Source organism: Aquarana catesbeiana, linkage group LG09 (assembly GCF_042186555.1).
Source record: "Aquarana catesbeiana isolate 2022-GZ linkage group LG09, ASM4218655v1, whole genome shotgun sequence".
Taxonomy (NCBI): domain Eukaryota; kingdom Metazoa; phylum Chordata; class Amphibia; order Anura; family Ranidae; genus Aquarana; species Aquarana catesbeiana.
This window is the reverse complement of record NC_133332.1, coordinates 224,916,403-225,033,845: the sequence shown is the minus strand read 5'-3', so window position 1 is coordinate 225,033,845 and position 117,443 is coordinate 224,916,403. Positions and strand designations below refer to the sequence as shown.

The following is a 117,443-nucleotide window of genomic DNA, read 5'->3' as shown; positions in this document are numbered from 1 at the left end:
CTCTCCACCTTTTTACTTTGAATTTTTAATATTAGATCATTTTGTTATAGTTGCTCTAGTGGTCTGTTTCCTAGGGATCAACTGCCATTGTGCTTCTCAAGGTTTCTTGTGAAAGGTCTTGGAAAATTTGTATCGTCTTTTCCTCATATTCAATTGGTGACTTTCCCCTCAGATTTCTCCAAATTTGTTTTTTTTTCCTCCCAATCTCCAAATCTGACAATTATGTCACTTGGACTTTCCGTCGGGAGACCTTGCGGTCTTCTTCTTAAATTCTTCTTTTCCCAGAATTGGATTGAAAATCTTTCTTATTATTTCTATTAAATTTTCTGTCTGAGTGAGTTCGGGGAGACCTCGTATTCTTAAGCTTTTCTTTCGGTCCCTATTTTCTTGGTCTTCTAATCTATAATGCTTGTTCCTGTTGATCTTTTTTTAATGTTTTTATTTCTTCTTTTACCTCTTTTATCGTACTTGTATGGGAGTCCATTTTTTTTCTACTTCCTCTGCTCTTGAAAGCATGTGGCCCAGATCTTTATGGATTGTTGCCATTTCTATTTTTAGAGAATTTTTCAGGGCCACAAACATTATTTCCATATCCATTTTTGTTGGCAGTTGAGCAGTATTCTGTTGTTCCTCCTCTCTTCTTGCACGTAAGTCTAACTCAATGTCCTGATCTGTTCTGGATTCTGAGAGTGTACTAATTTCTAGCAATGTTTTATCCTGGCCCTTTTTCTCCTTTTTTTCCTTGGTATCCGTTTGATGTCCCTTAGTGCTTTTGTTGTTTTTCAGTTATTTTCCTTTCTCCTTCCCCATCCCCTCCTTGGGTTATATATTTATTCATAGAGCCAGAACTAGGGCTTAGGCTAGGGCGGGGTGAATTCGTCACCACTCCACCTCCTCTTACTGACTTACCCTTCATTTTGCCAACTTTCCCCGAAGAGAGGGAAATTTTTTTTTTTTAGGGGGGAAGTCCCCCTGTCTTCTATCCCTGTCTGTTTCCTCTCAATATTTGGGGCTTATGTAGTTGTTGCAAAGGGGGGCAGAGCCAGCACAGAACAGTTCAAAAAGTTCCAAAAAGTTCAAGATAGTACCTCAAATAGGTGCAATTTTTTCCGTCCAACTCTTATACACTCAAATCACTCAAGTCACACAGTGTATATAGGTAACTGATACCTTGGACCAGATGAATCTTAATATTCACTTATACAACATTTCTGCTGGATATTTTATATATAGGGACTATTGCTATGGTGGGTATAGTGGGTATGCTCTCCCCACTTTCTTCTGCAAATTCTCTCCTCAACCTCAGTTCATAGAGATATTGGATATGCACATTGAGTTTCAAAAATGTTTTACTAATCTGGGGGGGGGGGATTTGTCCCAGACCCACAAAGTCTCTCCTGGCAGGCACTCTCCGATCAAGCCTCCCCTCGGCTCTGCTTAGCTCTGCTCGGCTCCTTTCGGTAACCCTCGGCCACCCCCAGCCTGTCGCTCGCTCTTCGGCGACCTCCTCCGGCTTCCTCCAAGTGGCTGAATGTCGAGTGCCGATGTTCTAGTGTCTCCTTTTCTTTACCTGTCTCCAAGTCCCGCAGGATGTCTTGCGCTCTCTGCTCCAGGCGAGCAGGGAGGTGGGAGGGGAGGGGGAGATGCGCCACTCTCATGTTCCTTGTCCTCCTCAGGTGCCCTTCCCCCTCTCCCTCCTCCATCTTCCCGCAGCAACGGCCCGTGTCTCCCAGCAGGGAAAGGGAAGGCGGAGAGGCAAGAAGATGACCCCAAAATGACGGGGGCACAGATCAGCATGGCAGATGAGACAGCAGCCTCTCCCTTCCTCCACCACGGTAATCACACAACGGCGTGCCGAGGCTATTTTTCCCGTGAGGCAGGGGTTCTAGCCAGCTATCTTGAGGCAAGGAAGTGAGGGGGTACGGGGGCAGGGGAATCTCAATAGCGCTCCATTATAGGGAATTGGAGATGAGACCAGGAGCTCCTGCGGCGTGCACCTAGTCTGCGCCATTGTTAGACTCCTCCCTCCTCTTCTTGTTTTGGTCGCATTTTGACACTTTTTATGCCTCCCTGAGATTTTGGTCAAAGGTGTAAATATGCACAGGCCACGCCCACAAAATGCCCAAAATGTATTTTTTGGGCCTGTTTTACCTGTAGTGGCTTGCTTTTACTAAGAAATGGCCAGAGGGATGAAAATTAGTTGGTTTAAGCCTTACAGAAGCCAAGAAATTGCCTAGGAAACTACCATTTCCTGAGACTGGAAGTGACCTCCTCAAAACTGGTAGTGGCCCCTAAACACCTTTCTCCTTGACTTTTTGGCCCTATAAAACTTGTTGCATCTGTTTTGGTGAATTTTGATCCCGTTTTGACACTCTAATACCAGATTGGTCAAAGGTGTGAATATTCACAGGCCACGGCCTTAAAATGCCCAAAAATGTATTTGTCTGCTTTTAATGTTGCTTTATTTGAGCCCTAAACTTGGATTTTGTTGCCGTCTGTACCCTTGTATGGGAGATTCTTCCTCTCTACTTGCCCTATTTACCATTATTAAGAGTAAAAGTGAAAGCAATCCCAAATTTTGGGTTGTCACAGAACAGGAATAGAGGGGAAGTCTTCCAATGGGGAATAGTTCTGCAGACCCTGGTGTCAACAAGGTATTCCCTCACTTTATAGGAATTTCCTCTCACTTCCTTGTTTGGCTATGGGACAAGAAGTGAAGGGAAATCGACCCAATGGGGCACAGATGGCAAACAAAAATGGGATAGAGTTTTTAACCCTCCATTACTCATTCCAAAATAAAAAAACTGAAAATAATTTCATACTTACCGTAATTTTCTTTTCCTGGTGCCTATCCATGGCAGCATTCCTATGACAAGGTCCTCCTTGGCTCCTCCCTCAGGACCAGTGAATATTATAAAAGAAAAGGATTAGTGCACTCCCAACTTTTTACGTAATATAACATACCGAGGGTGGGATTATATGTTGCCATGGATAGGCACCAGGAAAAGAAAATTACGGTAAGTATGAACCAATTTTCTTTTTTCCTGGCAACATACCTGTGACAAACAGGGCTTTTTTTCTCAGAGGGTAGGTGGAGGAACTCACCCCTTCCGACTCACCCCTTGTCCCTGCCCCATAGTCACCTCTGAGCACTGTTCCTTGGTTCCACTCCCACCCCACCTCCCAGTATTGCCCCTTTTAGGGAATACAGAACCAAGAATCATTTTGTGGTGCTAAGTAATTTGTATGGAATTTGTTAATGACAACAAGAAAGACAGTAAAATAGAATCTCTGTAGCTAGCAACAATGGACCTTACAGCAACAACAGATCCACCCCAGCAATGTTAGATTCCCAACAGCCAGCATCAATAGACCCTCCAGCAGCCAGCAACAATAGACCCCTGTCTCAACAGTAGATCCCTCCCAGCAACGACTGACTCCCCCAGCAACATAAGACCCACCCCCAGCCAGCGATGGACTGGCCATCGGGACTACCGGGAGTTTCCCGGTGGGCCGATGGCTCAGTCGACCAGTTTCAGTAGCCTCCTATTGCCTCGGAGGTACGGGGCGATCTACCCTTCAATCGCCGACAGCTGGCGCCTGACGGGTAGATCGAGATTTAGCCCAGTATGCAGAGTAGCGCAGGAAGCGTCTCTCTGTAAGTTCTCTCTCTCATGTCATGCAGCGCTGCTCGCTCCCCGACGGCCCCTCCTCTCTTCTCGTCTATCTCAGATGATGTCATAGGCCAATGGGGATAGACGAGAAGAGAGGAGGGGCCGCCGGGGAGCGAGCAGCGCTGCATGACATGAGAGAGAGAACTTACAGAGAGACGCTTCCTGCGCTACTCTGCATACTGGGCTAAATCTCGATCTACCCGTCAGGCGGGTGCCCTGATGTGCCATGTGCCCTGTGCCCCGATGTGCCTTGATATGCTATGCGCCCTGATGTGCCCTGATGTTCCCCATGCCCTGATGTGCTATGTGCCCGGGGAGCGAGCAGCGCTGCATGACATGAGAGAGAGAACTTACAGACAGACGCTTCCTGCATGCTGGCCAGGCTAGCAAACAATCCCATAATGTGCCCCATAATGTGCCATGTGCCCTGATGATGTGCCCCCTGATGTGCTATGTGCCCTGATGTGCTATGTGCGCTGATGTGCCCCATGCTCTAATGTGCTATGTGCCCTGATGTGACCTGTGCTCTGATGTGCTATGTGCCCTGATGTGCCCGTGCCCTGAGCCCTAATGTGCTATGTGCCCTGATGTGCCCCGTGCGCTGATCTGCTATGTGCCCTGATGTGCCCCGTTCCCTGATGTGCCCCGTTCCCTGATGTGCTATGTGCCCTGATGTGCCCCGTTCCCTGATGTGCTATATGCCCTGATGTGCTATGTGCCCTGATGTGCCCCGTTCCCTGATGTGCTATGTGCCCTGATGTGCCATGTGCCCCGTGTCCTGATGTGCCCCATGCCCTGATGTGCTATGTGCCCTGATGTGCCCCAATGTGCCCTAATGTGCTATGTGCCCTGATGTGCCCCGATATGCCCTGATGTGCTATGTGCCCTGATGTGCCCCGATGTGCCCTGATATGCTATGCGTCCTGATGTGCCCTGATGTGCCCCATGCTCTGATGTGCTATGTGCCCTGATGTGCCCCGATGTGCTATTTCCTGATGTGCTATACCCTGATAAGCTGTGTCCTGTACCCTGATGTGCTGTGTCCTGTACCCTGATGTGCTGTGCCCTGACGTGCCCTGATGTGCTGTACCCTGATGTGCTGTGCACTGTACCCTGATATGTCGTGCCCTGATGTACCCTGTATGCTGATGTGCTGGGCTCTGTACCCTGATGTGCTATACCCTGATGTGCTGTGCCCTGTACCCTGATGTGTTGTGCCCTGATGTGCTGGGCTCTGTACCGTGCCCTGATGTGCACTGTATCCTGATGTGTTGTGCCCTGGGCTGGTCTGGATGAAGTCCAGGGCCACATTTTTGTCCCAGTCCAGCCCTGCCCCCAGCAGCAATAGATCCTTCCCCAGCAACAATAGAACCCCCCCATCAAAAATAAATATCCTCCAGCAACAATTGATTTCCCAGCAGCGAACATCAATAGAACCTCCAGCACACCCCCAGCACTCCTTGCCTTTACATACATTCAGTGCTGGAGGTGCCAGAACTGCGTTCCCCCGCGTTCCCCTGAAAAAAAGCCCCGGTAACAAATAACTAGCTAAAATGGGTGGGATGATGCATAGTAAAGGATTTATTTCAAAAAGGATTTAAAATAGGCAAATGCCAGCCTGATAGCCTGTCTGCCAGTTTCTACAGATGAGAAAACTGTCGGGTCTACTCTGTAACGTCTTGTAAATGCATGTTGGGATGACCATGATGCTACCCTTTAGATCGTTTTGATGGATTTGTCTGCTATGGCTGTCCAAGAAGCAGAAAACAACTGGGTGGCATACAGCCCAACTGAAGAGGGGGTTCTAAACCCCTAGCCCTGTACACTTTCTTAACCAATGTGATTATCCATTAAACTATTGTACTAGAGCAGGGATCTGCAAACTATGACTTCCCAGCTGCCGCAGAACCACATGTCCCATGAGGTATTTTAAAGCGCTGATATTCACAGACATGACTAGGCATGATGGATACTGCAGTTCCGGAATGGCCAGAGGGCCATATTCTGGAGGCCTCCGCCCCAGATGATGCTTCTTTGCCCGTTTTTTTTTTTTTCTTTTATGGGGGGGGGGGGGGGGGGGGTATTACAAATAGGTTAGACGAAAGTCTGAAGGGAGTTGGGGCTTGAAGATAGTGTCTTAGTCCAGAAGTAATATTATCATCTTCGTTAAGAAGGTCGAAATTGGATCTGAAAAGACTGTCAGGGCCAAAGGCTCGGAGATAGTAGAGGAAGAGGAGAACTTAGGGGTGAATCCATGTACCGTTCTAAGTTTCACTCTGAGTACAGAAAATAATATTATAGTCTTCTGATCCCAGAGCCTGAAGTTGTGATACTCCCCAGCCCGATGCCATCGCCACAAAGAAAGATAGATTCCAAGTGAAATTGCACAAGAATGCTGAATCAGATGGGGCAAAAGGCTGTTTGGATAAGTGCTCCAGAGCAATAGCGAGATCCCAAGTGTTAAAGATTTGTTTTAATGGGTGGACTTATCTTCTTGACTGTCTTGAAGAATTAGATTATTAAACAATCTTCGACCCATCTCTTGTGATCACAGCAGAGATTGCCACCAGCTGTACCTTGAAATTGCTTAATCCTAATCCTAAATCAGGTCTCTTTGCAGGAAGACAAGGAGTTGGGAGGGAGAGGGTACATCAAAATTGAAGTTTTGCTGTTAGCGAAAGATATAAACCTATTCCAAACCTTGTCATACGTATTGTTCGTTGAAAGCTCCTGTACTTTGAGCTGTACTTTGAGCAGAGTTGAAACAACTCTGGAGGAACATCCTAATTATTAAAGCCTCTGTGTTTCAACATTCTAAAGTGAAGGTTCAATCTGTGAGGATGTGAGGATTCTGATGAGTGTGATGCCTCAAGCCAGAAGAAAGGGTATCAGAGGAATATTTACCGGAGGCTGGAAACTAAGATATATTGCCCTAGGGAATCATGGGTCTCTCTGCAAATATGGCAGGACTGTTATCACCATTATTGTTGGTATTGCAAGTCTCAAGAGAATATTCGAGGTAGGAGGCCTAAATTAGATTGTATGCCCAAGGACTTGACAGAGCATCTATTTTGCCCAAGAGTGAGGTAGATGGAAAAAAACCTCCGCAGCTTGGTATTGCTTGCTGTAGCAAAAGGATGCAGTTCAGGAAAGGTCCACTGGCCCACAATCCAACTGAATAACTTTGGTTGTAGGGACCATTTGTTGGGATCCAGGAATCCTTGGGATAGGTGATTGGCCTTTGTGCTTAAGTGGGCTGGAAGATAGACTACTCTTAGGTCCTTCAGATTCCCCTCTGTCCAAATGAAGATGGGTTCCACTTCCCTTAGTAAGGAACTGTTGTGGGTTCCGCCTTGGTGATGTATGTATGATATTGCAGCTCTACTGTCTATCTGAATCAGAACAGTACGTGAACTATCAGAAAAATTGGTTAATTGGCGCTACCTGGAAAACCTAAATGCTAAGCATATACAGGAAAAAACCTTAGAGATGGTTTTATATTATTACAGTCTTACACAATGTAGATATCATCTCAATCAATATGTAAAAGGGGGATGCCCCAGTAGCTGGTAGCTGGTGGGAATGGGTAGGAGACGTCCTAAGATCCCTACACAGTAGGTTTTGTTGTTGTATATATGAGAATAAGATATAAAAAAATGTTATCCAAAATGTAGGCAGAGTGATATAAAGGTAAATTGCCTGAGTTGGAGCAATATTGACAGAGAAGTTTCACTGTGTGTGTATTGATATGCACTATGATAACTGTATACAACAATGGCAAGCAATCAACCAGTTAGGTACACTCTAAATTATACCAACCACATAGGTGCAACTCAAGTGATACAATAAGGCTGAAAAATAGCATGTGCTACAGTATGTGTATCAAAGTATATTAATCCCATAGGTTTATGTCTGCATCAGCCACATCCATAAATGTACATACATCAAGTTTGGAGTGTGAACCATATGAGTGCATTACAGTTCATATAGTGAGACCTGGACCCAGCATATGCTGCAGCAATTGAATCAAAGTGGTATGCAATAGTGCCATAAGTTTATATCTGCATCAGGTCAGGAACTCCCAGGGGAGACTTTAGTGCATAAAATGTTGCCAGGTGACTTTTGTGCTCCCCCTTCTGATTTCCTACTCACCGACTCCTGGTACCCCTGCAGGGGTAATGGGCCTGTAATGCTTTAAAGATGAAAAGAAAAGATGACTCTGATGATTTACCATCCAACCGTATCTTGATAGTGTAGGCCACAGCATCCACCTGTGTTCCACCAGCTGGGCTGGATTTTTTGATAAAAGGAGGATATTAGGGGTTATTTACTAAAGGAAAATCCACTTTGCACTACAAGTGCACTTGGAAGTAAAGTAGCAGTAGATCCGAGGGGGACATACAAGGAATATAAAAAACAGCATTTTCGCTTGCACATGATTGGATGATAAAATCAGCAGAGCTGCCACTTATTTCAAATCTACCCCTTAGATTTAGAGCGACTGCACTTCCAAGTGCACTTGCAGTACAAAGTGGATTTGCCTTTCGTAAATAACCCCCATTGTCTCGTTAGTGATAAGAACTGAGACCCAGTTCTCGTAAAGAAGCTTGGATAGTGATCCGGGCCCTCATGAGCGCTCTGAGGGAAGTGCATGGTCCAAAGGGGAGACTCTGGAATTGTAAATGGACCTGGTCGACCGAAAATCTCAGATACTTCTGTAACAGTTGTAGTATGGGTGCATGCAAGTAAGCATCCCTGAATCCCTGGGGTACATCTAATTCTGCTGTTCTGGGGAATCAAGTCTGACTTTCCACCTGTGATGTGGGAAATGGCTTTCTGTAACCTTTCTTCAAAGAGTGATTTACCGTCAAAAAAACGGTATTTATACTAATTTTGTTTTGACACAGTGTCAGCTGCTGTAGTTATGACCACAAAACCCATATGGCAATCACAAGTAGTGACATTGATCTTGCGAAGTATAGAATTGTATCCATCGCTGTCTCACCGGTGAAGTCTGCTGAGAGCCATAAATTGTCCAAAGCCTTGACTATATTGTCCCTAGGGACATTTTGATGAATCACATGTTTTCTGGTCCATGCCCGCAGGGCTTTGGATACAGATAAGGCAATTGCTGACTTCCAGGCGTTTACCTGCCATTTGGTAAGCTCCTTTAAGTTGGGGACTATTCATCTGTCTAAAGGATCCTCAATTGAGGCTGAATCATCGATTGGTGAGATTAAATTCTTTGTTGTGAATACACAATTGCCTGTGTATTCTTGAGGTCTATGAACTTCAAGTCACATTAAAGTGGGATCAAAGTAGTGCAGGGACTACTTTGATGACTTGAAGTCAAATGGAAATCATGGGGTACAACTTGTCATGCGACTTTGCAGTCCCAAATCGCACTAGTGGAAACCGAGCCGAAAGGAGGAAACCTGCTTCTCTAGAAATGGGAAGTACATCTTTGACTTCTCATATGTAGTGTCAGCTTCCTCCCAGCAATAGCTGGCTTTACAGCCTGGACATAGGGATGAACTAGGAAAAGGTTGAAGTCCGAGGGTCAAGCTCATCTGAGGTATCCTCAGATGGTCCACTATCATCCAGATGTCTAAGAGGGATATTTGCTGCGTGGCGAGAGGATTCTCTCGAGGATGAGCCAGGAAGAGTTAACTTCCCTGGAGGAGGTTGAGCTAATTGCTGCAATGGAACTGCTGTTGCTCATTCTGTTATGTAACCCCTGCCCATCTTTTGAGTAGGACAGCTTACCTGTTAACCCTCTGACTCTCTGTCTGCTGCATAGACTCTAAAACAGCTTTTGCAGACCAATTGTCTGGTAATGGGATGACCCTGCATGCTCGGCATTTAGGGATTTGAGAGTTGGTGAATGTGAAGAACTATGTCTTTTCACGGATGAACCCTCGCCGCTTGCTTAGTATCCTGATCTGGATGGTGTGCCCTGGTTGGGGCCTTCATAGGTTTGTTTGTCGCCTTCATGTCCGCTTGGAATTCTTCTGGCGTACAAGCCTGAGATACATAAACGTACCAAAATAAGTGCTCTCTTTTTTTAATTTTTATTTTTACTTACCTGGACGACGATCCCTACCCTAAATGGTGGAGAAGGTCTTGATCGGGTGGTGTACTGCTTATTTTAGGCAGCAGACACAAAAAGTAGCTAGAGAAAGATGAAGGAGTTAGCAACTGGTATTTCAGCTGGAGTAAGGGAACGGTATTCCTGGGTAAAAAAAAAAAGAAATTACCTTTACCGTTGGCAAAAAACAGGGTCCCCTCCAGGAGCTCCCCGCATAGCCAACCTCCTCAGATGACAACAGGATGCCATGCTGAAAGCCCCCAGTAATAAACAGTGGAGAGGGGAGGGACATCTGTGGAAGATACAGCCCTCTAAAAAAATTATCTTGACAAACAAGGGCAAAAATTGTAAAATTTGCCCCTATTCTAGATGGCCGCCACAACCTCAGGCCAGACCGCGCAGGTGCGGCCGGTGGCACTAGGACCTATGCGGTCTGCGAGCCGGCTCCAGACGTCCGCGCATGCTCAGAGCAGAGCGAGAAGACGCTCAGGGACTCAGAAAAGGCGATGCGAGGTGCGCGCCACCCTCTATAGCAACCAGAAATGAAGGTACAATATCACAAGGAGGGGAAGGTGGTGGGGGAGGAAGAAAGCAAAAAAGAGAGAGAGGAATGCAAGGAAAGGAAAGTGAGAGAGAATGGATGACAAGAGGGAGAAATGGAAGCATAAGGCTAAGTGAAAAATAGATATAGCTGCTTTCTCTGCTGCAGGCTTGAGCAAATGCCAGTATATACAAGTAAATGCAGATAGGAGCTCTTAGTTAAGAGACAACTGCTGTCCCAAAAGGACCACAGAAGGGACGCCCTATCTTATTAGTGCATTTAGCTGCCCAAGAATAACGACTGCACCTGGGAGAGGCTTGAGCCCAGCTGGAAGCTGCCGACTGCAGAGGTAAGGGACATTCGACCATCATTCACTGACCATGAGGTATGAGGAAAAAAGGAGAATGCTGGGAGTGCCCTAACCCTTTTCTTTTATAATATTCACTGGTCCTGAGGGAGGAGCCAAGGCGGAGCTTGTCACGGGTATGCTGCCGTGGAGGCACCAGGAAAAAGTTTTGCCATTAATTTGACTTTAAACTTTGGCAGAGTGCCAGAAGGGATTGGTCACATGAAGTCCGATAGTTGCTGCTGTCCCCTGCCTCCTGAATATGCATAACAGTGTCAGACAAAAAAAAAACCCTGTGACTGCTTTTATTCCTCCTAATTATGGGCACCTGTTATTTGATAGAACAACATACTCAAAATACCTGACAGTGTTTCCAGTCAGCCATTTCAAAGGCCAGTCTTCCCAAAACTGGTACTTTTTTGCCCTCTTGGCCAATCCCAATAAGATACAGTATGTTGGTATGAAGGTCCCGTGCGGACTATACTTCACTGTTCAAATCGATTGGAGCAGAACTCGGACAACCACCATGTGATGAAACCATGTCCTTTAGCCTTTTACCATAACCACCGATTACTTTGCAGAGTACATTTTTTTTTAGAAATCTGACCCTACAATGAAAGGGACACTTGGTTGTTTGTCCTCTAGACCAGTGGTCTCCAAACTGCGGCCCTTTGCATGCCTTTATCCGCTTCTTAGGAATTCCTCCCACAGATACTATTCAGGCACTATTCCTTTCACTGACACCAATAACGGGGCACTATTCCTCCCACTGATTCCGATGATGGGGCACTATTCCTCCCACTGACATCAATGGTGGGGCACTATTCCTCCCACTGACATCAATGGTGGGGCACTATTCCTCCCACTGACACCAATGATGGGGGCACTATTCCTCCCACTGACACCAATAGTGGGGCACTATTCCTCCCACTGATACCAATGGAGGGGCACTATTCCTCCCACTGACACCAATGATGGGGCACTATCATTGGCCTACTGATACCGATAATGGGGCACCATTCCTCCCACTGACACCAATGATGGAGCACTATTCCTTCCACTGACCCCAGTGATGGGGCACTATTCCTGCAACTGACACCAATGGTGAGGCACTATTCCTCCCTAATCCTTTGTCTATCAGTACCGAGATAGTCCAGCTACTTCAGGGTGGGAATGTTATGGGGTCAACATCAGCCACTGTCCCCTGTTCCCACTCCATTTTGTTTCTTCATATTAATTTGGATGATGGTACGTATTTAAGACCCTTCACCTTTCATTATATGAGGCTATACTCTAATCCTTGCAAAACTGAAAGGAACAGTGAAATTCCAGGCAACCTTGTTCAGCCCCCCTTCACCACTGTATTTAAAGTAATAGATGACAGCTTACTGTTATTATTATTATACAGGATTTATATAGCTCCAACAGTTTACGTAGCGCTTTACAACTTGAGGGTAGACAGTACAAATACTATACACTTTAATACAGTAGGAATCAGAGGGCCCTGCTCCTTATAGCTTACAATCTAAGAGGGAAGGTCAAGAGATACAAGAGGTAATAACTGTGGGTGATGTGCTGATTGAGAAGATAAATGTACAGTTGTTAGGTGGGGGCCAGATAGGCTTCTCTGAAGAGATGAGTTTTCAGGGATCGTCTGAAAGTGGATAAAGTAGGAGAAAATCGGACAAATTGGGGTAGAGCATTCCAGAGGATGGGAGAGGCTCTGGAGAAATCCTGAAAGCGAGCATGGGATGAGGTGACAAGGGAGTTTGAGAGCAGGAGGTCTTGGGAGGAGCGAAGAGAATAATTAGGTTGGTATTTTGAGACTAGGTTAGAGATGTAGCTGGGGGCCAGGTTGTGGATGGCTTTGTGAGTATCTTGAATTTAATTCGGTGACTGAGTGGCAGCCAATGGAGGGATTGGCAGAGGGGTATAGCAGACGCTGAGAGGTTTGTAAGGTGGATGAGCCTGGCAGCAGCGTTCATGATGGACTGAAGTGGGGATAGCCTATTTAGAGGTAAGCCAATGAGGAAGGAGTTGAAGTAGTTGAGGTGGGAGATGACCAGGGAGTGGATTAGAAGCTTTGTGGTGACATTGGTTAGGAAGGGGCATATCTTGGAGATGTTGCGGAGGTAGAGGCGGCAAATTTTGGATATCGAGAGGATGCGGGGCCGAAAGGTTAGTTCAGAGTCCAGGATTACACCTAGGACTTTTGCGTAGGGGGACAAGTTGATAGTTGAGCCGTTGATATTGATAGAAAAATCAGGGAAAGCGGCACCTGAGGGAGGAAATATCATGAGCTTGGTTTTGGATAGGTTGAGTTTGAGGAAGTGATATGACATCCAGGCTATGTCTGCTAGTAAGTTAGTAATGCGTGAGGAGACAGATGGAGAGAGCTGGGGGGTGGAGAGATAGATTTGGGTGTCATCAGCGTAGAGATGATATTTAAAGCCATGGGAGGCAATCAACTGACCCAGGGAGGTGGTGTAGATTGAGAAAAGGAGAGGTCTAAGAACAGAACCTTGGGGGACCCCAATGGAGAAAGGAAGAGGAGAGGAGGAAGTAGAGTTGTAAGTGACACTGAAGAAGCGGTGGGATGGGTAGGATGAGAACCAGCGAAGAGTACAGTCACGGAGACCAAAGGAGTGGAGTTTATTGAGGTGGAGGAGGTCCACCATGTCAAAGGCAGCAGAGAGATCCAGGAGAAGTAGTACAGAATAGTGTCCACTGGTTTTAGCCGTTAGTAGGTCATTTGAGAGTTTAACTAGAGCAGGTCCGTGGAGTGTTGAGGGCGAAATCCGGACTAAAGGGGATCAAGAAGTTTATTCTCGGTCAGATGGTCGCTTAATCGGTTGTAGACCAGTCTTTCAAGAAGTTTGGATAAGAAGGCGAGTAAGGAGATGGGACGTAGGTTGTTAAGATTGGTGGGGTCAAGTGAGAGCTTTTTAAGTATGGGGGTTACTAGCGCATGGTTTAGAAAGTTTGGGAAGATGCCACAAAAGGGAGAGGTTGAAAATGTGAGTTAGAGAGTGTAGAATTGAGATACTGTTCACTGTTCCTTTCAGTTTTGGCTCGATACTGTCATCTTTCACGGCTGTTGATTAATGGATGGATTAACTTTCATTCACACAGTTTTTGTTTTTTTAACACATTTGAACTTATTTGATAATATATTTTAATAGCAATTGGTTTTTATTTGAGGACTTTTTGTTTTGACTGGCTTGTTTTGACTGGCTTGTTTCAATTTTTTGTCACTTTGCGTCCATTTGTTTATATACATAGGGTATGCAAACATTCACTTCATGAGGTTTTGCACTCAAGTCGATTGACAGCGTATTTTATGTATTTTTTTTTTTATTACAATTTGGTTTTTTTTCAGGCCTTACATACAGTCCCATCATCCTCTCTTTTTGAAAATATTGGTCATCTGGCTGTCATGGTTATCTAGTGATTTCATTAGTGACTCTTTTGGCATATGTGTACATATTAGGAGTTCTGACTTTCCTGATCTGGATACTTGTTCAAGGTCAGTGTTTTAAAGGAGCCTTAAAAAAAAAAAAAAAAAAAGACATAAACAGTTGCCCTGGAGGAGGAGCTATTATACTCACCTCTCTGGGAGCCCTGCCTCCTCTCTTTCTTCTGCTATTGCCCTGCAGTCTCTGTAAGACTCTTTGGCATTCAACACTTCCATGTGTCTCAGATATGTGTCCCCCACCATGGACCATGGTTCCATCCTCCGCCCCCTCTGTAACTACAGGACCCAGAAGTCACGTGGGGGTGGAGGTTGGAACCATGGTGCATGGTGGGGAACACAAGTATCCAATACACCATAGAATTCTGAAAAGACTAACAAAGGCTGCAGTGCTGGAACAGAAATGTGTTAATATGTCCATGAGGTAGGATTGGAGCTGCAAGAGAGATGAGTTTAAAAGCTCTTCTCTTGGAAGACACCTTAATTTGGATTTTATTTTTACTCTGGCAGGGTTGCAGCCAAAGACAGCTGGGACTTTCCAGAAACAGCATGCCTCATTTTCCCATCTTTAAAAAAATATATATACATGGAGCATAACATCAATTTATCCAGGTATTGCTGTAGTACAAACAAATGGCAACCAGCCCAATCCATAACTAGCCTTTGCAACAAGAAGCACACAGAAGGGTTAGTGAATTGGTGAGGGGATGCACTGGATACCTGCAGCTGCCATTGTGCCCTTGCTGGGTGTCCCTGTATCTTTAAGAAGGGGTGGGATCGCTCTAGGCAAACCTGCCCTTAATCTATCCATTATCATATACTCCAATTGGGAGACTCTCAAAATTATAGATGGGACCGCAGTACACTGGGGTGCCTTGACGTGGCTACTGCAGCTTACCCATATATTTGCAATAGCGTGTGACTAAACCCCTTGTTTTTAATGTTATCGTTAGGGTCAGTTTGGTTTTGTTGCAGGGTAGCTGGTAAGTTAGCTGGGAATATTTGTTTGTTTTTTATATTGCTGTAGTACACCTGACTTCCCTACTGTCAGTAATCTGATGATTTTGGAACCCTAGCTTGTAATTCATATCAGTATTTCCAAAATACAAATACTGCAAGCTTATTATGTTACCACTAAGACGTTTCTCAAAACCAACATATTCAAACATGTCTTGGAAGTTTGCTTGGGACTAGGAAGATGGGAAGCATAAAGAGTAATTACACAGCATTCAGGATGTACACTCCCTGTGAGGTTTTTTTCTGGTCTACTTTCTTCTAAAAGGCTTGCTATGCGTAGAGCTCTGCATTTTACTATTCTGGTCTTTGAAGTCACTGGATCAGCCAGGTATGAAGAGCAATGTAAATATATGACTTTTTATAATGCAAAACGGTACATTTGTCCCTCTCCCACATTTTCCTATTGATTGATTTAGACAGGCCTAAAGAGAGCGCACACGAACATATGCACCTCCCCAGGCTGCAGCCAGGGAGGAAAAGTTTTTTCTCCAACTCATAGCAAATAATTATACCCTTTCCCATAATGCTCCATTGGTAATTGAGCTGCCTCTTTTTTGTCTGATAATACTTTAGAGATTTGGCCCTAGGTCTTACTAGGACACTGGTGCCGATTGGTCTGGGGAGCACAGAGTCTTGTTTAAATGACTAATTGTTAAGCAGCATACTGTTTAATTAGCTGACGGTTTATGGTTATGTTGGCTGTGCCTTAGCTATGTTATTTATATTCCTGTTTGCATAATATGATCCGGCCCTTATCTTGTGTGGTATATAAATTCTGTGTGAGTTTTCAATAAAAGCGAGTTCCAGTTCCAGAGCACCTAAGCTAGTGTCAGCTAGATTCTTGGGTGCAATATTCAGATATATTACCTGGTTCTTGGGTCCACACTGGAGGAAGCTATAAGCGTGACAGAAGCACCCAAGTTGGGTGCTGGATAGTTCCATCTCAGAGGCTATAAGAGAGCTTAGGAGTTTGGAAATACAATTTGTACAGTACTGGAGATTCCAAATCAACTTTAGAAGCACTTGTTCTGGGAATCTAGGGTTAATTAATATATCATTGCTGGGATAAATAAACAGCACCGGAAGGGATAGAATACTTTAATGGAGACAATGCTCCCCAGGTTCCCTCTTAGGCTACTTTCACACTGAGGCACTTTACAGGCGATACAGCACTAAATATAGCGCCTGCATAGAGCCTCTCCAGTGTGAAAGCCCGAGTACTTTCACACTGAAGCGGTGCGCTTGCAGGACGGTTAAAAAAAAAAAAAAAAAAAAAGTCCTGCAAGCAGCATCTTTGCAGCTCTGTAGGTGAGGTCTATACACTGCTCCTAAAGCGCCCCTGCCCATTGAAATCAATGGGGCAGTGCCTCCAAACCGCTGCTGCAGCGGCGTTTTGAACCTTTTTTCGGCCGCTAGCAGTGGTTAAAAGTGCCCCGCTAGCGGCCAAATAGCGGTGCTTTACCGCCGACGCCCACCCCAGTGTGAAAGTAGCCTTAGTCTCATAATATCTGAAGATGAATTCAGATCAGCATCTCTTTCCTTGAGCTCTTACGACCAAACCATGGCCATCGGACATGCAAGAAACACTGAAGGGAACCTAGAGCAGCATTTTCTCCAGGAAAGAAGTATTTCATCATGCTGGCAAGTCAAAGTGTTGCAAGATTAGCCTCTTCTCTAGAGAATGTGATGCTTTTGCTAAATGGCAATGGTGTCAGGGCAGCTATACATGAAGGTCAACACCCCTTTAACAACAGTAAAGACGCAAAAGCTGCTAATTCATTAAAAAAAAATGTTTGTTTTTTTTTTTGTTTGTTTTTTTTCTAATAATTCTAAGGAAAAAAAGGACACTAATAACAAAATGTTCTTCTTTGTGCAACAAATCATCTTACTGCTGCAGATCACATTGCCAACTATGGATCGACCCTTACAACCAGGTCATTGAACAGTCTTGCAGAAAATTTTTAGGCTGGAGAACCATTCGATAGTGTGCATAGAGAATTTGCTCTTCATGCCTAAGTGTCACAAAACTGACACCAATGTCATATTACAGAGGATTGCTCAGTTATCCACTTCCTCATCTTCTATCACTTCTTCCTCTTCCATCTTTTCCTCCTCATCTTCGTTGTCATCTGCTTTGATTTTGTCCTCCTCTCCATCTGCTTTCTTATCTTTGTCCTTCTTCTTCAACTCTGAGGCTTCTTTCTTTCCCTTCTGTTCCTGCCTGTAAGCTGCAGAAAAAGGTAGATATTACTCATTTTTAGCTTAATGCAATCAAGTTATCTTACATCCTTTCTGACACAGCCATAAATTTGGATGCATTCTATTGCAGCATCTCCCACAAGATGGGGCTTCGAGAGAAAAGCGGCAGTCAATATAGACACAACTATTTTGGTTTACAGCTTCTCAAAACACATTTTAAAATAGGGAATGTTTGGGGGCTCCCACTTCCTCCAGATGTAAAGAGTTACATCGCAACAATGTGCCCCGCCATATGCTAACCTGTATCTGGGGAGCAGGAACAGCAGATGCCCGAGACAACAGTATGCCCATGAGCTTGCTCTTGAGCCCCATACATTATAGGGTAGCATCAGGGGACATTTTTTTGTTCTCGAGTCTCCCCACTGTGATCCTCCCCCTCCTGACTACACAGGGTTGCCCTCCACCAAGATGGCGGCAACTCCACCAATTTCATTTCCGCTTTCACTGTGTTGAGTGGTAAGAGTGAAGAAGTATGTAGGCAGAAGAAACAATGGGATGAACACAGCAATACTGTGTATGCACGGGGCCACAGAAACATCACACTCCTCATTTCATGGAGATTTAAGAGGTGCGGCTTTCTTCCCCTTGTGTAGTAAAATACTTAACCACTTTGCAACAATTCTCTCATATATGTTAAAAAAACCTGTTTTTTTGCTATAAAATGACTTAGAATCCTCAAACATTATATATAATTTTTTAGCAGACACCCTAGGGAATAAAATGGCGGTTGTTGCATTTTTCTATGTCATACGCTTTTTGCGCAGCAATTTTTCAAATGCGTTTTTTTGGGCCAATTTGTATGTATAATGTGAACGATGATGTTATAGATACCCAACATACCATGCTTTAAAATTGCGCACGCTTTTGAAATGGCGACAAACTACGATACTTAAAAATCTCCATAGGCAACGCTTTAAAAATATTACCGGTTTTGAGTTAGAGAGGAGGTCTAGCACTAGAATTATTGCTCTCGCTCTAATGTTCGTGGCGATACCTCACATGTGTGACCTACATATGCATTTGCTTTCTTTTTTTTAATCATTTATTTTTATACTTTGCCTTAATTTTTTTAGCACTTTTATTCCTATTACAAGGAATGTAAACATCCCTTGTAATAGGAATATGGCACGACAGGTCCTCTTTATGGAGAGATCTGTGGTCTATAAGTCCCCAGATCTCTCCTCTATGCTGGAAAGTCTTAAAAAAAAAAAAAAAAATTATAAAAAACCCACCATCATGCAATCTCAGGCTTTCCGGCAAAAAATAAAAATAAAAGCAGTGTTAACATCTGCTGGCGCCAGAAGTGACGTCGCATCCGGCCTCCGAAGGTCATATAGAGATGGCTGGGAACCATCTGGTCCTTGGTCAGCTCTATGGTAAACCGTGCGCTGCCGGTGGTTTCATTCTCCAGCACCCTGATTGCACGGGAGAGACCGGAGGGCGTCGGGAGGAAGGCACCATTCAGATATTTCCACTCAAAGTAGATGACGTCATATGATAGCGTACAGTGGAAGTGGTTATGCAGAAGTGGCATTTTCAGAGATAAATGCTTGAAAAACTATTTGATGGTCTGTAGTTCCTATGATTTATGACATGTGGTGCACACAAAGATTCAGCTGGCGAATATCCATATATTGACTATTGTACAAATTATGAATTTTTATCAGATTTTTTACCCACAATGCTACACAAGCAAAACAGGAGGAACTAAAATTATCAATAACATTTACATATCATTAATATGTACATGCTATTGCTAATTTTTGTTCGCCCCGTTTCGCTTGTGTAACATTGTTGGGAAAAAACCCCCCAGAAATGTACACAAAAGGTTAAAGTGACCCTGCACTGACAGGGTCACTTTAACCTTTTTAAAAGAAACTGTCCTGTCACTGGATTAAAAAAATATATATAATAATTTTAAGCATGTTTGAAAATCTCCTATTAAAACAAAATTCTTTACCCTCTAAAGCCTCTTTCAGGGGACCCAGAAAACGCTGGAACTCCATCTCTTCCATGGCCGACATCACATCAGTCACATTCAACGTTTTCCTCTTCTGCTTCATTGCAAAATTGTTGGCGCTAAAGAAGGCAATAGAGTCAACGTATCAAAGTATCACTAACCTAGTCTCAAAACACCAACCAAATCGTTCTCTTGGTTCCTCCCGAGACCTTGTGCTCTCTAGTTTCCTTGACGCCTCCTCCTACCATGCTCATCTCCAGGACTACCCTCAAGCCTCTCCTATGGAATGCCCTATCCCAATCTGACCATCTACAACTCTGTCCACTTTTAGGCAATCCCCAAAAAAATGTTGTTATCTTCAGAGAAGACTATGCCACCTCCACCTAACAATTGTATTTCCACTTTCTCCATCAGCTCATCTCCCACAGTTATTACCTTTTTACCCCCCTTTAAAATAATCACATTGTGTGGCTTTGCAGCCTGAAATTAAGACAGACACAGTTTGTTTTATCCAGCTGTATTTACTCAGTGCAACTTATAACATTCAAAGTGAAAAATAACAACAACATGTCTGAAAAAAAAAAAAAAAAAAAAACAAAAACACACACACACACAACAGAATCACGGAGCTGGAAAAAGGATCACCCCCCCTCCTAAAAATGACTTTAAACACAGGTGCAGCTAATCAGTAATCACCTTCTCAATGGCACAAAGCCATTTGACTTTCAACTGTAAATGAAAAGAGCTTTCCTGGAGCATTTCAGTCCCTGGGAGTGCAACTAAAGCAAACTATCAACTATGGGTGGCAAGGCACTATCAAAAGATCTCCAGGATAAAGTTGTGGACAGGCACAACTGCAAAGACTTTATCAATGTCTAGAAGCACAGTGAAGTCTATTATTAAGAAGTGGAAGGTATTTGAAACAACACAGACCCTTCCTGAATCAGGACAACATTCTAAACTGGATGCAAGAGCCAGGAGAAAACTGGTCAGAGAGGCTACCAAGAGGCCTACAGCAACTCTGAAACAGTTGCAGGAATTTATGAGTGATCGTTGTGTGCATGTGACAACAATATCACAAAGTCTCCACAAATGTGGCATGTATGGGAGGATTGCAAGAAAAAAAGCCACTCCTGGAGAAAGGCCACATGCAGTCACAACTAAGCTTTGCCAACACACACCTTAAAGATTCTGAGGCCACATGGAAAAAAGGTGTTATGGTCAGATGAGACCAAAATGTAATTATTTGGCCTCAACAACAAGTGATATGTCAGGCAGAAATCCAATACAGCTCACCATCCAAATAATACCATTCCTACAGTAAAGCGTGGAAGTGGTAATATCCTGTTATGGGGGTGTTGCTCTGCAGCCGGGACTGGGGCACTTGTTAGGATAGAAGGATAAATTGATAGGGCAAAATACTATAAAATTCTTGAGAAAAATCTGCTGCCCTCTGCCAGAAAGTTGTCAATGGGAAGAAGGTTTACCTTCCAACATCACAATGACTCAAAGCACACAGCAAAAACGACCACACAGTGGCTGAAGGAGAAAAAGGTGAATGTCCTTACATGGCCTATTTAGAGCCCAGACTTAAATCCCATTGAAAATCTGTGGAATGACTTGAAGACTGCAGTCCACAAATTGTCACCATCAAATTTAACTGAACTTGAGCAGTTCTGCAAACAAGAGTCTAGATATGCAAAGTTAGTAGACATATCGCAACAGACTAAAGGCTGTATTCAAAGCAAAAGGTGGTTTAACAAAATACTGACACAAGGGGGTTTCTTTTTTTTTTCAACTCAAGAATTCAATTTTTGATTTGTTTTTTTTTTTCTAACATATTGGTGTTATATCCTTCACTTGGATGTTATAAATTGCACTAATTGATACAGCTGGATAAAACAAAAATTGTGTCCGTCTTCATTTCAAGCTGCAAAGCAACAAAACATGATTATTTTAAAGCAGTGATTCTTTTCTATTCCCACTGTAAATTCTGTATAATAATAAAAATACATCAAAGAGTACTCGTCATGTATTCTCTTTATCTCCATCATTCTGAAGGCAGACAATCAATCCACTATAGGTATTGGTAACTTATTCTGTCACCACAACATGAATGCCTCACCTGGATTTCTCTTCCCTAAAAGAACACATAATGCCTCCACCTAAAACACATCGTAATTGCCTCAGTAGACACTTACCAGGATGTTGCATAAAGGACAAAGACACTGGCTGCCCGTGAGATTGCACTGCGTGCTTCTTTAGATACATTTACTCCCTCTGGTAACTACAAACAGAAAAAGAAACAGAAAGATCATCATCTACTTACATTGGATAAATGGAAGATGGCTTTACATAGACACTCAATTTTCTCTAAATGGGTAATGGAGTCTCTCCTTAACTACTTCCCATCCGGGCCAATTCTGGCACTTAGCTCCTACATGGAAAAATCATTTTTTCTGGTAGAAAATTACTCATAACCCCCAAAAATTATATGTTTTTTTAGCAGAGACCCTAGGGAATAAAATGGCATTTGTTGCAACTTTTTATTTTTTGGGAAAAAAACAGATTCATGAATTAAAAAAAAAAAAAAACCAAAAAAAAAAAAAAACCAAAACACTAAAGTTAGCCCAATTTTTTTGTATAATGTGAAAGATGTTACGCCGAGTAAATAGATTCCTAACATGTCATGCCTGAAAATTGCGCTAGCTCATGGAATGACGCCAAACTTCGGTACTTAAAAATCACCACAGGCAACGCTTTAAAGTGTAAGTTCACCTTTACAGAAAAATCTGTAAGGGGAACTTACACATCTCCCCCTCCTCATCCCCCCAGTCCCACTGACCTGTACAGCCGCAATCCCCAGTTCTAAGCCCCGGTATATCCGCGTTAGGAGCCTGGGGCTTAGAAATCCTCTCTGCAGCCTCGTGTCTGCTCCATAGCTGACAGGACGGGCTATGCGACTGCTGATTGTGTGGGTGCCGCCCATGTGACGGCGCTGACCAATTAGAATGCTCCAAAACATCCCCCCAACGAGGGACGTTTTGGACATCCACCTCAAAGGATTCCTAAGCCCCGGGCTCCTGGCACAGATATACCAGGGCTTAGAACAGGAGATTGCGGCTGTACAGGTCAGCAGGACCGGGGGGCGAGGAGGGGCACCTGTTTAAGTTCACCTTACAGAGTTTTCTGTAAATGTGAACTTACCTTTTCAATTTTTTTTACAGGTTACCCGTTTAGAGTTACAGAGGAGGTCTTGGTACAGAACATTCGCGGCGATACCTCACGTGTGTGATTTTACATATGTGGGCGCGACGTACGTATGCGCTTGCTTCTGTGTGCAAGCTCGCGGGGACGCTTTAAAACTTTTTTTATTGTTTATTTTCATTTTCATTTTTACACTTTCCCTTCAAAACATTTTTTCTATCACTTTTATTCCTATTACAAGGAATGTAAGCATCCCTTGTAATAGGAATAGTGCGTGACAGATCCTCTTTATGGAGAGATGTGGGATCAATAAGACGATCTCGGCTTTTCAGCCGAGTATATGGCAGCATTTACAACTGACGTCACTCCCAGACCTCCGAGAGTCATAGAGATGAGCAGGGACCACGGTCAACCTAGGCCTAGAGCTGCACAATTCCGGATAAAACGAGAATCGCAATTTATTTGTGAACTGCTCTGCACTTGTTACATTAAAATTGTGAAAGGGAGGGGGGGAGGTTGAGTCGAGATCACAATTTAACGATTTATCGTGCAGCTCTTAGGAGGCCCCATGAATATAATTTCACAATGTGAATTAGTGAGCGACCAACAGCAACAACACCTCTACTGCTGACATGATGGACTCATAGGGAGTGGGATACTTCTCAGAACAATATAAAAAGGATATACACCCCGATTACAATACAAAGAGACTTACCGCCTCTTTGATAATCCTGGTGACAACGGCGTTGGGTAAATTGAGATCCTCTGGTCTCTCGGCCATCTTGACCAGCTACAGAAGAGAAACATGAACATTAGGAATTGGAATTCACCTACATTACAAATATGGGAATCATCTCCTACCACAGGCTGCCACTGCTGAAAATGCTAGCTGCCTGGCTGTAAAAGTTGAACTTCACTCCCCCAAAAAGCATGGATTAGGGGTGCAACGGATCAAAAAACTCACGGTTCGGATCGTTCCTCGGATCAGGAGTCACGGTTCGGATCAACAAAAAAAAATCTCCCCCACTGTAATATCCACAATCTCCCCCACTGTAATAATATATTAGCAGGGTATTGGCGGGTATATTGGCAGGGTATTGGCAGGGCATGGCAGAGTATTCTCGGGGGGGGGGGGGGGGGGGGGGGGAAACCGGCGTCATGTCAACAAAGCAAGGTCCAAAAAAAACATGGATGAGCGAGTTTGGTGTGGAGAAACTTGACTGGCCTGCACAGAGTCCTGACCTCAACCCAATAGAACACCTTTAGGATGAATTAGAGCGGAAACTGCAAGCCAGGCCTTCTCGTCCAACATCAGTGCCTGACCTCACAAATGCCCTTCTGGAAGAATGGTCAAACATTCCCATAGACACACTCCTAAACCTTGTGGACAGCCTTCCCAGAAGAGTTGAAGCTGAAATAGCTGCAAAGGGTGGGCCAATTCAATATTGGACCCTACTGACTGAGACGCCATTAAAGTTCATGTGTGTGTAAAGGCAGGTGTCCCAATACTTTTGATAATATAGGGTGTGTATATATAGCCCTAAGTTCTCTTTTAAATGTACCTTCTCTTCCTGGTTGCTAACCTAAGCTGGGCTCCGCAGCCACTTGGGATTGCTATATTCCAGCCATCCCTAGAGACAGTGTGTTAGTAGGCTGCAATTTATGTGCAGGTGTGGTGGATGTCCACATATGCGCAGTGCACTACACTGCCCATCTAACACTAGCTGGCAGCATTTGTGTTGCTGGTCTCTGCCAGCCCCCAAATTCCTTGAAGACACTGGTGCCACATTTGCGTACACATCCTTATATTAACAGGAGAAAAAAAAAATTGTGGTGTGAAACAGCGGGGCGGTGGTTGTGGTCAAGGCAGCATTTAGGAGGAGTTGCGTTCCGCTTTACCAATCTTCACTCAATCTAAAACAAAGAAACAGTCTGGAGTTCGGCTTTAATGAAGAATGTCTTCACAGGGCGGCAGGGAGCTCAGAACCACTTTCTGCCTGGGGTCCTACCACGTCGTCATCCTCGGGTGGGGGTCCGACCACAGCGTCAACCCCGGGTGGGGGTCCGACCACATCGTCATCCTCGGGTGGGGGTCCGATCACAGCGTCAACCCCGGGTGGGGGTCCGACAACGTCGCTATCCCCGGGTGGGGGTCCGACCATAGCGTCAACCCTGGGCGGGGGTCCGACAACGTCGCCATCCTCGGGTGGGGGTCCGGCCACGCCGTCAACCCCGGGCGGGGGGTCCGACCACATCGTCATCATCCCCGGGCGGGGGGTCCGACCACAGCGTCAAACCCGGGCGGGGGTCCGACAACGTCGCCATCCCCGGGCGGGGGTCCGACAACGTCGCCATCCGCGGGCGGGGGTCCGACAACGTCGCCATCCCCGGGCGGGGGTCCGACAACGTCGCCATCCTCGGGCGGGGGTCCGACAACGTCGCCATCCTCGGGCGGGGGTCCGACAATGTCGCCATCCGCCTGGAGTTTTTACAAAGACAGTCAACTGTCAGGAGGTGACAAAGACCCTAAAATCCTCACCGGGGTCACAGCAGACTCTTCCTTATCCTACAATATACTTTATATTCCATCCCAGGGTGAGGTCCCCCTTTAATAAACATATAATTATGTACCAGTGCTCCTATGAGGAAGCACAAGGTTACTAGAATACTATTCTGGGTGCGTAGTATATATCACCCTCTATGTCATGCAGTGTGTAGTTCGTTATCAGCTAACATATCCATACCCTCCAATACTTCCCGATCACCGATCACGGGGCTGCCAGCTTCCCGCCAGGAGTCCGCACTTCCACCGTGTACCACGTGCTCTTCATCTCCCGCCCCCTGAAGGTCTTCTTTGCGTTCCACCGCTCAGCCGCCATCTTCCAGCCTTGCGTTCCACCGCTCGGCCGTCCTTTACACGTGTGCGAGCGTGGCCAATCAGCTCCCGCAGATCATGTAGGGCGGGGAAGGGGGCGGCAAGGCGTCCAATGTTGTCTTGGTGACCTGAGCTGGGTAAGTGTATTGACGTTTAGCTGTGGGGACCCTTCAAGTCAGGGAAGCAGCATTTTCAGCCTTGCTTCTTTCCTCTGCTATTTATCTTTACTTTATTCTATAAGTGGAGTTTGCCTTGTTGAATTAAGCTTTGATGGAAAAAAAATGAAAGCTGGTTTCTATACACAGCGGCACCAGATTTTGCACACTCCAGTTTTAGTAAATCAGCCCCTTACACACTGCTGCGACTTAAAAGTCATGCAGTTTTACGGGCACGATTTTGCAGCCGCAATTTCAGGGAATGTCTGTGGAAACTTCAGGTCTATGGACCTCAACTCGCATTAAAGTCAGACCAAAGTAGTACAGGGACTACTTTGAAGTCGGCATGACTTGAAGTTGCACAGATATGAATGGTTATCATTGGAAATCACTGTAAACAACACAAGAGCGAAGCACAATATGACAAATACAGTGTCCCTCCGCTGTTTGCATAGCATTAAAATGTGGGCGAGAAATAGTATCTCTGGTCGAAAAAAAGGCTCCTTTGATATGTGCGCATGCGCTATGGTGACATCACTCCTTCTCATCGGCAACTCAGCTGGAGAGCCCTTCCGTTCTGCGCATGTGCAGGCACTTTTCAAGGACGGGCACATATCGACAGAACAACGGTTATCGGTTTTCTTGTCTCCTCATGCTGTCAACATGAGGAACGGAATGCCGATAACTGTCTTCTGTTTACATGTGATTGGACACAGCTGATCACGTGGTAAAGAGCCGCTGATTGGCTATTTACCTCAATCTTGGAATTGTACTGTGATCAAGGCTTGTAAGCCGGAACGCGTGAGCCCCTGTATATTTTTGCTCACTTTTTTTTATGCACCAATAAAGAAGCAACAAGAACATTTGGAGTTGCCGGTTCTATTCTTTGAATTTATGTCTGTACCGGTGTGAGAGAGAGCATCAGAGCCAAAGCACCCACTATGGATTTTATCACAAGCCTGCAAAGGACTTACACTAATTCTGAGCACTGCATTACCTGCTTTCACTGGATGGAATTGAGTCGCCAATTTAGAAATCACCAGCAGAGCAGTGTTAATTTTGATGTAAATTTTCGATTTAGTTTTAGTCATAGTCTTTTGACTAAAATGCCATTTTAGTTTTGGTCGTATTTTAGTCTTAGGACTAAAATGCCATTTTAGTTTTAGTCGTATTTTAGTCATCTAAATTGATTTAGTTTTAGTCGTCTTTTAGTTAACTAAAATAGTGTTAATTTAGTCGCCGAAAATATTTTAGTCGACTAAATTAACACTGCTATAGCCGAATGACGGTCGACAAGTGGTTGTAATCGTCAGACATAAAATATGAACAAAGCATTTCCCTCTATAGTGTGGATTTGTCTCAATCCAGAGCATTAGGTGTCATCTGAAAGTGTTTATGAGAATGGATTTAGTTTTAAAACACTCCTGTCTGTCTATATCTGTATTTCAGGTGCCCCATGCACATGGATGTGTGGTAGTGGAGGGACCCCACCTGTCACACCCTGAGAGTGGAATGGCCACTTTATTGGACTTGGATGAGACTTTGTGCAAGTCACCAGTATGTCAGCATCCGCAGTGTTGGGTGACCTTCAGGAGGCTCAAACTGGGTCACCCTCGATACCGGCCACTAGGTTCTATTACTAGGACCTCCCGAATGGATCCAGGTACTGTCTTGCTTTGTGGTCTTTAGCTTATTCCAAGATCTTAACTTGTTATAGTTGCTTCTTTAACTTACAGTATCTCCCAAAAGTAAGTACACCCCTCACATTTATGTAAATATTTTATTCTATCTTTTCATGTGACAACACTGAAGAAATTACACTTTGCTACATTGTAAAGTAGTAAGTGTACAGCTTGTATAACAGTGTAAATTTGCTGTCCCCTCAAAATAACTCAACACACAGCCATTAATGTCTAAACACCCCTAAGTAAAAATGTCCAAATTGGGCCCAATTAGCCATTTTCCCTCCCCGGTGTCATGTGACTAGTTAGTGTTACGAGGTCTCAGGTGTGAATGGGGAGCAGGTGTGTTAAATTTGGTGTTATCGCTCTCACTCTTTTATACTGGTCGCTGGAAGTTCAACATGGCACCTCATGGCAAAGAACTCTCTGAGGATCTGGAAAAAAAAAATGTTATTCTACATAAAGATGGCCTACGCTATTAGAAGATTGCCAAGACCCTGAAACTGAGCTGCAGCACCACTCAGAACAGGCCTCGTTATGGTCGACCAAAGCAGTTGAGTGCACGTGCTCAGCATCATATCCAGAGGTTATCTTTGGGAAATAAACACATGAGTGCTGCCAGCATTGCTGCAGAGGTTGAAGGGGTGGGGGGGGTCAGCATGTCAGTGCTCAGACCATACGCCGCACACTGCATTGGCTGTCGTCTCAGAAGGAAACCTCTTCTAAAGATGATGCACAAGAAAGCCCACAAACAGTTTGCTGAAGACAAGCAGACTAAGGACATGGATTAGTAGAACCATGTCCTGTGGTCTGATGAGACCAGGATAAACTTATTTGGTTCAGATGGTGTCAAGTGTATGTGGTGGCAACCAGGTGAGGAGTACAAAGACAAGTGTGTCTTGCCTAAAGTCAAGCATGGTGGTGGGAGTGTCATGGTCTGGGGCTGCATGAGTGCTGCCAGCACTGGGGAGCTACAGTTCATTGAGGGAACCATGAATGCCAACATGTACTGTGACATACTGAAGCAGAGTATGATCTCCTCCTTTCAGAGACTGGCCCGCAGGGCAGTATTCCAACATGATAACAGCCCCAAACACACCTCCAAGACGACCACTGCCTTGCTAAAGAAGCTGAGGGTAAAGGTGATGGACTGGCCAAGCATGTCTCCACACCTAAACCCTATTGAGCATCTGTGGGGCATCCTTAAACGGAAGGTGGAGGAGCGCAAGGTCTCTAACATCCACCTGCTCCGTGATGTCTTCATGAAGGAGTGGAAGAGGACTCCAGTAGCAACCTGTGAAGCTCTGGTGAACTCCATGCCCAAGAGTGTTAAGGCAGTGTGGGAAATAATGGTGGCCACACAAAATATTGACACTTTAGGCCCAATTTGAACATTTTCACTTAGGGGTGTACTCACTTTTGTTGCCAGCGATTTAGACATTAATGGTGTGTCAATAGTGTGTTGAGTTATTTTGAGGGGACAGTAAATTTACACTGTTATACAAGCTGTACACTCACTACTTTACATTGTAGCAAAGTGTCATTTCTTCAGTGTTGTCACATGAAAAGATATAATAAAATATTTACAAAAATGTGAGGGGTGTACTCACTTTTGTGAGATACTGTATGTGTTGCTGCAGGGCGGGGGGCTCAGTATCTTTGGTCCCCAACCGGTGGCCCTTTAATGCTTACTGTCCAAACCTGAAACACAAGGCTCGTGTGCAGAATCCGGTCCACTAGGCCATTTCATGTGGCCCTTGCACCTCTCCTGCAGCACCCCCCATGTCTCCACCACCTCCTTGTCTTAGCAGTCTGCAGCAGAGAGGAGGACAGAACTCCTCCGCCAGATCCTGCGCTTGTCTGTGCAACAGTGGGGAGGCTCAGCTCTGCCCCCTGACTTGCCAGTCTGCAACAGAGAGGAGGATATAACTCTTCCTACAGATCCTGCACCTCTCTGTGCTTACTCAAAGCCAGTGAATGAAAATGATTAATTACACTGGCTTTTACCAGTTAAATGGTTATTTCTTTCACACGCTTACTTTTTTTTGTGGTGTCCATTTTCTTTTATCTCTTTTTTTTTTTTCTATACATATTTTTTCTCTTACGTTTTATAATATATCTTGCTGAGAAGAATATCTAACAGGTTGTCAGTGGTTTTTAAAGGGGGCTGTAAAGAGCACAAATATGGGAGCATTGGTTTGAAAAGGAGCTCTAATGGCAGCAATCTACAGCAGTCTCTTGTAACATATTCATAGTCTCTGACAGTCTCCTGCACCAGGTCATCAATCTCCAATCATTGCTGTAGCATGTCTGCAATCTATAACTGTCTCTTATAGCATGCTCACAGTCGTTGATTTTATTGGCGTGTAACAGGCACTTTTTCACCCTGAAAATCGGGTGCAAATAGTGTGTGCGTGTTATACGACGATATTGCAATTTGGGCTGCCTAGCAGGGAACGGGGAGGGGGGTGGGACGAGCGCAGTCAGATTACATACAGCGAGAATCTCCTGTCTACCCAGCAGGCCTCTGTAATAGGATGTCCCGTCTCCTGGGCCGGCATTGGACCACTATTCTGTCTTTCATAGAAGCCGGTCCAGGAGGCGGGACTTTGCATTAAAGAGGCCGCTGAGTAAACAGGAGATTTTTGCTGTATGTAATCTGACGGCGCTCGTCCCACCACCCTCCCTGTCCCCTCCAAGGCAGCAGTAATCTGAGGTGAGGCTGCAGAGCACTGGACCCTTTTTATTCATTTTCTGCATGTAATTATCATGAGCATCAAGACTGCATATGTGTTTTTTTTTTCCTCACAGAGACGAAGGGTGCAGGTTTTTCATTGATGTCATCCGGGGGATCTGTGGCCTTCAAGTGGTTGTAAAGGCACAAGGTTTGTTACCATTATGCATTCTATGCATGAAGGGTAAAAAACCTTCTGTGTGCAGCAGCCTCTCTAATACTTACCTGAGCACCATCTCGATCCAGAGATGTCCATGAGAGACTTGCCTCTCTGGGGACCCGCACTCATGATTGGCCAATGGCTCCCTCTGCTTTCAATCACAGCTAGTGACCCAATCAGGAGACAGAGGGAATGGGACAGCTTGGGAGCCCCCACAAGCTACTTGCTGTGGGGGCAGGAGGGAGGAGCCAGGAGCGTGGGACCCGAGAAGAGGAGGATCTGGGCTGCTTTGTGCAAAACTATTGCACAGAGCAGATAAGTATAACATGTTTGTTATTTAAAGAAAAAATAAGGCTTTAATGTCACTTTCAGCTTTTTAAACTCTTCCCATCAGAGGTTTCTCTTCAGAAGAGCCCTCACTAAGTACTTAGAGGACTGGCTTTGGCAGCTCCCTAAGAAGGAGCAGGGTCTGCTTAGCTTCGGCCTTGGTGGACCAGAGTAACTTGCAACCCAGGAGGTTCAGGGGTTGAGACCAGGGCCGTCTTTAATATCGATTAGACCCTGGGCAAACATTGCCTTTGGGCCCCCCCCGACTCAAAATCAGGTCAGGCAGCAATTGGGATTGTTTGCCAGAGGTTACAGCATATCATTACTGCTCATTGACTGGATGCTGGAGGTTACAGCAAACATTACGACTCATCAATTAGTTGCTAGAGGTTACAGCACATCATTTCTGCTAACCGATTGGTTGCTAGAGGCTACTGCACATTCTCACCACTCACTAATTGGTTGCTAGAGGTTACATGTTTACCGCTCGCTCATTGGTTGCTAGAGGTTACATGCTTACCGCTCACTCATTGGCTGCTAGAGGTTACATGTTTACCACTCACTGATTGGTTTCTAGAGGTTACTGTGCATCATTACCACTTACTTATTGGTTGCTAGAGGTCAGCACATCAATACAGCTCACTGATTGGTTGCTGAAGGTTACAGAACATCATCTCCTCACTTCCTGTACACCATGGACTGGAGAGGTGAGGGGAACCACCAATAGACAGAAAATTCCTAGAACTTGCTATTAGCAATTAGTAGAGCAGAGCACACACAGATATGAAGGTTAACTGAGTGCATCTAGGAACAGAGCCCAATAGGAGCAGTATCCCTGAGGACAGGCTGCCAGAAATAAATGACTAGTTATGCCACCTGCAGTAGAGCAGTGTGGAGGGGTGAGCTATGTACAGAGTGCAGGGTTAAGGGGTGTGCTATGGACAGAGTGCAACAGTTAGGGGTGAGCTGTGTACAGCGTGCAGGATTTAGGGGTGAGCTGTGTACAGAGTGCAGGATTTAGGGGTAATCTGTGTACGGAGTGCAGGATTGAGGGGTGAGCTGTGTACGGAGTGCAGGATTTAGGGGTTATCTTTGTACAGAGTACAGGATTTAGGGGTGATCCATGTACAGAGTCCAGGATTTAGAAATGATATGTGTACAGAGTGTAGGATTTAGGAGTGATCTGTGTACGGAGTGCAGGATTTAGGGGTGTGTTGTGTACATCCAAGTCACCCCCCCCAAGTACAGAGCTCTCCTCCCCCCAGATTACGGTTTGGAGCTCACCCCTGTCAATACACAGCATTCCTCTGGCATCCCCTTTCAATACTGAGCACATTCCGAGTTCTTACCAGAGTGTAGCTGCAGAAGAGCAGCTGTAACTTACTGCATGTCCGTGGCTTGGAGCAGCTTCTGCCTGTGTACATCCCCCGCCCCCTCCCTCCTCTGTTCTCTTTGCTCTCTCATAGAGATCGAGGATGTGTTTTGCAGAGCAGGGAGAGATGTGAATGCCCGCCGGGGGGAGAGTGCTGTCACTTGTAAATACAGAAGCAGTGCTCCTGTATTTACAAGTGACAATAGCGGGCAGCTCAGCAACCAGGTGGAGGAACTCCGGCTGAAGAAAAGCCGACGGGCAGCACAGGCTCCAGGGGCAGCTGCTTTGGGCCCCTCAACAATGGCGGGGCCCTGGGCAGATGCCCCGTTTGCCCTGCGATAAAGACGGCCCTGGTTGAGGCCCTTCCTCTTCAGAGGTTGGTCCATTAACGTACCCTCATGCTATTTTTTTCTGTGTGCTGTGATTTCATAGTTCACTTATTTGTTCACTGGGATTCAGCAAGCCCTGCACCGAGGAGCTCCCGAAAAAAGGTTTGAAAAGAAAAAAGGTAATGTGCGTGTGATGGTGTGCATGCACTCTGTGAAATGTTGTTACAGTTCAACAATGTGTTTATTTATTTTTTAACTTGTAAAGTTAAAGTGATTGTAAAGGCTTGTTTTTTTTCAAATAACAAACATGTCATACTTACTTCCACTGTGCAGCTCATTTTGCACAGAGTGCCCCCGATCCTCGACTTCTGGAGTCCCTCAGCGGCTCTCATGGCTCCTCCTCACTTCAGATAACCCCCTAGGAGAAGCGCTCTCCTGGGGGGTTACCTTGCGGGCGCGCTACCGAGTCCAGCATTTGCGTCCATAGGATGCATTAAGGTGGAAAAACATGAGGGTTTACAACCCCTTTAATAAAATTATTTAACCCAATGCAAAACTGTGTGTGTTGTGCTGCCATGTCACATGTTGCATACCTCCCAACTTTTTGAGATAGGAACGAGGGACACCTATTAGCAAAATGATGTAGGCATAGGACACACCCCCTGCCACGCCCCCTAAAGGAGAATTATACAAATACATAAATAAAAACTAGTTAAACCCACAAGTGTTTTTTTTTTTTTTTTATTTACCACTACTATTACTTTATACTGGTATTTTTATATTTACAAATGCAGTAATTTAGAAATTGCATGAAAGTTTTAGCACTGGGAAACACTTTTTAAAAGATAAATAGTGCATTTTATATTCAACTATATAGATCAGACCAAAATGAGGAACAAATGAGCAGGAAAGAGGGACAGAGGGACTTTGTTCTAAATCAGGGACTGTCCCTCGTAATCAGGGACAGTTGGGGGCTATGATATTGTAATGCTTTTGTGTGTTGTGTTCACCAGCACACTTGAACAGTGTGAACAAGGCACAAAGAGAACAATTGTGTTCTCAGGGTAATTGCTTTGAACCCAAGTTGATCAATGCAGATCAAGGCACCAGATGTGAACTCTATCTCACTGGCTGGTTGTCAGGTAGAGGGATTTGTTTAGGAGCTTCTTAAAGAATCCTGACGAGCAACCAGTGGCAATCTAAGTACACTTGCACCTGCAGCACAGACCAGCAGATTGCTCTGACACAACCCTAATGGCCTGTACACGCGATCCGAAAATCAAAATCCGACAAAAAATACCGCTTTCGACGCTACGTACGATAATCGGATCGTTAGTACAGAGCTTTTGAGAGCCGATCGCGACAGTTCATCTGATATTATTCGATTGGACAAGCATGAAAATTTTCCTCATATGATACCAGATCGTACGATTTTCATTTAGTCAGTACAGTTGTCGTCCGAAAATTCAATACAAATACACTACAACACATGACATCACTTCCGTTTTTTTTTTTTTTCTGTCGTACGAGAATTTTTGTAACTTTAGTAACCTATTCAATTTCTACTTGCGACTAGTAAGCGAAAAAAGTCGGACAATCTGTCATCCAATTTTCGGATCGTGTGTGTAATTTCCACTCAGGAGACAATACTTATGTAATTTTTGATTTTTTGTATATTCTGATATTGTTCTTAAATGGTCAATTGCAATGTTTATGCAGATATTGGCTTTTTACAATATTTAATAAATTACATTTTGTTATAAATTATTACTTGGTTGTGTACCAATACCCAGTTGCCCTTAAAGTCCCAATCCTCTTTGGGGGACCCCTTTTCACATATTGACGTATGGGATGGTGGCAACAATTTAGTCCACTTCTGGTGAATATATATTCTTTTGTGATTAGTGTGGCAGCTGGAGGCATGTACTGGAATTGACCCTCTGTAGCTCCCCCCGGCACACAGGGGGGCCCGGGCAGCTGAGGGGATCGGACTGTCTCAGCAGGAGGGAGAGGAGATGAAGCTGGCTTTTAGCTGCTGCAGAGAGAGTCACCCTGGGGATTGGTTCCATTAATTGCACCCCCTGCACTTATCATCCTCACTTCCCTTATCCAATTCCCCCTGCTGCCCAGGCCCCCTACAGTATAGCCGGTGGTACCCCCTTATCGGCGGCCCTGATCTTGCTACCTGTCCTGTTTTTTTCCTGTAGCCTGTTTATATGACCAGGTTTCTCCTCATGGTTTTGAGAGGTCACCTTTACCCAACACTTCCTGTTTGACCGAGTCTTCAGGATCTGCAGTGCTACCTCCCTGGGTCCGTTTGTTTTTGTAAGGGGGCTCCCCCATGGGCCAGGTAGGCTATTTTGATACCAGGTGATATGAGACTATGATTGTGTATTGTCTATATGGTGTTCAGTTTTTCTATTTTTATATATATATTTTTTTTATTTTTTTGGGACCATTTTATGGCTGTTTTGGACAAGTTTGATTACAAGTACGACCTATCTGCTTGTTATATTCTAAGTCTTTAGATCAACTGAAATTGTATATGCATACTGTCAACTATCAAGTCCTGAAGAAGCGATGGCGGACCACGAAATGGAAAAGGGTTTTGAAATAAATAATAGTTTGTATCCAAACTTATATAGAATGTCACACTTAAAGCATACCTTCCAATGACATGAGGACCCAGAAACTAGTGGAGATCACTGTAGTAGCAGTGCCTACTACAGTGATTTCCAGCTTTCAGCGTGATCCCACAGATATGGCACATACATACTTACATTGGTCCAAGCTGGACAACTGTAATAGGGCGTACACACGGTCGGACTAATGCTGGCCATACACTATACGAAAAATCGGCCGAAAAATCGTTCGTATGGACACTTCGTTCGTTTTTCGGCAAGTTAGTGGGTACAAATCGATAATCGTTTATGACGTTTTTGTGGAAAAAAAACGAACGGCATGTTTGGAAAATTTCTGCCGAACGTACGATAAATTGCAAGGTTAATGTGTTTCCCGTCCGAACTGCCTGCACTAGGTATATGTAAAAAAACGAACACAAAATTATTTATTCATGTCCACTGAACAGATTATCGGACATTATATGATGGCACGATCGTTTGCGGTCACGGTCGAACGTTCGTTTTTCGAAAATGGGTTCGGCCGATTTTCTGTATAGTGTATGGCCAGCATTACTTCGGACATTCCGACAACAAAATCCTAGGATTTTTTCCGACGGATGTTGGCTCAAACTTGTCTTGCATACACACGGTCACACAAAGTTGTCGGAAAATCCGATCGTTCTAAACGCGGTGACGTAAAACACGTACGTCGGGACTATAAACGGGGCAGTGGCCAATAGCTTTCATCTCTTTATTTATTCTGAGCATGCGTGGCACTTTGTCCGTCGGATTTGTGTACACACGATCGGAATTTCCGACAACGGATTTTGTTGTCGGAAAATTTTATCTCCTGCTGTCCAACTTTGTGTGTCGGAAAATCCGATGGAAAATGTCCGATGGAGCCCACACACGGTCGGAATTTCCAACAACACGCTCCGATCGGACATTTTCCATCGGAAAATCCGACCGTGTGTACGGGGCATAACTATGTAAAAATTGTCATAACTAAACTTCAGGTTAAAGTCCCATTATGTTTGATGGGTACTTCAATTGATAATATTGTTGTTACCTAGTCAGCACCTATTCATTGATATAAGTGGAAAAAAAGTTGCGCTACTAGTGCATCTGTGAAACAGTAGATCAGCAGCCAGCATCAACAGTGTAGTGAACTGTGTAATAACCAGAAAACATGAAAAAATGCAGCGCTAATGTGATGTACACAATCCCCAGAGTGGCCCCCAGGTGTAAGTATAAGACCAATGGGCGTTCATGAATGAGAAGCCAATGTCTAGTGAGTATAACATAAAATAAATCACAAAATCAGTGTACAGTGAATGACAAAAAGGAAATGGATACAAAATAAAAAAACATATAAAAAAAACAACAAAACGTCTGTGAAAAACTATAGTTTCGACTGCAAAGCTCCTTTATAGAATGTGGTATAGTCCCATGTAAGGGAAATATTAAAGTGATGTCCTTTCCACAGATGTTGGGTGAAAATGCATAGGCTTCTCCATATGTCATTCGCAGATGTGCATGTAAAATAAAGGAAGATCGGGCGTGGCCTGGACTGGCATGGCCTAGGGAGCTAGAAACGAGAGCTCCGCTTGCCCACTATCCGTATTACAAGATCCTGGAGGTAATACTGCTAAACTACTACCCACGAGTGGACGCCCTGACTCTCCTGGCCCCTGGGGAACATGTCGCCGCCGAAACAGAAAACAGACCCGGCCGCAAAGCTAGCCAAATATAGAAACACGGACAAGGAAGCTGGGGGAGAAAATGGCACCGGCTCCTCTCCTCATGCAGACTCAGCGGCGGAAGATACGGTACGAGTGCTGGAAGCAATCTCAGACTGTAAGAGCACCTTAACCAGTAAGATTGAGGAGGTTAAGGTGGATGTATCATTAATACGCCAAGATCTGCAAAAATTGAGAGAAAGAGTCACAGAGACTGAAGCTCGCATTAGCCGCGTGGAGGATGAAGTACCGCCACTACAAGTTCACACTGAACGCTTGCAGTACCAACTTAACATGGTGCTGGTCAAACAGGACGACATGGAAAATCGCCTGAGAAGGTGTAACTTGCGATTCATAGGCCTGCCTGAGGGATCAGAAGGCCCTGATCCCCCACCATTTCTAGAGAAATTGCTGATCGACACGTTCGGGAGAGCTGAGTTCTCCACCTCCTTTGTGGTTGAAAGGGCACACAGGCTTGCGGCTAAACCCCCCCTCAGGGCGCTCCGCCGAGGACATTTATTGCCAAACTGCTCAATTTTCGTGACCGGGACGCTGTACTTCGGCTGACCAGAACAAAGGGTAACATACCCTTCAAAAATGTGGAAATTAAAGTATTCCCGGACTTCTCGGCGGAGGTCCAGAAGAAGAGGGCCATGTTCACAGAAGCGAAACGCCAGCTACGGATCCGTCACTACTCCTATGCAATGCTTTTTCCGGCGTGGCTGCGAGTTGTGGGCGAAGACAGGGCACACTTCTTTGACACGCCCGAAACTGTCTTTACATGGCTCGAGAACAAGGAAGCCTCGCGTCGCGACCCTGCCTGACACTCCCGCTTGATCTCCACCAAAGGAGGGAATAGGATCTGCAACAACTGCATATCTTCCTGAACCCTGCGACTTTACCATCCTACAGGTACTGTTATAAAAACACATGATAGATACAATACTGTCCCTGTGTTTGGCCCAGTTACATCCGCACTCCCCCAACATGAGGACTATTTGTCTTCCGGAACCTGTGGGTATTGCCAAGACGAACCTTTTGTGCCATATGGGCAATTCTGCCACTGTATATGCCCACAGGACCTGTGTGAGTTTCCATATGGAAGGGCCTGGTCAGGAATTCACCAGAGACACATTTAGTATACCTCACAAGCTTTACTGCCAGTGGCAGGCGGGTACCTGGTAAGACACTCGCAATGGGGAATATGGAAATGTCCCCCAGCCCGGTGCACTGGCTCCTAACGATCTTGCTTGCCTTACAGCGAATTATCGCTCCCTTAGCCACGGGTGTCCGTTTGGATCCCGTGTGTTCTTTTTTCTTAGCAACAGTTGCCTTAGGGCACAAGTGAAGTTTCCCTGGCATGCCCGGCATCAGCAAACTGCATATATACTTAAATTTGATGCATTGCTTACCCGGGTATGTCAGAGTGTTAATGCAGTTTATATCAGATTGCTCTGTTCGGGTTAATGTTCGGTTTAAATGTTTCATATTGAAAAGTAATAGATTGTGGTGTCCACTTCCTGCTATAACGTCCATGCAATTTAAGCAACGTATCAAAGGCTCTCACATGCAAAAAGCCAGGATCTCCCACCTACTTGGCCCTATATGTTTAGAAATGAGGGAGGAGAGGGGGAACGGGGACCTCTTTACATATGGGAATGTTGTTAAAATCACAGTGAATGAATATATGACATGCAACCATACAACGATAAGACCATGTTGGATATTAAATGTTTGACTTGGAACGTGAGAGGTCTCAGGGCCAAGCCCAAACGTAACGCAGTATTGGCATATCTCAAGTCCCAACATGTGGACATTGCGGTGCTCGTTGAGACTCATCTCGCGGGGCAACTTCAAACGACACTTAAGAAACCCTGGGTGGGATGGCTATATCAGGCCCCATACTCCCCCAACTTCAGAGGCGTAGCCATACTTGTGGCCAAAACGGTACAATTTGTGCTTCTTGCTCTTAGATCTGACCCGCAGGGTAGGTTTTTATTTTTACATGCTAAGGTGAATGGGCTAGAAATGTTAATCATGGCATTCTATGTACCACCTCCCTTTCAACTAAGTGTTATGCACGAGGGGATAGTGTACATGTCTCAATTCCCTACGGTTCCTGTATTGTGGCTGGGTGATTTCAACAACATAATGAATAGGGATCTGGACCGCATATCAATGGCACCCCAAGATGGTATCGGCCAGCCACATACTAGGTTTAGTAAGATAATAACAGACCTGGCCCTTATAGACACGTGGAGATACTGTAATCCATCGGAAAAGGCATATTCCTGCTTCTCCGCATCCCACAACACCATGTCACGTATTGACCTCATTTTTATTTCTGGCACTCTCACTCCCCTACTTAAAAAGGTAGGATTTAACCCACGCATCCTGTCTGACCATGCCCCATATTGGATTATGCTTAGAGTTGACGCTCCCCCCCGGACATACAGCTGGAAGCTAAATCCGTTTTGGCTGACGGTTGTCCCTGACCTGGAGGAGGCGGCCAGTGAATGGGAATTTTTCTTTCATGCAAATAAGGGCACAGCACCCCCTGAGATCATTTGGGATACCTTCAAAACCCATGCCCGAATGATTTTATCGCAACGTATCTCCCGGTCCTGCAAGACTTCCTCCCAAATTCTTAAACAGGCAGAACAATCCCTGGTGGAGGCAGAAAAGAACTTCACAGATGACCCTTCTGCACTAACAGCAGACCAATTAAAATTACAAGCCAGAATAGTGAACAACTTATATTTTGAAAAAGCTGACAGGAAAATCTTTTATAATAAGCAAAGGCACTATGAATGTGGAGAGCCGGCGGGTCGACTCTTGGCATATTTAGCACATCTGGACCACAGACCTCCCACGGTGGTGGCACTTCGGGCTACGGCCGGTGGGATGTTAACTGATCCTGATGAAATAGCCGGGGAGTTCTGCGCATTTTACACATCCTTATACTCATCTAATGCTGACGTTTCTGTAGAGGAAATAGCGCTACTGCTATCCAACATAGAGATCCCTCACCTTACTCAACTCCAGATAGATCAACTAGAAGCCCCCATTATTGAAAGCGAAATATCAAAGGCAATCTCACTGCTTAATACCTCAAGAGCACCGGGGTCTGACGGATTACCTCTGGAGTTCTATAAAACATATAGTGAGGTACTGACTCCCAAACTATGTGAACTATTTTCTCATATATTCCAATCCGAGACCCTCCCCCCGTCTATGCACGAAGCCAATATAGTGCTGATACTCAAGCCAGGAAAAACCCAGAACTTCCGGAATCTTATCGCCCGATATCCCTTCTCCAACTAGATGTAAAGATACTGGCCAAGATCCTGGTTCTTCGCTTAAATGCCGTGATCCTTTCACTAATCCATCCGGACCAAACCGGTTTTATGCCAGCTAAAAACACGGCATATAATCTACGTAGGCTTTACATGAACGCCCAAGCTGAACATGACACCATGGGCTCTAGGGTGGTGGTGTCATTAGACGCCGCAAAGGCGTTCGACTCTGTTGAGTGGACGTACTTGTGGGAGTGCCTCACAAAATTTGGGTTTGGACCCCGCTTCATCAAATGGATCCGACTACTATATCAGAGTCCATGCGCCAGGATCTTGGTCAACGGAAGGGTCTCCGAGTCGTTTCCTCTTTCCAGGGGCACTCGGCAGGGGTGTCCACTCTCTCCCCTGTTGTTTGCACTAGCGGTGGAGCCTCTCGCCGCATCCCTTAGAACACATCCAGGCATTATAGGACTTACTCGTGGAAACCTGCTGGAAAAGATAAGCTTATACGCTGATGACATGCTATTATACCTTGCAGATTCAGGCACGTCTTTACAGTTGGCCCTAGAAGTAATTCAAAATTTCGGCAGATATTCAGGATTGAAAATTAACTGGGATAAATCCCAGATCCTCCCAATAGACGTCAGTGTGCCTACCAAAGAACAATCTAATTCCCCTCTTCTTAGGGTCAGCGAGATGACATACCTAGGGATAGTGGTAACCCGATCACCAGAAGACCGCCTTAACTTAGAACCCCTAATAGCAGTATTGAAACGCAAAACACAGACATGGGCCAAACTACCCCTGGGGGTGATGGGTCGAGTCAACCTAATTAAAATGGTCCTCCTTCCTAAATTTTTATACGTGCTGTGGCATGCTCCGATTTACTTACCTTTGCGAATATTTAAAGCTATTGAGGCTATTCTTAACTCATTTGTTTGGGGATCCAGTCGTCACAAACTGTCCTGGCAAACATTGAAAAACCCGACAGAATTGGGAGGTGCGGCTTTGTCGGATTTTAATCTCTACTACCTGGCAGCGCAACTATCTCACTTTTTCCACCTAGATAAACATGACAGAAATCGTGGTTTATCCCTGCTCTGTGCTCCACGGGGACGTCGAGTCTCACACCCAATCCAGACTCTTTTTTTAGGCCCTAATAAAATAGATAACAGGAAAGGGATGCTATACCATTACTGTAGGGTTTGGGAAGTTGTAAAACACAAACTTAAATTGCCACCTATGCACTCTCACATGCCCCTATGGGATAATCCTGAACTGGGAGAACTACACAAGGTGCCAAATCCCGAAATATGGCTTCATTACGGTGTAGGATTCTTGTCGGATGTCTACCATGACAACATTCTACAGTCATTCCAACAACTCAAAACAAATTTCAACCTCCCAAACAATATGCTCTTTCGTTATCTCCAGCTCCGTCATGCCCTTAATGCCCAATTCAGTGGGACTCCTGATGTGGAACGCGCAGATGTCTTACACATTATGTTGGGCTCTGAACATCGCAAACTCATCTCAGAATTCTACAACTCTTTGCTAAGACCAGCAGCAGTCTCAATTGCGTATAAATTAAAAGACGTCTGGTCGGGGGACGTGGGGGAGCTGGAGGATGATGAATGGGAAGACGCCCTGGAAACTTGCAAAAAAGTCTCTACCAAGTTGTCGGACCGCCTAACACATCTGTACATTTTACACAGGTCATATTTGACCCCCCCACCGTATAGCCAAATACAAACCCGATCACAATCCTAATTGCCCCCACTGTAATAGTCCATCTAGTACCTTCTTCCATCTTCTGTGGCTATGTCCAGTGATACAGGATTACTGGTCCCAGATAGTTAAGTTTATCCACGATGAAATGGGATCCCCACTCTCACTATGCCCCAAACAATGCCTACTAGGAATATTCCCGGACCCTGACTCAGATAAATATCACAAGATATTTCTCCAAGAATCGTTATTCATAGCTAGACTACTAATAGCCAGAAAATGGTTGCAAATTACTCCTCCCACACTTCACGAATGGATATCCAACATTAATAACGTTCTTCCGTATAAAAAGGAAATCTATGCCCACAGGGGTTGCCCAACCAAGTACGGCAAAATATGGGATGCCTGGCTGGAAAACGCTTCCACCTGTAATACACCCTCAGAATAATATATCTCTCAATAAAAGACTTCCTCTAAAGTATCAAATTGAGGATGGAAGTGGTCCCCTTTTCATACCATGGCCTGTGTGGTGGCTCGATGTGGGAGGGTACAGGAATACATGGCCTACCATCCGTGTCATATAGATGTGATGTAATGTATCATTAACTGATGCCTGCTCTGTATCTTTTTACATTTATATTTTCTTTTCTTTGCCTCTTTGTTTGTTGCCCAAGTTATTCCCAGTTGTAACTTGAATATTATTCTACTGTACCATGGATGTAGATGACCTGTATGTAAATTACCTTTTCAATAAAGCACCACGTTGAATGTAAAAAAAATAAAAATAAAGGAAGATCAGGTACGCTTACCAAAAAAAGATGGACACACACGCCATACGGCGGTGGGTCATACAGGCATTTAGACCATTCAATCCAGCAGGTCTTTAATGGAGGACACGAATGATGTGATGGTGTCTTTCAATGGTCACAACCAAGATGATGAAGGGTAGATGATACACACCAGGAATTCCAATAGACTGACGTGCCTAGATTCCCAATCATTCGCCAGCTCCATCCAAGGCCGTAGTTTGCAGATAACTTCAGAAACTTCCTGGTAGACAGAGGCTGTCTACCAGGAAGTTTCTGAAGCTATCATCCTCTTGGTTGTGACCATTGAAGTACACCATCACATCATTCGTGTCCTCCATTAAAGACCTGCTGGATTGAATGGTCTAAATGCCTGTATGACCCACCGCCGTATGGCGTGTGTGTCCATCTTTTTTTGGTAAGCGTACCTGATCTTCCTTTATTTTTATTTTTTTTACATTCAACGTGGTGCTTTATTGAAAAGGTAATTTACATACAGGTCATCTACATCCATGGTACAGTAGAATAATATTCAAGTTACAACTGGGAATAACTTGGGCAACAAACAAACCTGCTGGATTGAATGGTCTAAATGCCTGTATGGCGTGTGTGTCCATCTTTTTTTGGTAAGCATACCTAATCTTCCTTTATTTTACATGCATATCTGCGAATGACATATGGAGAAGCCTATGCATTTTCACCCATCATCTGTGGAAAGGACATCACTTTAAAATTTCCCTTACATGGGACTATACCACATTCTTTAGAGGAGCTTTGCAGTTGAAACTATAGTTTTTCACGGACGTTTTGTTGGTTTTTTGTTCACAAATACTTTACAGGTATATGTTTTTTTATTTTGTATCCATTTCCTTTTTGTCATTCACTGTATACTGATTTTGTGATTTATTTTATGTTATACTCACTAGACATTGGCTTCTCATTCATGAACGCCCATTGGTCTTATACTTACACCTGGGGGCCACCCTGGGATTTGTGTATATCACATTAGCACTGCATTTTTTCATGTTTTCTAGCACCTATTCATTCCCAAGTTTGGAAAATGTGTTTTAGCCAAATGTACCTCACTTTTAAAATGACCTGTCCCCTTACTGCATTCAGTAAAACTATTATTTCTCAACAGATGGACTGCCAGTGCTGAGTGTAACCACTATGCCAAATAACCAGACCATTCCGAATGAACGGAATGTCCAGGGTGCACCTTCTTTAGTTACCTTTAGTAGATTGCCTTCTCCTTCTATGTACAACCTCTACAACAGTGCCAGCTTCAGGTAATACTTGAAAATGCATATCACAGTTCCTGTTCAGTCTGTGCAGGCATTGGGGGCCAGATACTAAGCGGACCCAACAAAAGAGTGTCTTGGAGAAGAACACTAATCCAAATAAAAGTGTGCTCCATTTTAAATTTTCTTCTGCAAACTTATACCCAGCTTAGTGACCCTACCAGTAACAGGATCACTACGGGAGCAGAATAACCACTCACCTGCTTTTATGGCTCTATTGGTGATCATAATTCTGCAGCATTTTTACCAGTGAGAAAGTCATAGAAGCAGGTAAGTGTTCTGGTGTTGATTGTGAGTTTCTGCTATTGACAGAATTGCTAGTTTAATATGGGCAATACTAAGCAAATAAGAGCATCTTGTAGATGTTGTCCTGGTTAGACTAATATCAAATTAACTTAAATGCTGTCATTATTTTTATTTTTTCACAGCATGGGCAAGATCCTCTTTCCAGGCATGAATTCCTACAGTGAAATCACAGTGGCCTCCAAAAGGGTGGCCTCATTCCTCTCTACCAAGAAACCTGAGAAGGTAAGTGACAACCAGTATGTGGGCGGTGTGTAGGTTGTTGAGTACCAGCTTGGGAAAAGCAAACTTATCTGGTTTACATGGAGCTGGAAAATGCTCATTGAACTGCTGGGTCTTTGACACTGTTTGAGAACTCAGTATGGAAATCTCTTATGCCAGCGGATGATCAGATTCAAACGTTTCTATATTACCATCGAAATAAAGACATCTATTGAGTGATGTTGGCTCCTTATATCTGCTTGGCCTTTCATTTGCTCTCTACATCTAACTACCAGCCTGTGGAAGCACTGGGACTTTTAATTCTGTGTCTGTGCCCCATCAGACACGAATACATGTAATATGGCACTACCAGAGTTCCAGATATAATCTATATTGTCAAAAGTATCGGAACACCTGCCTTTACACACACACATATGAGCTTTAATGGCATCCCAGTCTTATGCCGCGTACACACGATCGGAAATTCGGCCAGCAAAAGACCGATAAGAGCTTTTGGTCGGAAAATGTGACCGTGTGTATGCTCCCGCCAGCAAAAGATTGAGAGCAGGTTCTCTATTTTTTGGTCGGAAAAAGTTCCTATCCGAAAATGCGATCGTCTGTACAAATTCCGATGCGCAAAATTCCTACGCATGCTCGGAAACAATTCAACGCATGCTCTGAAGCATTGAACTTCATTTTCTTGGCTCGTCGTAGTGTTGTATGTCACCGCGTTCTTGGCGGTCGAAAGTTCAGAGAACTTTTGTGTGACCGTGTGTATGCAAGGCAAGCTTGAGCGGAATTCCTACGGAAAATCCGCTCATGTGTACGCGGCATTATTCTGCAGGGTTCAGTATTGAGTTGGCCCACCCTTTGCAGCTATAACAGCTTCCCAACTCTTCTGGGAAGGATGTCCACAGAGTTTAGGAGTGTGTCTATGGGAATGTTTGACCATTCTTGCAGAAGCGCATTTGTGAGGTCAGGCACGAGAAGGCCTGGCTTGCAGTCTCCACTCTAATTCATCCCAAAGGTGTTCTATTGGGTTGAGGTCAGGACTCTGTGCAGGCCAGTTAAGTTCCTCCACCCCAAACTCGCTCATCCACACTATATTGCCAAAAGTATAGTAAACTGCTGTCAATAGGCAATTTAAGACCTTCACTTTCATACCTTAATCCCTCCTTACTTTGTTCAGCAACAGAGAGTTAAAAATAGTTCTGGGTATGAAGGAATTCCCTTTAAAGAGAACTGTTCGCCAGACCATCCATTTCAACAAAAATCTTCCTATAAGGTTATATAATTACAGAAAAACTATTGGAAGTGAGTATAAGGCCCCTTTCACACGACCTGAACGGGCACTCCATGTTAGACATGTCCGCTGACATCCGACCCCGTCCGATCCGCTAAAAGCAGATGGATGGCCCTACGTCCAGGTCCGTCGCTGGCAGATCGGATCGGGTGAGATCTGATGAAAACGGACATGCTGTCCGTTTTCATCCGATCCCTCCATAGGCGGCAGCGGCAAGCCCCTCCCCACTCAGTGAGCAGAGAGGGACCTGTCATCCGCCGGCTCAGCAGAGATCAACAGAGAGATCTCCCGCTGAGCCGGCGGACCGAGGCGGGCTCCGTAGAAACGGAGTCCGCCTCCTGTGAAAGGGGCCTAAAAAAGAAGAGAGGCGCCTCTAAGTGTAGCAATATGGTTAAATTTAATGAAGGTACAACATTTAGCAACTCACATGGTCGATGATTAAAACAGGCACATCTAAGTATGTAGGCATCTGGGGTAAAGATGTCCACATAGACCATGGGAGGCGCCTCTCTTCTCTTTTATACTCTGGAGCTCCTGCTGGATTTTGGTTCTAATCCCCTTGTGGAGGCTTCCATTTGTGAATGGACATTTTATGGTTACACAACCTGGTCACATTGCTATAATCTTTTATATGGACTATAAACTGAAGGATCTATGAATAAATGGTTGTGGAACGAATCATCTGAGTTTCCATTATTTCTTATGGGGAAATTTGCTTTGATATACAAGTGCTTTGGATTACAAGCATGTTTCTGGATCTAATTATGCTCACAATCAAAGGTTTTACTGTACCACATTATCGATTTGACTAAGCAATCAAGAAGGATCTGATATAGTTTGTGTCATTCACCTTTCCTCTGCTTGTTCTTTCTCAGATAAGTGTAATAAGTATAAGTACCCCACCTGTCAGCCTGATGTGAAGTAGCAAGTTTGCAGTGGATGAAAGGGACTAAACATAAAAAAGGATTATGGGAAATTCTGTTTAGTTCAGTATAAAGATGACTTTAGACATGGCTCTGGAAATTGAATACATATGGGCTATATAGAATGTGTTTTTTATGTTTCTTTTATAAATGCATAGAGCTGTAAAATAATGAGGTACACCCTCTGAGTACTCCAGTTTGGTATACTTTACCCACAATGCACTGCTTTCCAGGTGGCAACAGTGGACCCATGCTTACAAGATCTAAAGACCAAACACCCGACGATGGTTTGGGTGCCAAATTCCCAGCAGAAAGTCCAGCAACAAGAAAAGAGGTATATACTGTGTGTGCAGGCTACAAACTGGTTTAGTGTTCACTTGTCACCAAGTAGTTTGTATGCTTTTCCAGTGTTTATATGGACTTTTTCTCTGAGTACTCTGGATTTCCTTTCACACTCCAAAATTATTCTGGGGTTAAAATATTGCACTATTATAGATGGATAATAACTATTTTAGCACCTAGGTTCACACTGATGCAGGGCAATTTCAAGGGATGTTGCAGTGCAAAATGATGGGGTTCCAATGCGATTCTGATGCAATCTGGGTGCGATTTTGATACACAGAAAAAAAGGGGGACTATCTGTGCTTGGAACAAATAACACTATAACCTTGATACCAGGCATATATAAACAAGTAAAAAAAGTGCAGCGCTATATAAGACAATGTGATAAAATACAATAGATAAAATGGATGACGTGAAAACTTAAAACGGAGTTCCGCCGAAAAGAAAAAAAATTAAAAGTCGGCAGCTTACAAAAAGTGTAGCTGCTGACTTTTAATAATCAGACATTTACCTGTCCCACGGTCAAGCGATGAGGGCGTACGAAGCCCCGTTCCTCTCCCCCTCCTCTCCATGGCGCCGGCATTCTTACTGTGGGCTTACTGTGAAGCCACAGCCGGGCACGCATTGCGCGAGCCGCGCTGTGAATGGTCGGGCAATCTTCTATGACGTGTCCTAGAAGATTGCAGGGGGGGCGTGATGAACTTCCTTTCCGGGAGCCCTGGGAGGAAGTGGGAGCTGGATGACTCTAAAAAGAGGGTATCCACTCCCCCCCCCCCAAAAAAAAATGACATTCCAAATATGGCGTGTCAGGGGGTCATCGTCACTTAAAGCAGAAGTTCCATTTTTGGGTGGAACTCCGCTTTAATTAGTATTGTAAATGAATCAAAAAAGTGTTCAAGAAAGGCAAGTGTTATAGTGCACAAATTAAATATAATCAAAATAAAAAAAGTCCCAAATGAGTTTCCGTGCAAGGTGAGAAAGGGATCCAGGGACAGCGAATGTGACACCCAGGAATGTATCCACACCAAGGGCTTACCAGAAAGCCAGTGACCTCCCCTTACTCAGGGATGTCAGAGAGCGCTCTATCAAGTAATGGATCCAATGGCAAGAGCTTGAACCTCCAATCGGGTGACTCCAGACAGCCAATCGAGTGACTCCAGATAGCCAATTCAACGGGTCCTCACCCGTAAACAATGGGTCATAAATATGCAAGTACAGTATTGTAAAAGCATCCAGTTTTATTTGAAAAGCATTGCACTTACATTTATATCAGTGATAAACAGCATGTGTAATATCAAAAGCCACAAACAGGGTCTATTTCCAATATTAAAGATGGCCAAACAACGATCGCACATGCGCTGTAGCATGTGTGCGTGACTCCGCCCTACGCGTTTAATCAGAAATGACGTCGTCAGGGGCACGATTTCAGTACAGCTGTGTTTTCAGTGCTGTGTAAGGAGCACAATGACTGAGGGAGAAAATGTGCTTAAATTAGTATGACAATTGAACAGATAAGCGATCTGAAAGTGTTTCCATTGAAGCCTGTTGACCTCAGAATCACACTGCAATGCATCAAACTTGCACAGCAAATCAAAATCAGATGGCTGCGGCACTGCATATATATGAACAGGCTCCTTAAATACTCATGTTATTTCACTTGTCATGCGGTTTAATGTTATCTGAACCACGTTAGAAAATGCATCAGTGTGAACCAGGGTTTAGGACAACCCTCCACACTTTTTTTTCTAAAAAATGTAGCTTTAAAGTCAGTAATGAGGCATCACATATATTTTTCCATTTAGAGAAAAACCTTTGAAAGTTCAGATTAAAGAGCTGACATTTACAGATGTGGCTGGGCAGCTGAGAAGGGAAAATCGGGACCCAGATGTGGTGAGTCAGTTGCTTGAATTTTACACAGGTTGACCACTCAGGTATCCAGTAGACATGTGCAATTCATTTTGTTCCGAATTCGTTTTTTGACAAAAAATATCCGAATTAACGAAAACCCGTTTAACAAATTTTTCTGAATATTCGTAAATTTGAAATTCGAAAAATTAGAAAAACTAAAATAATAACAAAGTAATAATAACTTAACTATTACTATTAAATTATGGGTATTGGAATTTCCTTTCGAATGTGACTGTTAGTGAACGTTATGAATACGAATTATCCGAAATAACGTATACCATATCTAAACAAATGGAACGTAATGAATTAATAATAATAAATAACAATATTAATAATAAAAACTTTTTATAATTATTATTATTTATTATTAATTCATTCTGTTTTAATAATCAAATTTGGCTGTTAGTGAACGTAACGAATGCCGCATTCGTTCGGATAATTCATAACTTCAGATGTATTCGTTACGTTCACTAACAGCCAAATTTGAAAGGAAATACCAATACCTATAACTTAATAGTTAGTTATTCTTTCGGATTTTCTTTCTTATTTTCGGATTTTTGTATTTATGAATTGCGATCATAAGGAATGACCCGAAAATCGAAAAAAAAACCAAACGAATGAAACGCAAATGAAACATTTTTTCGGCAGTGCACATGTCTAGTATCCAGCACTGTTACTTGGGGATGAGGAGAGAATCATTAACCCTCTGTAAGCTCCAAACCATGACCTGATCACTTGTTGCATTGGACCACCTGACCAGCAGTCATTAGATCCCAGAGCAAAAGTTTTTAGAATGGGTATTTTAGGATCTGATTTATTATCTTGTATGTGGCAGGAGGGTCGTGATGGAGCATATTAATGGTTAACACAGTATACTGTAGATCTGCTTTAATGTAACTTGCTGGAGAGACCTGTTAAATTTTAAGGTTCTGCCTGTTTTTTTTTTGTTTTGTTTTGTTTTTAAATAAACCACATGTAAAAGTGTATGTTACATATATCTTTAATAAACTTTTCGTGTTTGGTTAGTCAAAAATTCGGAAAGTGAATAAGCCACCTACAGGCGGATCCCCTCATAACCTGATTCTTACCAGATCTCCAATACTAACACATACGCATGCCAGGAAATGGATGACAGCAAGGTAGGACAATTCACTATTGCTTCCATATCTGTCTCATACAAAGGCCACTAGCAACTCATGCTCATACATTAAAGCTTAATGTACATGGGACGTTTTTACAACCTCTCCTGAACGATTTAACTTGACAGATAATAACCCACATTTACATGTCGCTTTTGTGTTTGGAAAAAAACATTTTTTTTTTCTTCAAAATAGCCTGAAAAACGCCTGTAAACGAAATGCGGCTAAACGCGAGTAGCCACGTTTGGCGTCTGAAACTTCGGCGTCTGAACTCATTTTTTTGCCTTCAAAGAAAAGCCTCTAAACGCAACTGCTTAAAAACGACATTAAACGAACCTGTGTACATGTACACATAAGATAACATTGGATGAGTTCAGGGGCAGTTGAAAAAAGCAGCCAACTGCCTCTGAACGTCCGTTTACCAGCAGCAGTGTACATGAGGCCTTAGCCTAAGCCCTGGTTCACGCTGAGGCAGCGCGACTTGCAGCGCGACTGCCTCAGGCGACCTGGACACGACAGGGGCGGCGACTTGCAAAACGACTTCTATATAGAAGTCTATGCAAGTCGCCTCAAGTCGCCCCCAAAGTACTACAGGAACCTTTTTCTAAGTTGGAGCGACTTGCGTTGCTCCGATTAGAACGGTTCCATTGTACAGAACGGGACGCTACTTGTCAGGCGGCTAAGTCGCCTGACAAGTCGTCCTAGTGTGAACCGACCCTTAGAGCAAACCCCAGGTTCACTTTTACTGCCTCTTTCCAGCAGCACCACAAATTCATCTTTCCTTTGTACTCTGATGCTTTGTTCAGCCTCTGGGAAGAAAGCAAGGTTGAGAACAACTCTTCGTGCCCCCCCCCCGTGACACCACTGAGCCAATTGTCAATTACCAGTGGTGTCACAATAAAATGGGAGGTGAATCACATGCTTTTCCATATCTGGATGTACTGGGCATTTCCCTTGCTTTCCATGGCTAACTTGAGCTTTGGGGTAATAAAAGAAAGGCATGTGATGTTAGGAAGAGGGCCATGAAAGTTGTTTGATGTCTGATGGGATGTTTGGCATTATTTCCCACTATGACTACTACTTTAACTGCCTGTAGATCTAATGTAACATTTTAGGAGATTGCAAAACTCAGCTTCTGCTTTTCAGGTCTATAAAGGAAAACCGAGAGGAGATTAACAGGAGATCTTATGAGCATCACTCATATTCAGAATCCCAACATGATCTTGGTCCGGGCAGTCTGTCACCAGAGAACCGACGTGTGGTTTTACATGATAGCAGAAGCAAACACCGCAGCAGTCCGACCATCTCGCAGAGTAGCCCGGTATACAAGCTGGATGAGCAGGTCAGTGGTTACCACAGACAACCATGTCTGTTATGGAAGTGCCGCTCTATACCTTCTGTGCCTCCTCACCAGTGCAATGAACTGTAATGGCAGCTGCCCCTCTTTCTGTCTGCATCGTGCCTGACACGACCCAAACTCCTCATTTGTGGCCAGGCTGTCATGGACAGATCCCCTGGTGCTCCGGACTATTAGGCCTCTTTCACACAGGCGGCTTTTCTGCTGCTGGTAAAAGCATGTTTTGTTATTTTGAAATTTCAAGACTCCAGGCACAGAGTTCACTTGGCTGCGTTTAGCTGTGGTGGAACATTTTTGCCATTTCTGATGTGCTTCCTGTTATTCATTCTGCATGCACGTTTTTGATGCGTTTTTGGTGCTTTTTTTATGCGTTCTGGTGCATTTTTCCCCCTCTTTTTTCTTCAGCTTAAATAAGGACATGTGTGTTTTCCAGTTTTTGGTGCATTTTTGATGCGTTTTATCACATTCCAGTACGGTTCACTGCAGAAAAAATGCAGAATGTTCTACTTTTTTTTTTTCTGGAACTGACCACACTGGTGTGAACTATGCCATTGAAAACCATATAACCTACTATCCATGCGGTTTTAATGCAGAAAAAAAATGCACTGGACAGTATGTGGTGTGAACTGGCCCTAAAACAAAAGATCACAGCCAAATGGAATGTCTTTATTAAAGTGTAGTGGTTAGCACTTTCGCCTAGCAGCAAAAGGGTCGCTGGGTCGAATCCCAACCAAGACACTACCTGCCTGGAATTTGCATGTTCTCCCTGTGCCTGCATGGGTTTCCTCCGGGTACTCCGGTTTCCTCCCACACTCCAAAGACATGCTGGTAGGTTAATTGGATCCTGTCTAAATTGGCCCTAGTATGTGTATGTACAGTGCCTTGAAAAAGTATTCATACCCCTTGAAATTTTCCACATTTTGTCATGTTACAACCAAAAACATAAATGTATTTTAATGGAATTGTATGTTATAGACCAACACAAAGTGGCACATCATTGTGAAGTGAAAGGAAAATGATAAATGGTTTTCTAAATTTTTGTATGAATAAATACAGTTGTGCTCATAAGTTTACATACCCCTGACAGAATTTATTCTTGGCCATTTTTCAGAGAATATGAATAATAACTCAAACTTTTCTCTCACTCATAGTTAGTGTTTGGCTGAAGCCATTTATTATCAACCAACTGTGTTTACTCTTTTTAAATCATAATGACAACAGAAACTACAAAAATTACCCTGATCAAAAGTTTACATACCCCAGTTCTTAATACCGTGTACTGCCCCCCCCCCTAACATCAATGACAGCTTGAAGTCTTTTGTGGTATTTGTGGATGAGGCTCTTTATTTTCTCAGATAGTAAAGCTGCCCATTCCTCTTGGGCAAAAAGCCTCCAGTTCCTGTAAATTCTTGGGCTGTCTTGCATGAACAAAGTGGCTCAATGATATTGAGGTCAGGAGACTGAGTTGGCAAGATGAATGCAGTATGTTATCAAAAAATACTGGAGGAATATTTGCATTCATCAGCCAGGAAGCTGCGCATGGGACGTACATGGACATTCCAACATGACAATGACAGGTCGACTTGGCCTTGTGTTTTGGATCATTGTCATGTTGGAATGTCCATGTACGTCCCATGCGCAGCTTCCTGGCTGATGAATGCAAATATTCCTCCAGTATTTTTTGATAACATACTGCATTCATCTTGCCAACAATTTTGACCAAATTTCCTGTGCCTTTGTAGCTCACACATCCTCAAAAACATCAGTGATCCACCTCTGTACCTTTCATCATAGGCTTTGTTGACTCCTCTCCAAATGTAGCGTTTATGGTTGTGGCCAAAAAGCTCAATTTTGGTCTCATCACTCCAAATGACTTTGTGCCAGAAGGTTTGAGACTTGTCTCTGTGCTGTTTGGCGTATTGTAAGCGGGATACTTTGTGGCATTTGCATAGTAATAGCTTTCTTCTGGCAACTCGACCATGCAGCCCATCTTTCTTCAAGTGCCTTCTTATTGTGCATCTTGAAACAGCTACACCGCATGTTTTCAGAGAGTCCTGTAATTGTGGGGTTTTTTTTGCATCCCGAACAATTTTCCTGGCAGTTGTAGCTGAAACCCTAGTTGGTCTACCTGACCGTGGTTTGGTTTCAACAGAACCCCTCATTTTCCACTTCTTGATTAGAGTTTGAACACTGCTGATTGGCTGTCACGAATGTCCCATCTACCCCAGTGCAGGTGGCCAGACACTATAGCTAGCTACTGTGTGCTTCACCTATAGCAGCCCCCTTTCCCTTAAGGCAAGCAGGCCTACCGGTACTTGGCTGCCCCCAGGACTTATACACAATGCTATAGTGCCTGGCCACCACACCAGGGCAGACGCGAACAGAGCAAACAACAGACTACTTGCAGTTTAGCAGACAGATAACGTAGTTCTATGACAGTCCAGGTAAAAGGCAGGCTGAGTTCAGGGAGTAATCCAATATCCAATCCGGGTCATACACAGGGAAATCCAACAGCAAAGCAGGGCAGACAAATGGGAGGCTTGATCAGGAACAATGCAGGTAACTCTGTTTCTATCACAAGCAAGGGATAGAGTGTTCGGTTCGAGTCCTGATTAGAATTAGCCTGCCTATGTAACGCCCCTTGTTACCATAAACGTACAATTGTAATATTACTGTGATACCTACGTAATCATGTGTATAAAAACCTTCAATTGTGTCATAATAAAGCAGAACAGTTATTTGGAAAGATGCTGCGCGTATCTTTTGTGTCTGTTCCCTACTGCAGTAGTTATTATTAATTTGGAACCACTAATCAATATGAGAATAGGAGTTGCCTATCATCAATTTAACCGAGTCAGCATGGCGAGCTTTGCCTTAGGAGGGGATTCCAGGTGACCCTGAGTATCCGAAACGAGGAGCTTGAGACGATCCGGGAATTTCTGATAATCAGCCGGCTGAGGTAAGCCTTTTGCTTACATTTGCATTATCAGACTTCCTTGATCGGTAAGGCAATTTCGGGACAAAGGGTACCTATTTTACTCCCCTTAATCGAACTGTATTGATTGGTGGTTATATGTTATGTTGTCCCTGTCTATTGTCCATTGGAGTGTTATAGATAAGAAAGGGAAGAATAGTGCTGTTCACAGGTATATGTAGTAAATCTGCTAGATAAAGTAGTTTAGAGGCAAGAGGGTATAGGCACACGTAGAGACGAGAGAAGACTGGCCAGTCATTATGGGCATTGAATTAAGTAAGGGAATGAAGGGTAAGAGACCCTCAAAAATGCCCAGTGCAAGAGGAGCGCTATATATGAACCAAAGGTGCGGTTCCGCCTATACTGAGCCCCTAGATTAATGGTTAGAGTGGACATGGATCCACAATGGGTGACTGGGTTACCAAAGGCCATAGGGACTAAGAATCATGCAGAGTAAACAGCTAGAGAAACAGTTATCTATGTGAGCAGGATGGATCAAGGGTGACAATTAACACTAGACAGAAAGAGACATTTTCATGTTAAGTTGTGCGATGAATTTGGGGTCAGGCACTACAACTATTAGAGTCAGAAACAGAGAAATGAGAGTTAAAACAGAATACTTTATATGTTGTCAGAGAGAGAAGATGGGATGAGCACTGCTGCCCGTCTGATCATAGAAGCTAGATATAAAAGATATCTGAACAAAATAAGGAAAGCAGAATGTAGGCAGGAAAATATTAATGAGAGTTAAAAGAAAGTGAGAGAATGATATGCATGTGTTGTGTACAAATGGGAAAAAGTAAACGATTTTAGAGAGATATTGGTGTATGTGTGTGCGAATGCTGGGACCTTTAGTTCTATTGCTTGTGTGCGTCATGTACGCAGATGTGACCCCCTCCTTTGTGCTCTCCTGTCCCTGAGAGGTCAGTGATAAGCTGGAAGGACACCATGCCAATTCCAGTTTTTTAGACAAAACATGTGCCGGGTTAACGAATCTAATGGTAAACAATGTGATCACAATTATTTTGAATCTATTTTCCAAACATGGTAAAATGAAGGTTACATTTAACCGTGTATTACACAAATCGAATATCCTTTGATAGTGGAAACAGTGCATTTAAAAAAGGGAAATTAAGTAAAATTAAGTAATAATGAGTATTAATTTCTAATATGAGTTTAACAATTTTATTAATAATATAGATATATTGAAACTGGTTTAGACAACCTTTGGTTGGAAATGAAATCCAGGTTATTGGGGAAATTTGTAATGAATGGGATTAGTTTAGATTAAGATAACAATTTTGTAATTTTACATTTATACAATAAGCCCTTATTGAGAGGAAAAAAGATTAAGATGAGGTTGTTATTTTGAATAAAGCTGCCATAATATTTAACAAAGCCAAGATGGATGGGATACATAAGAAGTTCTTCTACAAAAATGAAATTTTAAGGTTTTTGATAATAACTTGCGGTCCATGATGTAAGAGTAATAATAAATAAAATTTAAATATAACAGACCCATCACCCATCAAGTCCACACACCCTGTTAGGATAGATGCCACCTGCAGCCAGTTGTTTTATAGTTTTTGATGCTTTCGGGTCCATCATACAGATTGTTGATCCTTTTGTTTTATTTATTTTTATTTTTGAAATCCAAAGCAGAAAGTGTGGATTGTGAAATGATGTGCCCCTTTTCCTTGTAAGTGCAGTGGTATAAGCAGAAGAATATTTTGGATTTATGGGCATCTCTGCATGACCGCAGGGTATTGTTATCATTTATTATAATATTGCCAGGAAGAAGTTGTCTTTTGAAACATGAAACTGGAGTTTATGGCTGCCTTAGTAAATGAGCATGGGATAGAGCCAGGGTTCACCACAGTTGTTTTTATAACATACCACTTCTTGTTTTACCTGTTACCAAAGGTGTTACCAAAATCTGAACATCCCTTCCAGAGATCACAAAAAGATATATCCAGATGCCCAAGTTAGGATCTTACGAGTATGCATTTTGTCTGTATGGACATGTTTTTTGGATGTCCAGTGGCAAATGCTACTGCAAAGGCCACAGTAAAAAGTGTTATCAGAAGTAGTTTGTAAATATAGAGTGCAGAAAGTACAGAGAGTAACAAAAGAAATCATTTTTTATAGGAGAGTCCTTACTAGAAGTTTTGAGGTTTTATTTTTACACCCCCTACTGTCTACAATGTAGCAGGCAACGTAGAGTAAGAAACTAGAAAACTTTTGCCTGAATGTTTTCTTATATTTGATGAAGCCCCTAAGGGGGATGTTGGACTCTCTCCCTATGGGATTTGGTTTGGGAGTGTGTTACTCACTTGCTTATATTTTGTCTCAGCAGCTGAAGTCCTCCATTCGGATCTCACAGAGAATGTTGCTGATCTTTTAAGGTTTTTTGACAAACTCATTTATGTGTTTTCTCCCCAATTCCAGATCCTAAAAGTTTGGAAGGATCTAAAACTAAAGCCAGGTGACTTGTGGATTGTTAAGAGACATTTATATATAAGGAAAAGTCACCTGGATCCACACCAGACACTGCAAAAATGACTAAATTAAAGAAATCTCTGTGTTTGATTTGTTTCCCTCTTGTGATCACAGTCTAGGGTACTTTTTGATTCAATTACTTTAATTGTAAGGGATATATATATTTGAAAAGTAGTTTAGCCATGTTGAAGTCATATTTTGTCTTTTTTACATTTTCCATTTTATGTAGAATTGTCTGTGTTTACATATGCTGATAAGTCAGCATGCTCACAATTAAGCTAGAAGGCCATTCTGGCCACAGGAGTGTACAGCCAGTACTCTGTAAATATGTCTTATCAGTCATTTGTTTTTCACAATGAAAAGTAATTTGGTAATGAAAAAAGTTGCTCAGCTATTATTTTCTCCACAATGGAGTTTTTTTGCCTCTTTGGCCAGGACTACCTCCACCTAAGTGTGTGGAGGTTCCAGGTTAAAGGTTATAGCAGGTGAGGTTAGTGATCAAAATATTGATCAAAAGAGGGGAGACTGTAATGGAAATTTGTAAGTTCTGTATATAATTGTATTCTATTTTGTATGTATTGCACATTGCCCTCACTGTGCACACAGCACTAATAATGTTTTCAGTAAATGTTTACATTTACATTAGAATTAGCCTGCCTATGTAACGCCCCTTGTTACCATAAACGTACAATTGTAATATTAATGTGATACCTACGTAATTATGTGTATAAAAACCTTTAATTGCGTCATAATAAAGCAGAACAGTAATTTGGAAAGATGCTGAGCGTATCTTTTGTGTCTGTTCCCTACTGCAGTAGTTATTATTAATTTGGAACCACTAATCAATATGAGGATAGGAGTTGCCTATCATCAATTTAACTGAGTCACAGGTGAACACAGACAGAGAGAATGCAACAGCCAACACCCGGATGCTGGAGTGAGGAGCAGGAGCACTAAGGGATCCTGACATTACGTCCCTCTAAGGAGGGGCCCCCGGCTCCTTAAAGACAAGCTGGACATCCAGCACAGGACCATCAGACTGGGTAGAGGTCCGTGGATACACGAGGTTAGGCTGGTTAGCAGGGGACGTGTCACAGGGGTCAAGCTGGACAGCTGAAACATGAGCGGAATACAGAGAGCCCTGAAAAAAAGGTTGAAAGCCCCACCTGGCCTAATGAGGCAGTTTATCCAAGGGGTGGATTGAGAACTTAGTGGAAGTTTCCAAACAGGGCTCAGGGCTGCGAGACAACGGATAAGTTTGGTTTTCCAGGAGGAGAGGGTTCAGACTGTGACAATTGGCTGGAGAGGTGACCTGTAGAGGATTCAATAGACTTGTCAGCGTCTTTTGTTATAACAGAGTCATATAAAGGCACGTGACTGGTACTGGCCACACAAGAGTTATACATGGGCAACTGGTCAGCAGTTTTAATACAATTCTGGATGCAGGTCTGGGACCAGGACCCAATCTCCTCTGCAGCCCAGTCTATGTGCGGGTTGTGAAGTTTAAGCCAGGGATACCCCAAGATAAAGGGATAAGCAGGAGAGGAGATTGGGTTGCAGAAGCTGATTGTCTCCCTGTGAAATTCCCCAATGGTCAGGGTAATAGGTACCGTACACCAGACCCATGGACAAGGGAGAATTATCAACGGCTAAGACTGAGAAGGGTCTGTGCACCTTAGTCACTGGAATCTGTAGACTGTGTGCTAAGTCCCTATCAATGAAATTGCAAGCAGCACCAGAATCAATGAAAGCGGAGAGGTGGTGAGAAAACTTGGCAGAACTAAGTTGTGCAGGAACAAATAAGCTATCTCTGAGGGAAACAGACACAGTGTGGTCTATAGAAGAAGACCTCACCTGCACTAGACTCTTAGCGTTTCTCGGCTTATTAGAACAGCTAGCGACAAAGTGGCCGTGGTTGCCACAATATAAGCAGAGACCTTGAGATCTCCTTCTAGCCTTTTCCCCAGAGGATAAACTGGTAGCGCAAATTTGCATGGACTTATCCTCTTGGTGAGGCTGAGAGGGCTCAGGAAATTGGAGAAAAGGTGGACAGCGTACTAGGGGGCAAAGAAACAAACCTCTCTGTACACCTTTCCCATAAACGCCTGTCTATACGGATGGCTACTTGCATGGCTTCATTCAAAGACTTTGTCAGGGTAGTGTACTAAGGAGTCTTTGATGGAGTCTGATAAGCCTATCCTGAACTGGCTTCTTAGAGCTGGGTCATTCCACCCTGAGTCTGGTGTCCAGCGGTTGAAACCAGAACAGTATTGTTCAGTGGTGCGTTTATCCTGACGTAATGACTTAAGGTTAGCTTCAGCCGAATAGGCACGTTCAGGATCATCATAGCATAAGGCCTTGAAAAAAGCTTCAACTGACCCTCTGACTGGGTCATCTGCGGGGAGACTAAATGCCCAAGACTGGGGATCCCCCTGCAACCATGTAATAATCAGACTGACCCGCTGTGCTTCAGAACCAAAGGAGTGTGGCTTGAGCTTAAAGTATAGCATACAACTATTTTTTAAAGTTAGAAAACTAATAGGGGTCAACAGAAAAATGGTCAGGCGGGTTAACTTTGGGCTCTGGCTCCTGTGTTACTTCTCGAGGTGCGTTTACATGCACAGACAGTTCCTGGACTTGGCGTGTCAGTTTGCAAATTTCCTCAGCAAATAAAAAAATGTATAAATAAAAGTTTTATCCCTATTGTGGGGTCACCAGTACGGTATTTGTAAATTGAAATCATATCCCTTCTCATATCCCCTGCCATCCAAATGCATTATTTTACATTTTTCTACATTAAACCTCATTTGCCATGTAGTTGCCCACCCTATTAATTTGTTCAGATCTTTTTGCAAGGTTTCCACATCCTGCGGAGAAGTTATTGTCCTGCTTAGCTTAGTATCGTCCACAAATACAGAGATTGAACTGTTTACCCCACCCTCCAGGTTGTTTATGAACAAATTAAATAGGATTGGTCCCAGCACAGAACCCTGAGGGACCCCACTACCCACCCCTGACCATTCCGAGTACTCCCCATTTATCACCACCCTCTGAACTCACCCTTGTAGCCTGTTTTCAATCCATGTACTCACCCTATGGTCCATGCCAACGGACCTTATTTTGTACAGTAAACGTTTATGGGGAACTGTGTCTAATGCCTTTGCAAAATCCAGATACACCACATCTACGGGCCTTCCTTTATCTAGATGGCAACTCACCTCCTCATAGAAGGTTAATAGATTAGTTTGGCAAGAACGATTCCTAATGAATCCATGCTGATTACTACTAATGATACCGTTCTCATTACTATAATCTTGTATATAGTTCCTTATCATCCCCTCCAAGAGCTTGCATACTATTGATGTTGGGCTAACTGGTCTGTAATTCCCAGGGATGTATTTTGGGCCCTTTTTAAATATTGGTGCTACATTGGCTTTTTTGCAATAAGCTGGTACCATTCCAGTCAGTAGACTGTCAATAAAAATTAGGAACAATGGTCTGGCAATTACTTGACTGAGTTCCCTAAGTACCCTCGGGTGCAAGCCATCTGATCCCAGTGATTTATTAATGTTAAGTTTCCCAAGTCTAATTTTAGTTCTGTCCTCTGTTAACCATGGAGGTGCTTCCTGTGATGTGTCATGAGGATAAACACTGCAGTTTTGGTTACTGAAGCCCCCCGATTCCCTCGTGAAGACCGGGGAGAAGAATAAATTCAATACCTTTGCCATCTCCCCATCCTTTGTAACCAGATGTCCTTCCTCATTCTTTATGTGGCCAATATGGTCTGTCCTCCGTTTTTTACTGTTTACATACTTAAAGAATTTCTTGGGATTTTTTTTGCTCTCCTCCGCTATGTGTCTTTCACGTTCTATATTAGCCGCCCTAATTGCACCTTTACATTTCTTGTTGAATTCTTTATAAAGTCTGAATGCTGACGATGATCCCTCAACCTTGTATTTTTTGAAGGCCTTCTCCTTTGCTTTTATATGCATTTTTACATTGAAGTTAAGCCATCCAGGACTTTTGTTTGCTCTTTTAAATTTATTACCCAATGGGATCCATTGGCTAATGCCCTTATTTAACCACTTCTGGACCACCCACCGTCGTTATACGTCGGCTGTTTGAAGTAGGATATCGTTGTTATGGCAGCAGCTAGCTCCCATAACCCCGATATCCTCTTCTTCAGTGAGCGGTCCGGTTTAAGATAAAAGTGGTTTCTGCGCTTTTATCGGCGGCGGGAGAGGGTCCCCCCCTTCCGCCGCGCCCCGGTGCCCTCCGCCACTTACCGGAGCCGTCAGCAGCGGTGGAGGCGATCGGGTCCTTCTTGTGGCCTGACATGGAGACGAGTGAGGGGAAGATGGCCCCCACCTGTCTCCATATCATTGCAGGGCGGAAGCGATGTCAAAACGTCACTTCCGCCCATAGCTCTTAAAGAGACTTTTTTTTTTTTTAAATGTCAAAATTATTTTAATTTTTTTTATTTTTTAGTGCATTTTAGTGTAAATATGAGATGTGAGGTCTTTTTGACCCCAGATCTCATATTTAAGAGGTCCTTTCATGCTTTTTTTCTATTACACGGGATTTTTACATTCATTGTAATAGGAATAAAAGTGACACAATTTTTTTTTTTAAAAAAACAGTGTAAAAATTAAAAAAAAAAGGTAAAATAAATAAGAAAAAAAAAATTTTTTAAACGCGCCCCTTCCCGACGAGCTCGCATGCAGAAGCGAACGCATACGTGAGTAGCGCCCGTATATGAAAATGGTGTTCAAACCACACATGTGAGGTATCGCTGCAATCAGTAGATCAAGAGCAATAATTCTAGTCCTAGACGTCCTCTGTAACTTAAAACATGCAACCTGTAGAATTTTTTAAAGTCGCCTATGAAGATTTTTAAGGCTAAAAGTTTGTCGCCATTCCACGAGCGGGCGCAATTTTGAAGCGTGACATGTTGGGTATCAATTTACTCAGCGTAACATTATCTTTCACAATATAAAAAAAAATGGGCTAACTTTACTGTTGTCTTATTTTTTTAATTAAAAAAATGTATTTTTTCCAAAAAAAGTGCGCTTGTAAGACCGCTGCGCAAATACGATGTGACAGAAAGTATTGCAACGACCGCCATTTTATTCTCTAGGATGTTAGAAAAAAATGTAAAATGTTTGGGGGTTCTAAGTAATTTTCTAGCAAAAAAAATGTTTTTAACTTGTAAAAAAACCTCAAAAAATCTCAGAAAGAGGCTTGGTCCTTTAAATGGTTGATATGCTCTTAAAGCAAACCCATCTCTCCTCCGTGTTCTTTGTTCCTAAGATATTATCCCAATTTATGCCTTCTAGCAAGGTTCGTAGTTTAGGGAAGTTTGCTCTTTTGAAATTCAGAGTCTTTGTATTCCCCTTATGTTTCCTATTTGTGTGATTTAAACTGAAGCCAATTGACCTGTGATTGATGTTTCCTAAATTGCCCCGTATTTGCACATCAGTTGTGTCATACTCTTTCCATTTTCGGATAATGGATTGAATATTGCCCAGTGAGATGTTCAAAGCTTGGGATATTTTTTTATAACCTAACCCTGCTTTAAACTTCTCCACAACTGTGTCCCTGACCTGTCTGGTGTGTTCCTTGGACTGCATGATGCTGTTTGTTCACTAAGGTTTTCTAACAAAGCTCTGAGGGCTTCACAGATCAGCTGTATTTTATACTGAGATTAAATTACACACAGGTGGACTCTGTTTACTAATTAGGTGACTTCTGAAGGCAATTGGTTCCACTAAATTTTAGTTAGGGGTATCAAGTAAAGTAAAGGGAGCTGAATACAAATGCACGCCACACTTTTCAGATATTTATTTGTAAAAAATTTTGAAAACCATTTATCATTTTCCTTTCACTTCACAATTATGTGCCACTTTGTGTTGGTCTATCACATAAAATCCCTACAAAATACATTTACGTTTTTGGTTATAACATGACAAAATGTGGAAAATTTCAAGGGGAATGAATACTTTTTCAAGGCACTGTATGAATGTGAGTTAGGGACCTTAGATTGTAAGCTTCTTGTGGGTAGGGACTGATGTGAATGTACAATGTATATGTAAAGCGTTGCGTAAATTGACGGCACTATATAAGTACCTGAAATAAATAAAATAAATAAAGTAAGTATATCTATACCCAAACCTTCTTATTTTTTTCTTTTTTTTTTTTTTTTTCAGTATTGGATAGAATGGGGAGTAGTTAGAGCCCCCATTTTTACTGTGATCTGATAAAGAGATTTCCCTTCATTAAATGTATTTATTTGTTAAAAACAAGTAGTGTAAGTACAGGAATTTAACCTGGTTTCAGCCCATTGCAGTCCCGGTTTAGCAGGGCTGGAGTGTGGAGAGGAAGAAGCAATACAAGGAACCAATCACTTCATGTGCCAACAAGAAGCTGATAGGAGGAGAAAGCCTGACAGACAAGTTCATCACTGTGCTGCTTCTTTTTTCACTGTCTAGCCAGAGGGTGGGGTGGTTTCAGAACACCCTGGGCCCAGATGAAGTGAGCTTAAAGTGGTTGTACACCCTGTACAACCACTTTTACCTACAGGTTAGCCTATATTAAGACTTACCTGTAGGTGCTGGAAATATCTCCTAAACCTCCACGGTTCAGGAGATATTTACAAAAAAGCCACCTGCCGATGACTATGGCGCATGTGCACTTTAGAAAGGGCACATTGTGCCGTTTCTAATAGGGGTCATGCCGTGACTGGCGGCTCCCGTGCACGTGCGCGGGAGTGACGTCACGCGACTCCGGCCAGTCACAGACCTGGAGTTCCGGAAGGAAGAGGGGTGAAGATGGACGCTCGCTGCTAGTGGGGACAACAGTGACATCGCGGGCTTCAGTTTCAGGTAAGTGACACATAAGGAGCTACTATATGATGCATAGTAGCCCATTATGCTTTACCTTTGCAGGGAAATAAAGAGGAAATAAAACCCACCAGGGTTTACTTCCTCTTTAATGATGGTTGCTATTAGACTAAGGACATCTAGCTACAAAAAAAGTACCGCAGGGGAAATTTCAGAATTGAAGATGAACATTGCTGCAAAAGCTGTTTTTTATCTTATTTTGTCTGCTAATGGGCTATTCATTGTTATCATTATTTAGGCAGCTTTTCAATCATATTGCACCTAAGATGTTGTAAGTAGGCACTTTAGTGTGCAAATTGTGTTAAAGCTTATGCCCCTGTTGGAATGTGAGCTGTTTGCCTACAATTAAAGTATATGTAAAGTCAAAACTTTATTTTTTATTTTTGGATAGAGCAGGGAAGAATAAAAGCCTCTGGCAGTATTTAATTAGTGCTTGCCTGTCTATGATTTTAAAGCGGATCTTCAGTCATTTTTTCAACTTTCCATCTATTAAATCTTCTGCCCTTGTTGTTTAAACTTTGGATAGTAAACCATTTTTTTCTGCCAGTAAATACCTTATACAGCCCACTTCCTGTTTCATGTCTGAGAAAAAAGCCTAGGCTTATGACATCAAGCACAGCTCTCTCTAACTCTAGCGAGAGTTTGCCAGGAAGGGGGGGGGGGGGTGAGTCATAAGAGGGCCAATGAGAGCTGCAGATCTGGAGGTGTGCCTCTTTGTGTCTGTGTAAATCCAGGATGTTAAGAGGCAGCAGCTACAGCTGCCCACAGTTAAAATGATTGCATCCAGACTTAGTGAAGGGAGATTTCTGCAGCATATTTGGCAAGTACAGAATTACGGTATATATAAAATAATATGCAAAGTGGTTGGAGGGAAGCTTCAGAATGGCAAAGATGTTTTTATTACAAATTATGTGAGCAGACTGCAGTTCCTCTTTAAATGGTTTGAGAAAGGAGCCAATAGGAGTTCTGAAACGCATCACCATAGCAACCAGCCCGCCCCAGGTGTGACATCATATCCTGCCTTGTGTCCCACAGTGGCTCTCCTCACTTCCTGGGACATTGGACTTTGTTTCCTCGCTGAAACACACTGTTTGCTGTCACAAACAGGATGTGAAACACTTGCAAAAAGATCTGAACAAATTAATGGGATGGCATACATGGCAAATGAGGTTTCAGGCAGAAAAATGTAAAATAATGCATTTGGGTGGCAAAAATATGAAGGCAATCTATACACTGGGGAGAGAACCTCTGGGGGAATCTAGGATGGAAAAGGACCTGGGGGTCCGAGTAGATGACAGGCTCAGCAGTGGCATGCAATGCCAAGCTGCTGCTAACAAAGCAAACAGAATATTGGCATGCATTAAAAAGGGGATTAATTCCAGAGATAAAACAATATTTCTCCCACTCTACAGGACTTTGGTCCGGCCGCATCTGGAGTATGCTGTCCAGTTCTGGGCACCAGTCCTCAGGAAGGATGTACTGGAAATGGAGCGAGTACAAAGAAGGGCAACAAAGCTAATAAAGGGTCTGGAGGATATTAGTTATGAGGAAAGGTTGCGAGCACTGAACTTATTCTCTCTGGAGAAGAGACGCTTGAGAGGGGATATAATTTTAATTTACAAATACCGTATTGGTGACCCCACAATAGGGATAAAACTTTTTCGCAGAAGGGAGTTTAACAAGACATGTGGACACTCATTAAAATTAGAAGAAAAGAGGTTTAAACTTAAACTACGTAGAGGGTTCTTTACTGTAGGAGCGGCAAGGATGTGGAATTCCCTTCCACAGGCGGTGGTCTCAGTGGGGAGCATCAATAGTTTCAATAAACTATTAGATAAGCACCTGAATGACCGCAACATACAGGAATATACAATGTAATACTGACATTTAATCACACACATAGGTTGGACTTGTGTCTTTTTTCGACCTCACCTACTATGTAACTATGTAACTATGTAACAAGCGGCTCCTTTGCGTTCCTTTTTTTTTAAATTGCTGTGCACCTAACAGGGAAATTCTCCCCTTCTATTTAACCCAGTGACAAGGGAGGGTGATTGCAACTCCCAACTGTTACCACCAGAAATAATATCTTCAATAGGTTTCATACCAGGTGGATCTGCAAATATTAATATCAGGAGGCTCTTTTCCAATCCAATCTTCAGTTTTCTATAATGCCTGCACAACTCTGCAAGCTGTTATGTCCTTGGACACCCACAAAGCTTTTGATTCCATAGGATGACCTTACTTAATTGGGTTTTGCATAAATTCAGCTTTGGTGACAATTTTATAAATTGGATTCAGCTATTATAGAAATAGAATCTTCCTATGGGAGTACTAACTAAAAGGGGCGTAACTAGAACCTTCAGGGTCCCGGTGCAAGAAACCATGAAGAGCCCCCCGACCCACGGCTTCCATCTGAGCCTGGGGCTCTTCCCTCTGAGCCTGGTGGCAGAATTCCAGGACCTGGTCGCAAGTGTTACCCTGGTGTCAGTAGTTTTTTTTTTAACATTTTATTATTATTATTTTAGTTGATTTTTTTTTTTTTTACAATTTTTTTTAGGATATAAAATCATACAATACAGCGCTCGCAAATATATATAATATGTGATCTCAAAAGAAAAAAGAAATTTTGTTGCAGCTGCAGAATGAAAGTGCTGTACTTTAGTGATAAATAACCAAGTGAACTGCGCTAGCAACTGTATATAAATAAAATGTACCACAACAAAAATAACAATGGTGAATATGAAAGTGTCACAAATGGTGAAAAAAGTGTTAAAGACCTGGACATGCACCCCGCGCAACACACCCAATTTGGTGTGAGAATGCACAGGAGTGCACTACCAGAACCACAAGACCTTCAATATATGTGATAAACCAATTATTGTGCCTATTACTGTACAATGAATGGCAACGGGAACGTATAAATCTGCGCTCCCTAAGTGAAAACTTTCACTACAATAAAAAACAATTGGTGTGCATATTTGGACAAATAATATATAAAAATATGAAAAATATCAATTATCATAACACTCATGTAAGAACGGAAAATGAATACACTCTCAAAAAAATATTAATGATATATATAATCAAAGACCGACTTATGGAGCGATCCTCTCAGGAAATGCAGGTGGAATAGTGAAATCATGGAATGTCACCAATAACAAACAGAAAAAACGTAACTGATGGTTAAAACCCCTTCATGGGAGAAGCAATAGGCAGACTTCCAGCTTTTTCATCCTTATGATCACACAGGGCTGATGGTATAACAATGTTGAAATTGCTTGAAAGGGACCACAAAGCTCGCATCCCACCAAAAGAGAAAGGAGAAGCATATAGCATAAAACCTTAGGGTACCAAGGGGTCACCTGCGCATAAAAGCGCTACTCACGGGACCGGTATGCAGAGCAGGCAATCAGATAATTTGGTCGGTTCGCCGCTCTCCGGCGTGCGTTCCACCAACACCAGGAAGTGATGTCACTGGTAGCAAATCAGACAGACGTGGACAGGATATTGCGTCGACGCGTTTCGCCCCTCCCCCAGGGCGTTATCAAAGACTCCTTGATTCTCCTTGAGTCTTTGATAACGCCCTGGGGGAGGGGCGAAACGCGTCGACGCAATATCCTGTCCACGTCTGTCTGATTTGCTACCAGTGACATCACTTCCTGGTGTTGGTGGAACGCACGCCGGAGAGCGGCGAACCGACCAAATTATCTGATTGCCTGCTCTGCATACCGGTCCCGTGAGTAGCGCTTTTATGCGCAGGTGACCCCTTGGTACCCTAAGGTTTTATGCTATATGCTTCTCCTTTCTCTTTTGGTGGGATGCGAGCTTTGTGGTCCCTTTCAAGCAATTTCAACATTGTTATACCATCAGCCCTGTGTGATCATAAGGATGAAAAAGCTGGAAGTCTGCCTATTGCTTCTCCCATGAAGGGGTTTTAACCATCAGTTACGTTTTTTCTGTTTGTTATTGGTGACATTCCATGATTTCACTATTCCACCTGCATTTCCTGAGAGGATCGCTCCATAAGTCGGTCTTTGATTATATATATCATTAATATTTTTTTGAGAGTGTATTCATTTTCCGTTCTTACATGAGTGTTATGATAATTGATATTTTTCATATTTTTATATATTATTTGTCCAAATATGCACACCAATTGTTTTTTATTGTAGTGAAAGTTTTCACTTAGGGAGCGCAGATTTATACGTTCCCGTTGCCATTCATTGTACAGTAATAGGCACAATAATTGGTTTATCACATATATTGAAGGTCTTGTGGTTCTGGTAGTGCACTCCTGTGCATTCTCACACCAAATTGGGTGTGTTGCGCGGGGTGCATGTCCAGGTCTTTAACACTTTTTTCACCATTTGTGACACTTTCATATTCACCATTGTTATTTTTGTTGTGGTACATTTTATTTATATACAGTTGCTAGCGCAGTTCACTTGGTTATTTAATTTTTTTTAGGAGCCCGGTTGAGGGGGGGGGGGGGGCTTTGTTGAAATATTAGACCTCTGATATTTCACCTTTGAGACAGAGAAATGAGACACAGCCCTCAATCTCTGCTGCACAGAATCACTGGACAGAGATAGCTCTTCACAGATCTTCCCATTCATCACAAACTGAAGCATATGATTACTATGCTTCAGTTATGAATAAACAGAGTCAGTAATCGGTACCGATCACTGACGCTTTACATTCAGAATAGGAAGGGGTCAGTAAATTACATATTTACCAGCGCCTTCCCCACTCTCCATCCTGACACCTCCCCCACAGCAGCCAGGCGGAAGGGGTAAGCCTGCAGAACTGCGGGGCACGGGGGGGGCAGGAGAGTACACGAGGGCTCGGGGGCAGCAGAAAGAAGAGTAAGCTGGATAGGAGGGGCGGTGGGGCAGCATATAGAGGAATCAGTCCCCTCTTTTTTTTTTTTTCCTCCTGCAGAAACTGAATGCCTGCGGGGATGGTGAGGAGGAGAAGCAGGCTTTCAGCGGCTGCAGGAGGAAAATGGAGGGTATTAGTTCCTCTATATGCCGCCTCTGCTGCCCCTCCTATGCAGGTGTACAGGGGAGCTGCACAGGCCCCCTAGAACATGGGGCCGGGTTGCAATTGCAACCCTTGTAGTCACCCCCCTGCCTTGATGGTGTCTGGGTCCCAAGCAAATGTATTTGTGTAACATTTTAGGAATGAGGTCAGCAATGGCAGTATACAAATTTATCCCAACACCAGGCAGTTTTCAGGAAAGGGTTCTCTTACATACCAAATAAATCAGATCTTCCTGAGACTCATTCTCATACCCTGAGCAATTACTAACTTTCAGGTTACACCTGTGTGCAGGTGATCCAACAGGAATGATAAAAACAAAACTATGGATGAAACTGATGATGGATTTGTTTCATCCACATGCCAATCCTTGCAATCCTCTGTGCTGACCATGCACTATAATCACAGTTAACCAAGCTCACAAAGATAAGCAATCAGATAGATGTGTTGCAGAGTCGCAAGGCCATTGTGCCGTCTCACTACATTTTGTGTTTTTAGAACCTTGATGCTCTTGACGATTTAGGAATTGATTTGAACCGCATTAGGAACCAAACTTACTTGTGGAAGAAATATATTGGCCTAACCGGACCCAGCAGCAGGATACAGCCACCAGGTAAATGCAGCTCACATAACTATTAAAGTCAAGGTCTAATGGCCATGTTCATGGAAGTTTTTTTATAAATGAAGGTAAATATTAGTATTATCTTATTGTTTTTTACGTGATCAACTAAAAGTGAAACTCCAGCCACACATTTTTAGTTTCGGATAGAATAGGAAAGGCATAGAAGATGCTGGCTGTGGAATCTCTGCCATCCTTAGAGGAGGCAGACAATTGGTAGCTAAAATAACAGTCACGCAAGTGCCCGATAAATTGGCAGACTGCATTCTGTGAACCTTTTCAGCTTATAAAACTAAGGCCTTTGCAGTCTGTAGGTGACAGGTGCACTCTCAGATATGTATATCTGTGCGATCATGATAGGGACCTTATGTTTAAAGGCATTAAAAACCTTCTTACCTGCATCTTGTATTTTTGAAATTACATACAGTGCCTTGCAAAAGTATTCACCCCCTTGGATTTTTTTTTATTTGTAAAACATAGGAAGAGAAAAACTCTTCCATTAAACAAAAACATACATCAAATAGTATTGCAAAGGACATATTATTATCTAAATGTACAGCCGATCGTATTTGCTTCTCCTGCATCGATATTGTATGTGTGAAATTACAGTCAATTTAAGAAGACAAATTTCTACATGTATATACCCGTATCTACCGTTTTGTATATTTGCTTTTTTAGTAAGCATGTCCTTTTATTGTTCTGTACCCCTACTATGCTCCTGGACAATTGGTCGGTGTAGAGGTACCTTCCCCCCTAAACAGTGGGGGGGGGGGGTTCCAGTGTTCTTCCATTAACCCCCTTGGATTTTTACCTATTTTATTACATTACAGACTTTAGTTCAATGTTTTTTTAATCTGAATTATATGTGATGGATCAGAACACAATAGTCTAAGTTGGTGAAGTAAAATTAGAAAAATATATGCATAAAACTATTTTTCAGAAATAAACTGATAATTGGCATGTGCGTATGTATTCACCCCCTTTGTTATGAAGCCCATAAAAAGCTCTGATACAACCAATTACCTTCAGAAGTCACATAATTAGTGAAATTATGTCCACCTGTGTGCAATCTAAGTGTCATATGATCTGTCATTACATTTACACACCTTTTTGAAAGGCCCCAGAGGCTGCAACACCTAAGCAAGAGGCACCACTAACCAAACACTGCCATGAAGACCAAGGAACTCTCCAAACAAGCAAGGGACAATGTTGTTGAGAAGTACAAGTCAGGGTTAGGTTATAAAAAAAATATCCAAATCTTTGATGATCCCTAGGAGCACCATCAAATCTATCATAACCAAATGGAAAGAACATGGCACAACAGCAAACGTGCCAAGAGACGGCCGCACACCAAAACTCATGGTTTGGGCAAGGAGGGCATTAATCAGAGAGGCAGCACAGAGACCAAAGGTAACCCTGGAGGAGCTGCAGAGTTCCACAGCAGAGACTGGAGTATCTGTACATAGGACGACAATAAGCCGTACGCTCCATAGAGTTGGGCTTTATGGCAGATTGGCCAGAAGAAAGCCATTACTTTCAGCAAAAAACAAAATGGCACGTTTTGAGTTTGCGAAAAGGCATGTGGGAGACTCTCAAAATGTATGGAGGAAGGTGCTCTGGTCTGATGAGACTAAAATTGAAACTGGTCAGAGTTGAGGGAAAGATGGATGGTGCTAAATACAGGGATATTCTTGAGCAAAACCTATACCACTCTGTGTGTGATTTGAGGCTAGGACGGAGGTTCACCTTCCAGCAGGACAATGACCCCAAACACACTGCTAAAGCAACACAGTGTTTTAAGCGGAAACGTGTAAATGTGTTGGAATGGCCTAGTCAAAGCCCAGACCTCAATCCAATAGAAAATCTGTGGTCAGACTTAAAGATTGCTGTTCACAAGCGCAAACCATCTAACTTGAAGGAGCTGGAGCAGTTTTGCAAGGAGGAATGGGCAAAAATCCCAGTGGTAAGATGTGGCAAGCTCATAGAGACTTATCCAAAGCGACTTGAATGAATGAATGAATGAAAGATTTGTATAGCGCTGCAAATGCGAACTGAATCACCTCAAGGAGCAAGGTGATAGCCACAAAAGGTGGCTCTACGATGTATTGACTTTAGGGGGTGAATAGTTATGCACATTGACTTTTTCTGTTATTTTGTCCTATTTGTTGTTTGCTTCACTATAGAAAAAAAAAATCTTCAAGGTTGTGGGCATGTTCTCTAAATTAAACAATGCAAATCCTCAAACAATCCATGTTAATTCCAGGTTGTGAGGCAACAAAACACGAAAAATGCCACGGGGGTGAATACTTTTGCAAGGCACTGTAGGATGTGTGTTGTTCATGTAGGGTTCAAAAAACTGAAACTATATATCCCATAGTCTCTAGGTCTTTCAGTCTAGCACTAGTGCAGGTGCAGTCATTAGATATGACATAGCAAGAAACAGGCAGAGCATTCACAGAGAGATCAGCATGCAGAAAGAGACGTGTTTTCATCACATTAGCACTTCCACATTTGTGATGAAATACAGAGTAAATGGCGATTCATGGATTGGGCGCTTGTGTGACTGGAAGAAAGAAATTGCCTGTCCCTTTAGCAAAAAGGGACAAGCTAGGTGAATGAATATATGGGCATAGGGGAATCAATCAGCCATGCCACTACAAACTGCAGCTACAACATGGGGGCCCATCATTACAAGGTAAGGCAAACAAACAAAACAGGAAATATAACTACATTATTACCTAGTTAAAATAGCGAAAGTGTATATTGCCTTTAATAATTCCTGGAGCAAGTAATGATGTGATGGGTTTTGGAGCTTTGTAAGGTGGTTCAAACAATAACACCACAAAGGTTTCAATTTATAAAGCATCATCATGGCCACACTGCTTTAAAAAAGAAACAGTGTTTAAAAACAACACATTTATAAAGCATTCATAAGTGCTAAGTAAAATAAATGTATTTCCTAAAAAATAAAATAAAATAAGGCAGAAGGATAGCCGGTCACATGACCTGTCAAAGTCATGTGACTGGTCTCTCCTCCTATCATGTGTTAAGCAGAAAACTCCATACAACACTGCAGCTCCATGCCACAGCCTACATTTTATGGGTGGTAAAATTCAGGGCATGCAATGGAACAATACTGTAAAGTGTACAGAGAGAAGATAGCAATATCCACTCCCTTTAGCTGGAATATTGATGTATATGTAGAATGATCACAGAAGGCCTCTATCTTAGCTACAGGCTCGGTGGATTGTGATACAGAAAGATCACACGATTTAGACAGCAGAGACTCTCCTTCTTCGACTGGATTTTCACAGACCTCCTGGACAGAATTAGAACCATCTGACGCAGTAAGTATTGTGTTCATTTATCTTGAATTTTCAGTTCTCTGAGACCTCTGATGTCAGCGGCTATATTTTATTGCTCAGGGGACCAAAGTGTTCATTTTGTTCATCTAAGGAATTGTTTAGTTTAGTTTTAAATTCTTTTTATTAATTTTGAAAAAAGAGAAACATCATTACAAGACAAACTTAAAAAGAAAACAATACAAGACAAATTATCACATTCCACATGTACATATACAGTACTTCTAGGTTATACATACCACAAAGCATTCCAGAGACCCCTCAAAATGTAAATAAATAATTCTGGGGCTCTCCTCATCTAAGGAATTGGAGAGTCTCACTTTGGGCAGCCAGAGGTCCCCTAACCTTGTCACCAGACCCCTTGGCGGTATCTTTTCCCTTGGTTTCGGTGTGCTGTTACAATGTGTGTACTTCTGCCATCTGCTGGCAGAAATAGTGAGCTTCAGCATGAACACCTTTCAATGTCCCTGTGACTTCATCAGGTGGCTTTGGAACAACACTTGTGCTAGATAACAGGTTACCATGGTAAAATTCTGCAGCAATCTTCCACACACTTTCCTCAAACATTTCATCTTAAAGCCTTTAGATTTGGACCCCAGAAAGATAAATGAACAAGACTTCCCAGGAGAGCAGACTGGAGAAGCAGAGTCTAATCAATTGCAAGGAGACAAGAACATCCCACAAGAACCTCCAGGTCAGTCATTATAAAAGAACAGCACAAGGTATTCATCCTTTATAAACTCTAAGCAAAACACAGGTACATATCTTTCTGTTTTTTCTGATTACAGACTTTGAAGGTGAATATATCCTCAGGAAAGAGGAATCTCCAAAAGAAAATGAACTGCCTACAAATTCAGAACCCATTAGCCAAGATACAGAAGTGACTGAAGGCCATGATTCCTCTGAGCAGAGAGTTCCATCACCACAGCCCAATCCTCCCCCTCCCTCCCCAACACAATCAGGCATAAACTGAATTATGTATGTAAGAGAGTTCATAATAAAAGTTGTAGATAAATATATAATAAGGTGGTTATAATATTTGGTCAATATATGGATAGATATTTAAAAGTAAAGGATAAGTGTAAAATTAGAACGCCGTAAATCCAGAAAATGTTCCTTTCCCGTCTTTTGACAGCTGTCATCAAAGGTCTACCAGTTTAAATTTCCATTTGTTTGTAGGGACAATTTCAGCTTTGTTTTTTTTTTTTGTTTTTTTCCGAAAATATGTTTTTGCCAAACTAAGTTAAAGAAAGCTATTCCTGCAAAACAAACCTGCTCCATAAGATAGAGCTTCTCTTGGTGGACTCTTCTGCCAGTGATTGCTGCCCCACTGCTGTGTTGAATGACTTCAAGCATCATACAAACTCCTTGCTGTGAGCTAAGGCTGTCAGTGACACACCCCTGGGCTTTTGCCACACTCAGCCTGGGCACACAGTGTAATGATTCAGAGAACAGTGCCCACATATCACATCAAGAAGGGGTGAACCAGTCAACACAAAGAAGAAGAAGATGTGAGAGATGGAGGGTACAATACAATTTGTTAAACAGGAATAGAATTTATCTCTGTCATTTTGTGAGATAACCAGTCCATTTGGTTTAAAAATTTTGATACACTGGCCAAAAAGAATTGGAGATTTCCATTGTGTAGTAATCGCCCTTTAAAAGGTAACTTTGACCTTTTATATTTACTGACAGAAGGTGGTGTGCAGTGGAATAAGATAATCCAGTGACTGGGTGGGATGTTATTTTTTTTTAGCTATTTGGATTTTTTTGTCCAATATCTTTGTATTAGCGGGTAGCTCCACCGTGTGTTACAGAATAATCCTTGTGTCTGATATCCTCAACAACAGAAAGGTGTAGGCTGATCTGATTCAGAATATGTAAGCAAGCTGAATTTTAGACATGTGCATTACGTTTCGTTCCGAATCGAAATTCGGATGAATTTTTCATTATTCTGAAATTTGGATGCATCCGAATTTCCGAATTACAAAAGTGATTCATTTAAACGAATCCGAAAAAAAACGAACAAATTCGAATCGAATTTGAAAACAAATTCGAATCGAAGTTGAAAACATAATCGAATTCAAAAACAAATTTGAATCGAATTTGAAAACAATAGAAATCGATTTTCTAAAAAATACATTAAAATAGAACATAAAATCATAAAGCAATAGAATACATATATATAATATTTTTTTATTCTGTTTAATTGTTTTTCTATGCTTTTCTTTTCTTTTCTAATATTTTCTATTCTATTCTAATCTTTTCTATTCAAATTCAAAATCATTCTATACGAAATTTGAATTTCGGAAAATGGTTATATATAATATATATATATATATATATATATATATATATATATATATATATATATATATATATATATATATATATATATATATATATAACCATTTTCAGAAATTCTAATTTCGAAAATCGAATTAGAATAGAAGTAAAGAATAGAAAAGAATAGACTAGAAAAACAGTTGAATTATATATATTCCAAAGGTTGCTGCACTTAAAAATGTGTTGCTTTATTCCATCAAATCTTTAGAAAAAGTTTACAAAGCAAGTACAGTCATTCCAAACAGAATCATTACAATCATTTGTTCAGACAAAGATTACGTTTCAGGCTGATTTGTTCGCACCCTTCCTTAGATCAGTCAGAACACATCTGAACTTTATTTTTATATATACAAGGTCGGTGGGAGGACCTGTTTGCTGACACTAGATTGAAAGCTGTGTGTGGTTCTCCTCTACACTTCAATCTATATATATATATTATATTTTTTTTCTATTCGTTTTTATTATTTTCTATTCTATTCTAATCTTTTCTATTCAAACTTGATTTCAGTCTATATGAAATTCGAATTTCGGAAGATGATATATATATCTATATATATATATAGATATATATATATCTATATTCCTCTTTTACATGTACAAACCATCATTTTTTGCTAGAAAATTACTCAGAACCCCCAAACATATTATATATATACACATACAGTGGGGACGGAATGTATTCAGACCCCCTTACATTTTTCACTCTTTGTTATATTGCAGCCATTTGCTAAAATCATTTAAGTTCATTTTTTTTCCTCATTAATCTACACACAGCACCCCATATTGACAGAAAAACACAGAATTGTTGACATTTTTGCAAATGTATTAAAAAAGAAAAACTGAAATATCACATGGTCCTAAGTATTCAGACCCTTTGCTCGGTATTTAGTAGAAGCACCCTTTTGATCTAATACAGCCATGAGTCTTTTTGGGAAAGATGCAACAAGTTTTTCACACCTGGATTTGGGGATCCTCTGCCATTCCTCATTGCAGATCCTCTCCAGTTCTGTCAGGTTGGATGGTAAACGTTGGTGGACAGCCATTTTTAGGTCTCTCCAGAGATGCTCAATTGGGTTTAAGTCAGGGCTCTGGCTAGGCCATTCAAGAACAGTCACGGAGTTGTTGTGAAGCCACTCCTTCGTTATTTTAGCTGTGTGCTTAGGGTCATTGTCTTGTTGGAAGGTAAACCTTCGGCCCAGTCTGAGGTCCTGAGCACTCTGGAGAAGGTTTTTGTCCAGGATATCCCTGTACTTGGCTGCATTCATCTTTCCCTTGATTGCAACCAGTCGTCCTGTCCCTGCAGCTGAAAAACACCCCCACAGCATGATGCCGCCACCACCATGCTTTACTGTTGGGACTGTATTGGACAAGTGATGAGCAGTGCCTGGTTTTCTCCACACATACCACTTAGAATTAAGGCCAAAAAGTTCTATCTTGGTCTCATCAGACCAAAGAATCTTATTTCTCACCATCTTGGAGTCCTTCAGGTGTTTTTTTAGCAAACTCTATGCAGGCTTTCATGTGTCTTGCACTGAGGAGAGGCTTCCGTCAGGCCACTCTGCCATAAAGCCCCGACTGGTGGAGGGCTGCAGTGATGGTTGACTTTCTACAACTTTCTCCCATCTCCCGACTGCATCTCTGGAGCGTAGCCACAGTGATCTTTGGGTTCTTCTTTACCTCTCTCACCAAGGCTCTTCTCCCCTGATAGCTCAGTTTGGCTGGATGGCCAGCTCTAGGAAGGGTTCTGGTCATCCCAAATGTCTTCCATTTAAGGATTATGGAGGCCACTGTGCTCTTAGGAACCTTAAGTGCAGCAAAAATTTTTTTGTAACCTTGGCCAGATCTGTGCCTTGCCACAATGAGCTCTCTGAGCTCTTCACGCAGTTCCTTTGACCTCATGATTCTCATTTGCTCTGACATGCACTGTGAGCTGTAAGGTCTTATATAGACAGGTGTGTGGCTCTCCTAATCTAGTCCAATTAGTATAATCAAACACATCTGGACTCAAATGAAGAAGGGTGTAAAGAAGGGAAGCGCCACCTGAGCTCAGTATTAGTATGTACTTTTAATGACACATCATATAGTAAACAACTTACAGGAATGACATAGATAAAAAGCTCATCTGTGGGTAGGCGGTCCGTGATGGATTCCTCGAGCGCCAATCTGGATGGTGTTACAGCGGTGTAGAGCTGCGTATGGAAGCTATTCAGCCAGGGGTTCTTCCTGTGGCCATCAGGGAGAAGCTGAGGCCGGCATGGAGCACACGGGGGGACGTGCGTGACGTCACAGGTCATCCAATGGCTTCCGGGTACACTCCAGGGGGAGGGCTTCCACCGAGGGAGGGTTCTGGCAGTGAATAAGCGGTGGATAGGCTACACGCTCGGAGCAGCTGCTCCTTCAATAGGCCTGGGGGGGGGAGTGTCAGTGGTGTGCTATTTATATGCCGGCGCCATGGGACAACAAGACCCAGCGCCGACTACAAAGCACAGCACTGAATGTGGCCAGAAACAATAGACTGGAATGCTATAGGCGGGGAAGCACACATGGGAGAGAGTCTAAAACAAGAGACTATAGTGTACAGGTGGTAGATAACTATAGTTCCATCAGTAATAATATTATGGCCGCACTGGAGTAATACAATGAACACTAAAAAACATATGGTAGACTGACATATGGGGAAGAGGCACATAAGGACTGAATAAAATATAAAAAAATATATATAAGATATAGAATATAAAATATAAAAATATATAGAATAAAAAATGTACAAAAAATATATATATGATCTATATAAAAAATATATGTTATGAATAAAAACTGTGTACATTCTGTATACAGATAATAAACACTAATAGTAAAACTATTAATTAAAAAGTGTGGTAATTAGGGAAGAGGTAGGGCTGTATATAAGGAGAATGTATATATGCCTGCCAGGGCAGGACTTAGGGTGGGGGGGGGCCCTGGGCTTGAGTCACTTTCGGGCCCTACCTTCTATACATTACCTTAAATAGAACAAAATGTTGACTGGTACCGTAGACAGTGTTACATGTTAAAAAAATGTAATAATCTATTTATATGACCACTGACTGAAGCTTGAAAACCGTGACACTGATGACAGATGACACTAATTTGTGGCACTGATGACAGATGGCACTAATACGTGGGACTGATGACACGTGGCACTGATGACAGATGGCACTAATACGTGGCACTGATGACAGATGGCACTAATACGTGGCACTGATGACAGATGGCACTAATACGTGGCACTGACACGTGACACTGATGACAGATGACACTAATATGTGGCACTGATGACACGTGGCACTGATGACAGATGGCACTAATACGTGACACTGATGACACGTGGCACTGATGACAGATGGCACTAATAGGTGGCACTGATGACAGAGGGCACTAATACGTGGCACTGATGACATGTGACATTAATAACAGATGGCACATGAAACTGACAGGTGGCACTGATTACAGATGGCACTGATACATGGCACTGATGACACGTGACACTGGCAGGTGGCACTGATAGATGGCGCTGGGGACAGATGGCACTGGGGACAGATGGCGATGGGGACATTTGGCACTGATAGGTGGCAGTGGGGACAGATGGCACTGATAGGTGGCACTGGGGACAGATGGCACTATGTTGTGTAGTGTAACTGTAACTAGTGTGAGCGTTCACTCACCGCTGCAGCCGTTCGCTCTCCCTCCTCACACGCTGTCTCTGTGTGAGGAGGAAGAGCCGGCGATTAGAGATAATCTCATATGTTTACACATGAGATCATCTCCCATTGTACACTCCAATCGAGTGCTAAATGGCCGCTATGATTGGCCATTTAGCACGATCTCTAATTGGCTGTGTCCAAGGGACACGGCCAACACAGAACTTCCCCGATGCGCGCCCGCGGCGGCGCGCAGAGGGGAAGTAAACAGGAGGACGTCCAGGGACGCCCTCCCTGCAATTGGCGTCCGAGCTGTAGCCGTCTTTTGGCTATAGCGCGGGCGCCGCGGGGCCCATGGGCTTGAGCCCAGTCAAGACCAATAGTAAGTCCGGCCCTGATGCCCCTGCGCATAATGGGGCGCTGCACGTATGTAATAATGTTGGGTAATCCAAAGAAAAAGGGGGGATGGGGGGGGGTATATGACTGTGTAACTAGTGTATGTGGAATAAAGGGATGGGGGGGAGGAGGGAAGGGAGAGGGATATGGGAGGAGGGGGGGGAGGAGAAGGGGTGGAAGGGGGGGAGGGAAAAGAGGGGGTGGGGGTGGAAACAGAGAGGGGGGGTTTTAAGGGGGTAAGGGGGGAAAAAAGAGGGGAAGGGTGGGAAAATAATATAAATGAGGACAATGACTGTATATGGGCTGGGCTGAAGGATAATAACCATTCATTCCCAAAAGTGCACGTGCTCTGTCGAGGACAGAGGGAGAGAGAATGTTGGTATGGCCTCATGAGGAGACGAGGTGACTCATAGCAATGTATGTACCTCGATTTCCTAGTTTAGCCCGCCGGGTGTGAGGGTACCCAAGGAATAGATCCAGTAAGTCTCTTGTTGACACAAACGTTTGTAACGTTCGGCTGCAGGGTATGTGGTGGGAATGGCTTCAATAACCCACACACCAAGACCAGCCGTAGACTGGCCATGGTGTGTAAGGAAATGTTTAGGGACGCTGTGGTGGTCTCGGCCCTTTTCAATGAAGCGCCGATGTTCCCCAAAACGTGCCCTGAGTGCCCTTATGGTTCGGCCAACATAAAATAACCCACAGGGACAGGTCAGGCAGTACACAACAAAGTCCGTGGAGCAGTTGTAGAATTCTTTAAAGGTGTAACTTTTGCCTTTGACATTGAAAGTTTTTTGACCGTGGCGTACGAACTGGCAAGTGAGACAGAGGGGTTTTTACATTGATAGTTCCCTCTGAGGGGTATGAGAACAGGTTGCGAAGAGATCGTTTGAAAAGACTTGATTTTGCTAGGTGCGATTTTGCTCTTAATGTTCCTAGATCTTCTGTATGTTACTTTTGGTTTGGTACCAACTGTAGTTTTCAAGTGAGGGTCTTCCAGAAGAATAGACTAGTGTGACTCCAATATTTTTTCCATTTTCTTATGTTTATGGTGAAATTGTGTCATGAAACGGGTTGGTTGCTTGACGACAGGTGAGGAGTTATTGCGACTGGTGGGAAGCTTGTGGTAGTTGTTGAAAGCTGCGTCAATGAGTGGAGCAGGGTATCCTTTGTCTTGGAATTTTTTAGACAAAAGTTGGCCATGGATTTCATAATCCGAACTGGCTACGGGTGATATTACTGACCCATCTGGGATGGTGGCAGCTGGTGTAGTGTATAAAAGAATTGCCTGCAGTAGGTTTAATGGTTTATATGGTGTATATGGTTTCATTGTCATGGCAAAGTTCAAGGTCTAGGAATGCCAGAGTATCAGGGTCAGCCACGTGGGTGAAGGATAGGCCCAAGGTATTAGTGTCACAATACTGTACAATACCGTACAAAAGTGAGAATGTCATCAAGTGTACCATCCCAGATGATCACTATGTCATCGATATATCGGCCCACCCCCTCTTTTCCCTCCCCCCCTCCTTCCACCCCTTCTCCTCCCCCCCTCCCATATCCCTCTCCAACTACAGTATTTAGTCATTTCCCCACCCCCACCCCTTTTTCTTTGGATTACCCAACATTATTACATACGTGCAGCATCCCATTGTGTGCAGGTATATATACATTCTCCTTATATACAGCCCTACCTCTTCCCTAATTACCACACTTTTTAATTATTAGTTTTACTATTAGTCTTAATTATCTGTATACGGAATGTACTCAGTTTTTATTCATAACATATATTTTTTATATAGATTATATATATATTTTTTTATTCTATATATTTTTTTTTCATATTTTATATTTTATATTCTATATCTTATATTTTTATTTTATTTTATTCAGTCCTTATGTGCCTCTTCCCCATATGTCAGTCTACCATATGTTTTTTAGTGTTCATTGTATTACTCCAGTGCGGCCATAATATTATTACTGATGGAACTATAGTTATCTACCACCTATACACTATAGTCTCTTGTTTTAGACTCTCTCCCATTTGTGCTTCCCCGCCTATAGCATTCCAGTCTATTGTTTCTGGCCACATTCAGTGCTGTGCTTTGTAGTCGGCGCTGGGTCTTGTTGTCCCATGGCGCCGGCATATAAATAACACACCACTGACACTCCCCCCTCAGGCCTATTGAAGGAGCAGCTGCTCCGAGCACGTAGCCTATCCACCGCTTATTCACTGCAAGAACCCTCCCTCGGTGGAAGCCCTCCCCCTGGAGTGTACCAGGAAGCCGTTGGATGACCCGTTACGTCACGCACATCCCCTGTGCGCTCCACGCTGGCCTCAGCTTCTCCCTGATGGCCACAGGAAGAACCCCTGGCCGAATAGCTTTCATCCGCAGCTCTACACCGCTGTAACACCATTCGGATTGGGGCTCGAGGAATCCATCATGGACCGCCTACACACAGATGAGCTTTTTATCTATGTCATTCCTGTAAGTGTTTACTATATGATGTGTCATTAAAAGTACATACTAATACTGCACTCAGGCGGCGCTTCTCTTCTTTACCCCCTTCTTGCCTACCACAGAGCCAGCTCTCTGAGGACAGCAGCCACCTTTCAGATAAACCACTAAACCAGTTTTTTTATATACTCTGAACTGTCAGATACCTACTTAACACCTGGACTGCGTGTACTACAGCTATGGACTAAATGCCTGGCTAACCCATATATCCCTACTATTGTATGCATTTTTGTACGTGTGCTTACAGTTACTATTACCTTTATTTGGACTCAAATGAAGGTGTAGAACCATCTCAAAGGATGATCAGAGGAAATGGACAGCACCTGAGTTAAATATATAAGTGTCACAGCAAAGGGTCTGAATACTTAGGACCATGTGATATTTCAGTTTTTCTTTTTTAATAAATCTGCAAAAATGTCAACAATTCTGTGTTTTTCTGTCAATATGGGGTGCTGTGTGTACATTAACCACTTGAGCCCCGGACCATTATGCTGCCTAAGGACCAGAGGTCTTTTTCCAATTTGGCACTGCGTCGCTTTAACTGCTAATTGCGCGGTCATGCAATGCTGTACCCAAACGAAATTTGCGTCCTTTTCTTCCCACAAATAGAGCTTTCTTTTGATGGTATTTGATCACCTCTGCGGTTTTTATTTTTTGCGCTATAAACGGAAAAAGACCGAAAATTTTGAAAAAAAATGATATTTTCTACTTTTTGTTATAAAAAAAATCCAATAAACTAAATTTTAGTCATACATTTAGGCCAAAATGTATTCGGCCACATGTCTTTGGTAAAAAAAATGTCAATAAGCGTATATTTATTGGTTTGCGCAAAAGTTATAGCGTCTACAAACTAGGGTACATTTTCTGGAATTTACACAGCTTTTAGTTTATGACTGCCTATGTCATTTCTTGAGGTGCTAAAATGGCAGGGCAGTACAAAACCCCCCCAAATGACCCCATTTTGGAAAGTAGACACCCCAAGGAAATTGCTGAGAGGCATGTTGAACCCATTGAATATTTATTTTTTTTGTCCCAAGTGATTGAAAAATGACAAAAAAAAAAAAAAAAAAATATTTACAAAAAGTCGTCACTAAATGATATATTGCTCACACAGGCCATGGGCCTATGTGGAATTGCACCCCAAAATACATTTAGCTGCTTCTCCTGAGTATGGGGATACCACATGTGTGGGACTTTTTGGGAGCCTAGCCGCGTACGGGGCCCCGAAAACCAATCACCGCCTTCAGGATTTCTAAGGGTGTAAATTTTTGCTTTCACTCTTCACTGCCTATCACAGTTTCGGAGGCCATGGAATGCCCAGGTGGCACAAAACCCCCCAAAATGACCCCATTTTGGAAAGTAGACACCCCAAGCTATTTGCTGAGAGGCATATTGAGTCCATGGAATATTTTATATTTTGACACAAGTTGCGAGAAAGTGACACTTTTTTTTTTTTTTTTTTTTTTTTTTCATAAAGTTGTCACTAAATGATATATTGCTCACACAGGCCATGGGCATATGTGGAATTGCACCCCAAAATACATTTAGCTGCTTCTCCTGAGTATGGGGATACCACATGTGTGGGACTTTTTGGGAGCCTAGCCGCGTACTGGACCCCGAAAACCAATCACTGCCTTCAGGATTTCTAAGGGTGAAAATTTTTGATTTCACTCTTTACTGCCTATCACAGTTTCGGAGGCCATGGAATGCCCAGGTGGCACAAAACCCCCCCAAATGACCCCATTTTGGAAAGTAGACACCCCAAGCTATTTGCTGAAAGGCATGGTGAGTATTTTGCAGCTCTCATTTGTTTTTGAAAATGAAGAAAGACAAGAAAAAACATTTTTTTTTTTTCTTTTTTCAATTTTCAAAACTTTGTGACAAAAAGTGAGGTCTGCAAAATACTCACTATACCTCTCAGCAAATAGCTTGGGGTGTCTACTTTCCAAAATGGGGTCATTTGGGGGGGTTTTGTGCCACCTGGGCATTCCATGGCCTCCGAAACTGTGATAGGCAGTGAAGAGTGAAATCAAAAATTCACGCCCTTAGAAAGCCTGAAGGCGGTGCTTGGTTTTCGGGGTCCTGTACGCGGCTAGGCTCCCAAAAAGTCTCACACATGTGGTATCCCCGTACTCAGGAGAAGCAGCAGAATGTATTTTGGGGTGTAATTTCACATATTTCCATGGCATGTTTGAGCAATATATCATTTAGTGACAACTTTGTGCAAAAAAAAAAAAAAAAAAAAAAAAATTTGTCTCTTTCCCGCAACTTGTGTCGCAATATAAAATATTCCATGGACTCGACATGCCTCTCAGCAAATAGCTTGGGGTGTCTACTTTCCAAAATGGGGTCATTTGGGGGGGTTTTGAACTGTCCTGGCATTTTATGCACAACATTTAGAAGCTTATGTCACACATCACCCACTCTTCTAACCACTTGAAGACAAAGCCCTTTCTGACACTTATTGTTTACATGAAAAAGTTTTTTTTTTTTGCAAAAAAATTACTTTGAACCCCCAAACATTATATATTTTTTTAAAGCAAATGCCCTACAGATTAAAATGGTGGGTGTTTCATTTTTTTTTTTCACACAGTAATTGCGCAGCGATTTTTCAAACGCATTTTTTGGGGAAAAAACACACTTTTTTTAATTTTAATGCACTAAAACACGCTATATTGCCCAAATGTTTGATGAAATAAAAAAGATGATCTTAGGCCGAGTACATGGATACCAAACATGACATGCTTTAAAATTGCGCACAAACGTGCAGTGGCAACAAAATAAATACATGTTTAAAAGCCTTCAAAAGCCTTTACAGGTTACCACTTTAGATTTACAGAGGAGGTCTACTGGAAAAATTACTGCACTCGATCTGGCCTTCACGGTGATACCTCACATGCATGGTGCAATTGCTGTTTATGTTTGACGACAGACCGCCGCTTGCGTTCGCCTTAGCGCGAGAGCAGGGGGCGACAGGGGTGTTTTTTTTTTTTTTTTTTTTTTTTCTTTATTATTTTTTTGCTTTTTTAATCTTACTTTTAAACTGTTCCTTTCATATTTTTTTTTTTAATCATTTTTATTGTTATCTCGGGGAATGTAAATATCCCCTATGATAGCAATAGGTAGTGACAGGTACTCTTTTTTGAAAAAATTGTGGTCTATTAGACCCTAGATCTCTCCTCTGCCCTCAAAGCATCTGACCACACCAAGATCGGTGTGATAAAATGCTTCCCCAATTTCCCAATGGCGCTATTTACATCCGGCGAAATCTAAGTCATGAAATACTCGTAGCTTCCGGTTTCTTAGGCCATAGAGATGTTTGGAGCCACTCTGGTCTCTGATCAGCTCTATGGTCAGCTGGCTGAATCACCGGCTGCATTCTCAGGTTCCCTGTTGAGACAGGAGAGCCAGAGAAAAACACGGAAGACGGTGGGGGGGGGGGGGGCATTCCCTCCCACGGCTTGTAAAAGCAGTCTAGAGGCTAATTAGCCGCTAGGATTGCTTTTACATGAAAGCCGACCGCTGGCTGAAAAGAATGATACCAAGATGATACCTAAACCTGCAGGCATCATTCTGGTATAACCACTCAAAGTCGTGAATGGCGTACCTGAAGACAAAAAAATGGTTAACAATGGTTAACAATAAAGCACAGTAAAGTGTAAATAATTACACACCTGAAAAACAAACATGATAAAACATAATAACAATAACAATAACAATAAAACATTGCAGAATAGAATACAGTAAAAAAGAGCAGAACAATAGAGAGAGAGAATAGAGAGAGAGAGAACAAAAAAACAACAACTATTTTTTTTTATTTCATATTTTTTTTTTTTTTTACACTTTTTTTGTAACTAACTTTTATAACGGTAACCGGTTCCAGGTTCGGGTCTCTCAAAATGCGATGGCATCTTGGGAGACCCTGTGAAAGTGTGTCCTAGTCTGTGCAATGCTGTACCCTACGCTAATACTCAACTAGTGAATGGTAGCGTTCAAAACATTCACCAATGCAAAGACCAGGATTGTCAGGACAGGAGGGACAATAATAGCGGGTGTCACGCCTATATCCGCGCTTGCTGCAGACACGACATCTTTTTTGGGGGGTTCGTTGGGTAGGGGTACTCGGGAGGACATAAAGAAAATGCCTCTCATGCAGCCGACTGCATTTGGTTGGGGATGTGAATGGGGGAAGTACGGGCGCTGCAGAAGCGGTGGGTTCCCAATTAGGATTGGCGAATGCAGCAGGAAGGGCACTATGGGCACGACAGGCCTGTGTTTGTCTTTTTGGTGGCAGCGGGACACTACTTGTGCTTGCCACCTCACCAGCTTCAACTGCACTTATGGGACTCGCCACGTCACCAAGTGTTACTGCAGTGCTGGTTTGACTACGACCGGGGTGTACTAGGCCGCTGGCGCTTGCCAGTTCACCAAAACGCTACCAAAAAACGTTAGCGATCGCAGGGATCAGGCCTGACTCTGCGAACGCTGCAGTTATGCGTTTAGTGTTTTGTAAGTGTCAGTGATCGATCGATACTGCACTTGGGTGGGCTGGGCCGGGCCGGGCGGAGGGGCAAAACGCAGGTGCTAGCAGGTATCTGGGCTGATCCCGCTAACACTGCGTTTTTGGGAACCCTAAACTGCTGGTGACGCTAGTATAGATCTGATCGGATCAGATATTGATGCGATCAGATACTATACCACTAAGGGAGGTGTACGGTGCGTGCGTGGGTGTTAGCGCTACTGGCGCTAATCTGACGCTGCCTGGGGCTGGTGCTTGCCAGTTCACCAAAACGCTACAAAAAAAACTGTTAGCGATCGCAGGGATCAGGCCTGACTCTGCGAACGCTGCAGTTATGCGTTTAGTGTTTTGTAAGTGTCAGTGATCGATCGATACTGCACTTGGGTGGGCTGGGCTGGGCCGGGCGGAGGGGCAAAACGCAGGTGCTAGCAGGTATCTGGGCTGATCCCGCTAACACTGCGTTTTTGGGAACCCTAAACTGCTGGGGACGCTAGTATAGATCTGATCGGATCAGATATTGATCCGTTCAGATACTATACCACTAAGGGAGGCGTATGCTGCGTGCGTGGGTGTTAGCGGTACTGGCGCTAACCTGACGCCTGGGGCTGGTGCTTGCCAGTTCACCAAAATGCTACCAAAAAAACTGTTAGCGATCGCAGGGATCAGGCCTGACTCTGCGAACGCTGCAGTTATGCGTTTAGTGTTTTGTAAGTGACAGTGATCGATCGATACTGCACTTGGGTGGGCTGGGCGGAGGCACAAAACGCAGGTGCTAGCAGGTATCTGGGCTGATCCCGCTAACACTGCGTTTTTGGGAACCCTAAACTGCTGGGGACGCTAGTATAGATCTGATCGGATCAGATATTGATCCGTACAGATACTATACCACTAAGGGAGGCGTATGCTGCGTGCGTGGGTGTTAGCGGTACTGGCGCTAATCTGACGCTGCCTGGGGCGACGCATATCACCGCCGGGCGATCAGGGGGCTAAACCTTTATTTGGTAATAAACGGCGGGTGCCCTGACACTATAAAAAATAAACGAACTAACCAGCGTCATCCGTAACGGTTATACGGTGATCAGTGGTGAAAGGGTTAACTAGGGGGCAATCAAGGGGTTAAAACATTTATTAGGTAGTATATGGGGGTCCCTGACGCTATAAAACGCTGACGGCGAACCTAAATATTTACCTCACTAACTAGCGTCACCAGCGACACTAATACAGCGATCAGAAAAATGATCGCTTAGTGACACTGGTGACAGGGGGTGATCAAGGGGTTAAAACTTTATTAGGGGGGGTTAGGGGGGTACCCTAGACCTAAAGGGGGGTAATACTCACTGTCCCAACACTGTAACTGTCACAAACTGACACCATGCAGTAATCAGAAAAAAAAAAAAAAAAAACAAAAAAAAACTGCTGGTGTCAGTTTGTGACAGGGGGGGGGGGTGATTGGGGGGGGATCGGGGGGCGATCGGGGGGGGGATCGGGGTGTTTTGTATGCCTGGCATGTTCTACTGTGTGTGTGTGTGTTGGTGCACTCACATAGATGTCTTCTCTCCTCGGGCCGGAACGGAAAATACCGACCCCCCACCCGCGGAAGGCAAATCACGTACCCTGTACGTGATTTTGCCTGTCCGTGCCACTTTGCCGACGTACATCGGCGTGAGGCGGTCGTCAAGTGGTTAATGAGGGAAAAAATGAACTTAAATGATTTTAGCAAATGGCTGCAATATAACAAAGAGTGAAAAATTTAAGGGGGTCTGAATACTTTCCGTCCCCACTGTGTATATATATTTATTTATATATTTTTCGTTAGCAGAGACCCTGGGGCAGGGGTAGGCAACCTCAGCCCTACAGCTGTTCTGAACTACAAATCCCAAGAGACATTGCAAGACCCTGACAATCACAAGCATGACTCCTAGAGGCAGAGGCATGACGGTATTTGTAGTTTTACCACAGCTGGAGGGCAGAGGTTGCCTACTCCTGCCCTAGGGAATAAAATGCCTGTCGTTGCAATTTTTTATGTCACAAGTTATTTGCGAAGCAATTTTTCAAATGTGATTTTTTTTTTTTTTAGGAAAAAAACGCTTTCCTGGTGCCTCCATGGCAGCATACCAATGGTTGGTGGCTCCATCCTCGACCAACCCACAGGACCACATAACTCTATAAAAAAAAGAGTTACTCCCTCCCTCAGGTATTCTTTTTCCTGTCCTCATCCCTGCAGGATCACAGTCCAGCCCTACCTCACCGACATATGGTGTGACCATTGCAGGGTCATGCTCTCCTGCAGTATGGAGTCCCATTACTTGGGCTGCTAAATGCGCCATATAAGTATAGGAGCCCGTTTTTCTGTGGATCTTTTTGGGGCCTGTGGAGAGATCCAGGAGCATTTCCTTCTCCTCTGTGGTTATGGCTGGCTATCCCAAAGCAAGGTACCTTTCTGGAGCCTCCAGTGGCAAAATTTCTCTGCTTTCCAGGTACGCCGGCATACCGCCCCCTTCTGGGTGTGTGGGCGCTTCGTGCGCACCTCTGAACACAGCTTCGTCACCTCGGGGGAGGGGCGGGATCACGGCGGAATGTCAAGGCACATGACGCCACGCCGTTACACCGCTTAGCCTTCTGAGGCTAAGCGGCGGCCATCTTGGTATACTCTAGCCGAGATCTTCTATTTAAACACCCTATAGGTTCATTTAAGCCAGGCTGTCAGAGAGAAGACATCTCCAGGTGTCTTCTCCACCTTCTCTTCCCTTCCTATTATCATGGAGCCTGGCCAAGGTAGTGTTATATGTGTATATATATATATATATATATATATACACACACACACACACACACACACACACACGTACATGAGAGTGTATGTATGTATATATAAATAAATATATATATATATATATATATATATATATATATGTATATGCATGTACGTTTCAATAGTTTTATCGTGCCATTCCTATGCCTTTTTCATTTTAAATTTTTCCATCCCTAGCTGCCTCTGATATTACAATGCCGCATCAAAAAGATCCTCAACATACCACTAGGTAAGGGCTGCAACAAGCAGGTAAGTTCCTTTATTCAAAGAGCTTTTTTGGGCATATGGAAATATCCTTTTGTTTTTTCCGCAGCCCGTACCGAGAGTCATCCCGCAGATCTTCCCGCAGATGTTCTCCCGATAGGGGCCACAGAAGTTCTGGTCACTCGCATTCATCTTCTGCTCATGCTTCCCACAGCAGTCGGAAGTCACCCCAGCATACCTCAAGCAGGCATGACTCCCAGGGCGGGTCGACACATCCAGGGAAGAAGGCCTGTTGGGTCTGTGGGAGGCAAGCCATCCCTGGAAAATTGGCATGTAGCCAGTGCCTCCTGGAAGCCATGGCGGACAAGCAGGGATCCATAGACTCAATTGAAAATTTGATCAAGGATTCCATCTGGAAATTAGCCCTATCTCAAAATCAATCAGTTCTGCCTACGAGGAGAGAGCTGTGGAGACACTTATTCTCCAACCCAGTTCAGAAGCAAATTCAGAAGACGAATCGATTACAGCGGAAGAAAACTCGTCAACATTTGATTTCGCTTTAGTAGAATCTTTTGTTATCACAGTTAAAGATACGATTCAGTGGGAGGAAAATCCGGAACCTCCGTCCAAAACGAAAAAATATTTTCCTCACCTGACTAAGAAAGTTTCAAACTTCCCTATGATGGATGAAATTAGGGGAGTGGTTATGGATGAGTGGCAGAAAGTGGACAAGAGAACTGTCGCCTACAATCAGTTTCTCAAACTTTACCCACTGGCGGAGGCAGATGCTCAGCTCTTTGATTCCGTTTCGACTGTGAACGCGTTGGTCATGAGATTAGCCAAGAATACAACGTTGCCTTTAGAAGACGCAGTCTCCTTCAGGGATGTCCTGGACCGCAGGATCGACTCAGATCTTAAGAAGCTTTATCAGGCAACAGGGGGAGCCTGCAAGCCGGCAGTGGCTCTGTCTTCAATCTCCAGGGCCCCCAGGGTATGGTCAGATAATATCGAGACGGCTCCCAGGCGAGGCTTAGGTTCAGATGTAATCATTAAAGCACTGGATGAGTTGAAGCTAGCCTCAGATTTTATGACAGAAGCAGCCATCCATGTCCTGAGGTGTTCTTCTAGGGCCATGCTATACTCCATCACAGCCAGAAGGGCATTATGGCTAAAGCCAGGGTCGGCGGACATATCTTCAAAGCAGTCCTGGTGTCGCATCCCATATGATGGAAAGGCCCTGTTCGGCGAGAAGATGGATACAGCTATTACCAGAGTCACAGGTGGAAAGAGTGGCCTAATTCCCCAGGATAGGAGAAGGAAATTCGCTTCACGGCGTTACCAAACAAAGATCAAGGGATGCCAGAATATACCGTCCCGGTAAGGAGTACAGAAGAGGCTGGAAGGGCTCACAAGCCACCTTTCTCAAGTTGGGGAAGCCTAATGCCGCGTACACACGAGCGGAATTTCTGACAGAAAGAGTCCGATGGGAGCTTTTCATCGTATATTCCGACCGTGTGTATGCCCTATCCGACTTTTTCTGTCGAAAATTCAGACGGACTTAGATAGAGAACATGTTCTATATTTTTCCGATGGAACAAATTACTATCGGAAAAAACGCTTGTCTGTATGCTGTTCCGACGCACCAAAAATGACGCATGCTCTGAAGCAAGTACGAGATGGAAGCTATTGGCTAGTGGCTATTGAACTTCTGTTTTCTAGTCCAGTTGTACATGCTGTACATCACCGTGTTCTGGACGGTCGGAACTTGGTGTGACCGTGTGTATGCAAGACAGTTTGAGCGGAATTCCTTCGGAACTCCATCGTAAAAACCTTCAGAGTCGTGTGTACAGGGCATTAGGCTTTGACATTGATGGTTGAAAACCAGAAGTCTTTTTGATTCCTTACCCAAACAAACCAGTCCAGTGGGGGCAAGACTCAGGTCTTTCGCCCAGGTTTGGGTGGAAAATTGCACGGATCAATGGGCAATCTCCACGATCCTTCAAGGGCATTTTTGGAAATTCAAAAGCTGTCCTCCACCCTTTTCTTTTCAACCCACCAAAATTCTGATCACCAAGGAGAAGAAACAAGCTCTCTTTTAGTATATTCAAATACTTCTTCTACACCAACGGGCAGTACTGCCAGTACCAGACTCGGAGAAACACTCAGGGTTCTATTCCCCAATCTATTTAGTCCCCAAGAAATCAGGAGGCTGGAGGCCCGTATTGAACCTAAAGAGGCTAAACAGCTACATTCAAGTATAACACTTCGAATGGAATCCCTGAATACAGTAATTCTGTCAGTACAGCCAGGGGATTGGATGATCTCTATAGATCTCCAAGATGCATACCTTCACATCCCCATCCACCATAATTTCCAGCCTTTTCTCCGGTTCAAAGTAGGCGATCTGCACCTTTCATCGGCCCCCAGAACCTTTACCAAGGTTTTAATAGCCATCCTGGCTCCCCTCCGGGAGAAGGGGGTCAGGGTCCTTCACTACTTAGATGACATACTGATCCTATCACAGCACAGAGGGACTCTGGAAGCACATGTGCAGCTAGTTCTGAACACTTTGATGCAATTCGGGTGGCTTATCAACTACTCAAAAAGTCAATTGACGCCTACACAAAAGATGACATATCTGGGAGCTTTATTCAACACCCCGGAAAAGGCTGTGTCACTCCCACCTGAGAAGATCCCTATATTGATACAGAAGGTGAAGCAGGCGTTAGGGAGCCGTTCCATTCCAGCATCAGACTGTCTGAGCCTCCTAGGGTCCCTTCCATCATGCATACCGATGGTGAAGTGGGACAGGTGGCATCTACGAGATTTACAGTTGGGTTTTCTGGCTCAGTGGAGAAAGAAGCACCTGGGACAAATGATAGTCATCACCTTTTCAATGAAATCCAGCCTCTGGTGGTGGACAAGACCACCCAACCTTCTAGTTCACCGTTCCCTGGGCCCCATCTCGTGGTCCATCCTTACATCGGACGCAAGTCAACTGGGATGGGGGCACACTACCAAATCCAGTTAGTGCAAGGAAGATGGCAATTCAATACGAAAGGGATGATTTCCAATATCCTGGAGCTAAGGGCAGCATGAATGGCAATTCTACATCTAGCCCCTCTTCTCAGAGGCAAGTCCATACTGCTCCAGATGGACAACAGAGCAGCAGTGGCCTATGTTCAAAACCAAGGGGGGACGCACAGCAGGTCCCTAGCCAGTGAGGTAGCCCCAATGATATCACGGGCCGAGAGCAATTTGATCAATCTTCGGGCTGCTTACATCCCAGCCCCAGAGAATCAGCTGGCCGATCGCCTTTCAAGGTCTTTCAGCAGCAACACAGAATGGTCACTAGATCCACAGGTTTTCCTCTGGATATGCCAACAGTGGGGTACTCCCCAGATAGATCTTTTTGCTTCCCCGCTTAACGCGAAAACCCCTCTGTTTTTCACGAGATTCCCATCTCCAAGGTGAGCAGGAGTGGATGCCGTAGTCCAGCCTTGGAACTTCCAAAGGGGGTATGCGTTCCCTCCGATTCCTCTGATACTGAGGTTCCTCCAGTGTCTGGCATCGGAAAAAGTCACTATCCTGGTGGTCATCCCATACTGGCCGAGGAGACTGTGGTTTCCGCTGCTAGTAAAAATGGCCCTGTGCAACCCACTTCCGCTTCCCCACATGGACAACCTCCTATCTCAAGGCGACTTATTTCACCTGCATCCGGAGATCCTGGACTTGAAGGCCTGGAATTTGAGCGGAAGAGACTGGGTGACTTAGGGTGCTTAGGGTGTTATCCAGACATTATTACAGGCAAGAAAATCGTCCACCAATGCCACCTACTACAGGGTATGGAGAAAGTTCACCCAGCTGTCAGTATCCAACCATTTCAATCCACTGGATCCTGGAGTCCAAAATATTTTTCTACAGACTGGTCTGGACTTAGGCTTAGGTCTTAACACACTGAAGATTCATGTTTCAGCCTTATCAGCTCTAACGGACACACACTAGGCACTAAATCCTCTCGTAGACCGTTTCCTGAAAGCAGTTCTAAGATTACGTCCTCCCAGGAAGGCACTATACCCCAAATGGGATCTGACAGTTGTCCTCAATGCCTTAGCCAACACTCCCTTTGCACCCACTGAAGAATGTGCATTGGAGGATATTACCTGGATGACAACCTTTCTGATCGCCATCATGTCAGGGCGTAGAGTGTCGGAAATTCAAGCTCTAGGAGCACAGGAACCCTACGTCACCTTTTTTCCCCAGACAGGGTAGTCCTGCAGCCTATTCACCAGTTTGTCCCTAAGGTACCTTCAGTCTACCATCTCAATCAGGAATGGGTTCTCCCGGCCTTCGAAGAAGATCCAACCTCCACAAAACTACACGAATTGGATGTGGCCAGGTCCAGAGCTGACACAGCAATTCCGCAAGGATCAATGTCTATTCGTTATTCCCAAGGGTGCAAAGAAAGGAATGGCGGCCTCCAAGACGACCTTGGCCAGCTGGATCCTGAGACTAATCCAGAAGGCATAAAGGGCTAGTGGTTTCCAAGTCCCAAATGCGGTGAATGCACACTCAACACGGGGAATGGCCTCTTCTTGGGCAGCTTTGGCTCGGGTCTCCCCTGAGACAATTTGCAGGGTGGCTAGTTGGTCATCCTTCAACACTTTCATGTCGCACTATAGCCTAGATCCGGCGGTCCTCATCTCCCGAGACTTTGGGAAAAGGACCTTAGAGCTATCAGTTCTGTAAACTCATTAAAATGTATTATTGCAGTACCCTCCCTGTAAGCGAGTCATTTATCATTGGTATGCTGCCATGGAGGCATCAGGAAAACAGAAAATTGAATACTCACCTTTCTGTAATTTTCTTTTCCTGGTGCCTACCCATGGCAGCATACACCCTCCCTTCGATAATCCTTAAAGGTTCTGAAGACTAGTTACAAGAATACCTGAGGGGGTGGGAGTAACTCTTTTTTTATAGAGTTATGTGGTCCTGTGGGTTGGTCGAGGGTGGAGCCACCAACCCATTGGTATACTGCCATGGGTAGGCACCAGGAAAGGAAAATTACGCAAAGGTGAGTATTCAATTTTCTGTTTTCATGAATTAAAAAAACAAACAAAACACAAGTGAAAGATGATATTACGCCAAGTAAATAGATACCCAACATGTCACGCTTTAAAATTGGGCACACTCGTGGAATGGCGCCAAACTTTGGTACTTAAAAATCTCCGTAGGCGATATTTTAAATATTTTTACAGGTTACCAATTTAGAGTTACAGAGGAGGTCTTGTGCTAGAATTATTGCTCTCACTCTAATGTTCACATCGATACCTCACATGTGTGGTTTGAACGCCATTTACACGTGCGGATGCGATGTGCGTATGCGTTTACTTCTGCATGCAAGCACGAGGGGATGGAGACGCTTTAAAAAAAAAAATGTTATTGTCTATTTTTATTTTATTTTTACACTTTCCCTTAAATTATTATTTTTTTTGATCACTTTTATTTCTATTCCAAGAAATGTTAACATCCCTTGCAATAGAAATATGACATGACAGGTCCTCTTTACAGAGAGATCTGGGGTCTACAAGTCCCCAGATCTCTCCTCTATGCTGGAAAGCCTGAAATTTAAAAAAAAAAATTGATCTTAGGCTTTTTAGCTAAAAAAAATGGCAGTGTTTACGTCTGCCAGTGCCGGAAGTGACATCATGACATCGCTTCCGGCCTCTGAGGGTCATAGAGATTATTCTCCAGCTCCCTAATTGCACAGGCGAGCCAGGAAAAGCACCAGGGGGGGAGGGGGTGTGGAACGTCCTCTCCTGTCGCCTGTAAAAGCAATCAAGCCACTAAACAGCCGCTATGATTGCTTTTACATGTGAGGGAATCGCCAGCTTAAAAAAAAGATATCTATATGATGCCTGCAGCTGGCATCATTCAGATATCATAAGATGCCCACCTAGGGATAAGTGTTTAAAGTTAGTTATTTTTGCCTTTTTGCTCCCCAGTAATTTTCTGAGAAAGTTCTCTCTCCCATTCCGCCAGGAATTCTGGGGGGAAGATGAGGCTAAAGATTGTTGTATAATAGGGATGTACAAAGACCCTGTTACATTATATACAGTATCTCTAAAAAATAATCCAGCCAGCTGTCCCCTGCAATAGAAGAAGCTGAATATTTACATCTCCAGTGGGTGACAAGTAGCCATTTTTTTCTGTCTCATTTTCTACACTGCTGCTATTCAACACTTCCGGATGTTTCAGATAGTGAGTCCACCAATCGGCAGTGTATGAATCATCCCACTGGGTGTGGAGTTTTATAAATGATGGACAGCAAAATATTACTTTCCAAGATGCATTTCATTTAAAAAAGAATGTATTTATTTATTTTTTAAATGTATGTATATATATATATATATATATATATATATATATACACACACAGTGGGGACTGAAAGTATTCAGACCCCCTAAATTTTCCACTCTTTGTTATATTGCAGCCATTTGCTAAAATCATTTAAGTTCATTTTTTTTCCTCATTAATGTACACACAACACCCCATATTGACAGAAAACACAGAATTTTTGACATTTTTGCAGATTTATTAAAAAAGAAAAACTGAAATATCACATGGTCCTAAGTATTCAGACCCTTTGCTCAGTATTTAGTAGAAGCACCCTTTTGCTCTAATACAGCCATGAGTCTTTTTGGGAAAGATGCAACAAGTTTTTCACACCTGGATTTGGGGATCCTCTGCCATTCCTCCTTGCAGATCCTCTCCAGTTCTGTCAGGTTGGATGGTAAACATTGGTGGACAGCCATTTTTAGGTCTCTCCAGAGATGCTCAATTGGGTTTATGTTTATATTGTTTTATATCATTTTTTGCATTGGGGACCCCTTTTGTTGGGGGGGGGGGGGGGCGGGGTAATTGCCCCTTTTGCCCCCTGATCAATCCAGCCCTGACTATCTGATACATCCAGATAGTAACGATGTCTGAAGCTTATGAATACTGCAAACATTTCACCCCCCCCTTCTTTGAAAGCTAAGTATTCAGCTTCTTCTGTTGCAGGGGGAGGCTGACCAGAACTGTTTTAGAGAGGTGACAGGGTTACTTTAAAGTGACACTAACTGATATCCTTCTTCTGCAAAATAAATCCATGCACATCCACTGTAATCTATTTTTATGTGAAATTGTCCCTTACTGTGTTTTTCTTCCTCTTTGTAATGTCCTCTGTGAGCTTCCTAACCTCTCCTTTTCCCTCCTCATTTCTATTTGAACAAGTAATGCACATAAGGTCACGGTTATGTGTACTGTTCAATGCACACTACAAATTCCATAATCCCCATAATCCCTAGACCATCTCAGGAGTGAGCAAAAGAGGGTGACTACATTCCTACATGCAGTGGGACCATGGAGAATGAATGAACATAGCCACCCCTTAAAAGGAAGCCAGATCACATCAGGGTTAAAAACAGAATTTGTAGATTTGTAGAAGGCTAAGAGAAATAGATATTTTTTTTTTTAAACGAGAGTTTACTGTCACTTTAAGTAGGTGGCGCACACATAGACAACCTTCTATTTTCCAATGTTTAACTAGCACTTCATCTATTGTAGTAATTGTTTTAGTACGAAGAAATTAAGGCATTCTGTTTTGATAACTGATCTTTGCTTTTTTTTTTGTGGTGGACTAAACGGAACAAAGCATCCTTTCATATCAGCTATTCAGGAGGCAAATCCTAGCTCCATAAAATTAGTTTGTGGACAGGCAGACATATCTGACCAGTGGGAAATCTGACTGTCTATAGCCACCGTTAGATCACCTTCACCAGCAGCATTTGTTTCTGTTGTGAACTGTCATTAACAACAAACTGAACTACTTAACTCACAGAAGTAACATGTCATTACATATGTAACCACAAGGGGGCAGCACAGTATGTAACTTCAAGAACTACTATAGCTGATTAGTACAGGGATATGAATAAACCTGTAACAAGTAGCAGACGGGACAAGAAATGTCTACATGTTGAGTTCCATTAATTATTATACAAGCTACTTCCCAATCACTGCAATTGGAAAGCACTGCACCGATCTATAAGGCTGCATTCACACCTGAGCGTTTCATTTTCAGGCAGAAAGTTGCACATTTTGCCGTGATTTTGCACAGATCAAATGGTCACCAATATAAAAAGCAGATAAACGCCTGTAATCTGCCCAAAAAGAAGCTCATGTACTTTTTTGAGCTTCAGGCGTTTTGCTTAAGGCTACAAAACACTCAGATGTGAACAGGGGCCATTTAAATGAATGGGATTTTGCTTGTTGGGCGTTTTTCGGGCGTTTTACGAGCTGAAAACGCTCAGGTGTAAATGCAGCCTTAGGCAGTTAACCTGTGTCTCAATACAACACAGATTATTACACAAATCAGCCGCTTTATAAATAAGGTCAGTTACGTTTACTGATAATGCCACGAAATTCACAAAATACATTTTAAGTGCATTAACTACTTGTTAATACAATTTGGAAAGTATGGAAAATCCCCTTTAGTCTAAATACATATTCTTTGAATAAAATCTTACTATAACACTAATTTACAGTATCTCACAAAAAAAGAGTACACCCCTCACATTTTTGTAAATATTATATTATATCTTTTCATGTGACAACACTGAAGAAATGACAATTTGCTACAATATAAAGTAGTGAGTGTACAGCTTGTATAATGGTGTAAATTTGCTGTCCCCTCAAAATAACTCAACACACAGCCATTAATGTCTAAACCACTGGCAGCAAAAGTAAGTACACCCCTAAGTGAAGAAGTCCAAATTGGGCCCAATTAACCATTTTCCCTCCCCAGTGTCATGTGACTCATTAGTGTTACAAGGTCTCAGGTGTGAATGGGGAGCAGGTGTGTTAAATTGGGTGTTATCGCTCTCACTCTTTCATACTGGTCACTGGAAGTTCAACATGGCACCTCATGGCAAAGAACTCTCTGAGGATCTGAAAAAAAGGATTGTTGCTCTACATATAGCTGGCCCAGGCTATAAGAAGATTGCCAAGACCCAGCACTGTGGCTGAGACCATATGGCGGTTTAACAGGACAGGTTCCGCTCAAAACAGGCCTCGCCATGGTCATCGTCATATCCAGAGGTTGTCTTTGGGAAATAGACGTATGAGTGCTGCCAGCATTTCTGCAGAGGTTGAAGGGGTGGGGGGGTCAGCCTGTCAGTGCTCAGACCACACGCCGCACACTGCATCAAATTGGTCTGCATGGCTGTTGTCCCAGAAGAAAGCCTCTTCAGTCTACTGCTTGAGCACAATTATCACTTCTAAATCTTCACTTGTTCAGTTCAGGTCCACTTTCAATAAACTGGTGTGCACATAGTTTCACAGAGTATGTAATAAAAAGTAAAAGCTAAAATGTCACGGAGAATGTGGTTATTCCAGTGTCTCCTTTACGATTCAACAATGTGTAGCACTTACAGTTCACATACCTGAATTCATCCCATGGTATTGTGAACATCTGAAATACGTATTACCTGAAAACATCACAGGAATGTCTTCTCTCATACAATCACAATCTGGAAACCTGTGTAGCACCCTGGGGCTTAGGCAGGGGTGCTAACAAATTTAGTTTGTCAGGTAGTAATTGTCCTGGCTATTTGTTAGATCCACTGATTCCTCTCTAATTCTGGAATTGCTGCACTTTTTCTTCTGTCACTAGGTGGCACTGTGGCTGGGGACATTAGATCAACAAGGGCATAGTAAGATCAGATTATGTCTCAGCCAATTGGATGGGGTGTCTCAGCCAATTGGCAGGGGTTTATTTAATCCCTGAGCATGCTGGGAGAGCCTATTTATTTGGGTGGAGTCAGGTCATTGGGGTTCTGTGCCACCTGGATGGCTGTCTAGGTAGACTCGTGTTATGTCTCCCCGGGTTACTAGGCCGGAAGCCTGAGGCCTATCCCAGGGGCACCTGGCTGCTAGGCTGCCTGAGGCCTTTCCCGGAGCAGGAGAAGCAGCATGGGGTTAGGACTGCAGGATTGGAGTCCAACCGAGTTGCGAAGGTTCAGCCGGACGGGGAACCAGTTGTGGTCGGAGGTAAAGGGGAAGCAGTCGCCACTAAGGGACCATCCACCTTATTACCGGAGACTACTGTGAGTAAGCTCGAGCAAGTACCAGAGCACTCTTCTCACCAGACGGATACGGTGAAGAAGTGGGAAAGCTTCAGCAAGTGCCAAGCCAGGGACCCAGAGGGTTAGCGGGGGTGACGCTTGAAGTGTATACATAGCTGTGGAAGAGCTCAGGAGATTCAGTGACGACTAGGATCTCAGAGTCTAGTGAGAGACTGGGAGCTCAGTGAGTGAAGACCTACAGTGGGATACTGTGAGATAAGAGAAGAACTATTCTGTGTCACCAAGAGTTATGTACAACTACCTTTAGTGACTGTTACAAGTTCAGTTGCCATAAGAGACAGCGGTCCTACCTATACAGATGTAGCATCAGGCTGGAGGCCTTTCCCTATATAGCTGTCTACCTATAGTGTCTCAGAGTCTGCCAATTACCATTCCATCTACCTATGGGTGTCCTGACCCTAACCCACTCTCCCAGAGTTCTTGTTAAGAGACAATAAATCTCTTGTTCGCATTCAAAATGTGACGGGCGCCCATCATTTCATCTTGCATTACACCCACCTTGCCTTTTAACCCACTCTACAAGGAAGGATGTCAGCTCTCCCTAACTCTTGAGGTCACCATCAGGCCTCTAGAGGTCTGGGAGGTTGCTACACTTGTATGCAATAATTACAAAGGGTAAAACATTGATGAATGACTACGAGAAGGTATCTGAAAATTATTTAAAAACTAAAGGGTCCACTTGTAAACCAGCAATATGTCCAGGCTACAGCCATAAAGCTGTTCCTCTAATAAAGCCCCCTTCAGCACATTTATCAAAGCATATCTAATCCCAATAACAAAAATTGAATGTATTTTAGCTTTTTCACACTTGCTGTCCAAGAGTGACAACTGTACTGTAACCAGAAAGGGAGTGTTTTAGAACGATATAACACCTCCCCTCTCTCCATTACATAAGGGAAGGTGTTTTGTAGTCAAATGAGATAGCCAAGAACAATGCTAACTGAAATAAGACTGCAGAGGAACGCAGCGTACACGCAATCGCACATTCCGACAACAAAATCCATGTTTTTTTTCCCGACGGATGTTGGCTCAAACTTGACTTGCATACACACGGTCACACAAATCTTGTCGGAAATTCCAAATGTCAAGAACGCGGTGACGTACGACGAGCCGAATAGATTGAAGTTCAATAGCCAGTGCGGCTCTTCTGCTTGATTCTGAGCATGCATGGAATTTTGTGTGTCGGAATTGTGTACACATGATGGGAATTTACGAGAATGGATTTTGTTGTTGGAAAATTTGAGATCCAGATGTTAAATTTTGTTTGTCGGAAATTCCAACGGAAAATGTCAGATGGAGCCTACACACGGTCGGAATTTCCGACAACAAGCTCCCATCAAACATTTGTTGTTGGAAATTCAGACCGTGTGTATGTGGCAGAAGTGTTCACAGAAAGTTATAGGGAAGTAAATGCTACACTTATACAGAGAGCTAGGTGTTTCTCCCCAATTTTGAAACTAGGTTCACACATATCGGGTGCGAATTTCCCCTCAGTTTTCACTGCGAATTTCCGAAGCAGCTGTTTGATGGTTTAGCTGCGATTTAAATGCAGTTTAGATGCAAATTTATGTAGCTGGTACCCACGGCGTCTTTAACATTAGCTCGTTAAAGTAGAACCTCAGTCATTTTTTTCATCTTTCTATCTATTAAATCTTCTGCCCTTGATGTTTTAACTTTGGATAGTAAAACATTTTTTTTCTGCCAGTAAATACCTTATACAGCCCACTTCTTGTTTCTTGTCTAGTAAAAAGCCTAGGCTTATGACATCATGCACAGCTCTCTCACTCTTGTGAGAGTTTGCTAAGAAGGGAGGGAGGATGAGTCATAAGAGGGCCAATGAGAGCTGCAGATCTGGAGGTGTGCCTCTGTGTAAATCCAGGAAGTGAACAGGCAGCAGCATCAGCTGCCCACAGTTAAAATGGTTACAGCCAGACTCAGTGGGGGGAGATTTCTGTAGCATATTTGGCAAGTACAGTATCACAGTACATATAAAATCATATGCAAAGTGTTTGGAGGGAAGCTGCAATGGCAAAGATGTTTTTATAAAAATGATGTAAGCAGACTGCAGTTCCTCTTTAAGGAGAGGCCTGGTGACTCATCCGCTGTCAGCAGAATGTCACCGCTGACAGCTAAATGTAAAAAAAAGCCATTGCCAACAATAAACAAAATTGCGATTTTTCATTGCCGGCAATGTTTTTTTTTACATTCAGCAGTCAGCGGGTAAGCCTGCTGACAGCTACTGAGTCATTCGTTAAGGACATGGTGGCTGGCTTCCTGTCCCGCTCCTTAGCAACCAGCTAATGTTAAAGACACCGGTGCCCGTCGACTCCAAAAATTCACATCTGAACCGCATGTAAAATCGCAGCTGAAATGCTGAACAGCTGCTTAGGAAATTCCATCCCAAAACGGAGGGGAAATTTGCACCGGACATGTGTGAACCTAGCCTAAGCAAATTCATTCACCCAATTCAGGTTTTAGATTCCTAGGATTTGGGTTTCAGTGGGAACAGTAGGGATTCATGCCAGTTGACTAAGAGACCCGTGACACTTGAGAAGCATATTAGCACCTGTAGTGCACCCTATAGAGAAGGCCAAGCATCTTTAGAAAATAGCAGGAGGTCATAAGCGTACAGGGACACCCTCTCCTGCAACCATGCAATCTGAAGAACTTTAATATCAGGAAAGACCTGAAGAGCCTCCATAATAGGCTCCATAGCCAGAGCACATAGAGTTGGGAAGAGAGGGCAGTCCTGTCATGTGCCTCAATATCGTTCTGGCTATACTAGGCACTTTTTACAGTGTCACTGTTATACACATGGGGTATCTTTGCTTTGTGCAGGTATTCATCAATGCCCTGGGACCAGGCTGGGGCTGCTGTGGGGGAAATACTCGACCTTAAAATGGCCCTCTGCTCTTAGAGATGAACATACACCGTGTACACTTGTACTGCAACTGTTCTCCAGTTAACTCTCGGCCCCCGTGACAATGTGCACCTTCTCTGTAACTTGCATTTAGGAGAAACACGCTGAGACTTGTCCACATCCACCTGTCCAGCATTTTCCACTACCATTCCCAGTAGCGAAGTGGGCTCCGTCATGCACCGTGCAGCAGGCTGCACATGTGCACTTAACTTGACTCTTGATCTTCCATACCTCTGGACAAGATGGAAACCTCTACGGTGCAAATGCGCTATGGGAGACAGACCTCTGGCAGAAGGAGTGCTGAAAACATTTCCCTTGCTGCTAAAGGCCATTCCGCCTATAATAAGTACACGCTACCGACAGGCTGCTTGTTAAACTTCTGTTACCCATAATAACCACTTGCGTCTTTACGCTGCTCCAAATCCACACCTATGTCTTCATACCCCAGTGTGTTTAATACCCACTCTGTAGACTATGTGTGCCAGTTACTTGCGTTACACCCCTTTTAGCAACTACAGATCAGGTAGAAAAGGATTTCAAAACTTTACTTTGAAAAGTGCAATTACAAAGCCCAGCTTTCAAAAACATACTTCTTCCCTATTTCCCTAATCCTACCTACAGGCTGTGTGCTGCCCTGGCATACCTGCAAAGGTAGTGTCTGTGAAATACAGAGTCCATCAGAAGCATTCCTCCAGTGGCTGGTGTCTTCGGGGCGAACCCCAGATTCTGATGGCTTTACATCCAGGTAGTGATGAGCAACATCCTTATTTTCCTGGCGGGTGTTTTTCTCTCATTCCCTTATGGGCATCGAACCTGATGCGGGCCTTGGACCTCTAGCAACTCTCAGCTCTCTAATCCCAGGCTCTCTGCTATGGTGACTCTCTTGGGTATGAACCCCTGTCCCTTTTATTTTACATAGAATCAGTAAGTCGTACCCAGAAAAACCCATCAAGTGAACAAAGAACCGGAAAAGGCATTAACTCCTACTCTTCCGTCCAGGGCAGCACCTAACTGGCTATTTCAACCTGTTTACATGTTGTATAACACTTAGAACCAGGTAATTACTATAAGTGAAGTGGAATCCTGATTCTTCTCAGGACCTCCAACAGATAGGGCCATTCTATGCTGTCAAAATCCTTCTCAATGTCTAACAAGGCTAAAGTCCTAGTTCCTGTGTGTATGCTGAGCTTGGATATTTGTAAACAGTCTACAGATATTTATATCAGTAGATTTGTTTTGGGTGAATCCTGTTTGGTCCAAATCTATCAAGGTGTGGAGCACCCAACTAAGCTTGGAATTGAGAAGTTTCCTTAGAAGTTTAAGGTCACCATTCAAAAGTGCTATGGGCCTATATGGGGGTGACAAAGAAAGGAGTCCTTGGAGCACTTGTGTATAAGGATAAAGTGTGCTTCATGTACTGAGGGAGGCAGGGAGTCACCAGCCAAACATTTATTAAATGTGACAGCCAGGGCTATCATCGTGTCATGAGCCTTTACAGTATTCCATAGGAAGGCCATCAGGTCCTGGAGCCTTGCCAGTTAGAAAGGGTTTACTTGCTAAGAGGATTTCAACATCTGTTTTGGGCTGTATGAGAGACATCCTTTCAACATCAGCCAACCCGATGCTATAGGGTCTAAGGGGCAGGTAAGATCAGAGAGGTCAAAGTCGGGAGGTAAGATCAGAGGGATCAAAGTCAGTTTGCATACACTTTAATAACTGCTGTTATTTATAAATGCAGCAACACTGGTAACTACGGAGAAGTAAGTATCCAACTTGTTCTTTGACAGGATGATGTAGGCTTAATTTTATCATATCAACAGGACCCATTCACCCCTATGTGTGTTGCAGGACACGTGGTAATGCACACATGTACATGTGAATGGGCCCTTATAGTTTCCCTAAACTGCATAGACATGAATCAGCGACTTAGGAAGAATAGGGTTTCTATGTGAAATGCATTTTAATGCAGTAAAAAAAATACTGTTAAAAAAGCAGCAAGTGCAAAGGTCCCAAAGCTCATCATACATATTGCAATCAGAATAGAATCTCTGTACAATCAACTTTAGATCTACTATGTAATATGAGATGTACATAAACGATGCAATCAATTTGTCTCCAATCAAGTAGGCTCTTGCACTACTTACTTGTTGGTAGAGGTAAAGGAGTTTGTACAGTTGGGTGAGCCCAAGACATTGCACCTTATGTAAAGAATATACTTTCACACTGAGGCATGCAGGTGCTGGCGGAACAGTGGTGCTAAATATAGCGCCACTTTACCGTCGTTTTAGCTGCAGAGGCGCTTTGTGGGCGGGTTTGCAGCACTGCCCCATTGTTTTCAATGGGAAGGGGTGCTTTAGGAGCGATAAATACACCGCTCCTACAGCGCTACAAAGATGCGGCTTGCAGGACTTTTTTGACCGCCCTGCAAGCGCACCGCTCCAGTGTGAAAGCCCTCGGGGCTTTCACACTGGAGTGCATTAAGGGGCTCTTTCAGGGCGCTTTGCAGGCGCTATTTTTAGCACTCAAGCATTTGAAGGAAGCATTGCCTGCCTTTAGCAAAAAATTGGATTCTCCCTTTCATGTACTAGAAGCTAGGGAAAATCCTTTAGATACCTGGACACAGATAGCAAGTTGTACATTACGGTGGCCGTATTCCAGCAGACTACCATATTGCCCTCAAGTTACAAACAGCAAACAGGCTGCTGACTCACAGGACAAGACAGGATTTCACCAGCAGATGTCCAGGCTCATCTTACCTGCCGCAAAAGAGATGCAAACAATTAAATTGTAATTAGGTAATAAGAGGATGAGCATGTAACAGGATAACAGATGCTTGATTGATTTTGTGGATAATTAATAACAGTATACTGTAATGACCACCAAGCATGCAGCAGTAATTCTTCACGCAATTACAAATTGTCTTTTACAACATACTGTGTTTGCACTGTTTATACAAGCTGTCTTAAAAGCCAAATGCACCCAAAGTATATACAGTATCTTACAAAACTGAGTACACCCCTCACATTTTTGTATATATTTTATTACATCTTTTCATGTGACAACACTGAAGAAATGACACTTTGTTACAATGTAAAGTAGTGAGTGTACAGCTTGTATAACAGTGTAAATTTGCTGTCCCCTCAAAATAACTCAACACACAGCCACTAATGTCTGAACCGCTGGCAACAAAAGGGAGTACACCCCTAAGTGAAAATGTCCAAATTGGGCCCAATTAGCCATTTTCCCTTCCCGTGTCATGTGACTCTTTAGTGTTAGAAGGTCTCAGGTGTGACTGGGAAGCAGGTGTGTTAAATTTGGTGTTATCACTCTCACGCTCTCATACTGGTCACTGGAAGTTCAACATGGCACCTCATGGCAAAGAACTTTCTGAGGATCTGGAAAAAATAATTGTTGCTCTACATAAGAATGGCCTAGGCTATAAGAAGATTGCCAAGATCCTGAAACTGAGCTGCAGCACGGAGGCTAAGACCATACAGTGGTTTAACAGGACAGGTTCCACTCAGAACAGACCTCGCTATGGTCGACCAAAGCTGTTGAGTGCACATGCTCAGCCTCATATCCAGAGGTTGTCTTTGGGAAATAGACATATGAGTGCTGCCAGCATTGCTGCAGAGGTTGAAGGGGTGGGGGGTCAGCCTGTCGGTGCTCAGACCATACGCTGCTCACTGCATCAAATTGGTCTGCATGGCTGTCGTCCCAGAAGGAAGCCTCTTCTAAAGATGATGCACAAAAAAAAGCCAGACAAGCAGACTAAGGACATGGATTACTATAACCATGTCCTGTGGTCTGATGAGACCAAGATAAACTTATTTGGTTCAGATGGTGTCAAGTGTGTGTGGCGGCAACCAGGTGAGGAATACAAAGACAAGTGTGTCTTGCCTACAGTCAAGCATGGTGGTGGGAGTGTCATGCTCTGGGGAAGCATGAGTGCTTCTGGCACTGGGGAGCTACAGTTCATTGAAGGAACCATGAATGCCAACATGTACTGTGACATACTGAAGCAGAGCATGATCCCCTCCCTTCGGAGACTGGGCCGCAGGGCAATATTCCAACATGATAATGACCCCAAACACACCTCCAAGATGACCACTGCTGTGCTAAAGAAGCTTAAGGTAAAGGTGATGGACTGGCCAAGCATGTTTCCAGACCTAAACCCTATTGAGCATCTGTAGGGCATCCTCAAATGGAAGGTGGGGGAGCTCAAGGTCTCTAACATCCACCAACTCCATGATGTAGTCATGGAGGAGTGGAAGAGGACTCCAGTGGCAACCTGTGAAGCTCTGGTGAACTCCATGCCCAAGAGGGTTAAGGCAGTGCTGGAAAATAATGGTGGCCACACAAAATATTGACACTTTGGGCCCAATTTGGACATTTTCACTTAGGGGTGTGCTCACTTTTGTTGCCAGCGGTTTAGACATTAATGGCTATGTGTTGAGTTATTTTGAGGGGACAACACATTTACACTGTTATACAAGCTGTACAGTCACTACTTTACATTGTAGCAAAGTGTAATTTGTTCAGTGTTGTCACATGAAAAGATATAATAAAATATTTACAAAAATGTGAGGGGTATACTCACTTTAGTGAGATATTGTAATAAGAAAGATTATTGCAGTGTTTATTTTAATATAGTTTTTTCTTGACTTTCACATTTCATTTTCCACATTTTTAATAGTGTATTAAAATAGAGATTTGTCTTTTAGCAACTAGATTTGCCAATCACTCTGCCTCCCTTTTTAAAGTGGTTGTATACCCTTTTTTTTTTGTATTTTTGAGTACAGGTAAGTCTATAATAAGGCTTACTTGCAGGTAAAATGAATATTTCCTAAACCTGTACGGTTTAGGAGATATTCACTTTGCATGCAGCTGCTGACGTCATTGGTCCGGCTGAAGGTCCGGCAGACGCTGTCGGACCTTGCCGAAAAGAAGTCTACCACGTGCATGCGCGGGAGTGACGACATTGCGGCTCCGGCCACTCACAGTGCCGGAGCCGTGAACCCAGAAGACATGCCGAGGGGAAATGTCAGTTCCCTCGGTGGTGACCGGGATCAGTTGCCGATGCCTCGTTCTAAGGTGAGTATTTCATAATGAGCTAGTATGCGATGCATATTAGCTCATTATGCCTTTTGCTTTACGTTTTTTTTTTTTTTTAAATAAAAATTTTGTGTGGGCATACAACCGCTTTAAAGCTCGACTCCAGAAAACATAAACATCTGCAAAGGGTTAAATGCTAGGTCTAAGGGACAGAAAAAATTAGTTTTACTTTCCAGACCCACTGCTCCTCAGGCTGATGTTGCTGCTTATGTTCCAAGTTGTGGTCTGTTCTGTTCCTATGCATCCTCACCTCCAATACAGGGCTATCGGCCCTCTTCTGTCATTCTTAATGGCATCAGGGCCCAGGCCAACCAAACGCTAGAGCATAGAGGAGGAAAGGTTGCAGGGAGCTGTCTTGCAGCACGGAAGAGACTATGGGAGTGGAGGATCAGGTAAGTAAAACTGCAGTACCGGTTCACTAGATGTGAACAAGCATTAACCCTTGCAATGTGGGTAGGGTGACCACATGTCCTGGACTGCCCGAGACAGTACCGCAATCGGCAGGTCTGTCCCAGGTCCCAGGCACCTTCATTCCGGGACAATATAGTGTCCCGGAATGAAGCTGACAGAGGAGCAAACCCCGCCATAGCTCTGGCGCTCGCTCCACCTCCACCATCATCTGAGAGACTGGTGTCTAACAACCAGTGACGTCACGGTCGGGACTCCCTGCCCTGCATTCAAAGCGGAGGATCTGACAAGGTGCTTTCCAACATCTCCGATAGCTCAGTGAGAAGATTCATTGCCAGACACAGCAGTATATTTCAGTGTGTTACGTGCCATTTAACGCAGTATATTTCAGTGCATTAGTGCACGTTTAAAGTAGTATATTGCAGTGCGTTACATGCTGTATAACACAGTATAATTCAGTGCCTTAGTGCACGTTTAACACAGTATATTTCAGTGCATTAGTGCAGGTATAATGCAGTATAGTTCAGTGTGTTAGACATTGTTTAATGCAGTATATTTCAGTGCGTTACGTGCCATTTAACGCAGTATATTTAAGTGCGTTAGTGCAGTTTTACTGCAGTATATTGTAGTGTGTCAGTGGAGTGTGTCTGTATGAGTACTCAGGTTAAAGTACACAAAACACCACATTCCATTGATTAAAGTGCATCCAGCGTGCTTTCCAAACAGGTATTCAGTGCTGCCAAAGGTTTTGTTACTGATAATAGAGCGCTTCTGTCCACAGACTCTGTGGACTGGCTGACATTTATTAAAATGAATCAGTCCTGGATTACCAGCAGCTATGAAGCCCCTGATGCTGATGTTGCTGATTAAGGGTTTTTGGAATGTGGAATCTCTGCAAGACTTCTAGGCTGCCTAGTGTTGTGGGTGTTGATTTCATCTGGAAGAAATTTTTTGGTGTAGGTTTCATGGGCACAATTAACACCCAAAGACCAATTTTTCCACACCCGTTTGACAGGTGTATATCATTCAAATTTTTGACAGCAAGGCCTATTCTTGCCTTCATCAAGAGTACCTCCATAGGGTTACGGTGTGAAGGCACCACGGACACCCAAAGACCAATTTTTCCGCACCTGTTGCTTCTATCCAAAGTCTGCGGAAGAGACACCAGAATTTATCCAAAATATCTCTTGTTCCTAGTGCACTACATTGTGGCCTCATCATACAGACTGGCTCCCCAAGCTGTTGTTTACAAAATAAAAAAAGCTTGCAGGGAAAATTAAATTTTTTTTGGCTTTATAAATGCAATTATTACTGCAGCAGCTTCTATATGTAAAGTGGCAAAGGTTTAATTGCTTCAGCCAATCAGGGCTTCCAATGCACTGTGCAGCAGCGCAGTGCATTGTGGTTGTTCGGCGGGCAAAACAACCGGTTGAACACCCCGATAATTTGGGTGTTTGTCAAACAGCCAATGTTTGGCCCGACCTCATGCTCAGGCTGAACTGATTGCCCATCCCTAGTCCTTAGTAAGAAGATGTGCCCATTTGTGTGGGTGTGTGGAGGGTGGGGTGTTACAATGCTGAATTATGTGGGTTTCCCGGGGATAGAATATTGCCCATTTTTGTGGGTGTTGAGAGGTAACAGAGTGCCTCTTTTTGAACATGTTATATGTAAACTGTTCATTTCAAGGATCATACACATGTAGAGCCCTCCTAGTTAGGTGCTAGATTGAGTGTATATCGTTTTTGGTTTCTCTACTTATCCACTTTAAGACCGGGCCTCTTTTTTAGATGTGGTGTTAAAAACATTTTTTTTTGCTAGAAAATTACTTAGAACCCCCAAACATTATACATTTTTTTTCTAACATCCTAGAGAATAAAATGGCGGTCGTTGCAATACTTTCTGTCACACCGTATTTGCGCAGCGGCCTTACAAGTGCACTTTTTTTTAAAAAAATACACTTTTTTTAATTAAATAATAAGACAACGGTAAAGTTAGCCCAATTTTTTTATATATTGTGAAAGATAACGTTACGCCGAGTAAATTGATACCCAACATGTCATGCTTCAAGACTGCGCCCGCTCATGGAATGGTGACAAAATTTTACCCTTAAAAATCTCCATAGGCGAAAAAATTCTACCGGTTGCATGTTTTGCGTTACAGAGGAGGTCTAGGGCTTATTGCTCTCTCTCTACCAATCGCGGCGATACCTCACATGTGTGGTTTGAACACTGTTTTCATATTCGGGTGTGTAACGAGCCCCTTGCTCGCTCGGCTCCACTCTCCCGACACTCCTCTGCAGCTACCGAATCAGATCGCAACGTCCGATGGCTCGGTCATCCAATGGTCCGGGACCAGAACCACAGCTCTGCGCCGTTCTAGTCCAGTTGTGATAGCTCAGAACAAACACCAGGCAGGCTGTATGTAAGTTCAAACAGGAATCTATCTTTATTGACAAAATACAGGCTTTTATACACTCAAAGTGGAAGTGCAGACCTCCTGCTCATATTACTCTAACAATACAGCTGTAACCTAATTAACCTAATTAACATGAGCTAATTAACTAATCCCTTTAGACAGCCTAGATGACTCAGACATGACCGTTAGGCCAGACTGGCCGTCTTGTAGTTCAGAAAATCCAATCAACATTATCACAATCAACATAGACTCTTCTTCACACAATAGCAGAGTTAATTAACACAAATAACAATGGGGATCTAATGACTCTTAGATCCCATAGTAGACTTATTTACAATAAACATTTTAGCAGACAATAGACAGACAGGTGTTAGAATTTACATCAGCATCTCCTAACAGTATCTGTCCCAGCATTATGATTCAGCCACTATTCCAATATGGCAAATCCAGGGTCCCCAGAGTCTGTGTGTCCTGGGGGACCAGGACCCGAATCCAAAGTAATACCACCTCAAGACTCCCCAGGCATACAGCTCACAAAGAGCACTGTTCCCCCAAATGCAAGGGCCCCGATCGATCGGCAAGAGGCTAGCATACAGTCCCCTCCAAAAGTCTCTCTCCCGGTTAGGTCTGTCACAGGGTGCTACTCACATATGCTTCCGCTTCTGCACACAAGCTCGGTGGGACGGGGTGCTTTTAAAAAAAAAAATTTTCTTATTTATTTTACCTTTTATTTTTTATTTTTACACTGTTTTAAAAAAAAATAAAAAATTGTGTCACTTTTATTCCTATTACAAGGAATGTAAACATCCCTACGGTATGTGCCTTCCTCAGCAGTACCAGACAGGAGCTTGTGAGTACAGACCCCTCCATAGGGGATCCTTGGGACTTGTGCTGTTATATCCCCCTCTGGGTGCTAAAAGTCATCTGCTGGGTGCAAGCTGAAGGGGATACTGGCTAGTGTCTTGAAGAGACAAAGTTCACTGAGTTCCTTTGTGAAGGAATGTGATGTAAATAATAATAATAATAATCTGAAAATGTCTATTTTCTTATGTGCATACATATTTTTCTCCTTACTCATTATATAAGTATACAGGTTTGCTCTGTTCCTATATTTTTCTCAAAATGGCGGGTACCCCCTACATCCCACACATTAGAAGAACGCGGAACTGAAGATAAAACCAAGGACAGCCAAACCTCGTTATGAAGATTCTCCATCTTCTTTTTTTATCTTAACCAATGAGATGTACCTATTAGACTAACATAGCAATGACGTATTTTTGTGTATAAAACATTAGCACCACCTTGAATAAATTAGAAGTGTAAAAAGTAACAGAGCTGAGCGTGTCTCAGAGTGTTTACTTTTATATGCATGCATATCCACACTTTTCAATTAGAGACAGCAGCAGATAACCTTGGGCTCGATTGGAGCTCTTAATCATTTCCATAACAGCTGGTGCCGAAACCCGGGACCTCAGGCTACAGTCGAAGCCGTACCGCGATAAGCATTTGGGCGTTAACTGATTGATGAGACAGGGGTTTGCGCAGCCCTAACAGTACCGGTAAGTCTTATTTATATTCTTACCACTGTACGACTTTCTTATCTTTCGATTGACGGCTGGATTCTGTCGGTATGCTGAGACTGTCTTAGAGGCAGGTATTTCCCTGCCTGAGGTTGTTTTAACGAACCTGTCAATGGGTTTCTGCTGACTGTATTTGTTCACTGTCTGCCATTCTTTGGGCTACGAAACTCAGCAGTCTAAAAGTGCTACATGTGTGTTCTCATCTCCAGACGAGCTGTCGGCCTCTGGAGTGAGATGGGTTATTGTGGCAGTCGGTTATGGGACGGGTTACTCTTTGGTTTGTCGAATCTTTGAGGGTTATCTCAGCTGCTGGCTTTGCAGTCTGAAAGCGTTACAGATGTCTCACCCCCAGATGAGCTGTCGGCCTCTGGGAGTAACTGTAATGACGGCCTTTAACTGGGTTTAAGGGGAGTTGTCTGCCCCTGGGGTTATCTTAGCCTGCTGAAATTTTGCAGTTCGAAGAGTGGCAGGTGTAATGTCCTGTCGTGAGTGTATTTGTGGTTTACTGTTTGCTATACACGAGAGGGGTTGGGGACTGGTTAAGGTTGGAGGGGGGGCTGCCCGGGGGATCTGTTGGGTCGCGGGCCGTTGCTCCTCACTACCCCTGATGTGTTTGTTCTTGTTCTGAGATTAACCTAGGAGCGCAGTCTTATGTGCCCCCACCGAAGGAATTTGTTGATAAGAACACTGAGAAAGAATATTAACCCCTTGGTTGTATGTATTCTCCTCTCAAGCCGTTAGCCGAGAAACAGAGAGAGAAAAGAATGTGATAGTGAAGAGGAGATAAGATGTTGAAATAGTTAACAAAGTTGAAAGAAGTGGCGAAAGTTATGTTGCTGAAGAAACAGGGAGAAAAATCCTGTGTGATAAAGAAAATTGGATAAAGGAAGTTAAGAAAGATGGCGATTGTATTATGTATGTGTATCACAGAGCTGATGATATGTTGGAACTTGAAACAAAGGAGGGGAGGGACAGCACTGCCCTCCGTCTAACAACCACTCCTTTCTCACCACCCAAGCACAACCCACTGTGACAACTCAGCCCGGCGGCCATCTTAGTGCACCCATGCCTTCACTTTCTACCCAGTCCAGTGCACTTCCTGCCGGCGGCCATCTTGGTACACCCAGTAAGCTTAAACAGTCTGTACCCAGCCCTCCCTGTTTTAAACCAAGATGGTTCATACCACACACCTGTCTTCCCCAATACGGGAGTATCACATTCCCAGGCCGGATATGTTAATGATGAAGAAGCATCTGAGTGGGAAGCCCAACAGCAGGCAGCAAAGCCACCCACTGATTTAACCCCCAATCCGGCTCCAGACTCTCAGTTCCGAGAGGATCTCAAACACATGCTGGCAACCGTAAGGAACAGTGCCTCTTGCCAGCCCCCGCCCCAACAACAGTCTCGGTTACCAGAAGGGGCACCAGTGATGTATGTCGCTTTTACTCTATCACAAGCAGCGGCCTTAGTGACAAGTCTGCCTGACCCAGAGAAGCAGCCAATTCCCTTCTACCACAGGATAGTGCAGATTCAAGAAACTTACTCAGCTGCCTGGAGAGACTTGATCAGCCTATGCCGAATCAAAGCAGGACATGTCTTTTGGCCAGTCATGCAGATGGCCTTCAATGATGCCAGCCTGACAAGTGCCACTTCCTACACCTCAGGCGTGGAGTTCTGTGCACAACTCCACGACAGGGCAAAGGAGAAGTTGACGGATCAGAAGACCACAATCCAAGATATTACCCAAGATAAAGGGGAGTCTGAAGAAGTATCATACTAAACTCGTACAGGCCTTTGATGATCTGAGTTTCTCTATGAAAAGAGACACACACGTTTCCTGCGTGGGAGTGGATGGGGTGCTCCGCTCCAGTCCATTTGTAGAGCCACTCCAAGTGGGGACATTTCCTGATTTGCTTGCCAGATTTGTGGTGTCCTCTACATGTCCCTTGAATCTACTAGGAGCTGATGTGTTGTCCGGACTACAGGCCTCAATCAGGACACGCCTGAAGGGGGGATGAAGTTACATACTCCCCTATCTTTAGAAGACTAATCTGCTTTGTGTTCTCTGCCTCTCCTGATGACACTTAATGAAGCAAAAACTTCAAGTTCAATACTGCAGGAACTACTTGACAGAATCCCTGCGTGCCTATGGTCCACAGGACCGGAAGACAACGGTCACTTAAAGGTGCCACCAGTTTCAGTCAAGCTAAAAGAGGGCGCTTCATTGCCCCGGAAACCACAATAACCCCAAGAAGAGAATCCTAAAGAAGAACCAGGTACCTGCTGTGGATACCTTTGACTGCAAAATACCTCACAGAAGTGGACCTTACAAACGCTTTCTTCAGTGTCCACCCTCACCCCTCCTGCTGGTACCTTTTTGCATTCATCCACGGAAAGAAACGGCAACATACCTAAACAGTTGTGCCACAAGGGGCACAGAACTTTCCGAGCCAGTTTGCAAAAGCTATGGCTATCATCCTTGACACATGACAGGAGGAACACCCGGAAGTGATTCTCTTCCAACATGTTGATGACCTTCTCCTTTGTGCAGCTGACTTACCCCCTGTTGAAGTCACCTCAGAAAGCCTGTTGTGCTATCTTGCCAACCAGGGCTGCAGAGCCTCAAAGCCCAAATTGCAGTGGTGCTCAACACCTGTCATTTTCTTTGGACTAATTTCCTAGTGCAGAGCATGGATTCCAGAAGCCTTCCTACTGATGCTCTGCAATCAGACCCTTCCAGATGTCTCCTGAAGAAATATCTAAGTTTGAGGCCCTCAAGTGTGCCATCTCAGGTGCTAGGGCTCCCAGACTACGACAAAACGTTCAAGCTCTTTGTATCCGAACGTCTGGGACATGCTGCAGGTGTACTCAACCAATCACACGGCATCAGCCTACGCCCCGTAGGATATTATTCCTGTCGGCTGGATGCGGTAGCAAGAGGAGGCCTATTGTGTCTACGAGCTGGCTTTGCTATACAAGCCTTGCTTGACAAAACTTTGAACTTGGTCCTCGGACACTGCCTCGTTCTGCTTGCTCCCCATGATGTTGTTGCCATATTCAACCAAGATCCAGCCGAAACACTTGTCCACTACCAGACACTTGAGACTCCTGTGTTCCCTCCTACTGGACAGTATTACTCTATTAAGTTGTCAAACACTGAACCCTACCACCCTTCTTCCACTTCTCGAGGGGGGAAAGGAGGAGGAGGAGTAGAGTCTTGGCTTGTCACCCCATGACCACACAGGACACGCGGTCACCACTGAAAACACTGTTCTACAAGCTGAAGCCTTACCACCGGTGATGTCTGCACAGGAGGCAGAGCTGTAAGCACTTACTACAGCATGTAAATGGGCAGAGGGAAAAAGAGCCAACATTCATATGGACTCAAGATATGCTTTCAGCATTGCCCATGATTATGGTGTTATCTAGGACAGAGGATTCCTGATGGCTGCAGGAACACCTGTGAAAACTTGATTGATGCCTTGCTTCTCACAACCCAAGTGACTATTATGAGTAAAAGCACACGACAAACTGAACTCAAAGGAAGCTTAAGGCAATCATCTAGCCAATTCAGCTGCCAAACAGACAGCTGGTGGTCCACGGGAAGTGGACAGCAGGGTGGTAGAAGAAGACCACCCCGTGCTTACCTTACAGACTTTCCCAGTGGACAGAGTTTATCTAAAAGAACTACAGGAAACAACAAGTCCGGATAAGAAGGAAAGCTGGAAATGGAGAGGAGCAACTCTCAGAAATGGACTATTCGAGTGCAACAAGAAGCCTTGTCTACCCAGGAGTATGTACCCAGCCGTGGTGCAATGGGCACATGGAACTGCCCACTTGACAAAGACTTTTATGAACTCTCTTATCAACAAGTGTTGCACCAAGAGTTACTCCACTGACCGACAACTTCTGCAGATAATGCATTATCTGCACCAAATGTAACCCAGGACGCACAGAAAAAAACACAGAAGAAGCACCTGGTAAAAGCCCTATACCCCATTCCAGAGGATGCAAATTGATCATTCTCAAGTGCCAAGAAGTGGCAGATTCGAAAACGCCCTAGTGGAAGTGGTCATGACTGCCAGGACCACAGCTAAGAAACTACTGAGTGAGATAGTATGTAGATTTGGGGTCCCAGAGGTGATATTGAGAGATCAGGGACCAGCCTTAACAGCAACCCTTACTAAAGAGATTTGGGCAGCACTGGGGGTTCAGTTGGCACTACACATCCCATACCACCCTCAAAGTAGCGGGAAGGTAGAAAGGATGAATGGGACACTAAAAACAGGATGTTAAAGATGGCCCAAGAGACTAACATGAGTTGGCCCATTGCCCTGTTCAGTGTCAGACACACCCCCGGGGGAAACATGCCCTATACCCTAATGAAATTTTGTTTGGTTCAGCTCCCAGACTTGGTTGTTACTTTCCACAACAGTTACAGTTGCAGTCTGATGTGTTGACTAATTATGTAACCACATTATCACGAGAATTAACCTGAATGCATGTCCAGGTGTTTTCTTCCATTCCAGATCCTGAATTAGATACAGGAACACACCAACTACTGTCTGGAGATACTTGAGCCAAGTTATGATGGTCCATTCCAAGTTTTGCTGACCACAGCCACCTCAGTCAAGAATACCTGAATGCACGCTTATCACTGCAGGAGAGCGTGTTTTCGGGCGCTGCATATCCTTTTTCTGTTTGATCTAGGGGGGAGGGGCCCAGGAGGTGGCCATCACAAAAATGATAAAATAATTACGTTTTGGTGTAACTCTTCAGGTACACATGTGACCACCTTTACCTTAGATTACTGTGACATAGTACCTTGTCCGTTTGACACTTCATGGTGATGCCATTGGTACAGTGATATCCCTGACGGTAAGGACATATATATATGCCACACAGACAGTTACTGGGGACAGAGTTGTGGTTTCTGTGGGGGCCAGTGGGTTGGAACACAGGGCCAGACTGGGCGACCACAGAGTGCATTAGACAAAAAAAGATGAAAATAGAAAGCCCCATATCCTAACCAAAGATACCCCTGATAAATACACTGACCCAGCACACAGTCAGAGGAGGAAGCGAGCAGCTCTCTCCGGAAGCTTTGATCCTCATGTATACATACATGTCATAGGGGTTACAAGGGGGGTCCCTGATGAGTTTAAAGCCGGGGATCAGGTAAAAGCTGGTTTTGAGTCTTTGATCCCCATAACAACTGTCAGCAAGAATGTAGATTGGATTAACTACATGTCATGGTTATGCAATAGAGTTTGTCGATCAGCATACCTGTCTCCATGTGTTCATCTCTAGAGACCAGCTGACCCTCACCTGACTGCTTTTGTAACCTCTCCTCTAAGCATGGCCCCACCCCAGGCCCTATCAGGGAACCCTATATTAACCTGTGCACCGCAAGCCAGCAGTGCTGATCAACCATTGTGTGTTAGCCTCTATGTGTACTTGCTGTGTTTCCTACATCTGATTCCTGTTACCGACTTTGGCCTGTTCCCGACCATCCCTGTTTGCCTGTGACCCTGATGTTCCAGCCTGCTGCCTCCTTCCTCTTCTCCTGTAGTCTACGGTGAGTGTGAGCTGTGAGACCCTGGGGCCGTGACCTGGAGCCAGACTGCAGCGCAGTCCATCCTTACCATTAAAGGCTCTGGTGAACACCTGCTGGCTCTTAGACTCCGCGCCCTGGGGAATCTATGCTCTAGCTCCCAGTGGGATCTGTGTCAGTGATCCAGTAGACCTGCTTCCCGAACCTCCCAGGGTTCAATCCGCAGCAGTCA

General features: G+C 43.6%; 2 protein-coding genes across 2 annotated transcripts; one reads left to right on the top strand and one right to left on the bottom strand.

Moving 5' to 3' along the window:
• Positions 1–16,912: 16,912 nt before the first annotated feature.
• On the bottom strand, positions 16,913–25,466 carry POLE3 (DNA polymerase epsilon 3, accessory subunit). The gene is made up of 5 exons (XM_073599833.1): positions 25,309–25,466; positions 23,280–23,354; positions 21,559–21,644; positions 19,358–19,476; positions 16,913–17,366 (listed from the first exon to the last, which is right to left on the bottom strand). The coding sequence occupies exons 2-5, from the start codon at positions 23,343–23,345 to the stop codon at positions 17,197–17,199; spliced, it is 441 nt and encodes a 146-aa protein (XP_073455934.1). The 5' UTR covers positions 23,346–23,354; positions 25,309–25,466; the 3' UTR covers positions 16,913–17,196.
• LG09H9orf43 (linkage group 09 C9orf43 homolog) lies at positions 25,427–73,586 on the top strand. Its single transcript, XM_073599832.1, has 12 exons — positions 25,427–25,576; positions 27,044–27,257; positions 43,530–43,677; positions 44,118–44,217; positions 46,653–46,753; positions 48,564–48,651; positions 49,696–49,808; positions 50,955–51,150; positions 69,079–69,193; positions 72,431–72,546; positions 73,141–73,255; positions 73,350–73,586. The coding sequence occupies exons 2-12, from the start codon at positions 27,107–27,109 to the stop codon at positions 73,532–73,534; spliced, it is 1,428 nt and encodes a 475-aa protein (XP_073455933.1). The 5' UTR covers positions 25,427–25,576; positions 27,044–27,106; the 3' UTR covers positions 73,535–73,586.
• Positions 73,587–117,443: the final 43,857 nt, after the last annotated feature.

Bases quoted from the DNA above. Each gene is read 5' to 3' on its own strand.
- POLE3 (XM_073599833.1), bottom strand. From the start codon at position 23,345: ATGGCCGAGAGACCAGAGGATCTCAATTTACCCAACGCCGTTGTCACC. The intron at 19,477-21,558 runs GTAAGTGTCTAC...TGCCTTCTTTAG, and splicing joins GTCCTTTATGCAACATCCTG to CGCCAACAATTTTGCAATGA. The intron at 17,367-19,357 runs GTAAAGAATTTT...CTTTTTCTGCAG, and splicing joins CCTGAAAGAGGCTTTAGAGG to CTTACAGGCAGGAACAGAAG.
- LG09H9orf43 (XM_073599832.1), top strand. From the start codon at position 27,107: ATGGCCACTTTATTGGACTTGGATGAGACTTTGTGCAAGTCACCAGTA. The intron at 51,151-69,078 runs GTCAGTGGTTAC...TTGTGTTTTTAG, and splicing joins TATACAAGCTGGATGAGCAG to AACCTTGATGCTCTTGACGA. The intron at 69,194-72,430 runs GTAAATGCAGCT...CCTCTATCTTAG, and splicing joins CAGCAGGATACAGCCACCAG to CTACAGGCTCGGTGGATTGT.